This window comes from Puma concolor, chromosome A2 (genome assembly GCF_028749965.1).
Source record: "Puma concolor isolate L17-30 chromosome A2, mPumCon1.1.hap2, whole genome shotgun sequence".
NCBI lineage: Eukaryota > Metazoa > Chordata > Mammalia > Carnivora > Felidae > Puma > Puma concolor.
This window is the reverse complement of record NC_141668.1, coordinates 86,121,925-86,266,103: the sequence shown is the minus strand read 5'-3', so window position 1 is coordinate 86,266,103 and position 144,179 is coordinate 86,121,925. Positions and strand designations below refer to the sequence as shown.

Here is a 144,179-nt window from a genome sequence, read left to right as displayed (position 1 = left end):
GCTGTTTAATAGTATTGATTATAGTAATAATATAACTTCATAGTTGCATAGCTTTTTGTTTGAACAAAATAAATTTTAAGAATTTATTTAAAATTAGTATCACAGCAGTTATGAAAATATGTAGGATTAGACTGATTATTCAAACTAGCTTTAGAACTGGATCAGATTGACCACTAGTTAGTAAGTAGTAACAGAGCTGGTATTACAACCCTAAGGCGTTACTCTAAGCTTAGAGAATTTTCCACACTGACTTTCTCTATTGCTGACTTCCAAACATTCCTTCATATTCCTTTTGTACTCACTTATGGTATGTTCCATAACTTTATTAAATACAGACTAGAAAGTCTATTAATCAGCAAATCTGACCAGAGAAACTAAATGATCAAAACTTTTATGACATTAGGCTCTAAGATTCTTTGTCTATAAATATAAATATACATAAGCTTGTGAAACATAATTATTGTTGTTATTAAAAAGTGAGAGAAAGGGAAAAATCTGGGGTCATTCAATTATTTTACTTTAAATTCTAATTGGCAATATGAATAACTTTTAGACATTAAAGAGAAAGGCATAAAATGCTAACACTTACTTAGAGTAAATAAAGCTGAAATGCAAAATCCCCCTATACTACATAAGATAAAAGAACTAAACAAAATAATAATAATCATAATAATCATAATAAATAGGCATTCATAAATACAGAAGGATATTTAAGAATGCCTATTTATAAGAGTCCCCAAAAACATATAGAATGAAAGCAAATAATACTCATGCACCTAATTATCTCATTTGGTAGTCCAAGAAAACATTGACTTTTAAAGGGATCAACAATTATGAATTAAGGTGAGTAATATGAAGTAGATTAAGTATATCAAGTAATATCTGCTGCAATTCATTTTTATGAAGTCATCCTAACTTATTCTCACAGAGAAATGAAGACAAAACTGTATCCAGAATAATATAATTGCATGGACCTTGAATAAAAAAAAAAGAAATCTGTTTAATAGTAAAACAAGTTTACATGTTAAGTAAAGGTTAAAAAAAAGATCAGATACTGAGATCAAATACTTTCCATTCTTGCACTTGACAAATGCCAGGCTTATTTTATTGCAATTACTTTTGGTAGTCCTCTTGCATTCACATTTTGGTTGTCATGATAATTTTAATTGTATAGCATCTATCATAAATGTAAAAGGGCAAACACCATGGTCCATTTGAAAAAGAGAGTTTGATAATTTACAGAAAAAAAAACCCAAAAAGTCGATTTAAGGCTTATGTAGAATTCTTTACTCTTAATCACAACACCATCTTGTTCATTTCCGCAATCTGAGACAATGAAAATACAGAATTTTGTGTTGTTTCCAATTAAGCTTTGAAATTTTTAAAAACACTGATAAGTAATTATAAATGACTGAGATGTTCTACATTTGCATCATGAACACTTGATGCGTTCTAAAATTATCTATAAATAGGTTGTTCACACATCAGTAAAATTCACTTTCTGATTCAAAAATGCTTCCAAAAGTTGGAATTTGATTGTAGCCTATATCAACCAAGACAATTAAGAAAATTGATTTATTAACAATATCATTTCATCATGACATTACTTTTGTCTTTTTGTCTTAATCCTGCTAAAATTGTGTGGATTTACTAACATAATAATAATGAGTCATTGATAAGTGTTTGCAATAGGATAATTATATGTGCAAAGCCAGAATTTAAAACAAACTTGAAGGAGGAGGAGGAGAAGAAGGGGAAAGTATAAGAGAAAAATGAGGAGAACAAATGTTAACAACTAAGTAAGGACAGATATAATGTAGTTAGATTTGGAAAGGGAATACAATTGAGTTGAATGTGAGTGAATGCCTATGCTATTGATTCATTCATTTACAAAAATAATTATGAAGTATGTTTAAATATTGGCAAGAATGTAACTACAATGTACAATAAATTATTTTGCCATTATTTATAGAGTGAACCCAACTACCAGTCTTTTAAATTTGTTTCACATTTGTTAATAAGAAAAATAGTAAAGAATTTTATTTTCTTAGTATCTTATATATAGGGCAAACTTAAGTATGTTTGAAAGTGTTATTCTCAATACAAGTAGGTTATTTTTTATTAACATTTAGATGAATGTTCTTTTGTTGCATGGAAAACATCATCCATTTTCAATAGTGAACCATTAACTCATCTGGTTTAGAGCTTGGCTCCTTTTCTAAAGATGCACACACGTGCACACACACACACACACACACACACACACACACACACACACACCACAAATGCTAGGGAAAATGATGCTATGAATAAAATCAGCCAGTAGTCCAGAGATGAGAGATCCTTTTTTTTTTTTTTTTATTAATTTATTGAATAATTGGGTCATGGTCTTAACTTACCTTATAGATGCAATACTGTCTAGTAGGAGGCTAGCTAGTTTTTTGTGTGTGGGGGGGGAGATTTCTTAGGATCTCACATTCAGAATTCCTAAGTTGATTAAAGTTATAATTTGGATTCTCTGGCTACAGAGCATCTGTCCCACTTCTAAAACAAGAGGCATAATTATAGAACCTTTGTAATGTTTAACTAGCATCATACTCATGACAAAATGGGCCTTGCCATAGGGAGCTGGTACATAACTCATGACATGATTTTTCTTCCATTTTTTTTCCATGGAAAATGTCTACCCCATGATATTTTAACATGATATAATAAATGGTGGTCAATATAAACATAACTGAGCTAAGTAGCTACTATTTTCTTTTGAAATGTTATTACACTTTCTCCTCTTGCATTTCTTTTCCTCATTCTCAGAGAATCAAAAACATAACTATATAATATCATACATTTGAACAGGAAGTATGCTGTAAAGTACTAAATGATGTATAGATCTTGTATACATTTGTTTCATTTAAAATTGCTTTGGAGAAAGTTCATATATGTAAAAGATGGAATGAATTCTATTAAACCACATAGTGTCCAAGTTATACTTGGCCAACATTGCTATTACCTATTTCTTGAATATTTCTGAAACAATATTTTGCCTACCTTTTTTCCTTTCTTCTTCTCTTTGCCCTTTCCTTTCCCTTCCCTCTTTCATTTCTTCCATTAAATATTTTTCTAACATATTCCTTTTTCCTGTTAGGTAGATCATTAAAAAATCCTACCCTTCTTATGTCTCAGGAGTTACCTGAAAGACAAGTATATCAAATACATATATTTTAGTGTATAGTCTTTTGGGTGGTATGTGAAGTGTAGGAAACACAGGAGATACTCTGGCTTTTTCACAGGTTCTCACTTTTATCAATGCACCATCAATAGCTTTGATCAAGCTGTTCTCAGCACTGTATTTAATTACTTTTAAAAAATTAAAGAGTTTGATTTCAGAAAAAAAGTTCTTACCATCTCTATGTAGGTTTTCACTCTTTGAAATATATGAGCAACTTTCTAAGTAGTGGTGTCTTTGGTATGACTATAACTCAAAAATAGAATCTAGGTTATGCAGAATGTCTTAGGTAAACAAAGTGGCTAGTATTTGGCTGCAGCCAAATTTTCTCTTTGTTTTCATATTCTGTATCTAGAAAGAAAACAAAGCCTTCAGCAAGAAATCTGTTTCGTGGGTGTCAGTACCTTGAAAACCAAAATGGTTACAAGCTGTTCAGAAGCTTCAAGCCTCCCCATGAATGCCTTCTCCAACACTGTGGTCAGCCCCAGTCTGCAGAATTATGCTAAATAGGCTCAGTGCAAGGACTGCTCATTCACAGGCAAAAAATAGTGTTATTGTTGTTGTTTTTCTGTTCATCTTCAGTCTCAAGTGAATAAAGAGTTAAAAATAGCTTCGTGTGCTATGAGAAACAGAACTCCCAGGTATTAGTTACAGATTGCCAGTAATTTATTATGTAACAGGGCACATGTCACTTTAACCACTCTGGTCCTCACTTTCCTCATTTGCAAAATTAGAGATATTCCTCTTGACTAAAATATATGATACTGAAGTTTTAAAAGCAGAAATCCACCTCTCTTTCTTCCATGGCTAAATTTGTAATGGGATGGGGCTAAGGGAAAATTTTGTCTTTGTTAAGGAATCACACTGTTATTTAACCACCTCAACTAGCACACTCCTCCAACCACCACTCCTCCAACCAAAACTGCTGTAAAACCTAGTTTATATAGGCAATTTTCTCTCATTCTGGGACACTTGTTTCTGACCACAACTGATTGGGTCATGGATAGATATCTAACCCAAGAGCCATCAATCTATAGCCCTGACAGTGGCCTGAGTGGTCTGGAGAGAAACAATAAACTATATGGATTGATTTTTGTCTGAGAAGATAACAAGAGAATGGCACAATTAGAAATTGTTGAAACTAAAAGGATGTGAGAAGGATCATGGTGATTAGGCCCAAAATTCAGGAAACTCTGAATATGAATAAGATTAGGAAGCAGCAATTCTGATAGATAAACATAAGAGGTACCGAGAAAAACAGAAAGTACTATGTAAGACAAATGATAAGTAATAATGGAGAGTAGAAAAAATATATATCCATTTGCCTATACTAGGACCTTCTTTTGTGTGTCCCAGTTGTTCATTTTCTGAATTTCTCTTTGTGGATAACCCTATAATAAATCTTATATTACTTGAGGCTGCTAAATAAACTTACAACCCAAAGACCTTTCATGAAGAGAATTATTACATAATGGTGAATAGCAAAATGACTCCATATTCCCATATGTTATTTACATTTAAAAAAGGAATCTTATTAATTTCAATATGTTTACAATTGGAGGAGTATTTAGAAGATATTTTGAAACCTTAGAAAATTTCACATGAGAATTACCTATCTAGATCCCAGCCTCTCATATCCTCAATAATAACAAACTTGACAAGAAATCTCTTTACAATACTATTGTCAACCTAAACAAGATAATATTTATATTGTTTTCTATATTTACATTTCCATGTGCTTCCATTAATACAAACATGAACGTGTATTCGATTAAACTTCATCTTCATGGTCAAGATGCTACATATTAGCAAATATTTTCCATTTTTACCATGCCTAACCTTTAAATTAAATTTACCTACATGGGGGTATAAATCAAAGAAAGACCATAAAACTTCAGTTAAGAAAGTTTTTTAAATGTCATTTTTACTATTTTTAAAAAAGAAAGCCTTGTTCTCTATACTGCATTGCCTAGAGGCATTAGTAATTAATGCTATTTGATAAATAATGTTGATTTTTTTTTACTTTCTAAAAAAGGAGTAATATATGCAAGATAGTTAAAAGATGAATTAAAAAATAAGGCTGTTTGATTCAAATGAGGAAAAATACATCAATGTAGATGGCGTTATATATGCAAAGACATAAAAATCAGAGATAGAAGCAGGGTCCAGAGTTTATTGAAGAAGATTCTTGACCTTGTTCAATCTCCATCAATACCCTCTGCCTCAAACTAAAATAAATGGAATCTGCATTTTGCTGTGCAAATACAGCTTTAATATAAACATTCCAGTTTTCCTTCAACCCTTTGTTGTTATATTTTCCTTACTAAAGAGAATACCTGATGTTGCCACCAAGCCCAAACAGAAATCATGTCTGAGAAGAACCTAGAAACTGTTCTTCACACCTTAAAGTAGATTAGGTGGCTTTCAGTTGTCCTCATTACTCTTTTCATCCTCTTCTCCCTAGGCTTCTGGCACTGTTGCCTCCCCAGGTTTCTGTCCAAGGTACTACTGTCCTACTCCATTCCTTATTCTCACTGTTGTTTCCTTCCTCCACCCTTTTTCCCACCACTTAGACTTCTTCCCCACCACTTAGGTTGTTGAAACTTCTCCTAATGAAATCACTTCTGCCATATGTGGTTTGAGGTTTAAAATTTAACATATAAATGGAATAATATCCCTTAGAAAACCATATTCCTGAACAGCTTTGCCCTGAGATTGTTTCTCAGAATTGCTATGTCCTATTGTGTATCACAGGAAGGAGATTACTGCAGGCTGCATTTCTCAGGCTCCATGTTGGCTGGTTTCCATCTGGGTTTGGTCAGTGTCAGGCATTGGCAGGAAAGTAGACAGTGAGTGAAAGGGAGAATCCAGGATATGTGCCTCCATCTCTATCAAAGTGGTGTCTTTGACTATAGCTGTTCTTTTTCCAAGCCTCCATGTGCCCCCAGAAAATCTCTCCATGGTTCCAACTTTTCCCAGCTGATTTTGACCCCCAAACTCTGGTGGTACTATGTTTTCCCTTTGTCACTCAGGCCAAGGGATGTTAATTGTCTGCTTCTTAATCTTTGAGTCACTTAAAAAATTTCCTGTTTTGTGTCTCAGTTCTTTCATTACCTATGTAACCAGTTCCTTGCATTAAATACCCTCTGATTATATAATATCAGGTGATTTTCTGATTGCATTCATCACAAGATGTGAAGTCATAGAGATGACAATATTTAGTATCATACATACTTTCCTAAAAACTATTTATGACATAAATTGGATCTGGTTATTAAATTTTTCAAATAAATGTGAGATGGGCAAAGATGGTGAGATTTCAGTTTGTAGAGTTGCTACTCTAATTTATTTGTCTGAAAACTGCCAGATGGGAAGATCTACAAAATACCCATTTGTTATAATGTCATTCTGAGAAAACAAAGCAATTAAATCCTTTCACAGGAAAAGTAGTGCTTTTTTTTTTTTTTGGTTGTTTTTTTGACACCAACTTATTTTTTATTATGAGTAATTATCAGATAAGTAAAAAGGAGCAAATGGCTAATGGAACAGTTGGATAATAGAATGTCAATTTCCCTTAATGCTTGACTTGGCATTATTTAATTTAATTTAACAAGTATTTATTGAATAACTACTCTGTGACAAGTGTTGTGCTTAGCCTAAGGACAGAATAATGAGTAAGGCACAAAACTTGCCCAATAGGACTTCAGCCTAGTAAAGGAGACATATGTATAAACAAATAAATATTAAATACTTAGTAATTAGGAAAAATTCAAGTTGGCAATATAACACAGAGAAAGTAGTACTAACTCTTGGTGGGGGATGTTTAAAGGGGTTGACCAAGAAAGGTTTTCTGGAGATAATGTGATAGTTAATTTTATATGTCTATGTGAGTAGATCACACAATGCCAAGGTATCTAGTTAAACATTATTTCTGAGTATAAAGGGTTTCTGGACAAGGTTAAGCATTTAAATTGGTAAACTGAGTAAAGCAGATTGTCCTCCCCAGTGAAGGTGGGCATAATCCAATTCATTGAGGGCCTTAATAGAAAAAAGACTGGAGGAAAGGAAGATTTGCTATCTCTCTGACTATGGAGCTGGAACATTGATCATCTCCTTCTCTTAGTGCTCCTGGTTCTCAGTTATTCAGCCTGGGACTGGAATCTACATCACCAGTTCTCTTGTTCTCAGACCTTCAAAGGACACCACCAGCTTTTCTGGATCTGCAGTTTGTAGACGGCCAACTGTGGGACTTCTTAGCCTCCATAATCTCATGAGGCTCATTATATATAGAACAAATGAATAGGTGAAGAAATAAATAATAAATAATATTAGATAAATTGGAGGAAAGATAGGTACTTAGAAACATAAGTATTAGAAACAGAACTAATAGGAGATATTATATATCTCCTATTATATGTAATTATATATTATATATAAATATATATAAATATATAAATATATAAATTATATATTATAAATTATATACTAATTACATAATTATAAGTCTATAATAATAAATATAATTAAAAAGTATGAATATATGTATTTTTACTCTGGAGAACCCTGGGTAACACAGGAAACATCTGGTAATATATTAAAGGACCAATATCATTCCAAGCCAATAGCCCTGTTAGAGAACCGGGTGAGACCCAAATAATGAAAGGGTTTGTGTACCCATGTAATGAGTCTGGGATTTAATACATGCTGAAGAGCTCATTAAGAGTTGTAAGTATGAGATAAACATGATCAGATACGTGATTTTGAGGAATAATATGAAGGAAGTATAGAGAGAGTGAAACTGGTAAGAAACTGATGTAAGCTAAACATATTTCTCTTGACCTCAGAGTAATGAGAGCGTGAGCTAAGGTAATCGGATTGGAAATAGGGAAGAAACAATGTGTTCAAGAAATATTTATAAAGTAAAGTTGACATGGTATTGTGACTGTTCGGATGTGTTATGCTAGAGAATAAAGAAAACTACTTAGATAATATCAATTTACTGAACTATTTCAAAATCTATCATTAGATAGGTTATGTCCTTGAATTGGAAATTGAATGGGAATTTAAAACTTTACAATAAGCTCAACATGGATGAATTTTTTCCAGCTTTAACAAATTGTTAGTTGAGGCAGCAAAACCAATCAGTTAAGAGCAGGAATTCTGAAGCCAGAATCTCTGGCTTTGAACTCAGCATCTGCCAGAAAATAGTAACAGCTATACGTTGAATACATACACGAATGAATGAATGAGTAGGTGAATAAATAAGTAATTGATAAAAGTAGATAAATTAGAGGGCAGAGAGGTATTTAGAAAAATAAAGGTATTGGGTATTTTAGGTAACATTTCTGTAACTCAGCTTCTTTATCTGTGAAGTGGGGATAGAAATACGACCTACTTGTCAGGGTTGATAATATAGCCCAACAGGCGGGAATAGAGCCTAACAAGACATCATTGTCATCACTCTACCTAGAACATTTGTACTAGCGAGCATCTCATAAAATGTCATTTTCAAGAACATAAGGATTTTTGTCTGTTTTGTTGAGAAAGATTCTAAAGTGCCAGAACAATGCCTGGCAAATAGCAGATGCTCAATAAATATCTATTACATGAATGAGAGAATACTTCTATTTGGTACATTAATTTTCATTTCTCCTTTAACAAGTACAAATACCTAGCATATGACATGCACTGTTCTAAGCTCTTTATGTTACTCATTTAATCCCCTTAACAACCTTACAAGACAGTATTATTCCTCCTTTTTTGTAGATAGGACACTGAGGCACAAAGAATTATTGTTACCTATTGTCTTAGTCATTTGGGTATTCTATAACAGACTAGGTAGCTTATAAACAGTAAAAATTTCTCTCTCATATTTCTAGAGGTTGGGAAATCCAAGATCAAGTCACCAGCAGATTTGGTGTCTAGTGAGGGCCCGTTTCCTGATTCATAGGTGGCCTACTTCTTGCTGTATTATCATGCGGCAGAAGGAACAAAGGAGCTCTCTGAGGTCTCTTTTATAAGTAAATCAGTCTCATTTAGCACCTAATCTACTCCCAAAGGCCCCACTTCCTAATCAAACTAAGTTTATTGTATTTACCAAAGATGACAGGGGGAGTGAGTGACAAGGCTAGTATTTGAACACAGACATGATGGGTCTAGAGTTTTATGCTATTATCTGTAATCCCCTACCAAATTGGCTCTAGGAGGCCACAGGGGTAGGTTGTAATAGCAATTCCCAAGGAATGGGTGTCTTTTTTATTTAGACACAGTATCCCAACTAGACTTACTAAACGATCAAGTAAATTCAAAATGACAGTCAGCAAGCCTTTAATGATCTCTCCAGCTGGAATATTTGTTTCATAACTTGAGAAAAATAGCTGTTCTGGTTGTACCTGCTATTCAGGGGACAGCAAATATTTCAGCATCCAGTTACTGCTAATCTCATAAAAGCTTTGATGGGCTTAGATACAGCTCAGATTCCTTGTTTGTCTAAATTTGCATTTATGCTACATTTACTTTCCCCCCCTTTTATTTTTTTAATAGATCTATTCCTATTGTTCTTGGTAACTCTGTTTTGAACTATATTCTACTGTTTTTGTTTCATCTTCCTATCCTCTGTTCTGTTCATTCAGTCTTCCGCATTCAGACTTCACCTTTACTGTTAAGATTCATATTTAAGTCTTCTTGTAGTTGTTTTTATGATTGTCTCGTTTATTTGCTTTTCTGTTTTCCTGGTTATGCATGATAGTAATTATTTATAAACCCCTCACGGGTTTCTTCTTTTTTTTTTTTTTTTGGCATTGCTAACAGGTTGACAACTTCCCCACTTCTCTCCCTTAAAGTACTTCTGAATCATCTTTTAAAGAATTTCTCTGCAGTGAAAAAAACATCAAAAATTGTGAGCCACATTTTATCAGAAAGATACACTTTGATTTGATGGTCCTTTTCAAGACAAATGTGTACCATTTCCATGCTACTATTGTACCAGCTTCCAGGCTTGGAATTTCTACCAATAAGTTTGTTCCTCAAAAAAAAAGCTTTTTAAAGAAACTAATATTAAAAGAAAGTCACTTAAAAGTGCATATGTTTTAACTTTGGCCATCTAGTCCTCCACCCCTCTTCCATTGGCGTATTGCCATGAATTAACTATCAATTCTCCTTAACGTTCCCTGAAGAGAGTATTTTATTCCCTAGAGAGAACTTATCCTTCTTGAGAATAAGAGGAGTTAAGCTTTGAAGTTATAATATCTTGGTAGTATACTTGCATACATACATAAATACACACACACTCTCATACACACATACACATATATATGCATATACTTACATATATGTGTACATATCTATATCAATTTGGAAGATTATATAATTATATTATAAATAATATTTAATATATTGATAAATATATAAATATTTTTAATCTTCCAAACTCTTCTAAAGCATAATTCATACACATTTTTCAATATGCCTGGATTTCTACAGTGAATATTTTGGAAAGAAGGATTTAAATCTGGCTATGATCTTGTCAAAGTTAACTCCAAATGAATTTTTTGTCTCATCATCCTTACCCTGTGATAAAGAAGGACTAAGTTTATAAAAACCCAACTTGCATGGAGAATTTTTTTCCTGGGGGTAGAAAACATAAGTGAGAGAGAAAGCAACTCATATCTTATCCATTATGATCAACAGCCCATGCTAATGGCATTCATTAAGCTAAATGAGCAGGAGAATGAAGATTCAAGCTTTCTAAATGAGGCAGATTTATTTTTAGGATTAAGTTCTCCAAAAATACATTTTCTTTTTTAAAACACCAGTGCCATTTTAAGACATATAATTTAAACAACTGATCATGGATAGGATATGCTTTAGTCCTTATGGAAGTGTGAAATTATACAAGTGCCCAAATCATCATTATCATTTTTATAGTTTTATTATGACGATTATTTATTACATGAGTGGATAAATTATAAAAAGCAAAGAAAAATGCTCTTCATTAGAGTTAATGACTCATCCTAGCAATTTTGGTATTGAGTTAAGTATTTAAGTTCTTTTCTACACTACATCCTCTCCTGAATGAGAGTATCAATCAAGTCTAGTAAATGCATACTTACACAAATAATAGCACCTTAGGATAGGATGTTTGGAAATAAATTTTACATATGCTGAGCTGTATTATGCTTGAAAGAAAAAAATACATATATACATATATGAACACACAAACATGTATGCAGCATATGTGAAGGTTAACAAGTCTAACATAAATAACATAGATTATTACATTTTATACACAGTAGATTCTGTATACTGAAAGTACTTTTATGATAAATACTTATAATCCTTGAGGTATAATTGAAAGAAAAATGGACTTGTTAGCAAAAGATATGAATTTAAATTATACGTCTGCTAGTTACTCCCTCTGTATTATGAGTGAGTCTCTAAAAAAGAATAGTAAGTGTAAACTCAAATAACAATTTTCAAAATTTTAGTTCTGACTACCAGGAAGTAACTTCTTTCAGACAAATCTTGTCATAAATAAATAAATAAATACATACATACATACCAGACAAAACATATAAAACAACAACTTGAAAGCATTGGATACGAACAAACTCAGGCAGGATTTGAACATCTATAACTTTTGAGAGAATGGAAATACATACCATGAGTTCCACATTTACCCAGGCTTTTCCTTGAAGATATTTGCCAATTCACTGCATGGTGAAATGGAACCCCAACAAAGAGTAGCAGTCTCACTGAGCTGAAAGACAATGGCAGGAGTTTAAAGCTGCCAAATTGAATGGGACTTGAGAAGCAAAATTCTTGAAATGAGGGGACTATATAATAGTGAGTAAAAAAAAAAAAAATCTGCAGACCACTTTCCCTCAAGCTGTTGGTCGACTCATAATCCTGGCATGTGAAAGACGAGACTCCAAAGAAAAGAAAAGGAAAAAAACATTTAAATTAAAAGTAAAGCACAGCCATAAATAGTAACTTGAAGCAAAAGAACTAAGCAGAAATTTCATCAGCCACATAGTCTAGGGGAGACAGAATCTGAAGGTCAAGCCCTGCAAAGTTGGAAGCATCTCCTCAAACATCTCAAGTCTTGTTCAACCCAGAAGCCACAGTTTATGTATAAAGAACATACTTTAGGAGTAAGGACTTTAAACTAAAAGTAACAACAAAACTGTTGTTGATTTACAATAGTTTACAGAGCTTTAAATCAGCACTCAAAAGAATCAACAATGGGAAGGTTGATACACTGTTGATAACATTATCTCTTGTCAAAGAAAATCAAACCTCTTTAAAGAAAAATAATAATTTCAAGAGTCATTGTAATTTTTACCCCAAATCTTCAGCATCAAATAAAAAATAAGCAGGCATGTCAAATACTCTTTACTCAGATTTACCAGTTTTTACCATTTTGTTTTATTTGCTTCATCATTTTTCTACATATAGTTTTTTTTTTAACAATTTGAAATAAGGTTACATACATCATGCCCCATTTAGCATTTAATATCTTAATATGAATTTTGTAAGAACAGGGAGCTTCTCTTATATAATCATATAAAATGATCAAATTCATGGAATTTAACCTTGGTGAAATATTATTATGTACATTTTACATTCCATTTTCTAACTTGTCCTTATAATAGTCTTTACATCTATTTTTACCCCATGGGATCACATCCAGATTGCATAAAACATTTATTTGATGTATCTTTTATATTTCCTTTAATCCTGAGAGAGATAATACAGAATCATTTTTCATCTTTTCTTCATCTCCCAGGACATCGACTTTTTTGTTGTTGTTTTTAATAAAAGAGGCCTGGTAGTTCATTTGAGTTTTCCTCAGATTGTTTTTGCTGGTGTTTCCTCATATTTAGATTCAGCTTATGTTTTGAGCTGGAAAACTACATAAACAATGTTTTGTTCTCAGGTGTCATATCTAGATACACATGATTTTTTGTTTACTCTTAGTGATAATGATAGTTTTGGTCACTTGTTTGTTTCCAAGGTGTTGACTGGTTTATTTATTATAAAGTTACTATTTTCCTTTTTGCAATTAATATGTGGTTTTGAAGGAGATGATTTGAGGCTATATAAGTATCTTGTTCCTTATCAAATTGTTCAAGTCTAAATTTAGCAACTATTTGTTTCTTCCCCACATCCATTTTTACTGTGATGGTACAAAATGGTAATTTTCTAACTGTATTATCTTCCTGTACTTATAAGTGGTAGTTTTACTGTAAGGAAGAGTGTTTCTGTTTTCCTTAACTTATCTGTTTACATATTTTTATGGTATACATTCATGGGTTTTTATTTTATTCAATGAGTTATAACTCATTACTGTCTGTATTTAATTGTAAGTTGCAATTTTCCAGATTTGGCTAGAGGGAACACACTTCAAGCTGATTCCTATGCCATTTTGGCACACTAACATGCTGTGTGTACTCAGAACCTTTCTGCTGTTTGCTTTTTTTTTTTTTTTTTAATTTTACAATATAGTCTGGAAATCACTCCATATCAGCTTATGGTCTCTCATGTTCTTTTTCATAAGTTTTTATTTAAACTCCAGTTAGTTAACATACAGTGTAATATTAGTTTCAGGTGCATAGTAAAGTGATTCAACACTTATGTACATCATCCAGTGCTCATCACAGCAAGTGCCTTCCTTAATCCCCATCACCTATTTAACAACAAATTACCATATTATTTTCTTAATTGGCTTCATTGTGGCAGATGTTATTTTTATTTTAACCTACTCTAACCCTTTCTTGGCAATGGAAAATGACAGGTGTATAGAATACCAGATTTTCTTAAAGCATGGAAATATTTTTAAGTATAATACTTATGAAATAACAGCAGTTACTTCATAGAATAACGAGTATTATTCATATAAATAACATATTCATATAAATAAAGAGTGTGATATAGTGAGAAAATATGAAAATAACAGCAAGAGACCTGGGGTTCGAATCTGAAGTTCTGTCATGTCTAGTTTCATGACCATGAAGAAGGCAGCAGTTTCTCAATCCACAGTTCTGTCATCCGTAAAATGTGGGATTTGCTCTTACTCAGTGCTTTCTAATCATTATTTATTTAGTTTTAATTTTAAGTTTGCACTCAAGTAATTTGCTGTAGAATATATTACATGTTGGAAGTATAACAGTATAACCTTGGGAATTAGGGACATTTCTACATTTCCCATTTAACAAGCTGTTCAATTTGATAAAGTCTGACTCCTTCACTAAGTTATAAAATCAAGGACAAGTCTTATTTACTTAAAATTTGGACGCTAGTATTTTGTCTTGCATGTAGTTAGTTCTCAGTAAATACATACTGACTGGTGTGGATACAGAACAACTATAACTCTTCATACAATGCTCGTGGGCAGTTTCTTATAGAGCTAAGAAGGAGTAAGTACAATAAATGAATGTTCATGACTGCTTTATTTGTAACAGCTAAAATCTGGAAATAACCCAAATGTCCTTCAACAGCATGGATAGATGAACTATGATATATCCATAGGGTATAATATTACTCAGCAACAAAAAGACATGAACTTTTGATACATGCAACAACTTGAATGGATCTCAAGGGCATTGTGCTGATTTGAAAAAGAAAAAAAATAACAGTACAGACAGGACAAAACAATTTCAAACAAAACCAAAAAATCACATACTATAAAATTCCATTTGCATAGCATTCTCAAAGTGACAAAATTCAGGGATTGAGGACAAATAAGTGGTTATCAGAGCTTAGGGTTGGAAAAAGGTATGATTATTAAGGGTTACCAGGTAGGAGGTAGTTTCTTTGTGTGTAGAAACAGTCCCATGTCGTGATTGTGATGATGTTTAACCTGTAAACATGATAAACTTTTATAGAGCCATACACCAAACCCTTCCCACCCCCCAAAATCAGGAGTTCATGTAAAACCTGGTGAAATCAGCATGTCTGTGCTTTAGTTAATAGTATTTTACTAATGTCAATTTCCTTTTTATGACACTATATGTGGTTATGCAAACATCATTTTTAAAAAAGGATACTATCATTGTGGAAACTCTCTGTACTATTTTTACAGCTTCTTGTGAAGTTTATTCTATTTCAAAGAAAAGGAAAAATATGTGTTGAATGAGTTAATGAAGGTACGGCAACAACCCTCACGTTGTCTTGACTAGGGTGTACTCAGACTCTGGTGGACAGCACAGAATTACAAACTCTTACTTATATTTCTTCAGCTTATTTGAAGTACAATGATTTTATTACTAATATTTTCCATTTTCTTTGCCTGTTAGAAAACTAGTCCCATCACTATACCAAGCCATTTGGATTCTTTCCTCTTTTTTTGTTAGTAGGAAGTCACTTTTTAAGACCCAGCTTGTGACTTTTTACTTCAGCTCCATTCTGACTCCTAGGAAAGCAATATACTTTCATACCTGGATTGGAAGTACTCCCAGACTTCAGTTTAACTCTGTTTCCCTTATAGCCACTAAACAAGACTCAGCTAGAATTAATGAAAATTTCATTAATATGCTTTTCTCTGTTTTAAACACAAAGCATCACGCTCAGCTTGGAGTTGACTCTGGTTTTTATCATTCCATTCTGTAGTACTTCAGAATTTTACATTTCTGTAAGACCTCCTTTCTGAAAGTTCAGAAACTTTGAAATTTAACAGTTTCATTTAGGAAAATGTTAAACCCACCATTTCAATAATAAATTATAATTTGGTACTGCTGGCTTTATAAGGAATAGGTACCAAGGCAAAAGGTCAGTGTTCTAAGGAAAGGGAGAAAGTTATTTTTCTTTTATTTGTTTTTGTTTTGTTTTACTGCAGGTGAATTTGGGAATTCTAGCATAGGAAAGACTCTAAAATTCTTTTCTAAAATCTGACACAAATGTTCAGCAGATGTGTTCCTAACATCAAATCATTTTACCTGACCTGGATTTGGGCCAATAAATTAGGGCATTCAATTTGGCTGGAATTTTTTATTGTTTCTTTTGAGAAAATGTCCTAGAATATCCTATTTGATTATAATTTTGTCTCCTATAAAATGACATGTATGAAGTATTATTTCTGAGTTCTGCTTCATTTCTCTGGATAAACAAATCTGTGAAAGAAATAAAGGGATATTTTCTATAACTTTTCTTCATTAATTTTTTTAAAAATTTACCTTAGCTATTACTGAGCTTATTATGTGTCCTCTGCTGTCACAGGCACCAAGAATACGATGGGGAATAAGGTGAATGAATTCTTTCTCTTAAAGTTTATTTTGCAGTGTTTACTTGTTTTGTTTCTAGTTGGGCTGGACTTTTGTGTTTTAGTCTTACTTTTCTTCATGTATTCAAAGGCATATTCAAAGGCATATTCCTCATTCATGGAATTTAAATATCTCTGTTGAAGGAAATTGCCTTATGTATGAATGTGCTTTCTTCAGCAAATATATCTTATCATTGAGATGCTAGAAATGTAGACTAATTTCCCAAGAGCCCAAAGACCCTTGAAATGGATTTTATATATAATTAAAAATAATTAGAGAGGTATAGTTACTAAGTGCATATGGTTTTTATTTAAATAGGTGGTTAAGACTGAAATTTTATTCTTTAAAAAATGAAATAGTCACTAAGATAAATCACCAAGATTACTAATATTACACTATATCTTTTGTGCCCATACATAAGCATTTATCCCATACATATTCTTGTTACTATATTTTAAATGTGTATCTCTGTGACTACATACTGTTTGGTGGCCAAAGTTAATCATTTTATCTAGAATTTTGCACTATGGTTTAGTTAGGTTTATAATGAGCATCTCTCTTTATATTTTCCTTTTTCACGTTTTGGTCTAGTACTCAGTGTGTTGAATAGCCAAAGGTTGGAAAGCCTACTTGAAATATCTATCTCTGTGCTGGAGCACAGAAAATCTTGTGAGACTCAAGATTGGTCACAGAATAAGAATTATCTTTTAATCCCTCAAAGAAAATTGGGTAACATTGATGGAACATCATGGAAAAGCTTACTTTGCTAATGCGTCCTTGCCACTTTGAACTGTATAGAATAAAATGTTTCACCTTTCTATAGTTCTCATGTTTAAGCCTAATTGAAAAAATTGCAGAGAGATCAAAAATATAATTCATTAACTGTGCTCTAGGGTGCTAGCTAAAACTCCCTGTGAAATGTGAAGTGTATTTTCAGTGTGCTCTTAAACTAATCTTGAACTCTGTTCTGCTCCAGGCAAGTCATTTTCTTATGTGGCAACATGATATCAAAATAAGATGCCAGAGCATACCCACTGATTTCTTCTCTAATAACAAATGCATAGGTTTAGTTAGAACACATTTGGGATTCTTTCACCTGAAACAAAAGTCTCCACCAGAATATCCCCCACCGAGTGATCATCTTGCAATTCCTAGAGAAAATCACTCGCTATGAGTTTAGAAATTAAATGTAACTTATTCCATTTATGACAGTTCTTCCAAATGTTAGCAAAAGTTTCCTTTATATTTTGACAAAAGTCAACTCTATTGTCTTTAGTGTTGTCTTTTATCTTACTGTCTTTATCTTATTCTTATTTAATTTCTGAAACACTCACAATAAATGTTTATCTCTTACACATTAAAGCTTTTCAAAAATTTGGATATAGTTTTTATGACCCTCTAACTATTTTGTTCTCTGGTGCTATGGACTGCATGTTTGTCCCCCAAAATTCATTTGTTGAAACCCTAACCTCAATGGTGTGGTATTAGGGCGTGGGGCCTTTGGGAGGTAATTAGGGTTAGATGAGATCATGAGAATGGAGCCCCCATGATGAAATTACTATCTTAATAAGAAGAGGAAAAGACTAGAGCTTGATCTCTGGCCATGGGAGATATAGCAAGAAGGTAGTTATTTACAACCCAAGAAGCAGTTCTTTATCAGACACTGGATCTGCAAGCACCTTGACCTTGGACTTCCAGTCTCCAGAACTGTGAGATATAATTATTGTATAAACTACTCAGTCTGCTATTTTTGTCATAGAAGCCCAAACTGACTAGGAGTTAAGAGTGTGGGTTCTGGTGGTAGACATCTTAAATAAGAGTTCTGTTTCTGGAGCTTATTAGTTGTGTAATATAAGGCAAGAAACTCTATACACTCCAATTGTATCATATATAAGATAGGGATTTAGTATCTACCTAAATTAATCATCAAAGAATTTATTTCACATACATACACATACACATATACATATATCTCTATGCAGCTTTTAAAAGTATATGACAGGGGTGCCTGGGTGGCTCTGTTGGTTAAGTGTTGGACCTCCGCTCATGATCTCACAGTTAGTGAGCTCAAGCCCTGCATCTGGCTCTGTGCTGACATCTCAGAGCCTGAAGCCTGCTCGGATTCTGTGCCTCTCTCTCTCAGCCCCTCCCCCACTCATGTGCTGTCTCTCTCTCTCTCTCTCTCTCTCTCTCTCTCTCTCTCAAAAATAAACATTAAAAAATCTTAAAAGATAAATAAAAGTATGACATACTACACACCCAATAATTATTAGATATTTTTATTAATAGTTGTATTCATCTAGAAACATTTACTTCTTTTAATCTAGAAATGTCTATTAATTCATACAATTGTCCTATAAATTTTATTTGCTACATCATATTGACTCATTTTACCTATAAGAAGTTAAGGACCAAACAAACTTTTGTTTTATTTGTGCCATTAAATTTGTGATTTTGAATTCATGGCTTTGCATTTATCTATTTTACATTTAACCTTGTTATTTTAAATCTAGTATTCTAACCTTTTAGTATCTTTTTCAGTCTGATTCTGTATTTCAGTCAATGTTCCATTTTTTGTCTGTTTTATATTTAATAAACAGACTAGGCATATCTTTTCATTCTTCCAGGCCAGAGATTAGGTAACTTGTCCCAAAAGGGAGAGGTAATACATAGTTTTCGGTTCTGTGAATCATATAGCATCTATTGCAGCTTTTCATGTCTGCTATTGTAGAGTAAAAGCATGCCGAAACTATATGTGAATAGATGAGCATGTCTGTATTTACTTATATCTTATTTACAAAAACAGAAGGGGAGCTAGATTTGGTCCCAGAGTTAACACTTCACTAATACTTTGAATCTTGACACTGCTCTTGAGCCTTATTGCATCACATGGACTCTACAGAAAGTTTTGTCAAAGGAAGAGGTCATAATGTTGACATCTATCACTTAATTTCAGAAATCTAGCCACACATGATTTAGTTACATTTTTATTTGTAGTAAAAGATTAAATTCTGACTTCATAAGCAAAGGAAGTGATCAATAGATAAGTTTATTTCTGGGGCGCCTGGGTGGCGCAGTCGGTTAAGCGTCCGACTTCAGCCAGGTCACGATCTCACGGTCCGTGAGTTCGAGCCCCGCGTCAGGCTCTGGGCTGATGGCTCAGAGCCTGGAGCCTGTTTCTGATTCTGTGTCTCCCTCTCTCTCTGCCCCTCCCCCATTCATGCTCTGTCTCTCTCTGTCCCAAAAAATAAATAAACGTTGAAAAAAAAAATTTAAAAACAAAAAGATAAGTTTATTTCTTACCAATTAAGAAATGTAAATGAGCCAGAAATAGCTTAACAGTGTTGTTTTAAACCAATGTGTGAAAAACCACATAGAGAATTTAAAACTCAGATATGAAGGTAAACTAAATTGCTAATTCTAATTTGTGTCTGGAACTGTTTAATTTAAAAATACTTATATATGTATGAGATGTATTCCTAAGAAGGGAAGGAGGCAGACATTTCCTTAAGTTAGAGACCTTTTTGATGCCCATTTCCTCCTTTGTTTCTACACTGTAGAGGATCTTGCCTGGTCTGAAACACAGCTATTGAGAAGACTAGTGTGTGCTGAATTCCCTAATCAACAGGTTGTAAATTTCTGGAAGTCGATAAATCACCCCGTATTTTCCCTTCTAGTGTATTCCTATCCATCACAGCAGTGTTCTCCCAAGCTACATATTAGAAAACTGTGTTGCTTATTGTTTTTTGACTTATGATAAGGAAGAATGAATAATGTTGACTATCTTAATGAGCATTCCATATTCTATGTGAGTCCACAGAAACAAATATTTTATGTTTCAGGAAATTTTATTTTCAATCTCTGTAAGACTGCACTGCTAATTTTGTTAAAAGTTTACAAAATACTTGTGCTTTCTATTGCAGATTTTAGATTTATCTCTTTTATCTAAAATATGTATTTTGGTTTATATGTGCTCTGGCAACATATAAAGGAAGTAGTAAAAGAATTTACTTATTTACAACTATATAACTGCATAATGTTTTTCTCTACTTTTTAGTGATCTCATTGAAATTACCCATTGAAATTATCTTTGTAATATAACTTTAAAACTTTTTTAACATTTATTTATTTTTGAGAGGCAGATCATGAGCAGGAGAGGGGCAGAGAGACAGGAAGACTGAAGACAGGAAGATAGAATCTGAAGCATGCTCCAGGCTCTGAGCTGTCAGCACAGAGCCCGATGCCAGGTTCGAACCTATGAACCGTGAGATCATGACCTGAGCTGAAGTCAGATGCCCAACCAATTGAGCCACCTAGGCGCCCCTATAACTTTTAAAATATTCTTGTTTAAGTGGGACATTTAAAGATATTCATGTCCAAATCTTCAGAACCTGTGATTGTTACCCTTACATGACAAGAAAAGAACTTTACAGATGTGATTATTTTAAGGAATTTGAGATGAGGAGATTAACCTGGATTATAAGGATGGGCTATAAAAGCAATTCCTAAATGTATTCTTTTAAGAGGGGAACAGAGGATTTCACTACACAGATACAAGAGAAAAAGGCAATGTCACCCCAGAGGCAGGGATTGGATGATGTGATAGCAACTGCAAAGGATGCTGGTAGCCACCAGAAGCTGGAAGAGGTGAGGAATAAATTATTTTCTAGAGCTTTCAAAGGGAGCTTGGAGCTACTGACGCCCCCATTTTGGCTCACTGATACTGATATTCATCTTCTGGTCTCCAGAAGTATGAAAGCATATTTTAAGTTACCAAATGCCTGGTAATTTGTTATAATAGCCACAGGAAACTAATAGGAGAGTCATTGAATTTTTATTAGTATTCAAAAGTGTATAATTGGTGTTGATGGCATGAAAGAAATTTGAAAGCATGTTTACTGTGTTTGAGATGTTTACAATTTTGTGGAATGTGCAGGGGTATTATTGGTCAAAGTAATTTTCCATGAGCCGTAAGCATCTCGTATGTTCTTGCTGGATATTCCAAGAATTCAAGTCCTAACCACTCTTTACCCAGGCCATATCTTGGTATGTTTGCATTGAGCAACCTTGAAAGATGAGATAATATTTACCTCCAGAACAAAAGTCAAGGAACTATAAAAGAGGCAGATTTTCCAAGATTAGTGCTTATCAGCTGCAATGCCAACCCACTGTATGCAGCACCCACCAAGACCCTCTGCATTACCCCTGTGGAACTTGCAGGTCAAGAGGAAATGATACAAGCATGATACTCATGCTGTCCTCTGTGCTGCTAGTAAAACACTCTTTGTCTCTGGCCCAGGAGTCTCATGTGTCCTGATAGCATCCATAAGTAATAGATTGACTTAGTACTAATGAAGTGTGTTGGGGGTCCCCAAAACCATTTTAATAATTGGAGATTTGCTAGCGTGACTCACAAGATTCAGCATATAGTTGTACATATGTTTGAGATTTATTACAGTGAAAAGACACACAATAGGATCACCAAAGTAAAGAGACATAGACTCCAGAGAAATTCATGCACTTGCTTTCCTATGCTTCCTCTCCTCATTTGAGCATACTTTTTTTAATCCAGTAATAAAATGCAGGAGCATATGCAATTGTTCCGTCCAAAGAAGTCCTGTAATGACTTAGCACCTAATTTTTCTGTTGGAGGCTAGTCATGGAGTCAACCTTCTGTCTACCATGTACTTAAATTCCAGACCTTTGGATAGAAAGTAGATACGCACTATAAATCATAATGTTTGTATAAACCATCTAGGCACAGTAAGCCATTCTTATAAATAAGGGTATGAGACAAGCGCCAAATTCCCAGATATCAGCCAAGGGCAAATCTTGCAAGCAAGCTCTTCTAATGATAGCTGTCTCCAGTCCATTATGTTGATTCATTTCTGCACAGGAGGTTAAATTAAATAATACTCTCTGAGGGGTCTATGAAACAAATAATAATGCATAACAACATATGTTAAACTTCCAATAAGTGCACAAATTACTACTGCCAAAGGCACACAATTAAGAGAGATATAAATATGATTTGGGGGTATTTTTGTGGAGAATCTTGAATTTGAGTTGCACTTTGAAAAATAGAAAAAGGTAGGAAATACAAAAGCTTTATTCCTTTTTATTTGTATCCAATACCAAAAATAAGTTTTTAAGTAAAATCATGTTAACTTTATAATGAGAATTAACCAATAAAAATCTTTCCATTGAGAGAAAGGACTTGATGTTCCATATTGATCCCAAATGAGATGAAACATAAATCAGAATGACTCAGAGAGGAGGCATTTTTCCAAGGTGGAGGAAGACACTTATTGTTTTGGAAACTATAATCTGATCTGAAACATTTGCAATGAGTAAGGCATTGGATGACTAATTAAAATTAAAATGATTTTATTCTACTTTTTAAATAAAGTGTTGAACATAGGCTATACATAGAAAAATATCAACTCTTAAAAAAGAAATGTTTCTATGTAAATTCCAGATGAGATGCAAGACACTAAAGCCAGAAAAATGTATCATTAAGTTTAGATATATTTAAACTTTCCTATCACTATTGGGAATTGGAACCACTTTATATACGCTAGTTATACTTTTTCATGGAGTTTTAGAAGTGTTCATGTAATAAAAATATACGGAAGGAAACACTATTACTATTGTTGCTGTTTCTACAGTCATTTTAGTATTTGGCTTATATTACATTTACTGGTCCAGGAACTTTTTTCAGTATACATTTTATAATGCTTATGATGTGCCAAGCTATGTGTTAAGAAATGATGTTCAGAATAAGAAGAGAATCTCTTCCTTCAAGGGGCTTACCCTAGCAAAAGCAAATGTAACACAGCATGATAAGGACTATTCTAAAAGTGGGATTCAAGAAATTAGAATTTCACAAATCTGGAAACATGTACAGTAGTTCCCCCCTTATCCCCAGTTTTTCTTTCTGTGAGTTTGGTACCTGAGGTCACCTGTAGCCCAAAAGCAAATGGCTCTCCTTCTGACATACCAACCATCAGGAAATGTTGATGGTTGCCTAATACTAAGTCACAATTCCTATGTCATTTACCTCACTTTATTTCATCATGTAGCCATTTTATCATCTCATATTCTCATCATCATTATCAGAACAGTGATTTTGATATCAGGACAAGATATTTTGAGAAAGAGAGGGAGATCACATTTATAAAATTTTTATTATAGTACATTGTCAAAATTGTCTGATTGTATTACTAGTAATTGTTAATCTCCTATTGGGCCTAATTTATAAATTAAACTTTATCAGAGGTATGAATGTATGGGAGAAAACATAATATATAGAGGGTTCTGTATTGTCCATGGCTTCAAGCATCTATTGGATCTCCAATGGATAAGGGGCACTACTATACTTTCAATAGCACATGAACAAAATGGCATATGAACATTCACTGGAAAGGTATGACCTCAACTCCTTTAGTCTTCTTTTTATATTTTCCTAGTGAGACCCTGACTGGCAGAATGTTAATAGCTTAAAAATGCTTATCACAATTGGCTCAATAATACATCATCTAGTAATGGATCTGAAGATAAAAAATGAGATGCACACAAAGACATATGCATTAGGACATTTATAAGCATTGTTAAATATGATAAAGCAATATTTTTGGAGCTATTTGTTGTCATTATGTTCTATAAAAATATTTACTAACGTTATGTTCTCAACATATGGATAAATTAAAAAGCAGATTATAAAATAAGAAACACATCATCATTCCCCTTTTTAAAATAAAGTATATTTACTTACAAAGATTAAATAAAGTTTATATTCTTTGTGCATAAAAATGAGTGGAAATATATACTTAAGAATAGTAATAATAATGACATAATAATAGTGAGGTTTTTGTCATTATTTCCTCATTTGTATTTTTCTTTTTAATTTTCTACAATATACATTTTTTTGTCATCAGAAAAAATATGAAGCCTCAAAATGAAAGACAAATTTTCTTTGGAGCAAAAGAGATATTGTTATTCATACATCATTATGGGGATCGTAGAGCAAACACAGATTAAGAAATAATAATATATTGTACTAGACACTAGAGGATAATAAGAATAAGTTAAACCTGTTAAGTATGCTGTGTATTATGGAAAAGAGGAAAAATATATTTAAAAATGTCAGTTTTTAGTGTATTGTGTTGGTTAGAAACCAGCATGTAATAATTTTTTTTAAGATTTTATTTTTTTAAGTAATCTCTATACCCAACATGGGGCTCGAATTTACAACCCCGAGATCGAATGTTGCTTATTCCACCAACTAAGCCAGCCAGGCTTCCCAAAACCAACATGTAATAGTTTTAATATTTTCTTTTTTTACTAAAGTCTCAATATTTTGACAGGAAATAGTTTAAATTATTCAGGCATATTAAAAGTAATTTTGCAATAAATTTTGTAGGTATTAAATAGCATAACAAATGTGAAAATGCTTTGAATAGTACAACCTCCTGTAAGGTAATTAATCATAATTAAAATTACCCTAAAGTTCTTACTTTGATCATCCAAATGTGTTTTTTTAAGTCTCCAATGATTACATACAAATGTTTTTGCATTAAACAGATTCTTTGAAGAGCACCAAAACTAATAGGAATAAGGGAACAAATATCTATATAACAAAGATTTCCATGCTGTTTATCGGAGTTCTAGGACAAAGAGACTCCTCTGGAGATAAAACTCCCTCCCTTGAAGTCATCTCGCTATTAGGTTGAGCTAGAATTGTTGGATTTGAATCTATTTAAAATATTGTACTTTTAAGTTAAAAGAAAAAATTTTTAAAATCTATGATATATCTGATTTGAAAAGTCATGTAGAAAATTGTCATTATTTTATGATGAATTCATGTACATACTATATTACAAATGCTCTATTAGATATTGCAAATATAAAGATGACAGAACACATTCTGTTAAGTCAAGTGGCTCACAATTTTTGCATGGGCTATATACATCAACATATTCATATTACTAACAAATATCACAAGTGAATTTATAACAATATTCACAGAATATTATGGGAACAAGGAGGAAGACAGCTGTGGCCTAGGAATAGAAATGTCCCAGAGGAAGTTGTGTACTGTGGGGAAATAGGTTCTACTTACATACAGAGTTAGGAAAATCTTAGGGTGGAAAGCTAAAACCACCATGGGCAAAAACGCTGGAGATTAGCTAGCGAGATATTGTAATGGGGTCACGATAACTTGTTATCATCTGTAGGAAATTACTTTCCATCTGGCGCCAATGTGCCTTGATCACAAATTCCACTTGCCCCACAGACCCTGTGCTTCTTACACACACAAGTTAATGATCACTCTCTGATTGTTTTCTCCACATTCACTTATGTAAGATCTTGTTTTCTTCACATTTACCAAGTGGGTAATATCTTGTGAGCTCAGTAAATACAGAGATGAAACTCCTGTTTGGGACTCTTGTCGCCTCCCAGACATAGCCTCTGTCCTATTTGATTCTGTGTCCACTCTCTTACTGGACAAGAGAGAAGTCTAGACTCATAGTCTGCGACAATATACAAGGGGCTAGGTGTTAGAATTAATGTCTAATATGGGTGTAGATGTGGGAATCATAGGTAAATTGGTATTAATTAAAATCATGATGATGGAAGAGCAGAGAGTGAGAAGAGCAGAGAAGAGGTATGATGAGATACAACTACTTAGAAGTGATGAGTAAAACAAGACAATGCAACAAGTAACAAAAAGAGGAGAAAGAATATTTGCTGAGATAAGAGAAAAACAGGGAGAAACAACATATTATGTATTTGTTTACTGTGTCTCCCCCACCCCCCCCCCCCCCATTAGACTGTAAGCTTGATAGCTTGATAAGAACAACGGTTTTGTGTTTGTTTACTGTTTTGCCTCTAGTGTCTGGAAAAATGACTGGCCCATGGTAGACATCAATATATATGAATGAATGAATGAAATAAAAAATAACCTTTAAAAGTATCCTTTGACTTCCTTCTTTGATAAGCCTCTTGTGATACTTCTTTTTATTTTTCTTCCATTTTTCATCATTCTTTATATTCCCTTTTTTTCCCTGTGTCTTCTGGGACTTGTACTCATCTATATTTGATTCTCATTTTCTTTGAACTCCACTACCTTAATTTCTGTAAATGTTGAATCTACTATTCCTCTTGTATTTCCCACAGAAATCTTGACTTATACTGAGCAAGATTGCTTATTTTTATATTGCAGCATTCAAAAAATACATTAAATACTTAGGTACACTCACTTTGAAAGTTATGCATAAAGATTCAGAAGTAAACAATCTTGTAGTGAACTTTTAACACCTAACCACATCTTGAAGTGTTTCTATGGTTAAAATCCTATGTATTCTGTCTTACACATCAGTGCATTATGAATAACATATTGATTAACCTGGGAGCATAAAGAGGTGTCATTTGCCATGAATTGTTGATAGTATTACATTCATTTTCCATGGCTCTGTTCATTCACAGCTAGTATGCCAACTTTTCTGGAAATGATTAAAATGCAATTTAAATAATTTATCCCTCACTGAAGAAAAATTATTTTGAGTTAATGCTACTTTTGCCTTCATTAACTTGTTAAAAATATTTGGTACATTGGTTATTGAATTCTATGGATTTTATTTGGTAGTTTATTATAGAACTCCGAAAAGATAAAACATGCTTGAAAAGGCACTGGCAACATGAAGAAAAAAAGAGCAGATGATGCTTAAAACGTCATTGACTTACCCTGAGTCTTTAAAATCCCAGGGCTTATTACAATGATCAAGTTCTAAAAATATTCAAAATCATAGTAGAGGACCTAGAGGGGACATTAGTCACATGAGATTTTATATAAAGGAGCATCAGTCAAATTTAAACTCCCTATCAGGGATTAAAACTCATAAGAGATAATATCTTTATTGTCAATAACACTTCTTCATTTAAATAGTCACAATTTCTTTGATTCATAGAGTATTTTCATAGGTTAGGCAATTGTACTATACTATATTTCTAACGATTGGGTTGTTTTGTGAAAATGAATTTTCTCTCTTATTTCTTTCCGGTCTTGAGTTTCAAGAATTGAAAATACAGCCAATGACATTGCTATTTAGAGGTCATAGAGGAATGTTTAGCAGATTTTACTTATTGTTTTGGATGGAAGGAGGTTTGTGTCTTTAATTTGACATTTAATCACTGAAAAAGCATAAACATAACTTCCTTTATCCAAAACATATTTTCTGTACTAAAACAAAATTAAACTGGATAACATTTTATACATTGCACTGTTTTCTTCCAAAAGGCTATGCTATATAAAGTGCAGATCTTGTAGACTAGATTTACTTTTTACATTAACTTTATCGGAATTTTAAGTTTCTATAAAAGAAACAGCCAGACTGCTCAGCTTGTAAGTTTACCACCCTCACAGTAAACCAGCACACTAAGATTTAATTGTAAGGGTTTGTCTAAAACAACTATTTTTATAAATTGATGGAAATGGCTTTTAACTGGTTTTGAAATATAAAATTGCTATTTTCTGTTAAGTGATAGTTTCACATCTCTAAGAATGTGTTTTACTCATTTCTCTGTTTCTTTATGGCATTGAACTTATGGCTATTAATTCATTTGTCCATTTAAACAATACTTATTGACAACTTACTCAGTTCCAGGCTATCCCCAGGATTAGTAACACAGTAGTTAAAAGACAAACAAGGTTACTGCTGTTAAAGAATTTGCATTGTAATCGAATGGAAAAGATTTTTAGATGGTGTTCTTGATTTGGACATTAACATGAACTATAAAATATCATGCTAGAATGCTAGAAAAGTGAAGTGGATGATCTCATGGAATTATATTTTTAATATCCTTAAAATTATATAGTTTATCTTTTATCATAGGAAAAGGAAGAGGATGTTTATTCTATTCATGTCTTGGTGAAGTAAAAATTCGCATACCTTATTAAGGTATTAATGAGTTTAAAAGTTTTTTTTCATAGGGCTCCTGGGTGGCTTAGTTGGTTAAGTGTCTGACTCTTGATTTCAGCTCAGACCAAGATCCCAGGGTCATTGGATTGAGCCCTCTGTTGGGTGGGTTCCATGCTATGTGTGGAGCCTGCTTGAAATTCTCTCCCTCTCTCTCTCTCTCTCTCCCTTTCTTTCTCCTTCCCCCTTTGCCCCTACCCCACTTGCTCCTATGTGTTTGTGTGTGTGTGTGTGTGTGCGCATGCACAACACTCTCAAAAAAAGTTTAAAAATTTTTTTAATAAAAGAAGTTTTATTTATGCTAAGAAAATATTGATATTGTGCAATATTGACATATGCCCTATCAAATTCACTTTTTAGCAGTAGTTGTATAGACCCTGGAACATGAGTTATGAGCTCTTATTTCTGTCACTAACTAGCAATGTGACTTTGGATAAATCTAGTACTATCAATTTCGGTTTCCTTATTGTAAAATGGGGAGCTGAAGTAAATGAAGATAAGATGCCTTTCTGATCTGACACTAAATACATCAAAAACAGACTTCCTTTTCTTTGTCATATTCCTTATTATATTTTTCCATTCCTTGTGGTACTGCTGTACTTATCCATCTGCTTTCTCCTCCAAAAGGCCCCGTGAAAGACTCCAATTCATGACCCACCATCTCTTTTACATGAGTGTAAAAGAGTCATTATCACTTTAAGGTACAAAAATTTTTAAAGTCTTTTTATGAAAATCCTATGTGTGCTCAAAAATAACTTTTCACAGAATTAAATAAATACCATTATATCCAACTATGAATCTAATTCTTATTTAAAGAAATTGGCTCAATCAATTATGGAGGCTGGCAAATCCAGGCTACAGAATAAGCCAGTAGGTTGAAGATACAGGAAAGGGCTCATATTGTATTTCAAGTTCAACAGACATCAGCCTGAAAACCCAGAAAAGAGCTGATGTTGCAGTGCAAGTCCCAAGGCTGTCAGCTACAGAATTTCTTCTTGCTCCCGGGAGGTCAGTCTTTGCTCTATTCAAGCCATCATCTGATTGAATGAGGCCCACCCACATTTTAAAGGCAATCTACTTTAAATGTTGATTTAAATGTTAAAGTCTGACGATTTAAATGTTAATCTCATCCAAAACACCCTCATAGAAACATCCAGAGTAATGTTTGACCACACATGTGGGCACTGGGCCCAGCCAAATTGACAAAAACCAAGCAAACAAATAAACAAATGAGCAAAGAAAGAACAATGTAGCTATAAACCAATGTAGTGCATTCATTATATTATTTAATTCATGCATTGTCCCTCAGAATTTGATGCCATTGCTAGAAGTTAACAAATAGCAGAGCCAGAAATCTGCTCCAGGTCTATCAGTCTGTTGGTCTCCATTGTGATGATTATTAACCCTCCCAATACACAGTTTCACTATTTAATCTTATTTAAATTTTCATAACAATAATCTCCATATATATATATATATATATATATATATATATATATAATTTTTTTTGAGAAGAGAGAGAGTGCAAGTGAGGGAGAAGGGAAAGGGAGAGAGAGAGAGAGGGAGAGGGAGAGATTGGATTTTAAGCAGATTCCACGTTCAGCACAGAGCCAATATGGGGCTGGATCCCACAACCCTGGGGTAATGACCTGAGCCATAATCACTAAGAGTCAGACACTCAACTGACTGAGCCACACAGGCACCCTTCCATTTATTTCTTTCAACTGAATTTGTAACAATTTTGCCAAATGACAACCAACAAAAATTTATATTAAACATGTTCTTTTATTTGATAACAAATAATATCAAGTTTGAACCAACCCAGCACCCTTAATATCTCCAATACTCTGCTAATAATGAACACTGCAGTTGTCCTGTATAAATAGCCCCTATATTATAAGCATGAAGGTCTTAGAACTCTGCTTATCTCTGTTTTCAACTTATTCTTGCAATTCTATTTGTTCTGTGTTTGTACTCTGCCTTTAGTTCCATTACCTACTACTTGATTTTTATCTCTCTTCAGTTTCTTTTCACTGACAACTTATTTAGACTCTTTTCTTCTTTGACTCTATACTTCTCAATGCTGCTTTTATTATATTATTTAATTAACTGCATCATGAACATGGGCCAGCTGTGCTTTATTTTCAGGTCTCTTCTCCAAAAAACTAACTGATTCAAACCCACTAGGCATCAACAACATGACTCAGAAGGAAAGGTTATTAAAGCAACACTAAAGCCTTTAATTCACCTCATCATTACCTAATTAGGTAATATAGAATTCGTACATTTTAAGACACTATCATACTAAGAACTGTTATACAAACCTGTGAATAATTTTTAAAGTGATATGCATGTCTTTTGTCTTAAGTGTTTATAGTGCTTAAGTATGTAAGCATTACTGGGTAGATTTTATCATCAGAAAATTAAAAAAAAATGAAGTATAAATGATAAGTAATACAAGACTAGCCAGGAAAAAAAAAAGGTAGAAATAGGAACAACATATACCAATTATGATTTAATTTCCTTGCTGCTTTTGGATTAGGGCACAATTTATTTACTGGACTCTGCACTCTTCTCGGTTTAATACTACACTAGTCTTTAAAGTTAAAATATAGGTGTTAGTAATATTCAAACACATGATTTATTCAAATTAATATGATGATGAAAGGTGATTGGAAAATAAAATGTTAGAGAAGCAATACAAAGGATCTAAAGATACTTTTTAAAAAAATGTTTATTTTTGAGAGAGAGAGAGCTCATGAGCAACTGAGAGAGGGGCAGAGAGGGAGACAGAGGATCCTAAAAGGGCTCTACACTGACAGCAGAGAGCCTGATGTGGATCTCAAAACCAGGAACCATGAGATCATGACCTGAGATGAAATCAAGAGTCAGACAGTTGACCAACTGGACCACACATGTGCCCCTGAAAATGCTTTTTTTTTTTTTTTTAAATTGACTTTAAAAAAGGACTTCGGAGTGCCTGTGACTCAGTCTGTTGAGCATCTGACTCTTGATTCCTACTCAGGTCATGATCCTAGGGTCATGGGATGGAGCCCCATGCTGGGCTCTGCACTGATCATGGAGCCTGCTTGGGATTCTCTCTCTCCCTCTGCCCCACTCCCCTGCTCACATATGCTTTCTGAGTCTTTAAAAAATTAAAAAATATATATATTAAAAAAAGGATTTATAATGTCTCTTATGTGTATGAGGTAATATTATTAAAGAAATAATTGAATATCTCAGCTGAGTTCTACATCATCATTGAATAAGAAAATACATGTAAGCTCACCCTAGTATTAGTTCAGATTCATATATGAGCAAAGGATGTAAAACTCTGAGAGAATTCCCCAAATTTCATCCTTAAGGAAGCAAACACACAGTGCTGAGCACTTAATCCTTTGACCAGCCTCATCTATTTGTCATGATATAGAAGTGTGAAAGTTTCAAATTATAGTACAGATAAGAAGATGGAGAGAATACCTTCAAGTAGGTTACACAAGAAAGGCTAAGAGGAATATTTTTATAGTTAGCAACAAAATTTTATAGATACTGAAAATATTCTAGGTAAATGAAAATACCTTTTAAGACATGTAGCTCAGAAGATTTCAATTAAATTTGGACATTTCTCAGTTTTCTATAGTCTCATCATTACTAAAAGAAGGTATTTCCCCTACAGATCTCAGTTCACTGATAACATTCTGGCCCCAAAGTACAAAGTACCAAGGCCTCCTAACTTCCATGACTTCTTACCTACATCTCAGACTGCTTCTCTTCCTTTGAGTTTATCTAGCCCTATGTGTTCATTCTTCCATTTCTGTGGCTTATTCTTCCTGGATGATTTCAACTGCTTCCATGACTGAAACTATCATCTCAAAACAGAAGTGTGCAGGTTACTTCACAACTTTGTAGCTTCACTTGGCATGGTGTGTGCACATGTCCACCAATGTTTCACCATTAATGTGAGTGTAAAGTCTAAAAGGATACTTGTTCTCTCCAGACCATATTATACTTCAGAATTTACATTTGTTCTGAAATTAGCATTATGCTTTCAATCCTATAAACAGAAAAACAAATGAGTTCATCTTTTTCAATGATCCTCCCATGTGTAGACAAATCTCTTAATGTACTGATTTTTTGGAATATTTATTTATTTTTTATTTTTTGGATGTCTAAAAAAAATAATTGAAGTATAACTGACATATAATTATGTTGTCCTCCATTGTAACATTGCAACATTTCTGACATTCTGTAATCTTTCTTACTACCACTAACCTTCCTTGCCATGTATCAGGATTCCAGCATTAGACTTCAAATTAGCATATTTCCAGGCTCTGCAGCTGTCCATTCAACATTGTTATTCAACGAGTGCTCTGGGAATTGGCAGTATTGGCATCATTTGGAAACTCATTAGAAAGGTGAAATCTCAGGCTGTACTTGAGAACTTGTGAACTTTGTGTTTTAGCAGGATTCCCAGGTGATTGGAGTGCTCATTAAAGTTTGAGAAGCTTTGTGGAGCATGACCATGTTATTTCTCTACTCACAAGGCATAGAAAAAATCACTGAATGATAGCATTAATGAAATGTAAAAGTATTACATTCTCCCTTTCAAAGGTAATTCTCACTAAACACCTATACACACCCTGTACTTGAGTTGTTTTGCTATCCATTGAACCACTGTTTACATTCCAATGTGTGGTTTACTTGCCTAAAAGGCCCCCCTACTCATTTGTTTACACAAATCTAACCCATTCTGAAGGAGTTCAAGATCCAACTTTAAAAATACAGTTTTTATAGTCCCTATTATAGAAATAATAATTATATAAATAATTTTATTAACAGTATCTATAAAAATGTATTTTGTAATATTTATGTTTTCTTTAAATTTATAGCCCATATTTCCAATTACATAATGAGCCTTTTATTAGCTTGTATCCTAACATCTAGAAGAGATCCTTGCACACCACTGAGACCAGATGATTTCTAAGAATAGGTCTTTCTAGATATGCATAAAAAATAAATTAGATTTATTTTTAATTTATAACACTATTTGTACAACAAAATCGTACAAAATTCTACAAGATGATAGTAAAAAATTTGCTTAAACAGATTTCCCTGCTGTTTTCCATCTCTGTATAAGAAAAAAATGTAACTTAGTGTAAATGTCAGCACATTTATTTGTTTATAATTTTTTAATGTTTAGTTTTTGAGAGAGAGAATGAGAGAGAGAGAGAGAGAGAATGTGGGAGGGTAAGAGAGAGAGGGAGACACAGAATCCAAAGCAAGCTACAGGCTCCAAGCTGTCAGCACAGAACCTGATGCAGGGCTCGAACTCACCAAGCGTGAGATCATGACTTGAGCCAAAGTCAGACGTTTAACTGACTGAGCCACCCAAGCTCCCTAAATGTCAACACATTTAAATGGGTAAGAACTGAATTATATCATTATATATTGCATTAACTTTCACTACCTGTATTTAAAATAATGCTGTATGATAAAATGGTGTTTGGGTATATTGTAAGATTTAATAGGGAAGTAATAATGTTAATAAATCTATGGAGAAATGTATCTACATAAACAACTAAAATGTTTAGTAGAAATTAAGCTTAAAACTAATGCTTCTTCTTAATTAACATATATTATTAACCATAATGATTTAACAATTTGTATTAGTCACAAGTAAATTATGTAATTACTATTTGAAGCAAAGAACTTATATAAATAAGAAACAAAATTCACCCTCATTTTTAATATCAAAAGGAAATAGCAAAAATTAATATACTTCTTTCTCACAGGATTCATCATTGTATTAGTTCTTAACATTTTTTTTTGTTTCAAATAGTTATGTAGTCAAATATAAAGCAAACAATCTATAGTTTTTCCAGTTATTTTCATAGTAATTATATATGCAAAGTATCTTTCTGGTGCTTTTTAGGTTTGATGTTCTCCTATTTTAAATATTAATTCTAAATATTAAGGGATAAAAAGAACAACTATACAAAGTAATAAACAATTGTGTATGTCTTATAGTTTAGAAAGCCTTTGCTTTGGATTGCTGAAGTCCTAGAATTCTCTTTTGTCTTTAATGGAACCCAGAATTTTCTTTTTACAAATTCTATTTTAAGCATTTTTTAATGTTTATTTATTTTTGAGAGAGAGAGAGAGAATGATCAGAGGAGGGGCAGAGAGAGACACACACACAGAATCTGAAGCAGGCTCCAGGCTCTGAGTTGTCAGCACAGAGCCCGATGCAGGACTCGAACCCATGAACTGTGAGATCATGACCTCAGCCAAAGTTGGATGCCCAACTGACTGAACCACCCAGGTGCCCTCTATTTCAAGCATCTTATTGTTTTTTATTATCACGCTATCTTAAGTTGGTGAAGTTCATTTCACAATAATTAACCTGTTGTTCTTAAGAAATGACTTTGTCAAGACATCCAGAGGAATATGGCCAGAGTTCTAGATCAGAACTATGGCTAGTGGTGAGCCTTCCAATGGTGAACCATCTAGAAGCATTTGAAGAGTTGATCATGCAATACAACCTAAGACTAAATTAGACCTATCAATCCTGTACCTGGCCCACAATTTAGGTCATGAGTATGCATTAGATGAAACTGTAATAATCTTTCTTAGCTTTTCTTTCCTTCCTAAAGATCACTGTGAAATCTGAGAATATTCTTTAATTCTTACCCTTTGGGGAATGATGGGGCTGACATCAGGTGGATATTGCATGCCTAAGACATGATAAAGGAATTTTCTCCTAGAGAAGGCAAAACACAAACACATACAACAAAATCATAGGACAATGTAATGAGTTATATTGTAGATTAAAATTCAGATTAGTAAGCATTAAGTACAGAAATATCATTTTTGCTGGGTGACTAAGAAAGGTTTAACAAAGGAGTTGACACTGGATCTAAACTTCTATAAAGAAAAATTCAACATTCAGATGAGTATGGGATTAAAGCCATCCAAAAAAAAGTGGGGGGGGGGAAATAAGAGAATAAAATAGAGGAAAGTCAAAAGAAGAAACACTATAGGATGTAATACATATCAACTACATCGTTGACTACTTTATAGACCACATGAGGCTTAGAGGAGGCAATAATGTCTTGGAACTACACAATATGGGAGGTTCAAGTGAGTTTGAACTTTATATCATAGATCATGAAAAGGCCAAAAAGGGTTTCTGAATTATTTTTTAACAATAATGTTAATGATTTACTTTTTTTTCTTTTGAATTTGATAATAAAATACATTGGACTCCAAACATCAAAAATACATGAAATATTCAAGCTGGAAAGGATTTTATAAATTATTTTGCCAAAATAGTCATTTATAGTTGGGCAAATTGATTTCCAAAGACTTTGAATAACTCCTACAAAGTCAAAGAGCTATTTCTATTTGTTTTAACTAGAAATCACACACAGTTTTTGTAGTTATTTTGGTTGTGTCAATAATTCTAACACCAGAATGCAATCAACCTCTATTGAGATGAAAGTAGAATTTTTGATTTGGGTGATCAGTTTGTTTCAAGAGATTGATTTGAACTATTATGACTTTTCCCCCTCTATATAATTATATTTCATTTAAAGTTAGTTTTAGACAAAATTGCCATGAATTTTAAAAAGTATAAACATCATCATTTCATCCTTTCTTTAGTGGTCCTCTCATATACTGTTATCATGCAATATAATATTTAGCCGTTTTATGTCTTTTTTGTTGTTGTTCCAAAAATCACTGAAAACAAAATGAAATCTTTGCACTTTCCTGGATATAACCAGACATAGTCCTGAAAGGAAGGGAAGGCCTCAAATCTGTTAGCTTTTCAGGTAAGATAAATTTGGATGTAAATGACTCACTTCCTAAGGATTTAGAACTTTTTATTTTTTCCAATTTGGTGGAGATAAAAAGAGAAAAAGGGAAAAATTTTTAAAAAAGATAAGAATAGCATCTTGGTTTCTGTCAACCTCAGAAGAGCACTGTCAAGCTCTTTCTGGCTCACAGACATAGACCTCTCTCTGGATGCAGCATCTGATTTGCTACAGTACTTAATTTCCCCTGCCAACATATGTAATGCCCTCTTTAATATACAACCCTATTTAGCTTTTATTTCTTCTATTTTTTCTCAGCAAAATTAAGTACATCTCAGGGCAGAAGGTGGGGTGCTGCCTGCCTCTGGGAAGGCAGAGAAGTGGGCTACTCCATCTGGCCTGAAGTATTCAGGGGGATGTGGGGTTTCAAGTTTCCCAGACATATGCACTCCAATATTCTCATTCTGGTTATCAGGGTCCCACTGTTTCCCAACTAGAGTCATGGCTTTAACATAAGAGGAGTCACAGTTGAGACTTGAAGTTTTGAAGCTTTCTCAGAATTAAGATTTTCTACCCAGTCTGTTCTCCAACTGCTAGAAATAAAAGCCTTTTGGTTTTCACAGTATGATATGTGGTTGACTTTCTTGAGCCTATCCTTTTTATTTAAGGCTTCTAGAGCAACTTACAATGTTATTTGTTTATTTAGATAAGGTGACCAAGGTTATTTTAAAATATGCGTTTTATAATTTGATTATCTCAGCGAGTTTCATGTTGCTTCCTCTTGATTCTTCTGGTTCTTTCTCATGCATCTTCTTTCTTTAATTACCTATTAATCTTTAAGTGATTGTAGTTGATGCCCAAGAAAGTTAGAGGTAACCTGAGGCCAAAATTAACTATGCCTTTCCCCAGAAAGGAATTAAATTTGTTTCTGCCTGATGCCTAAGGGGAACTCACTATTGGAGATGATGGTAAAACACGTTCATGGATTGAATTCCTTAAATATCTCAAAGTACATAGCTAGGGTAAAAACCCATTGCACCATTGTTCTATGGCCATAATGTCTGCAAAATATTTTTCCTTTCCTTTTACTTCCCCTGCATTGTTTACTTTCAAACAGACTTTCCTACTGTCTTCTGGGGTTAGGGTACTTAGTAGTCATGTCTAGGCCTGGTTTGGTCTTTTCCTGGGATTGTAACCTTTATGCCCCAGGATAATATAAGGAAGTTCTCTTTAAGACTCTCCACATTGGTCAGTACCTGAGTTTGTACTTCCTCCAGTATAGCAGATGAACCAAAACTTAAGTTTTATATATTGTCTGGTGCCCTAAAAGACTTTGGTGCTCTGATATTGCTCTTTCATCAGTTAAAAACCTCCAAACAAAAATTGACCTGAGTACTCACCACTGTATTTTAAAATTCTATAGTTTAGTTAATATGCTTTCAAAATATTTACCCATAATTTTTAGAAAATGAGTTAATGTGGATAGTCCTTTAGAAACAGGAAAAGTAGAGTAAATATTTTAAAATATCAAGGCAAAATGTATTGGGAGGCTAGTTTAGGTGAATAATCACTATAAAATTCATTTTCCCCATGTATGACTTCTATTCTCTCACATACAGTGATATGTGTGAAATCATATAAAAAATAAGACAGATTTTATTTAAAACTGGGATTTTACCAGAAGATGTGTATGTGTATTAAAAACAAATAATGAAACAGGGGTTAGGAGATTTCCAAAAGAATGATTAAAATGATAGGTAATGGAATCATGACCTTAACCTCTAAGTCAACAGGAAGTAAACTAAGGACCCAGAAAAATGAAAAGGAGAAAAAAGGCCAATAAAGTGAAGGCCCTGTGGAAATTCACAACTACTCAATTAATAAATAGTTGAACAAGAAAGCAAGACCATAAAAGATTGTGTCAGAAAGTGGGATTTGGCTGATAAAAGACTTTAGGGTGACATCTTAGGGTATAACTATGAAGTTTGTAGTAAATATGGACTACAGTTGAAGATTATTAATGATGATAAAGTCAAAGCTACTTTTTTTTTTTAAATTTTCTACATGGATTTTGAAATCAACCAGGCTGTGAGTAGGAGTTGGAACAAACAGGAAAAGTAGGGATTTGATGTCAATGTATTCAGTAACTGAAGGTGAATAATTGGGTAAGTTGGACAAAAGTAAATGATAGTAATTAGGAAGGGTAGAGTGTTATAGATATATAGAAGTAGTAGTTTTTTTTTTAATTTTTTTTTTCAACGTTTATTTATTTTTGGGACAGAGAGAGACAGAGCATGAACGGGGGAGGGGCAGAGAGAGAGGGAGAAACAGAATCGGAAACAGGCTCCAGGCTCTGAGCCATCAGCCCAGAGCCCGACGCGGGGCTCGAACTCACGGACCACGAGATCGTGACCTGGCTGAAGTCGGACGCTTAGCCGACTGCGCCACCCAGGCGCCCCAGAAGTAGCAGTTTTTGCAAAAGAGGGGGAGAGCTGCCCTGGATGAACAATTGAGAACCAAAGGGTATTGTCTTCAGTTATATGAGCTTTGAAAGAATAACTTCTACTAATTTTATTCTCTCATCAAACAAAATCATCAGGGAGTTTGTATTTGGATGACATTGTTTTCACCCTTGTCTTTTACATAATGTTAATAAACAACAAGTCAAATTTGACCCAGTAACCATACTTTAGGTCATTAGTAAAGAAGAGTATTTGTTGGTATAATTTAAGGAGATAGAGGCAATGAAATGTAGTAATTAAGAGTGTAATGCTCTGGTTTTAGAAGCAAATTATCAGTGTTCATACTTGTTATGTGTTGATTTATGTCCCTCCAAAGGAGACACATTGAAGTCCTAACCCCACTACCTGAGCATGTGACTTTATTTGGAAATAGGATCATTGCAGATTTAATTATTTAAGATGAGGTCATATTGGAATAGAATGTAGAATGGGCCCTTAATCTGATGTTGTAGTTGTTATTGTACATGTGTGTGTACAAGCCTATATTTATATCTCTTATGACAATCAAGTGCTGATGGGGAGATAAAGCAACCAAAACTTTCACATCCTGCTGATATAAATGTAAAATGATATGGCCACTATGGAAAACCATTTTTTAATTTCTAACAAACTTGCACATATATGTATCATATGACCTAGGTATTTATAAGTGAAATAAAAAATTATATTTATAAAAAATGGATATTTATACAGGTTTTATTCATAATTACCAAAAACTGCAAATAACTGTCTCTCAACTAAGTAATGAATAACAACTGTGGCACATTTGTCTTAGGAATAAAATTTAAAAAAAAAAGGATAAATTGCTGAAATGCTCGCCAGTATAGATGAATCTCAAATGTAGTATTCTTAGTGAAAAAAGCTAAACCCAAAATCCTACAGACTGCATAAGTCCATTTACATGACATTCTGGAAAAGGCAAAATTGTTGTGAAGGGGAATAGATCTATAATTGGCAAGTATTATGGATAAAGAGATTTGCCTTCAAAAGAGTGGCACGAGAGTGTTTTGTTGTGCTTTGTGTTTATAGTGAGCAATGGTGGAACTACTTTGTGTCTTGTCCATGGAGGTGATTGCACAACGATATGCTTTTGTCAGTATTCACTCTAACCAGAGTTAGAGTGAAAATTTCTGTTAAGCAATAATTCTGTTTAAGAATTCTAAAATAAATTTAAAAATTTAAATTGCTGCTATTAATATAAGGTAATAAATAATCAAAAAACATATGTTAGTTTCCTAGGGCTTCCATAAAAAATCATCACAAATTTGTGGCTTAAATCAACAGAAAGTTACTCTCTGACAATTCTGGAGGACAGAAGTCCATAGTCAAAGTGTTGCTTCCTTCTGGAGGGTCTGAGGGAGAATGCCTTCCATGAGTCTCTCTTAGTTTGTGGTGACTGGCAGCAATCTCTGGCATTTGTTGGCTGGTAGGTGTTATCACTACAGTCTCTACCTCCTTCTTCTCATGTGGCCTTCCCCTTTGCATTCCTTTGTGTCTTCTTTTCTAAGGATACCTGCCATTGGATTTAGGACCCATCCTAATCCAGGACTATCTCATCTCAAGATCTTTACCTTAATTAGCGGCGCCTGGGTGGCTCAGTCAGTTAAGCGTCCGACTTCAGCTCAGGTCACGATCTCGTGGTCCATGAGTTCCAGCCCCGCATTGGGCTCTGGGCTGATGGCTCAGAGCCTGGAGCCTGCTTCCGATTCTGTGTCTCCCTCTCTCTCTCTCTGTCCCTCCCCCGTTCATGCTCTGTCTCTCTCTGTCTCAAAAATATATAAACGTTAAAAAAAATATTTACCTTAATTAAATCTGCAAAAAACCTTATTCGAATAAGGTCACATTCTGAGGTTCTGAGGGAACATATCTTTTGGAGAACCACTATTCAACCCATAAGGCATCATTGCAATCTTCAATAAATGCAGATATAAAGGATGCTAACTTGTAAATTCTCTTTCATTTATGTTCCTTTTAAAAATATTTATTTCATTTATTTTGAGAGAGAGAGAGAGCACACATGAGTGGGAGAGGGGGAGAGAGGGAGGGAGACAGAAAATCCCAAGCAGGCTCCATGCTGTCTACACAGAGCCTGATATGCGGCTTGATCCCACAAACAGTGAGATCATGACCTGAGCTGAAATCAAGAGTCTTGACGCTCAACCAACTGACCCACCTATGTGCTCTTTCATTTATGTTCTTATTCTGAGAATATTTTGCCTCATATATTTCTTAAAATAAGAGATCAAAATTGCTAATAGGTGATTTTTAACAATACATTTGAAATGATCTTTTTTCCTATAATCAAACTACTATAGATTTCTTTGATAGTATTTTTTCATGAGTAAGCTGAATAGTCTTATAAAGTACAAATATAAGTCATATGAATAATTTATTTTAATGATATACAAAGTGCATTTAAGTTAATGTGAGAAAAAAAAAATCATGCACTGACTCAATCAGCCAGTGCATCAAATACTATCTTTAAAGCATTTAGAAATATCTTCAAGATGTGAAAATAAACAGTGCTGAATCAGAAACTTAGAATAATGTAGCTGGCATGAACTAGAATGTAACATCAAGAATTCATGTTAAATTATGCCCAGTAAAATAAGAAACCAAAAAGAAGAAACATTGAAGAGAAAATAAAAGGTATGCTTTTAATTTAAGATTCACTACAAAATGCATTTTGATAGGGACCACTGCTCCTGTCACCCACCACCTCATTTCATAAGATTTGAACTTATTCTTTGTAAGTTCCTTTCTGTGAGGATTCTAGGGAGAAGAATCATCCAATTTTCTGGTAATATTTCCAAGAGAGGGAAACAGAAAAAGTGACAAGGAAGAGGGATAATTATGCTAGGGCTGGACACTGGGAAAAATTTCAGAGAGACAGAGAACCATTGCATATCTGAGAGTGAGCAAAGAAGTCGTACTAAGGGAGCTTGAATTGACTCCACTGTCCAGTTCCATGCCCATAGCTATCAGCTCACGTCAGGTTGCCGTTCCACACCGTCACCATATCTGATTGTGATCCAGAATCTCCCTCTTAAACTGTTTGACACAGAACTTTCAAAATAATCTTCCTATTGAATTATGTAACTTACCTTCTTGCGAGAAGGAAGGAGCCTTTCAGTATTCCTCCCTGTACTGGGGTACTTGTGTATAGGGCTTTAAATGAATGGATAGACACACCCAATCAAAACATATTAATGATGGAAGGTTTTTGTCCACATAAAACTTCTTTATCAAAACATGGCATGACTGTGGGATGGGTGAGAGGTTTTGTCAATGGTAGAAATTTTTTAAAATGTATAACCTTTTATACTAGATATAGAAAACAGTCAGCTGTTTTTACTTTGCTATCTGAATACTCAATCATACTTAAAAGTTTCATAACTTAAATTTCATTTCTCTTTCTTGGTTTAATTTGTTTTAATGTTTATTTTTGAGAGAGAGAGAGAGAGAGAGAGAGAGAGAGAGCTAGCAGGGGAGGGGCAGAAAGAGAGGGAGACACAGAAACTGAAGCAGTTCCAGGCCCTGAGCTGTCAGCACAGAGCCTGACACAGGGCTCGAACTCACGGACCACGAGATCATGACCTGAGGTGAAGTCGGACGCTTAACCAACTGAATCACCCAGGTGCCCCTCTCTTTCTTGGCTTTTAGATAGGGGATGGTTTGGGGGAAGATAAGCGACCAAGTATGGACAAAATAAGATGAGAAGTAAGAAACAGGTAGAGAGGAAAAGGAAAGCCTCCACAGAAAAGAAAGGCACAAGAGGGAAAAAGGAGAAAGCACTAGGAAAGCAAACATTATTTTAAAATACAACTAGGATTGGGGCACCTGGATGGCTCAGTTGGTTAAGCTTCTCACTTTGGTTCAGGTCATGGTCTCACGGGTTTGTGGTTGGAGCCTGGCCTAGGGCTCTGTACTGACAGCTCAGAGCCTGGAGCCTGCTTCAGATTCTGTGTCTCCCTCTCTCTCTGCTCCTCCCCTGCTCACGCTGTGTCTCTCTTTCTCTAAAAAAAATAATAAAATTAAATTAAATAAATAAAAATATTAAAATACAACTAGTATTGCAGTTAATAATGTTACAAAATCATAACAATACAAATAAAGTATTTTTAGTTTTATTCCACCTTGAGAGCATAAGACAGAATATAATATATATTATTTGTGACCCTATCAAGCTAAGGTGCTGATAAGAGAGGTGGCAGGTATCATGAGAAGTAAAAGTAAAAAGATTAAGAACAAGGTATCCTTATCTGATCTAGATGGGAGCTTGATGGTAATTGATGGCATATGAAGAAAACATGTAAACAAATTATATAAAGTTACACAACTAAGAAATAAAATAATTTAAATAATTATCAAATTATCAACATATTGGGAGAAGGGGATAACGAGAGATGGAACATAAGTTAAATGATAAATTTCTTGGCTTCTGTGAAGGAGAGTTCATAGCTAACATTTACCTTCCATAAAGCAAGAAATTGGTGAAATGTATACAAATAATGCAGGGTGAGAAATGACTAAAAGATTGTATCTATGTGCAGTGGAAGAAGGAGGAAATAATGGCAAGGGTGCAAGGATTGCTACTATTTTTCTTTATGATGACTGCTGTACTCTATGAATGCATAACATGCCATTATTTTGATTAAAGTACTTACTATTAATATAAAAAAATCATACATCAAAATTATTTTTGAAATAAGATTTCTCTGTTATGCAAAACAGAGAAAATTTTACAAAACAGAGAATTTTACCTTTGAAAAATTCAAAGGTATCTAGAACTGAGAACAGTGGGAAATATGTTTTATTTTTTATGTTTACGTTATTCATCAAGAGAAATGTCAGCTCATCAAATGTTATCAATTAATCAATGCATGGTCCAACTGTATCTCATAATAGATGTTATTATATGTTATTTCAATCTTATCTACATACTTGCCTTAAGAAGGGAATGAGTGAAGGAATGCTCTGTCCAATTTTCACATATTTTGCCAGTTTAATACTGTACAAAACTCATGTATTAATCTCAAAAAGGAAAAAAATAAAATCTAAATTTTCCTCATTAAAACGTGTGGTATAGAGAAAACCAAATAGTTGAGATTAGGATCATTGTTCTGACACCTATATTTTTGTGCCCTCACTCCTTTGCTTCTCTGCGTTATTTTTTCTGTAAGTGTGTACGATGAAATGTGAGAAGTTGGTACACAAACACACATAAAACTCTATGATCCACTCATTTTAAACTCTGAAATTCCATAACTTTAGAAGAATTTCTTTAAAGACTATCTTTTTTTTCTATTTAATTTTCAAATATTATTTTAAAACTTGCAAGACAAGAAAAACTCGTTCCATACCATCACCTCAAGTGGATTTTCAATACAATTCCTCACAGCTATTTCATGTCTCTGGGATACTAATATGATCCATTCTGTGACAATACTTAATTGTGCAATGTTTGTTTTTCTTTTCTCTACTGTGTTTTTTTGGGGGGGTATATATATGGTAACGGATACTGTTTTTTAAAATATATGTATTTTAAAAATAGGCACTATTTTGAATATATACCATGGACATCCTGAGAAACAAAACCAGAATATATTAAGGGGACTAAATTAGTGTGCTCAATTGTAATGGGTCTCCAAATATTTGCTTGTTATAGCATACTGGGCTTATGGGGAAAAGTGTTCCAACTGGCGGCTTATTATTCAGGAGAATGTAGGGGGAAACCTGTTTTTATTAGCACCTTTTCCCAAACACTAGCCTCAAGATATTAGAATAAAATAGCAATGTGTGAGTTTAAATGTTGAAAACTATGCTGGGTTGCTGGTAAAGAAATATGTTTAACAAAGTATTTGCCCTTTGAATTAGTATTATTTTCCCCCCAGGAAACCAGGTGGAGAATAAAGCAATATTATTCCACTTTGTTACCAAATTACAGAATTCATTTGTGTCCTATGGGCAGAGGTAGACACACAGTATTTACAGCTCAAAATCTTTTTCAAGAAATGCCCATCAAGCACTCTAATGATGTCTTGTTTATCTTGATGGTTTATTGTTTTCCTCCAACACATCTGAGATGTTTTACCATTCAGCTGATTTTAGCAGTTTCTAAGCACATCCCCAGTCTCAGAGAGTTGTACTTGCCTTGCCTTCTGCAGAGCTTGCTGGTGAAGGCAGTGTCCTGGCCTCTGGCCAGTTGCTTCTCCCTGGGTGTAGACCCTGAGTCTCTGATTAGACCAGTGAGCATTGAGCACAGCAAACCTAATAGCAAATTCACCTGCAAAGATATCATTCAGGTGGATGCTATTCTAGCTTAAGGAAATATACACTTTCCACTTTACTTTTTTAAAGAAATGGTTTGAAGGAAAATATACGGTCTGTACTATCAAGACACACACTAGACTACAATGCAAAGGATATTTATAAACCTTCAAACTGAAGGTTTATGAAAATTAATAATGAGTGAAAAATTATGAGGACACATTTTGTTTTATAAAGAGATAGAAAACTATAGAAATGTTGCCTGCATTTTATGAGCTTAGTATGCTTTAAATATAAGACATTTAATGAAAATAAATTCTGTGTTTATCTCACAATATCTAATTCACTTCTATTTTTCTGGCTGTTGGTCCTCTGATAAGCTGTGATGATCAAAATCCTTGGTAAATTTACAATTTACAATTTAAAATTTACAAATTTGAAATTTCCAATACCTTTTCTAGTATCTCGATACTTGAAAACTAGTATCTAGTTTCTAGATACTAGAAAAGGTATTGGAAATATCTCTTAACAAATTATTCTTGGATATAATGTAATAGAAAAATCTTTATATTTTTATTCTAATGTTCTATAAATAAATTGAGTCTAGAACCTTAACACAGAGTGATAAAATAGAATAATTGGTAATGTTTGAAATAATAACTAGGTCAGAAGATTTCAAAACAGAAGGCTTCATTATGTTCTCTCATAAAAAATTCTTTCAAACTACTGTCAGAAATGAAATGGACTGTAAGTCTAATATACAACAATATTTCTTCCATTATTACACAATATAAATATGAATTGGAAACATAACTCTCTGCTTTGATATGTTACAGTCCTAATGCCATGTTTCATCAACAAAGATTAGACAGTTTAATGACCACTCCATTTTCTATACATAAAGGTAACAGTTCAATACTACCCAGTTTTTCCAAAGAATGCATGAAACGTTACAGATTACTTTTATAAATTTTAGTCATTGAGGTATATTTTATTACCATTAGTCTCTAACATGGCTTTTCTCTCATTAAATGAAGATTGAGTAGAAATTTGGATTTAATATCAAATGACTCATAACCAATTGAAGTTAGAATTTCATCCAAGCACTAAATCTCAAAAAAAAAATCTTGAGATAAATTAATAGTTATACCCATTTTAGTAATGAGGTAAATGAAAGGATAGAAAGGTAATATTTCACAGTTATAACACAGTTATTATATTTCAAATGGAAACCAATTTCATTGTACTACATGCTGTTCAACTATGGGATTCTTGATCAGCTACTATTCTATATGACTTCAGATAACATCTTTTTTGGCATTCTCACCAAATCTAATTCAAGATCAATTGCCTAAAATACTCAATTGTCCGTATTACCAAAGAAATAGGCCCTCACTGTTAAAAATACAAGCTATTAAAGACATTGTTTAGTTTTAAAGTGATAGAAGAAAAAAATAAGTCAATAGAGAGCATTAAGGAGTTTGTTTCATCTGTAACTTATTCATACTTGATTTTCAAAATAAATGAAAATATTCATTTCAGCTTCTGGATCAAAATTCTGAACGTATTTCCTATGAGGAATTTTAATTTGCATGAATAAAATATTCATAGTCATAGAATATAATGGATAACTGAAAGGAAGCAGTCTTGTTGATACAGTTCTTGGGACTAGATATGCATCTGATAAAAATGAAATTATTCTTTAAAAGGAGTCCATGGACACAACTTTAACTGAAGAGGAAATTGTGTTTATACATGTTATCAGTTATGAGAAATTAGATTCTTGAGAGCCATGTGTTTAGACAGTCTGCCTCTCTCTTTTCCTGTCTATATGACATACAATTTATATTGTGCCATCTGGAAGGGGTACAGGCAACGACCAAAGCAAAATCCAGTTCATAAAACTACAAGCTATATATCTACTTGGAAAAATATTAATGCTATTTTAGGGTTAAGATTTTTCTAACTCTGCTTTTTTTCTTTAATTCATTGCTGTAATTCTTTGTATTTTTGGATGCCTACTTTTTGAAAATCTTGTTTTTGATAATCGTCTAATCTCTCAGATAATCTTTTTACAGAGTGCCATATGTTTTGAAATCTATCCAAGAGACATATTATTGCCTTCTGAGAAAAGAATTAAATTGTTCTATCCCAAGGAATTCCTCTTCAAGTATATCAAAAATGCTTCCAAAAAATGAATCACTTCAAAGATAATAACCATAAAATCAGGAAAAACTTTTTGGAAACCTGAAAGTGAGAAAAACCTGTATATTTTTTTGGAGAACATGTAAAACTTAAAAGATGGTTACATCAGGGGGTGTTTCTCACTTTTATAAATTAATTTCAAGGCAGGCCACTGTCCCAGTGTGACCTAGGAAAGTTAAAACACAGGTAGAAACCTACATTATCTCTACCTTAAAGAACCAAAAGGTAGAATCAGAGCAATCATACTCCTAGAAGGTGACAAGGGAATCCTGGAAGGGAATTAGTCCTAAGTTTTATATATAAACTCTTTCCAAATCCCTGGCTAACCACTGAACCATGCAAGCATAAGGAAGACTTAAAGCAGCTTGTGGTGAAGCATGAAAAGAGGAAACTCAGAGTTGAGGTGCTTTCCACAGGCAAGAAGAATTTGCAATTTTATCATAAGGAAGATAATTTTTAATTTATAGGAATATAACAGAATGTGAAGCCTCAACAACACAACTCTGACAATTTCCAGAATATAATCCAAAATTACTTAAGTATGAGGAATCAATACAGTGTGATCTGTTCTTCTGACAGGAAAACAAAATAAACAGAGATCAATTTCAAGATATTACTAAAGTTACGTTCTCAAACAAGGACTTTGAAACAGTTTTTATAAAGATAATCAATGAGGAAGAGGAAATAGAAGTCTCAACAGACACATAATAGAAGTCTCAGCAGACACATAGAGAATACTAGATAGAAATAGAAAATGCCAAATAAAAATATAATTGAAAATGGAAACTATAGAAATTAGGAACAAAGACTAGACGGAAACTTAGGCAGTCAGGAGGTAATGCATATCCTTTTTCTTTATTTTTCACTGCATTTAAATATATGAGTGTTTCAAACAAAAATTATAAAACTTTCTTGCAGACTTTATAATGTATACTGATATATATATATATATATATATGAATACTAACATAAAATATATCAAGGAAGGTAAATAAACCAACATAATTTCAAGGTTTCTATACTTTACATGAATGTGTATAATATCAACTCTAATTAAAATGTAAAAAGTTAAGGGTACATAACATACCTTTAGAGAAATCATTAAAAATTACAAAATTATGTATATAAAACCAATACACATGTGTATGTATTATTTGAATAGCTTATGTATAATGCCACTATCTGGAAACTACTCAAATAATGAGAATAACTATTCAAAGAAATAAAAGGAACAGAGCAACACAAAAAATAAGAGGTACAAAAAGAAAACAAATAGTAAATGTGTACAACAAAATCCAACTATGTTAGCATTACATTACATATTAATGGATGAAACACTCCATATATGTGGCACAGATCATCTGAAAAAATTAATACATAAACAACGAGGGGCACCTGGGTAGCTCAGTTGGTTAAGCGTCTGACTTTGTCTCAGGTCACGATCTCTCAGTTTGTGAGTTTGAGCCCCACATCGGGCTCTGTGCTGACAGCTCAGAGCCTGGAGCCTGCTTCAGATTCTGTGTCTCCCATCTCTCCGTCCCTCCTATGCTCATGATCTGTCTCTGTCTCTCAATAATAAATAAACGTTAAAAAATTTATAATAAAACAATGAAATATATGCCATTCAAAAGAGACTCACTTTCAATACACAAACATAGGTAAGTTGAAAGTAAAGAGATGGAAAAATATATACAATCCTAAGAGTAAATATAATAGTAGATATAAATCAGATAAATATATAATGTAACAGATAAATATAAAATCAGATAAAAAGATTCATCAGGACAAAAGGAACTACCAGAGATAAAGAGGGTTATTTCATCATGATAAAATATTTTTATTAATAAAAGAGAAAACAAAAATCACAAGATTATATCAATATGTGCAAAGAAAGCATTTGACAAAATTCAACATCTATTCAAAATAAAAATGTTCAGTAAAGTAGTAATAAAAAAACTCTTTGATACAAAGCATCTATAAAAACCTACAGCTAATACTGTATTTTGTAATAAAATATTTAATGCTTTCCCTCTAAGATCATATGGTAGTTGATGACACTCTGATTTAAGATTGTAATAGAGGATGTAACAATTGAAATAAAACATTAAAAAAGAGATAGGAGGCAGAGGGATTGGGAAATTAGAAATAAAGTTCTACTTGCTGATGGCACAATTGTTTCTATAGAAAATCCTAAGAAATATACAGAAGAACAAATAGAATTAAGCAAATTTAGAAGGTGGGAGTATACTAGATTAATATATACAAATCAACTGGATTTTATATACTAGCCATCAATAAGTGAAACATGATTTTTTAAATTCAACAATAAAAGTGAATGAACTGCTGATATACACAATAATATGTATGAATCTGTAAGTCATTATGCTGAGAAGAGCCTGTTTCAAAAGAGTTCATACCATCTGATTTCATTTATAAATATTTAGAAAATGCAAACTGATCTATAGTAACCAAAAACATCTGTGATTGCTTGCGGCAGGGTGCAGAGGAAGAGTTGGACTCTAATGGGACTTAAGGAATCCTTCTGAGGTGGTGCAAATGTGTATCTTGATTTAGACAGTGGTTTTACAGTGTATATCTCTATCACAATTAGTTATACACTTTAGATGGGTACAATTTCTTATATGGAAATATACCTGAGTAAGGCTAATAAAATTGTGAAACTTCTAAGTCAATTTTGTTGGTACACAAAACAGTTCTGTCAACAGAACTGTAATTTATGCCATATTTTAACTTCCCTTTTTATTTTTATTTTTATTTTTTTTTTCAATGTTTATTTATTTTTGGGACAGGGAGAGACAGAGCATGGACGGGGGAGGGGCAGAGAGAGAGGGAGACACAGAATCAGAAACAGGCTCCAGGCTCTGAGCCATCAGCCCAGAGCCCGACGCGGGGCTCGAACTCACGGACCGCGAGATCGTGACCTGGCTGAAGTAGGACGCTTAACCGACTGCGCCACCCAGGCGCCCCTTAACTTCCCTTTTTAGGAAGAGTCTACTGATAACTATTGTAACATTCATCTTACAGAAAAATCATTTTTTCTTGTGTGTATATTTCAATTATACATTACTTTCTAAGGTCCAAAATCAGTAACATTTTTGGCTTTTTGCTGCTTTAATGGCATGTTAACTTTATGAAGTATAAAAGCAATTAAGAAAATAAAAGACCAGGGGCACCTGGTGGCTCGGACGGTTGAGCATCCAACTCTTGACTTTGGCTCAGGTCATGATCTCATGGTCATGAGATCGAGCCTCACGTGGGGCTCCATGCTGGGTGTGGAGCCTGCTTAAGATTTTCTTTCTCCTTGTCCCTCTGTGCCTCTCCTTCTCTCTCTCCAAACTAACACATAAACAAACAAAAGAAAATATAAGACCAATTCCCCCAGACGAGTCAGAAAATTAAGGGTAAAAATGTTAAACCAAAAATGGTATAATTTGTAATGTTTCTCTCTCATTGCACTAAAATGTGTTTTACATTTCTGTAAATATATCTATCTTTGGGTACATAATGCTAACTGATGTAATTTTATGTTTAATGTTTATCAGGTGCTTATTTTCATGTACTTACATTTTCTCTTAATGTCAATACATATTAAAATCTGAGAAAGGGAACATCATCCCTTAACTGCAGCATAGAAATATTAATGTTGTCAATCATAGAAACAAAAATGAATGATGCAAATCCAGCTCTATTCTTCTGTTTCCTTGCCCAAGAAACCATTTCTTGGGCTGCACCTTAAAAATAAAAGACATGTTAGTGCCCTTTTCCCATTTCAAACTGTGAGTTTTCATTTTATATTGGAAGTTAGCAGCATATTTCCTTTTCTTTGATATAGTAAGTCTTTTAACTTAGTAGAAAAAGGTTTTATAAAGTTGAATTTAAAAAGAGAAATATGCACATGTATATGCTATTGGGTTAGTTGAAAGAGTAATGCTCCCATAATCTTCTGACCTGGGTTCAAACCTGTGCTCTATTATTGCCCTTCTGTGAAATGAAAACAATCCCCATCTCACAGTGTTGCTCTCACGAATAGAGAACCTAAAGGATTTTATAGTCTGCTTGTTGAAGTGCAAAGACCTTGATTTTTGTGCCAGATGTAGCTAGAGCTAAAACTTGTTTCCTCAATGTAGTATTGGTACGATTTAAGGCAAGGTGCTTTGACTCTCTATTGGTTTTCTTCATTAATAAAATGGGACTAATAATATCTACTTTACAGTGTAAAGGTGAGATTTAGTGATGGTGTAATTTGACACAGAAACATTAATGGTGGGAACATAGTAGACATCAATTTTTTTATAGCTATTATAAGTGGTGAGGTAAAATAGTGACAATCGAGAGAACCTCATCAGCTTTTTCCAAATAACTTTAAATGACCACGAAAACAGACAGAAAAGACAATTACAGATAGCACGCAAACACATACACACACACAAAATGAAGAGCCATTTTTCAAGTGATGCATATGTTGCTCCAAAGAGAATTGTCCCTGCCTGCCACTTCCACCACTGTCCATGGATATTGTCTGTAATTACCAGTCATTTTTCCTCTTTCTCCCATGAATTAGCACTTCTATGGACAAGTCTATTTATATTATTATTCACTACATCTCCAACCCCACTGTCAGTGTACAAAAGATCAGGGAACAGAGGGATGCAGCCATAGCGCATGGAACATTTGCTGAAAGACAGGTTGAATGGATTTCACTTATAGTATTCACTCTACATTTTTGTTAGACAATTTCTTAGATCTAAAGCTTTGGGAAGGAGTATGGATCATTAGTGTGACTATTGGTGAGTTGATAAGCAAAACCTCTGTTCTAATTTCTGCAGTGTAGGATTAAGTTCATCTAGTTCAACTTGGCGGTATTTCTATAGAATTTTCTCCTGACCCCACTGTTTACTATTCTTTTGAAGAAAATAAGTGGCCTTGGAAGGTCTGAGGATTTTTCTTTCCTTTAATAGATAAGTGTAATATTTTATTTCTTGAGCTGAATGCTGGTTACACAGGTGGGCTCAGATTGTTAAAATTCATTGAACTTTACATTTATGACTTATGCAGAATTCTGGATGTATGCACCTCAATTTATACAGTTGAATGTATTAATAATGATTAGGATAAGTAATATAATAATATTTCTCTGCATTTCATGATGTAGAAATTATATGAACTTCTCTAAGAAAGAGGGAAATAAATTGTGGAAATTAAGAATGATTACACCTCCCAAATAATATTTCACACTTTGTATCATGTAGAAAAGTGATTCTTACACAAAAAACTTTGGAAGATGGTCTATAATATACTCCAACTTGAGAATTCTTGGTTCACAGGAGCAGTTAAAAACTCTGATAAGGTTTACCATCAATGTACTGTTGAACTTCATTTAATGCAGCCTTTAAAAAAATGTATGTGCTCTATAGAACACTAATCCTTGTCATATTAATATGTGATATAGAAGAGCAAAAAATTCTGTAGTCAAATAATTTTGAATATTAATCAGTTAACAAATTGACAGTTTTCTTTACTATAGCATTTCTTAAACTGAAATTTGCCATCTTTTGCAGAATATTTTATTTCACTATAGGAATGAACACAATATTAACTCTTTTAGAGACATATTATTTTCTCTGTCCATCATCTAAAATGAACTGGAAAAAAAATCATGAAACAAAGTGAAGGTTCAACTGCTAGAGTAAGCTATGCCATAGGGACAGATCATTTCCCGCACTTCTAGAGTTTCATTGTAGACATTTGTAGCTGAATCTTTCAGGATGAGGGTTTCTTGGGAGACATTATTTTTATAGCATATGACCCTTTGCATGAAACAGCTCTAAAAATGGAATTTCCAGCATCTCTAGCATTCGCCTATTCTCAAAGGAGAATAATACATCAGTAGCTTCTGGTTTCTACAAATCTGTACAACAGCAGTAGGGTCAGAATAGGACATAACAAAAATAAAAATGTGCTGATGAACTCAGCCATTGTACAAAGAACTGTGATGAAATAACCTAAATTTAAGGACTGGTATCTAAAATACTACAGAGATTTGCGTAAAATTAGCATACCAAAGCAGACACCTGACAATGCCCAGTTTAGGTGAACTAGCATAGCATATATAAATATGTAAATTAGACAAGGAAAAAGCTTGCTTGTGACTAGAATGAGATCAGAGACACTTAAGATAGTCATTCCATATTAGAGTTATACCTTCATGTGCTGATATGTCACTAAACATTGTAATACTAGTTTCAATATTGCAGCATTACTTTGGTTTTAGTAATGTTACTTTTGGGGAGGCTAGCAAAAATAGAAGCATGCTAAAAGTGATAAAAAGCTACAATCTTTTAAAGTATCTTGTTTTATCATTTTGAATTTGGAACTTTAAATGTTTTTCATAAATTATAAAATACAATTTTAAAAAATACCCCAAGTCCCACATCAGCTTGGTTACTACATAACCACTCACACAAGAATTTTTTAACATGATTTAAAAACACAGCATTTTAACTAACACTGTTATTGGGATACTTTTAAGGATTAAAATAACACCAAAGAAATTAAGAGCAAATTAAACAGTCATTGTCAGTAAAAATACTGGTATTAAGTGAACATATATTACAAAGAACAATATAGGCAATATACAAAGCAAAGATGTAATCAATATTTTTAGAATAAAAGAAAAAGCGAGTAAAAAATAAATAAATTGAGTAAAATCCCAATAATATTTCTTTTGATTTAAAAATGTCAGCATACTTATTATTGTTAATCGTCCTTTAAAAAATGCATCTTTCCAAGCTCTGTTTATTGAGAAAGCATAAAAGCAATGACAAGATGGAAGCAATCATCTTCCATAGCTATTTTAGTGAGCAATCACACCATTACTCACTAAAAGAAACAAGGCTACTTTGAAAAATTACTGTTTCCAGATCTGGGAGGAAGAATATATATATAAGATGAACATGAAGTATCTCGTCTAAGAAAGCAAGGAATCTATCCAAGACTACGAGATCATCTTAAAAGGACACAGGAGCCAAGGTGAAATGTCTCTCCATGGTCAAAGATAAAGCAATTGGGGCATCAAAAAGAATAATGGTTGCAATGAAGTGAGACAAAATACATAAGAATCAGTGAATTTTAAAAAGTGCTCATGGATCACCTTTGGATAGATTTGCCTGGAACATTCTCAATGACTACTATGTTAAGTTAATTATTTAAATTTTTTTTAAATTTTATTTTAGAGAGAGAGAGAGTGTGGGAGCAGGGGAGAAAGACAGAAGGAGGGAGAGAGAGAATCTTAAGCAGGCTCCATGCTCAGTGGGGAGCCCTAGGCAGGGCTGGATCCCACAACCCTGGATCATGACCTGAGCTGAAATCAAGAATTAGACAATCAACCAACTGACTGACCCACTCAGGGCTTCAATGTTAGGTTCATTATTAATACTACCCTATTTCACTCACAAGTGTTTCAGTTTGGAGGCTAAATTATACTTTTACTTTTGAAGGGTGCTGGTATAATAACTCATTATTTTGCAAATTGGCAAATGAAAGAAGAAATTATTACTAATTTATAATATAAACTGTTATAGGGTAGCCAAATATTTGCTAAGGTTAATTTCCTTTATAGAAGTCCACCTAATATAGGAAAAAAATAACTATTAAATCATCATTTTAAGCCCAAATTAAATAATAGATCTAGGTAACAGTTCTTACTGGATACTATAAAAATCACATGAAATGTTGCTAGCAAACTTAATAATGGATGGATTGGCTAACAACTGAAAACACAAATCTTGGAAAAAACCAGTCTATATGTGCCCATGAAGTAATAATAAAGATAGATAATAAACCACCTACAAATTATTCTTGCCAAAAATTGAACCTGAATCTACAAACTTTTAGATTTAATCCCAGGAAATATAAAGGAAAGAAAAGACATGTTGAATAGTATCAAAAGAGCAATAAGTCAAATATAGATTGTGTGAACATGCTACAGAATGATTAACTCAGTTCCTTAAATAAATAAATGGCTTGGAAAAAAATGTACTTACCTGTGTGTGGAATCTCTTTTATTGTTATAGAGAAAAACATATGTAAGAGATTTAAATATTTAAAACATATTTAAGAATATTACCAAATATTTGGAACCTAAAAGTTTTAAAATCATTTGTGGGTCAAAAGACATCAAAGGGAATGTGAGAGGTGACATCAATAAATATTCTACAGGGGCGCCTGGGTGGCGCAGTCGGCTAAGCGTCCGACTTCAGCCAGGTCACGATCTCGCGGTCCGGGAGTTCGAGCCCCGCGTCGGGCTCTGGGCTGATGGCTCAGAGCCTGGAGCCTGTTTCCGATTCTGTGTCTCCCTCTCTCTCTGCCCCTCCCCCGTTCATGCTCTGTCTCTCTCTGTCCCAAAAATAAATAAACGTTGAAAAAAAAAAATTTAAAAAATAAATATTCTACAGACATTTAGAAAATAGTAAGATATGACAAAAAATTTATGGCAATAAATTCAACAACTTAAGTGAAATGGACAGATTCCCTGAAAACCACAAATTATCAAAATTCAATCAAGAAGAAATAGATAACTTGAATAGCCCATGCAACTATTAAGGAAACTATCTGTACTTGAAAACTTTCCCCGCAAAGACAACTTCAGGCCTACATAGCTTCCTTGGTGAAGAAAGAAATTGAACTAATTAAACGTTTGAAGAAGAAATTGTACTAATTCTATGCAAAATCTTCCAGAAAATAGAAGAGACAAGGTTTACTCTGATACCCAAACCTAACAAAGACTGGTTTCTCTATGGAGTAAAATACTTAATTTGAGGGATAAGAGCAAACACAATGTTGCTGGTATGGCACTGAAGAAAACCCATGTACAGGGGGATAAGAAAACAGAATAAAACCATAGCCTGGGGAAGGAGCAGAGGTATATCTTGAGGTCAGAATTCCAGACCGGGGAGGAGCAGGAGTTCTAAGGAGACACACCTCTGAATGTTTGACCTCAATATCTAATTGAAGTTCTCTTCCAATATAGCTAATTTGTAGGCTCATAAGGGTAGAGCTTTTTCTCAATTGTAGTACCTTCTAATTGAAAGATAAGGAAACCTATCCTTTATTCATCTGTAGGGAATTGATCTGACATGGGTGTTTATTAAGGCTACAGCTCACTTGGCATATTACAGTAGTTTGGGGAACCACTTTAGACTATAGGAAATACCTCAAGATAGAAAAAAAAAATTATTACAGGTAGCTTTGGAACTCTTATCTCTTCACTTTATTCTGAATCTGAAATGACCTTCTGTCTCCTTTACATCCATTTGAACCTTTTCTTCTAGGCTAGTCCAATTTCAGTTTCTCTGTGAAACATTATATCACTCTACAAAATTTTACTGGCTTAATTCACTGTTCTGTTCATTTGGCACACATATAACTATCCATCCATGTATTTATTCTTCCATTTTTCTCTCATAATTTAAAAAATGTATCTGGAAGATTATATTTTACATTACACATTAAAAATGTAAATGGAAGATTATATGTTACACTATTCTTCCATTTAATTTTCTGTCTCTTCCCAACTTCTCCTTTCTCCTTTCCCATTTTCTATGGTTTTGGTTCACTTCTAAAGGGAGTACTATGCCTTGTATTAAGTTTTATGGCCATAATTTCTAGTATATATTTTCAATGTTAGGAAACAAATGCTTCTGAGAAGCAAATTAAGGTAATATAATACCTTTATTCTAAGACTAAGATCTAAAGTAAATGCAGTAGATGTTAACTCTCACCGCTGTTACCCAACATAGTATTGGAAGTCTTAGCTTCAGCAATCAGAAAACACAAAGGAATAAAAGGCATCCAAATCAGCCAGGAGGAGGTCAAACTTTCACTCTACGCAGGTGACATGATACTCTATATGGAAAGCTCAAAAGATTCCACCAAAAACTGCTACAACTGATCCATGAATTCAGCAAAGTCGCAGGATATAAAATCAATGCACAGAGATCGGTTACATTTCTATACACAAATAATGAAGCAACAGAAAGAGAAATCAAGGAATTGATCCCACTTACAATTGCACCAAAACCCATAAAATACCGAGGAATAAATCTAACCAAAGAAGTGAAAAATCCATACACTGAAAATTATAGAAAGCTTATGAAATAAATTGAAGAAGACACAAAAAAAATGGAAAAATATTCCATGCTTCTGGATAGGAAGAACAAATATTGTTAAAATGTTAATACTACATGAAGCAATCTACCTATTCAATGTAATCCGTATCAAAATAAAACCAGTATTCTTCACAGAGGTAGAACAAACAATCCTAAAATTTGTATGCAATCAAAAACGACCCCGAATAGCCAAAGCAATCTTGAAAAAGAAAACCAAAGCTGGAGGCATCACAATCCCAGAATTCAAGCTATACTACCAAGCTGTAATCATCAAGACAGTATGGTACTGGCACAAGAACAGACAATCAGATCAATGGAACAAAATAGAGAACCCAGAATTGGACCCACAAATGTATGACCAACTAATCTTTGACACAGCAGGAAAGAATATCTAATGGAATAAAGAGAGCCTCTTCAGCAAATTGTGCTGGGAAAACTGGAAAGCGACATGCACAAAAATGAACCTAATAACTTTATTACACCATAGTCAAAAATAAACTCAAAATGGATGAAAGATCTAAACGTCGGACAGGAAGCCATCAAAATCCTAGAGGAGAAGACAAGCAAAAACCTCTATGACTTCAGCTGCAGCAACTTCTTACTCAACACGTTTCCAGAGGCAAGGGAAAACAAAGCAAAATGAACTTTTGGGACCTCATCAAAATAAAAAGCTTCTGCACAGCAAAGGAAACAATCAGCAAAACTAAAAAGCAACCAACAGAATGGAAGAAGATAATTGCAAATGACATATCAGATAAAGGGTTAGTATCCAAAATCTATAAAGAACTTACCAAACTCAACACCCCAAAAAACAAATAATTCAGTGAAGAAATGGACAAAAAACATGAATAGACACTTCTCCAAAGAAGACATCCAGATGGCCAACCATCACATGAAAAAATGCTCAACATCACTCATCATCAAGGAAATACAAATCCAAACCATAATGAGATACCACTTCACACCTGTCAGAATGGCTAACCTTAACAAGTCAGACAACAACAGATGCTGGCGAGGATGCGAAAAACGGATGTCTTTTGCACTGCTGGTGGGAATGCGAACTGGTGCAGCCAATTTGGAAAAGACTATGAAGGTTCCTCAAAAAATTAAAAATAGAACTACTCTATGACCCAGCAATTGCACTACTAGGTATTTATCCAAGGGATACAGGTGTGCTGTTTCGAAGGGGCACATGCGCCCCAATGTTTATAGTAACACTATCAACAATAGTCAAAGTATGGGAAGAGCCCAAATGTCCATTCATGGATGAATGGATAAAGATGTGGTATATATATATGTACATTAGAGTATTGCTTAGCAATCAAAAATAATGAAATCTTGCCATTTGCAACTACGTGGATGGAACTAGAGGGTATTATGCTAAGTGAAATTAGTCAGAGAAAGACAAATATCATGACTTCACTCATATGAGGACTTTAAGAGACAGAACAGATGAACATAAGGGAAGGGAAACAAAAATAATATAAAACCAGAGAGAGAGACAAAACATTAAAGACTCTTAAATATAGAGAACAAACAGAGGGTTGCTGGAGGGATTGTGGGAAGGGGGATGGGCTAAATGGGTAAGGAGCATTAAGGAATCTACTCCTGAAATCATTGTTGCACTACATGCTAACTAACTTGGATATAAAAAAGTTAAATAAATAAATAAATAAATAAATAAATAAGGCGATAGATGTTAAAAGTTATATGTCATAATTAATTTGAAATGATTTCTTATGAAGAGACTTAAGACCACAGTGAGAAAATGCTATTTTGAGGTACTTTTAGAGAATGTGAGGAGATAGGAAAGAAAGAGTATTAAATGTATTAAGTGTTCTCTTTGTAACAGGAATTGTTTTGAGAAATTCTTACATTGACTGTGTGTGTATGTGTGTTTATATGGGTCATAACAGCCTGGCATGTGGTCAGCACTCCTTCTCACACTCCATATAAATGTAGACACTGATTCTCAAAAGCTATAAAGTGAAAGAGCTGAAATTTTAGCTCAGGTTGTTTTAATTAAATAATACATTCTTTTTCACTCTACCATACTTCCAACATTTTGACTATGAAGTCCTCAAGATTCTAAAGAAAGCATTTCTTATGTCAAGAAATTGAACATGTAGAACATCATTGCGAAAAATTTGCAGAAAATAGGCTCATCTTTTGGCAGGTAAATACTTGATTAACTCATAGAGAGGAGTTTTTGAACCCAAAACCATCTACACAGTAAAATTTGGAAATAATTTGTGAAGAAAAATATGGCTTTGGGAAAGAAAATCCTAAGCTTATAACCAAATTTAGAAACTATTACTATTAAAGTGTATTTTGAAAGACCTAGAAAAATATGGAAAATTGGATAAAGAAAATTAACAGAGAAACTAAAAGACACTCTTTGATAACTTAGATATATGGATATCATGAAGAATATCTAGGTATGAACAATCTTAAATCAACATATTGTCATAAGCACAATGCAACTAAATCCAGTATTTTATTTCCTGAAACTACAGAAAGAATTGAGTTTGTTAGTCAGTTACTTTTGGGTGTGATTCATTTGTTTTAAAATGGAATTCAATAAGATAAGTTGTGCCTATAGAGAAACATCATGAGGTAGTTAAATACAGAGCTAATCCTTGGGGTATCTGGGTGGCTCAGGGTGTTAAGCCTCGGACTCTTGACTTTGGCTCAGGTCATGATCTCATCATTTGTGGGATCCAACCCAGCATCAAGCTACCTATGGAGCTCAACTTTGAGCTCTCCCTTCTTCAAGACCCCCATGGAACCCAGCCCCCAGTAGAGCCCCCCCCAACTGAGCCCCACTTTTGGCTCCTTAGATCAGCACACAGGGAGCCTATTTGGGATTATCTCCCCCCCCCCAAATATATAAACATTAAAAAATATAGAGCTAATCATTTATTCATGTATGCATTGCCAGATATTTGACAGCATCTTTTATAATGCCTGGCCCCCTTCTAGGCCCTGAATCCATATTTTAAACAAAATAGACACCCTGCTCCCATGGATATTACATGCTAGTGTTGGCAAAGTTTGAGGGAGACTGAATATCACAGAAATAAGCAAAGAATATTGCAATGTTAGTAACTGCTATAAGGAAAAGTAAAGCAGCATCAGGGATTTGGGTCATCAGGAAAAGCCTTTCTTAAAAAGTGGTATTTTAGCTGGAACATGATTTAAATGAGGGAGAAAAACACACTAACATTCAAGGATAAAATACTATAGGCTGAGCAAACAGTATGTGCAAAGGCCCTGTAGAAAGCCACTCTCAAAGTAATGGGTATAAAATAGGTGACTCCTCAAGTCATCTTTCTTCTTCCAACATCAATATATAACTTAAAAATAAGGAGAACTAAATATACAAATTGTAAATAGAACATAAATAGCTTTTGTTCCCACTATAGATTCTGAATTTTCTAAAAATCTCTTTTTATTAATTCCACTTGTGTATAAGACCTTTTAATTTATATCTAGAAAACAGCCACAGTGATAATTAAAATTTCCTCAGAAATTATTTAATCACTCAACTGTTAGCATAAATTGAATCAATTTTAAACTAATGGACTGTAGAAATAACAGTAAAATTATATGATGTTACACATGACTAAAATCTAGGCTGAATTAATTTACATTGAAAGCTTTGCTTAATTAAAACACAGGCTTTAAATAAATATCATTTTTTTTTTTGTTTATAAGTCTCATCCAAAACAAGTAATGGTTTCTAACTTTAGTAGAGTAAGACATCCTTTTATAGTCATATAAAGAATGATAGGAAGTCTTTATTTTCAAATGTTTTCTATCTTTAAAACTCCTTACATTGTGTCCTTACCTAAAAGTCATATTAATTTCAACTGCTTTGTAATTAATTTATATGAACAAAATCATGTTCTTAGATTATACTCTATGAACATATAACATTACATTTGCCGTATTACCCAATTACTCAAAGCTTTTTAGTAATCAATCATATATCTGCCTTTTATTTATTTCATGGTTAATTGAAGATAACTAATAGATGTGTTTATCTCTCTCCATGTAAGTTTTCTAAGGCATCCATCATGAAGTACATGAAAAATTGTATCTGTTTTTATTTTAAGATTGTTAAAACTCAATTTAGAAAACAAAAATTCAAAAATACAAATTTCTGAATAACATACTTTACTTGTGGAGTTACTAAAAAATAATCAGAGAATAATAACAGGAAAATTTCAGTTAATTCACATTTTTTTTGTAAAACGGTTGTAAATTAATAAATCCTGTCAGTAGGATCAGATTCACTATAAAAAGTTTCCATATTTTATCACCTTTATTTACTAGGGTATACTTGACAAAAGAAAGGATGACATACATAAATTTGGCTTATGTATTAAATTTTAGATTCTATGTTTATTAGCCTTAACAAATGTTACCTTATCCCACTGGAAAGGAAGATGGTTTAACTTCAAAAAATGAAAAGTAGGGGTGCCTGGGTGGCTCAGTCGGTTAAGCATCTGACTTCAGCTCAGGTCACGCTCTCGCGGTCCGTGAGCTCGAGCCCCACGTCAGGCTCTGGGCTGATGGCTCAGAGCCTGGAGCCTGCTTCCGATTCTGTGTTTCCCTCTCTTTCTCTGCCCCTCCCCCATTCATGCTCTGTCTCTCTGTCTCAAAAATAAATAAACGTTAAAAAAAAAATGAAAAAAAAAATGAAAAGTAGTTAGAAGTGTTTATATTATCCAGAATAGGGTTAACTTTAGCTAATAGATTTTTAAATTTTTTTATTTAACATTAGGTATGTTCTGTTAAAATTAATGTTGAATAAGGAAATGGATTATTATTTTTGATACTGTTAATAAGGCTTACTCACTTTGGGGGAAAAATACTAGCTAGTGGATAAGAAAACATTGCTACACGCACATATTTCTAAAATATTACTTAGGAACTTGGATGGTAATGGGTTGTCATTGATCGTCTTCCCTGAAATTCACTAGATCTTCCTGAGGATCTGTTAGAAGACTTTTTCTTCTCTGTGACTCCAAAATCTAGCATAATGCCTACAACAAAAATATTCTTGAGTCTAACACAGTAGGTTCTTCTTTAGGTCCCTGCTCTAATATCACTTGATTTGAGTCTTTTCTGCTCAGTCAATTTAAGATAAGAATTCCTCTCCAATCCCAAATACCTATTGGCTTCCCTACAATTTTGGGTTTTTTTTTGCTTTAACACCTAGTGCCATGTAGCAGTCTATACATATCATATTTGCTTATGTCCAGTATCCTTAGCATTTGTAATAATGACTGACATTTATAGGGGCTTAGTAAATAGTTGTGGAGTTAATGAATAGATGAGTAAAGGATCCAAGTAGTTTAAGAACCGATATTACCAGAATATTACTCATCCATAAAACAGAATGAAATCTCGCCATTTGCAATGACATAGATGGAGCTAGAGAGTATAATGACAAGCAAGCTAACTCAGAGAAAGAGAAATACAATATGATTTTAGTCATATGTGGAATTTAAGAAGAAAAAAGAAAAACAAGCAAAGAGGAAAAGAGAGAGAGAGAAACCAAGAAACAGACTTAACTATAGAGAACAAACTGATAGTTACCAGAGGGGACAGGGTTGGGAGTATGTGTTAAATAAGTGATGGGGATTAAGGAGTGTACTTTCTGTGATGAGCACTGGGTGATGTATGGAATCGTTGAATCACTATATTGTAAACCTGAAACTAATTTATTACTATATGTTAACTAACTTGAATTAAGGTAAAACTTAAAAAGAAAAGAACTAATACCATTATGTGAAAGAGTAAAGTGGCCTCTCCTTATTATCTTTCTGATATTCCCCTCCCCATTTTTTTCTCCTGAATCCTGATGTTTCCAATTTTGAGGTCTTCAACAACTTCTACCCAGAGAGTTCTAGGTAGTTTTTAAAAGGGACTAAAATTTAAAACAGTAATTATTTCTAAAATAACAGTAAATGATCTAAAGAATTTAATCTCTATAAAACTTAAAATGAACTATTAAAATGTAAAAAAATACATCAATATATAATAAGCAACAATTATACACATGCCAGTTATGCATACTCTAAGCCAGCACTGCCCAATAGAATATTCTGTGATGATGGAAATGTTCTATATCTGTGCTATCCCTCACAGACACTAGACACAAGTTGTTATTGACCACTTGATTACGGTTAGTGAGACTAAAGAACTGAGGTTTTAATTTTATTTAACTTTAATTCATTTAAACTTAAATAGCCACTGGCAATAATATCTATCATATTGGACAAACACAGGTTTAAACAATTATTCTACTTATACAATTTCAGAAATTGTAAAAGAAATAATGCAACAAAAATAATAAAGTTTACAAAAATTTTAAAAAAACTAATTTTAGCAATAATGACAATTTTTATAAAATTATTATGGAAAATTAAAAAAGATAGCTATTGCTTATAAATTGTTATGAGGAATTTTGCTTGTCTTTTAATATTAAAATATAAATTGAGATATAAAAGTGTTATAGTAGTGGATACAGTCATCTGAATTGTAAAATGGTAAAAAATGGTAAAAAAAAAAATGATAAAGTAGTTCTAGTTCATTATACCAGGCTCTACTGATCCTTTCTCTAAAGTTTGGGATCAGAATAAATAATAAGTCTGGGTCCTACTACAATAATTTTTTTAATTATTTGCTAAGAATATAAGATATGGAGAAGAAAAGGTTTTTCTTTATTGGAATTGTTATGATCCCTTCCCTTAGTTGAGTTTTAGTCACACCTGAATTTAGAATGAAATCAGCATTGATCTTATATGCTTCAATGAGAAACCAAGATTACTTCCTATATAATAATAGTGTTTTATCTGTGGTGGTGAAGATATCAATTTTTCTAAATTTATTGAGTAGAATTGTTTTGCAATGACAGTTTTTTTTGGATATTTGCATTAGGTATAAGGTATATGAAAATAAATACTGTAAATAATGATAGGCTTGAGTTTTTAATGTTAAAAAGTGCTCAAAAGTTAAAACAAACAAACAAAAAGGAACACAAATAAAAAAATTGACCTGAAAGACTTTGTTGCCATAAAATGAATGAATAATAGAAATGGGTAACTTGGTTTCTATATTGCACTCTGCTGAATCTAGCTCATTCACTAAGCCAACCACAAATTGGTGTGCCATCATAGCTATACCTGAAAGATGCATATTTGTCACAATAGTTGAACACTTCTCACATGTACTTTCTTCCTTTATACCCAGCCTATTTCTGGAAGCCCCAGTTAATACAAGAATAACAAATTGTATTTAAAAATTGACTAAGGAGAAGAGAAGACAAAACTCTTGAATTGCAAAAGAAATGCTTGCATTTCTAGAAAATTCCTGAAAATCAAAGAAGTGTTGTTATAATTAATATAATAATCTTGTAATGTGTAAAGTAAAAAAGTAATGTACAAAAATCAGCATCTTTCCTGTTGACGACAATGACAATCAACAACTAGAAAATGCGTTGGAAATATCCCAATGAAAATAGCACCGACAATGACAAAATACTTGCAAATAGTCATTGTAAGAGATGTTAAATATTTTACTAAAGGTCAAAAGGAATGACTGGAGAAAATGATCATGTTTTAAAATGAAAAAGATTCAATATAAAATAAGGGATTAATTGGTCTTATATTAAACGATAAAACCCATTCAATATCTTAATAAGATGCATATTTATTTGTGTGTATATGCATGCATGCATGTACATGTATGGTTTAGGAATAGATCCCAAGGTGTTTATTCTAAAGTTCATGCAGAAAGTAATTTATAAGAATAGCCGATGGTATTTCAGAAAAGGAAATAATGAAGAGGAGCTTTACTCTACCTCATGTCATAACAAAATATAAAACTATACAATGGAGTAATGTGATGTTTTATGAGAATAGACCAAGAAATCATTAAGGAAGGAAGGGGTGTACACATACATATATATTCAGAGTATATGGTTGTTTTCAAATAGGCAGGAAAAATATATAATTAAATCTATATTATTTGTATAATTGTCAATTTGGAGAAAAGTTAATGATAACCTTACATCATACATCAAATCAACATTCTTGATATTTGCATACTAAAATAAAATTTAAAGACTAGTTTAATACATTTATATTTATAAATATGACTCATAAATATAAAATATGAGTAAATATTCTTACAGGTTAAGGGAGAGAAGGCATTGCTAAATTAGAAAGTCTATGGATTATTTACGAATGAAAAGATTACTGCATTTAATTGTCTAAACATTTAACGTTTTGTATTAAAATACACATTATAGAAAGTGAGAAGTAAAACTATTCAGTGGAACAAAATATTTGCAAAGTGTATTAAGAAAAAGATGTGGGGTGCCTGGGTGGCTCAGTTGGTTGAGCGTCCGACTTCAGCTCAGGTCACGATCTCGTGGTCTATGAGTTCGAGCCCCGCGTTGGGCTCTGGGCTGATGGCTCAGAGCCTGGAGCCTACTTCCGATTCTATGTCTCCCTCTCTCCCTGCCCCTCCCCTGTTCATGCTCTGTCTCTCTCTGTCTCAAAAATAAATAAATGTTAAAAAAAAAAAATTAAAAAAAAAAAAGATGTAAACAAGTAATTCACAGAAAACGGAGTAGCTATTTCCATTAGGCCTTTGAGATTAATATTAATTCCATTGGTTAACAGGAAACTGTAAATTAAAACAATGGAATAGAGGTGTTAATAACAGCCTCTTGGCTAGAAAATTTTCATAAAGTGGTTATCTCACCCTTTTGATTATTTAACATTTTTATTTTGTGTTAGAAATTGTAAATGTTGAAATGCTGTGAAGATGAAAAATTAATTTTATGCAATATCTAACAACTCTACTGTGAACTACTGTGTGAAGTGATGTCACCAGGATGGCAAAATTAAGTCATTTCCAACTTTGCTCCCACTCATAAGAAGAACCACTAACAGCTATTCAAGAAAAATATACTGAGAGAGTCCTGGGACATGGAGGTGAGGCTGAAGCATCCACCTCACTGCAGAGGCCAAGACAGACCACATTAGAAGGCTAAGAGAAACAGCCACACATTGACTGTACTGCCTCTCCTGCAGATCAGCACCGCACCATGCAGACAAGTCTCCCTGACCTTCTGGTACCTCTGATGGGAAAGAGATCCCTAGGAGGAAAACCAACGTCCTCCAGTACTGTGAGTTGCTTTGTGGGAGCCCCTATTCTGATTTTGCACTGCAGGGATGGAGGGGAATCTGCAGGACTCATTGGGATGCTGACTATAATGGAGAAAGGGAAAGGCTTGCGACAATCAGCACATGAATGTTAGCAGACCTAATTCATATCTTCAGGGCCCCACTAGTAATCCCAACCAGTGGTTTTGCTCATCTGTAGAGTCAAATTGGGTGTGCATTCTAACTAGGGAACTTGGTGGAGTGCAGATCTGCTTAATTCAGATCCTCAAAAAGAAGTTTTGCTGGCCCTAGAGCCGAATTTGCCCATGTCCAGGCAAGGTGTGAGTCACAGCTCCACCTGCAGTAGAGAATGTCTTCCAACCCTATCTGACCAGAAGGACTGTTGACAACTCATGAAGCTGTGTGGCCCAGTGGTACTCTAGCTGAGAGACAGACAGATAGTATTGATTGCCCCTAGAGCAAGGCCAGAACTGGGCATGGAGCCTTCCCATGCTAGGCAGGAGGATTAATTCATAGCCAAGGCTGAAGGTAGCTCCTGGCCCCTCCCAATCACAGAGTCTGGAAAATTGAGAGTAACCTGCAGCAACCCCTTCCCCCAAGTAAGGAAGCAGAGACATAGCCCCACAAAACTCCTTGACATGTATACTGGTAACCATTTTTAAAAATATAACACTAAAGCACAAGCAACAAAATCAAAATTAAACAAGTTAGACTACATCACACTAAAAAGATGCTGCACAGCAAAAGACACCATCAACAAAGTAAAAGTTATCGAATGGAAAAAAGTTGCAAACAATATATCTGATAAGGAGTTAATATCCTAACATATAAATGACTCATACAACTCAATAACAAAGAACAACAATAACAAAATATCCCAATTAGAGAATGGACAAACGGCCTTAACAGACATTTGTCCAAATAAAATATACAAAAGGCCAACGGATACATGGAAAGATGCTCAAAATTACTAGCCATTAGGGGAATATGCATTAAAACCACAATGAGATATAACCTTACACCTGTTAGAATGGCCATGATCAAAAAGACAAGATCATAAAAAAAAAAAAAAAAAAAAAAAAAACCATGATATAACAAATGCTGGTGTGGAGAAAAGGGAGCTCTTGTGCATTGCTTATGGGATTGTAAATTGATACAACCACTATAGAAAACAGTGCTTATCCCATTGCTTATGGGATTGTAAATTGATACAACCACTATAGAAAACTATCCTCAAAAAATTAAAAACAGAACTATCATATGATCCTGCAATTCCAATTCTAGCAATATATCCAAGGGTAAAAAAATCACTGACTCAAAAAGATAACTATGTCCCATGTTCATAGCAGCATTATTTACAATAACCAAGACATGGAAACAAGCTAAGTGTCCACTGACAGATGAATAGAGTTGTGTCATACATTTATATAATGAAATAATATTTTGCCATAAAAAACAAGGAAATCCTACTATTTGTGAAAAATGTGGATGGATAGATGGACCTTGAAAACATTATGCTAAGTGTAATAAGGCAGACAGAGAAAGAAAAATACTGTATGATTTCACTGATATGTAGAATCTTAAAAAAAATAAAATAAAAATTAAAAAAACTAGAAAGAAAGATTAGAATTGTGGTTACCAGAGGAAGTGAGTTAGGTGGGGGGAGGGGCACATGGAGAAAGGTGGTCAAAGGTACAAACTTCCAGTTAGAAGATAAATATGTATTAGGGATGTAATGTACAATATGGTGCCTATAGCTAAAATGGCTGTGTGATATACAGGAAAGTTAAGAGAGTAAATCCTGAGAGTTCTCATCTCAAGGAGAAAAAAATTCCCCACTCTTTTGTTTTTCTTTTCCTCTTGTTTCTTTTTATTGTATCTACATTAGAGGATGGATATTAAGTGAATCTATAGTGGTAATAATTTCACAATCTATGCAATCAGACCATCACGCTGTATGCCTTAAACTTATACATGATTATGTCATTCATTTTTCAATAAAACTAAGGGAAATTAATTAAAAAATACTGTGTAGGTTATAAAGTAAATAACCCCATGAAAATACTTCCAAGATACGCTAATAGATGAATAATGCAAATATTAGAGCAAATTTTATGACATGATTTTATTATTTTTTTACAATATATGCTCACAGAACTATTAGTAGTTCTCACTCTTTTGGGAATGGAAATATTTGAGAAATAGGGGAATATGGTGACCATTACAATGTGGCTTTCATGCTGTTTGATTTTATTTCAGAGAACAAATATTTTTCTTAATTATAATTGTTTTAAAGATTTCCACCCCCTGGGGAGGCAAGGAAAGAAAGAAGAAAAATCTGCTGTTTTTTAACTAACCCTAGATGTACATTTCACAAGTAAGCAAGGTGTGTTGAAGATGGGTAGGATAGAGGGAGGGATGGAGAATGAGTTCTATCCCTACACAGATATGAAATAAGTACATAGTTAACCACTAGGAAATTCTGCTGTAGAGCCTCCAATTAAGCCTTGCTTCTTAATTGAAAAAAGAAACAATTTGGGTCATTAATGCAGATAATGCATGCAATTCATTTGTTTTTCCATTCATTTAACCAATTAATTTATACTGAGGGCCCACTATGTGTTAGGAGCTAACTGCAACAGTATGTATATATTTTTACCACTAATCTCCCAGGTGAATTCTTTGCGTCAAGCTTGTTTGCTAACATGAGCTTTAACAATTCTTCACATGGTTATTTATAACATTACCACTTCAATCTGTTACTTAATATTTTTATTCAATTTCTCATATTTAAAAATCTTATCTCCTGAATTATAAAGTATTAAGCTGTCATGTCTTATTTCTCACCGTATTTTCACAATAATAGCCATTCACCAAAACCATTGTCATATTGTGGAGTTATTTGATAATTTCCTTAGCTGCTTCCAGGCTTTGTTTTGAACTCGATGGTGACAGGATCAGTGGTGGACTCGAATTCATTATTAGTGAGACATAGTAAGAAACTTGTTAGAGAACATTTGAAATACCAGTGAAGTCATCCCAGTTGAAGATCCATCCTTTTTTAAATCTTTGTTTTCTTCAAATTAGAAAACATATTAGTATGCAAAGGCAATAAATACCTTTAATAAAGAGATCCTTTGTTAACCTGAAAAAGATAACTCTTACAAGTGGGGCCATGTGTTCATCTCTCTGAAACTCACTACCCTTTTTATAGAAAACTCATTTCCTGATAATAGCTTGAAAGTTACATACCTTCAAAGACAAGAGGCCTGAAGGAAAGAAAATATTTAAGGTACTCACTGTTGAGAGATAATTCTCCATGGTTCTCTGCCATTTCTGCCCAATTTGGAATTAGAGGCATTGACTATGTTATCAAAGACGTGTGGGAAGCAAACAGCCTTAGGAGCCTTTGTCCCTCTGGAGTAAGGGTCATGCAAGTCTATTGCCTACCATAAGAGATTTAAGTTATTTAAGTGCATAATTCCTATTGGGTATGCAGCATCCATCTGGGCTACTCCACATCATGCTTGGGACTTGAGGGAAAAAGAGAATTGTCTTGAACATGAAGTTTTTACTTCTTGCTATGCTGTGAATAATAAATTCCTTTTATTGTGACCTAGAGTCTCATATTTTCTATCAGCATCCATGAAAAGGTAAAAGTTATAACTTCTCAGCTTGTAAGTAGGATAAGATCTTAGATTCTTTACAATTACTGACAGTCAATACAACCCAATTTAGGGTTACAGAGTGGGTCTACTATAAGAAGAGCTACTTCTCCAAGATTGGGTTCCCAGACTATATGACACTAAGCCTCTGAGCTACACTATAGTACCATTGCTCAAGGAGAGATATTCTCACCCACCATCAATCACGGAAAGCTTATTAAAATTATTCTCCATTGATTCCTTAAGTCATTAAAACATTTTACCCTGTAGACTTTAACATCCACAATACTTTTTCTATAAAGTTAACACATGAGTACAAAATCCTACTACAAAAAACCTCAATGTGCTCCCCCCCATTTAATAGCATTCAGTAACCCAAAAATGGTTGATTTTAGTAATCTCTCAGAACCTACATTCAAAATGTTGTTCTAGAAAACTTAGAGAATATATGAATAGATATACTAAGTGTACATAACCAAAGTTAGAAAAAAATAAATATGCATATAAACATATTTATATTTTATATATCATATATATATATATATATATATATATATATATATATATATATGGCCCTTTGAGCATAATGAAGATGTGGACTTATCTTACTGATAAAGTATTGATAATAAAATAATAAATTACCAGTAAGAAACTTCATAAAACAAATACACTTGCAGCAGAGATATTAAAAGAAAAAGTGACCTTGTGTGATATTTTTGTTGCTGCAGGTGTTATATTTGATAGATGATACTTGTAAATCAGGGCTAATGTGGTAACATCCCAAATGGCACATAAAATATAAGTGCTTCTGATGAACTTTATAAGTGCCAAATAACAGATGCAAGCATTGGCTATTAACATACATGGATTTTCTTATTAAAAAGAACAGTAGAATTTAAATATAATGTAATTGCTGGCCATACAGTGAAATTTCACAAAGAGCATGTCTGAGATATTACATTCTCTCAGAATAAAAGAAGAAAAAACATAGTCTTAAAAATTTGCATATAAACTAATGCCATATGGTTCTATCTACACAGTTATTTTGGAAGTATCCTTAAAATTGAAGACACCTTAAAAATTTTTTTTAGGTTACTTTGACATACACGACCAGACAAAAATGCCTGTGAAAATGCTACTTCTAAGTTCATGGAAAATAATACAGGACACCAAAGTGATATCTGAGAGTATATGTTTACCTAGTGATTGTATTAAGCAAATTTTGAAAACACATAATGCTCCCATTTATACCCAAATTGTAAAAATATTAAGAAAAGAATAATATCTGATTTCTTATAAAGGTTAACAAATAAATCAGTTATTTAAATTCTTTCAGAAACTCCATCTTTCTTCCTTCTTTCAATAATACATCTACCTAAAATGTATTATATATATAATATATATTATACATATTATTAAACATATATATATATTATATATTGAGTGACATGGATTTGCTGAACACTTGGAATGCATCAGTGAAAAAAGCAAAATCCTACCCTCTGGATGTTTATAGTATAAAATTGGCAAAATAATTTTTTAACTTCATTTAAAATGGAAAAGATTTATTCCCAACTATATTCCAAATATGCTCAAGAATATAAATATTTGAGGGACATCTGCATGGCTAAGCCGGTTAAGTGTCTGACTCTTAATTTCAGCTCAGGTCATGATCTCACGGTTGTGAGGTTGAGCCTTGTGTCAGACTCCACACTGAGCGTGGAACCTGCTTGGCGTTCTCTCTCTCCCTCTCTCTCTGCTCCCCTCTCTCTCTCTCTTTCAAAATAAATAAATAAACATTAAAAAATAATATAAGTATTTTTAAAATAACTTTAAAATATAAATAAAAAAGGCCCCTTGAACTCAGACAGTAAATAATAGTGACTACTTTTCTGGTGCCCTAAAGGTTAATAAGTTTGCTAAGTGACCCTCTCCCATAAAGATACTTGCCTTGCTATGTCATAGGCATCCATTAAAATGCAGTTATAGTATTACAGCAAAAAAAGTAACTAAGAGTAGAATTTTCTAGGTCACCTTCAGGTAGATGCAATGACTGGTCTTTGACAGAATGGGATTAACACATTCTAGGCTTCTCTTTTTTGGGATTTGGAAAGCTTACTCTAAGTGTTTAGACCTTCATGACCATATTAAAATGCTGACTCTTAAGTTTACTACTGTGGACTGAAAAAAATGCTATACTTCTTTCTTCACAGTAAGTGATTTTTTTAAAACAGGATTTTTAACTTCATTTAAAATGGAAAAGATTTATTCCCAACTATATTCCAAATATGCTCAAGAATACAAATATTTGAGGGACATCTGCATGGCTAAGCCGGTTAAATGTCTGGAGTTGGAGTTGAAATGCTATGCCTCAACTAAATTATCTGAAAATTAACAATTTAACAACGTCTTATAGATTCAAGATAAGTATGTGTTTTTTTAATTAATATTCCATGGTAGTCTGTGTTAATTTTGAGCCTCAAAATAGCCTGTAGTTTGGCATAAATGCTCTTTGTAAAGGTGCTGCATAATCTGGAGGAAGTTGCATGCAAGAAACAATAAGCATATTTAAAAAAATAATGTTTATTTATTTTTGAGAGAGAGAGAGAGAGAGAGAGAGAGAGAGCGCGCGCGCACAAATGGGGGAGGGGCAGAGAGCAAGGGAGACACAGAATCTGAAACAGGCTCCAGGCTCCAACTTTCAGCACAGAGCCTGATGTGGGGCTCGAACTCACAAACTGTGAGATCATGACCTGAGCCAAAGTTGGACACTTAACTGACTGAGCCATCTGAGCGCCCCTCAATAAGCATATTTTTAATTAAATGTACTTAAATGTTTTATTGCTGAGTCAGATTTTATAGAGTATATGATGAAGATAATATAGTAGATAATATACCATACACTATTTTCTAAAGTATTAGTCAGAAATAACTTATATAAATTAATATAATTGACTATATAATTTATGGTGTGAAACATTTATGGAAGGAAGCATTATGTTGCAAATGGTAATACTGCCTATTAATCACTATTACTTTCCATTTTTATTATCTGTAATAATAGTCAGAATTATATACTTTTACTTTGAATTTTGACTTGAAACTTGAGGCTACAAATTCTATATTACATCCAAAAGTTAAAAGTATACTATTCTTGCAATTAATCTTTATATTGAAAACATAGCACTAAATTATATAATGAATATTTTAAGTAATTACTCCAAATATCTGAAGAGTATAAACACTATAAGCTTTTTTAGGAAATTAAAATGTTTGCCTATAAATTAAGATGTAAAATTATTAACTTCTATTTGCACAGCCTAAATGTGCATTATTTTTTCCCTCAAAGCACAGTGGTAACTGTTACTTAAAATACTGCTAGTTCAAAATATTGAAAGAAAGTTATTTGCATTATCCCCTGCTTCAGATAAATACCAACATCACTAAAATAAAATATTCTGAAATAGGAAGCGTGTCACCCTAACTGAATTGCTCTCTTATGTGAAGTGTCAGGGGAAATTGCTTTACTGTAGTACTTATCAGAAGTGCACACAACCCTTATCTCTGACTGGAATTATTAGGAGCAAAATAACTTTGAAACAGCTTGGTTTCTTGACTTTTGCTATCTTTGCTTTTTCTCTTAGAAGTATGGTGCACTTTGTAATGATTATAAAAAAGTGACAATCATTCAAATACTAATGGATGATGATATTTATTTTGCATTACCTTTCTTGAAAAACTTTTTATCAAATTGGCTATATTATAATATGATGAAAACATGAATAAGAGAACAAATACAATAAAAACTCTTTTACAACATTATTTAATAAGCAAAGTAAATGTGAATACCTTAGAAATAGGGAATTTATATGCTTCTACAATTTAGATCAATTTAATTAGCTTAATTTAGATTAATTATTCAATAAGCTTCCATTATACTAGTTCCTCTACTTTTATTCTTAATGGAAATTTAATGTCATCTAAAAAATAAAAATTAATCTAATGAAGGAAATGGAGTGGGGAAAGGAGCAGAAATTGGAATATGCAAGAAACAAATAATAAATATTGAATAGATGACTATAATGAAATCATCCTAAAGATATCAGGGTAAAAGAAATAATCATAATGGAAAGAAAATATTTAGAAATTGTAAGCAATGAAAACTCTGTTTAAAAAAACAAAATTGATGAAAATCAGTTATTAATGTTCAATTTAAGAAATTAGAAAAACTTCGTAAAATGCACCTAAAGAAAGTAGGAATAAAAGGTAAAATCAGAAATTGTTAATATATGAAAGAAAAAAGAAAAAAATAATTAACAAAATTTTTGAAAAATCAGAAAAAATAGTGCAATAGACAACCATCTTTCAAGATTGATTTTAAAATTAAAAAATAAGAAAAATTTATATAAATACCTAGGGAACAAGGAGGGGCATAACTATACGTAAATTACATACTAAAAAATCATGAGATATGACCATAACTTAATTTATGCCAATAAACTGTGTGAACATACATACACTAAAACAAATGACAGTTAAAATGCTGTAGGAACATAAAAAAACCAACCCCCCCCCCAAAAAAAAAACATGGCTCAAGGAAAAAATATAAATTAAAATATACCAAAATCCCTGTAGGAAGTAACATATCAAATTTCTCACATTTCCCCAGCATCCTGCATAAAAATAAGAGGAAGGTAGGAGTTACCTTTCAAGTACAAATGGCTTCACTAGCCATTCTTATTAATTCAAGCACACACACACACACACACACACACACACACACACCCTATTAGAGACAGTTCCCCAAACTACTTTATGAGGCTGATAGAATCTCGATATCAAAACTGTACAAGGGCATTTTAAGACACTTACCAATTTCTTCCATTATAAAGCACTTTTGTTTTTTGTTTTTTTTTACGGGTTTAAGCAATTCTCCACTCCTCCAAGATCAGCAATGTTTTCTGCTATATTTTCTTTTCCTTTAATAATTTTAGAAGATCTACATTTATATTTTATTTTTTTACATTTTGATCTTAATTTATCTGGAATTTAAAAAATTTTAACTTCAGCATAGTCAACATAGAGCATTATATTCATTTCCGGTGTGCACTGTAGAGATTCAACACCCAGTACTCATCATGGCAAGTGCCCACCTTAATCTCCACCACATATTTCACCCATCCCCACCTCTCATCTGGTAACCCTCCGTTTCTCCTTGTAGTTAAGAGTCTGTTTCTTGGTTTGTCTCCTTCTCTCTTTTTTTCTTTGTTTGTTTTGCTTCTTAATTTCCACATATGAGTGAAACCATAAGGTATTCGTCTTTCTCTGACTTATTTTGCTTACCATTATACTCTCTAGCTCCATTCATGTCGTTGCAAATGGCAAAACTTCATTATTTTTTAATGAGTTAATAATATTCCCTTATTCCCTTGTTTGTATATACCACATCTTTATCCATTCATCTATTTATGGAAACTTGATAGCTGCTATTGTAAATAAATGCTGCAAAAAAACATAGGGGTGCATGTATCCCTTTGAATTAGTGTTCTTGTATTTTGGGGGTAAATACCCAGTAGTGCAATTATTGAATCATAGGGAAGTTCTATTTTTAACTTTTTGAGGAACCCCCATACCATCTTCCACAGTGGCTGCACCAGTTTTCATTCCCACCAACAACAGTACATGAGGCTTCCTTGTTCTCCACATCCTCACCAACATTTGTTGTTTCTTGAGCTATTGATTTTAGCCAGTCTCACAGGTGTGGTATCTTCTTATGGTTTTATTTATATTTCCCTAATGATGAGTGATGTTGAGCATCTTTTCATGTGTCTGTTGGCCATCTGGATGTCTTCTTTGGAGAAATGTCTGTTCATGTGTCCTGTCCATTTTTAATTGGATTATTTGTTTTTTAGGTGTTGAGTTGCATCAGTTCCTTGTATATTTTTGATTCTTAGCCTTTATTTATTTTGGATACTAACTAATATCTTTTTTTGGATATTTGCAATATCTTTTCCCATTCAGTAGATTGCCTTTTAGTTTTGTTGATTATTTCTTTTGTTGTGCAGAGGATTATTTCCTTTGTTGTTATTTCCCTTGCCTAAGAAGGGGTGTCTAGAAAAATGTTGCTTTGACCAAGGTTAGAGAACATTATTGCCTGTGTTCTCTTCTAGAACTTTTATGGTTTCAGATCTCACATTTAAGTCTTTAAGCCATTTTGAGTTTATTTTTGTGTATTCTGTACAAAAGTGGTTCAGTTTCATTCTTTTGCAAGTAGCTGACCAATTTTCCCAGTACCATTTGTTGAAGAAACTGTTTTTCTCCCATAATATGTAGGTTCATTTCTGTTTTTTTTCCCTATTCTGTTCTGTTGATCTATGTGTCTATTTTTTGTGTCAGTGCCATACTATCTTAATTACAGCAGCTTTGTACTATAACTTGAAGGCTGGAATTGTGATACCTTCAGCTTTGCTTTTCTTTTTCCAAATTGCTTTGGAATTTATTCTGGTGGATAATAGGAGGTAAATATTTATCTTTAAAGTTCTCTCTTTATCAATGGATCATTATATCAACACTATTTGATATAAACACTATTTATACCAAAGACTTAGCAGATTCCATTGATCACAAAACTCATATGAGCCCAAAATAGTGAATTAATATGTGCACACATTTGGCCTGTTATACTTGATTTTAAACCTGGACAGAAGAGGAATATTGAAACCATATCACATAATTTAGGGTGAAAAGTCTTCAGCTGCAGCCTTAAGAATACTAATGAGAGATATAAAAGCTTTAATGAAATAATTGTTAAGAGCTTTCATGATGAAAAATAAAATGGAATGAAGAATGAAATGCTCAGGAAGGTGTGAGTACTCCAACTCTCACCAATATCTCTGAAGTCCTAATTCTGATTGCCAGTCAAGCTGTAGGAAGGTTGGATTTGATCTATGTGTCTCTAAGGTCTTTCTCAATTTGCTGAGTCTTTGATTCCCTGTGAGAAATACTTTTCTTAAAATAAAAGAATTTGTATTGAAAACTTGTCAGTAAACTAATTTTCTTAAATATCTATGTAGACTGAGCCACTATTTTTCAAAAATATTTCTAATATATTAAACAATGGGTAAAAATTTTAACACTAAGTTAGAATGCATAGGTGCAGGCATAAATACATATGCTTTAAATTTATTTTAGAACACATAAGAACAAACTGTAAATACAGCAGTATTGATTCTAGTAGCAAAATGATTGTTGAAGCTAAATTGTCACTTAACATGTCAAAATTTTTGACATTTTAACCTGGATAATGTTTTAAAAAAATTACAACACAGGTCTATATCCAGCCAAAGAGATTCTGTGTATGGTTATAGATAAACTAGAAAGTAGAATAAATAAAATAGTGTCATGCCTTTTTAAAATTAATATGGTATGTATTTCTGCCTTTCTAAGTCTCAAAAGCTGTAAAGTCTCAAGGCTGGCATCTACTTATCGTTGGGATGCAGAAGAAAGGATCCTCACTCATAATCACATCTAGATGGCATATGCTCTACCAATTGTGTTATCAACCTGACATAAGAAAGGAAGATGATTTGTTCCTTTAATCTCCATACTTTATCTGTATTCTGATACTTTGTTGTTCTTATTAAACAACATACACTTTCTAACCCATGTAAAAGTGAAGATTATTGGTGAAGCCTCAATAGAATTTTTTGTTTATTTGTTTTGCTTTTTGCTTTCATAAAATTTGAAAATGTTAAGAAATCTCTTGTTTTATGGATAAAAATATGATCACTAATTACAAGTATAAAAAACCTAATTGCACTTTTTCAAAATACTTGTTTAACATACAATTTGTGAGTTGAGATGGGTCTCCTTAATTGCCTACAGTATCTGTAAAAATTTTGGCAACTAAAATTAAAAAGGGGAAATAGCTAAAAAAAAGTGACATAACATTAAAAGAAATGATTTGTATTAAGCATTTTTATTTTATGCACAGGCAATATGAATTATTGAAAATAATATATATCCCACATTTGGTCTTGAGATATTAATTCTTCATAGGGCAGTAGTTGCAAGATAGAAAAATAATATCAGATGAATAAAATAAAACTATTTAGAAGTCTTCTAACTGTTTTATCAGTGTATACTTAAATGAAAAAATAATGTAAAAAAAACAAAATCTGCATTTTTCAAAAATGAAAAAAAATTGAACATTTTATTTGTAATGGAGTAAAAGTTCATTTTGTTTTAACACATTCATCAGATTAATATGAAATACCAAGCGTCACATGCTGATATTGAAGTGAATGTGAATGAATAGGTACATGTATGTTAAGTTGTCAAAGACAAAAAGTCACCGGGGCACTGGGCATGGACTCTTTGGAATACCTTTGTCTAAAGACAGTCACTGAAATAATTTGCTATTACACAACACATTAATATTATTGAGGCAATAGACATGAAGTGATTGGATCTACTTCCTTGAAAACATTATTTCAGTATTCCCTCTTCAGGCCTTTTATCAATCATAGAATATTTTGTGAGCGCTTAGTCAATCCACTTAAGTATTAGCATAAAAATTATACTTGTGGCTTAGTATTGATCACAAACCAAGTAATTCCTCTTTTTCCTTCTTGAAATAATGTCTATTTATCTCATTCAGTAAGTATATATGTTCTAGGAACCATGATGGCTTCTTGTCTAATGATAATCTCATTAGGTAAAGACAAATGAACGCATTTGTCAAAAGGTACTTATTATTAGAATGAAGAAATACTAAATCCATAAATCTTTAAAAGTGTATACATACATACATAATTGTATTTATACACAAATACAAATGCATAAATCATTGGAATGTATAATTTTTCATCTTTTTATAACTGGAGGCATTCATTTCAGGTTATACAATAGTAGTTTGAAATATCTGTGTCTGTATAAATTGTACTCCTAGCAAGCACTGACTGATTATTTTTATCTATCAATAAATTCATAAAATTACCATATCTATTTCAATTGCAGAATTATGAAAGTCCATGTGCACTTTCAAAAGCAGAAAATAGTAGTGTAAGCAACTTTATAAAGAAGTGAATTTTATTTGAACATTTCTATGTCCATTTTTTCTTTCAATAAGAGAAACGTCTCTAAAACTTCTAGGTGTAGCTTCAAATATTTCACTTAATTAAAATATATAAAATACATTTAAAATCTTGGAACAAAGCATACAACTTCTTGAATTAATGTCTTTTCTACTTTCAATTAATCAGTTTGCATTTTTTAAAAAAAAATTATGTTTATTTATTTCTGAGACAGAGAGAGACAGGGCATGAGTGGGGGAGGGTCAGAGAAAGAGGGAGACACAGAATCAGAAGCATGCTTCAGGCTCTGAGCTGTCAGCACAGAGCCCGAAGAGGGGCTCAAACTCACAAACTATGAGATCATGACCTGAGCCGAAGTCGGTCGCTCAACCGACTGAGCCACACAGGTGCCCCTAATCATTTTGCATTGTAAAGTACAATTTCCAAATATTTAAGATGTCAGAAGAGAATAGTAGTTGCTGATAGAATTTCTTTTTCCCTAAGGTAGACGGTTTGTATATGTGGATCAATTCAAGACATTAAAAGAAGTCAAAAGAAATGAGAATAGGTTACACTCATTTTTATCCTGCATAACACATACTGTTTTATTTTATTTTGGTTTTGTATTTGTGGACATCTATTTTTCTGGTCATTCACTCATCACTCAATCCATGCATTTATGCATCTATCTTTCCTGTCATTGTTCTATACTCTCATTAAACAACTATTTATTGAGTGACTATAATAGAAGAGGCACTATGCTAGTCTAGACATGAATATGGAATGAAACCTGCAAAAAAAAGTTTTCCCACAGAGTTTCTAGCCTATAGCTGGAAATATTGACATAAAATAAATATCAAGAAATAAGTACATTTTGTAAATTGTGAGAAGTACTAAAACTACAGAGGTACCAGATTTATAAGCTGTTCCTAATCAAAGAAGACAACATGTACACATTCACTTCTGTCAATATGAGGAAAGAAGAATGGAACAGATACAACCAGAATCAAGAATTGGTTACGGGAAGATGTGGGATCTCCGATTTAACGGCTTTAGTTCTTTTAGAAAAAAATATGAAACAGGATTATCAAATAAAAATACAACTTTTAGAAAAGTCAAAATTACTCATAAAAGGTATAAAATGCACTGCATATCATGGAAAGTATATTTACTAGAAGAAGATACTGACACTACTGGGCATTGAAGAGTACCTGTTTGGTATTGGTGGTGGTGAACACAAAATGCCCCACTGTGATTTTCTGCAGCAACGTCTGACCACATGGTTACAGAAAGCTTGATGGATGATTTCTGGAATTGCTTTGTAATGCAAAGAAAAAGGGGAGGGGGAGGGAACAATGGAAGAAAATGTTAAATAATCATGCAGATTGATTTAGTAAAATTCAGAATGGAAAAAAAAAATCCACAACAAATAACCAGATTCCCTAAAAAATAAATTGCAAAGTAAATAGAAGAGATAGGAGGGTACAGTCACCAACTGACTGCAATGTATAGACTTTATTTGGATCCTAATTCAAACAAACTGTAAGAAAATAAAAAAAAAATTAGTAAACAATTCCTGCAGTATGAATACTAAGTGGCTGTTTGATACTAAGGAGTCATTGTTTATTAAAATGTGATGATGGCAATGTTGTGCTATTATTCTTACCTTTTTGAAATAAATGCCAAAATGTATTTATATTACATTACAAATGGAATATCATTTCTTTGATTTCCTTCGGAATAATCTGTAATGATTGGAGGGTGGAGGAAGTAGGGGCAGGGTATAAATGAAACAATATTAGCGATAAATTGGCCATTGTTGAAGCTGAGTGATGGGTGCATGGTATAGTTTTTCTTATTTATATACGCATGAATTTTTCAAATAACAAGGTGTTTAAGAAAAAGAAGTATATCCCTCAGTAAAACTGCTTAAATTGATCTCACTATTTTACTAAATAAAATCAGATTTCTAAGGTAACCCTAAAAACAACTTATTCAGACATTATAACTCTCCATTAACAGTTCACATTTATCTATTGCTACTTCCCTCCAAGCCCTACTTCATTCCTAAAGTACTGTCTTCTAGCCATAAGTATGTTTCTCCTTGTCACTTGCTGTTTTTTCTTGCCCTGTTCCTTGTACTAGAAGACTCCTTTCTTACCACTCCAGCTTCTGACTTTTCCAATCTCCTAAAGATCAGCTCAAAACGACATTTTTATCTATCAAGCCCTTCTCAATCTCCTATAGGTTGGTTGAATGATTTTCATGGTTCCAGTGCAAGTGACAATTACAGTATGTGAGGTTTGCCTGGTATTAAAGGTATGTGTTCTACATATTATTTCATTTACTAAATTGTAAACTTAGGTTATAAGTTAGTGACTCTGTTTTTTTTTTTTTTTTACCTTTAAGTCAGCAGCAGAAGTGTCTGGAAAGTAATAGATGCTCTATGAAAGTGACTTAGATTTTAAAAGAGTTATTTATTTAATATTCTACCCTACTCATTAAAATGAACTATAAATAGGGTCCAAAGTTATAAACACTTCTGTATGGATGGGTTTCAATATAAATTTGTAACTTTGGTTTGTAAAATAATAGTATACAATTATTTTTTAATTTCTTTTTAAAAATATTTTGGAGTGTTTTGGGAAATTTAAACTGTATATACACACACACACACACACTCACACACACACACACACACACACACACACACACGAAATGGAATATTATTCAGCCACAAAAAAGAATGAAATTTTGCCATTTGCAGTGACATGGATTGAGCCAGAGTATAATCCTAAACAAAATAAGCCAGTCAGAGAAATACAAATACTATATGATTTCACTCATATGTGGAATTTAAGAAACAAGACAAACAAGCAAAGAGAAAAAAATAAGAGAGAGAGAAAACCAACAAACAGACTCCTAATTATAAAGAATAAACTGATGGTTACCAGAGGGGAGATGGATGGGGGAGTGGGTTAAATAGGTGATAGGGATTAAGGATTGCACTTGTGATGAGCACAGGATGACGTATGGGAGTGTTGAATTACTATATTGTACATTTCAAACTAATATAACACTGTATGGTAACTAACTGGAAATAAAACAAAAACTTAAAATAAAATAAAATACTTGTATTTTACATAAGAATCATGAGATGGCCTTATAACTTTCAAGGCTTAAATTGTTGGTAAAATAAACAGAAAAGAAATGCAAATCTTGGGTCAGTAGACAGTCATTCCCAAAGCTTCACATTATTAGAGATTCAAAATATTAAGTATATTATTAGATTTGAGACTTGAGAGTGGCTGGCCCAGGAAGGTTGTTTTACCAATCTCTGCTTTCAGGGGTCAGGGCACTGAGGGAAAGAGGAGTAATATGGTAGCTGATGATGAACTATGTTACAGAGCTCACTGGCCAGAGAGAGGTCATCTTCCAAGTTCACTTGACTCCTAGAAGGCTGCTCATTCCACAAAGCTGCCCCTTGGTTGACCCTAAAAAAGAATTCTAGTGACCTTTTAACTTTTCCAGTTATCTTCTTCACCTAGTATTGTTCATAATTTAAGAAAGACAACCCAGGTGTGATTATCACTTTACCAGATTGCCAGAAGGTAGAAAAAATAGCAATAACATTGAGTTGAAAGCATTCAAAAATACTTCTGATATTGTGATGCCCATGTGCATCACTGAGGAATGCCCTCTTCTAACTGTGTTAATTAGTGTTTGGCAGCCTGATTATAGAAAGTGGGTCAGCAGTTAGATCTGATTAGGGGTATGGAGCTGTTAACCTGGATAGAGTGTTAGAACAAAGGGACAAGAGTATTGAGGGTGTGGGCGAGAGAATTGATAAAATAATGGTTGGAATCTGGACAGAATTTGACCCAGGAAAAGATAATATAGTTGAGTGAGATCTTGAGTATTTGCCTTACTCCAGTTCTTACAACTTTAAAAGGAGCATCAATAAACTCAAGCATATCCAGAGGACAAGGATAAGAGAAGTAAAGTTTGAGGACAACATAACATAAAAGGAATTGTTCAAAAGACAGTCTATTTAAACAGAAGAGTTAGATCATCATATTCAATATTCAAAACTTCTATCAATTGTCACCTGAAAAAGTATTTAGACTTTCTTCTGTGGCTTCACAAGAAATCACTGGGACCTATTTGTGAAGATATACAAATTACATTTTGGCTTAATCTAATTTGCTCCCTATGGAAGGTTCATAATTGGCATGGAAGGATGGCTTTATGTCAGCCTATCCCTAGTGTTTTTCAATTGAGTGTTCAATTATATTAATATGAATATAAGCAAACAACTTTAAGGTAAAGACCACTCTTCAATTCCAAATCTGTTAAAATATGTAAATTCTGGCATATATCTTTTATAAATAATAAAAAATTATACTACTATATAAATCTCATTAATTTAAAATTAGTTTAATATATTTATTTAAACACATGTATAAAGCTCATCAGAATATAACAGTATTATTTTCTCTACTAGTGGACATAAGCTTAGGTCCACCAAATAATAGTGTTTATCTCTTGTTCTAGAATCCAGTGTGGAGCCACTAGCCACACATGTCTATTGAGACCTTGAAATGTGGCTAGTCTGAACTGAGATGTTTGTAGATATAAAGACATAGAAGATACTACTGTAGACATATTCAGGTAAACAAAATATATTATTATATTATAATTAATTTCACCTCTCTCTCTCTTTTTTTAATTTTTAACCTTTTAAAAAATGCTCCTAGAGGGTTGCCTGGGTGGCTCAGTAGGTTAAGAATCCAACTCTTGATTTTGGCTCAGGTCATGACCTCAGCTCAGGTCATGATCTTGCTGTTTGGGAGAGGGAGCCCTGTGTAAGGCTCTGCACTGACAGCATAGAGCCTGCTTGGGATTCTTTCCCTTCCTCTCTTTCTGCCCTTCCCTTGCTCGTGCCCTCTCTGCATCTCCAAACAAATAAATGAACATAGAAAACTGTCATTTTAAAAAATAAAGATAAAAATGCTACTGGAGTGTTAAAAACTGTGGCTCAAACTGAATTTTTATTGGGGCGCCTTGGTGGCTCAGTCGGTTAAGCAGCCGACTTCGGCTCAGGTCATGATCTCATGGTCCGTGAGTTCGAGCCCCGCGTCGGGCTCTGTGCTGACAGCTCAGAGCCTGGAGCCTGTTTCAGATTCTGTGTCTCCCTCTCTCTGACCCTCCCCCGTTCATGCTCTGTCTCTCTCTGTCTCAAAAATAAATAAACGTTAAAAAAAATAAAAAATTTAAAAAAATAAATAAAAAAAACAAACTGAATTTTTATTTATGATGCTGCTCTTGAGTGGAGAATAATAGGGTCAACAGTGTAGTTCTGTTTATAGTTAAATTATGACATTGCAGATGTTATCCTTTGCATTCCTCTATAGTGATTATGTTTATTCATTGATTTAATCCTGGCATATGCCAAGCATTCTCTAGGCTTCAGAGAAAAAGCAATGAACAAAACAGAGTAGGGGAAAAAAAAGAATTCTAGCCCTAAAGCATTTTACTTTCTTACATAAGGAGAAGAACAATTAACAAATTAATAAAATATACAATACGCCAGATGATAACTGTTGTTGAAAAAATATGGCAGTGAATTGGAATTTGGGTTGCTGGTGGGAAAAAGCACCATAGATCATGGACTTGAAATTGCAGTTTTCATGATAGTCTGGGAGGGCTTCACTAAGAAGGTAATAACATGTGCAAAGTAAGGAGGGAATGAACCATGTGAATGTTAGGAGGAAGCATATGATGAGCAAAGGAAAGATCAAGTGGAAAGCTCAAGATGCCTGAGTTGGGTGGAGTATTCAAGTAACAGCAACTGCTAGGTCACTGTATGCACTTTCCCCTTTTCTTCTGGGCCCTGACATAAGATACAATTCCAGAATTTTAGCAGAGCAGGAACTTATTTTTCCTTACATTATAAATATAAAAAGCAAAGTGTGAAAATGAATTTTCCTATGGAGCAGTATATAAGGGGAATGGGTAGAGGATGATGACTAGTTAGGAGGCAAAAAATGATGGTGGCTTGGACCAAGGTGGTTATGGTCAAGGTTATGGCAAGTGGCAGATTCTGGAGACAGAGCCTACAAAATTTGCTGACAGATTGGGTGTGTCCTGGGAGAGGAAGAGAGGCGTCAAGGATTTTTTTAGTGACCTTTCCCCTCCATTATGCTATCAAATTAACGTTAGAAAAATACACATAGTCAGTAGAATTGCTTTTATAATGTCTTTTATTTGCTTTATTTATTTGCTTATATTTGCTTTATAAAATTTTTATATAAAATGCTTTTATTTGCTTATAATAATTTGCTTAATTGCTTTATAATGTCTATTATTGGTTTTCAGTTATGTTACTGAACTGTATTACTTAAGAAGAGCTTTCAAAAAGCACAATGTAGAACTTACTATCAAGCCATGTTATACTACAGTATTAGTTATTTTCAGCACTATTGGCATTTAGAGCCAAACCATTCTTTGTTATGGGGTTGTCTGTGCATTACAGGAAGTTTAGCATCATTCTTGGCCTTTACCCACCAGAAAACAATAGCCACTGTCCATCAAGTTGTGATAAACAAATGCTCCCTGCTCACTAGAATCTTTTCTTAACATTATAACCAATGAATAAGGTCTTATTATTAGTTATCTAAAGTAGTAGCAGACATTTATAAAAAATACATTGTACTGATGAGGAAGCATAAGGCAAGCTAACACCCCACAGCCCACAGACCCCCATTCTTCAGGCACTCCTGGCTGCACAAGAACAAAGGAAAGGGAAAAACCAATGGTTAACTGATGGAAATCACAGTCATGCAGGACATGATTTCCATCAGTTTACAAATATCTTAATAAATTATAAGAAAAAGGCAATCTTATCAATAGCCTAACCTCCAGAAACCCATAGATTCAATTTCCTGGACTCCTAACATCTCCCTCCCTTCCATGGTGATGTGGGGAACAAAAGCAAGATGAAAATATAAATACAATTAAATTTATTTAGAACCTGCAGCCCATTGGCAAATACTTGAGACAGGTGGAGTATAACATTGCTCCAGGAACTCCCTACCATCTTAACGTTAATGCTTTGGTAGAAGGAAAAACAACCTTTGCTTGACAATAGCTAGGCCTCCTATTAGACAATAGCTAAAGTCTTCTTTAGCATATAAAAGTCCTTTTGGAAACCTCCTTTTTGCCTTAACCTCCCCCAACTCCATAGTATGTTATCAGTCACTCCTCACAACCCCAGTGCAGCTCTTTCTGCCTAGGGATTCTGTCCCTGTGCTTTAGTAAAATCACCTTTTGAACCAAAGACATCTCGAGAATTCTTTCTTGGCCATTGGCTCTGGATCCCCACCATCACTCCAAAACTGCATCATTACCAGGCAATTTTTGATGTGTGCCATAGGTCATAATTCCATTTATTCACCATAGCCATACAATGAGGAATTTACTATTGTTCTGTCATTTTACAACCAAAGAAATCACAGTGTAATATATTCACTCACTTCCCCAAAGTCTCCACATGAGTGAGTGATGGAAGTGGGATGATCTAGAAATGTAGGCCCTTCTTAACATTTCTTTACAGAAGACGCTTCAAATCTACATTTGTTCAAGAGTTTGTCTTCATGACTTTAAAATATGCTGTGGATTTAATGAAAATATCAAAGTTGTATTACCACTTAATATCAGGAAGAAAATTGCTTGGTTTAATAACTTTTTAAAACTTTCTCATTCATATATTGCAAACATAGAATTTGGAAAATATACCGTTGCCCAATCAAATTGTAACATTGTTAATATTCTTGAATGTTTTACATTTAACCAAAAACTACATAATACCAACTTTACAAACAAGTAGGTTTAATTTTTTTTTCCTCAGAGGAAACATTTTAAATTTTAACCTGGATTTCATTAAAATATGTTTCTTCAGCTGTGTGAAGGGCTGTGAAGAAGTGGGAGAAAGAACAGAGTGTGACAAAACTATGACAAAGGAGTTAGGAAAAACATTTCAGGAACAAAGAGAACTAATTAACTCAAGCATATGGTTCATCTCACTCTGGTAAGAGCTAAATGCCTTTTATGCACTTCAACTGTTCACAGTACTGTGGGGTGGCTACTCACATGATCATAAATAGAGAAACTATTAGAAAGCATTGAAATTCATAATGCATACTATATTTTACAAAATAGAAATCCTTTCCTTCCTAATTTGGTGATCCAATATATTAAATTTCCCACGTAGCTTGGAATTAAAAAAAACAAAAAACAAAAAACCTAATGTAGATTAGTTTTTATTTTTCTTAAAAAAAAATGCTATGACAAATACATGTCAAAGTTAGGTGGGTTTCTTTTAGTGTGTCAGAAACATCAGTGGTTAAAAATAGTTACTGCTTAAATCTATAAAGATTGATGTAAAATGTGCAGAAAATTATATCTTTACTATTTCCTGGACATTTCTCTAAGTGTAATATTTTGGATAGTTTTGAAAATTCTTGTGTGAACTACCTGTTTCTCTTCAATGTATATTTTAGAGTATAAGGAAGGCATGTAAGTTAATTGAGTTTTGAATGAGATCTACATTCCTATATAATCTCTTTTTAACATAAAATATTTCTAATCTGAAATAATTATTTCAAAGTAAAATTTGCAGAAGCAGAAACATTAAATTTTTTAATTAAAAAATTAAAATTATTTTTATTCTTTCCCAGACTAAATATTTCATTTTCTATTGATATTTACTGGAGAATCTCCTGGGGCATGTTCAAAAACAGAGTACAGGGTTCCACCTTCAGAATTTCTGATTCAGTAGGTCTCAGGTGGGGACATAAGAGTTGTGTTTCTAAAGAGTCACAGATGACACTGATGTTGCTGGTCCTGGGACTACATTTTGAGAACCTCTGTGTTTGAGAAAATCGTCCCTGAAAAACCAAACTCTGATCAGTTGCATATCCTGACAGGTGTTAGCATTAACCATCCAAGTGTAGTATATACATTTTAGCATTTAATGATACATTTAAAAATTATTCTCAAATATTATTTAATTTGTAAACTCAGTTACAAGAATGATCCTATTTCTTTTGTATTTTCCAGAGTATCAGGTATTTTGTCCCTCATAAATATGCCATTCAACTAGTAAGCAGGTATAATAGAAATATGAGAAATGTACAAAAGTGTTTTTAATACATTAGGTATTTCTTTGTACACTATTATTATTTGGATGATTTATTTTTATGACACATTTTTATATTGAAAAATAAGTAACAAGTAATTAAGAGATAATTAATTCAGGAAAGTCATCTTGGAGTAAAAAGTTTAGAATCTCAACTCTAACCCTGGTGTTATCAATAGTTAGATTTATGATTTGGGACCATTTGTCCCCTCTGGTTTTCAGTTTTTTCTTCTATAAACTGAGGGTAGTGGATTAAATGAGCTCTAATCCTGGGAATAAGTTTTAAACTGGATGATAACTTTAAAAAAGCACAGACAGGGGCACCTGGGTGACTCAGGCACTTAAGTGGTCAACTCTTGACTTCAGCTCAGGTCATGATCTTATGGTTGCTAGGTCCAGTCCCATGTCTGGCTCTGCACTGACAGCACAGAGACTGCTTGGGATTTTCTGTCTTCCTCTCTCTCTGCCCCTCCCCAGCTCACGCACACACACACTCTCTGTCTCTTTCCAAATAAATGAATAAACATTTTAAAAATAATAAAAATTTTAAAAATAAAAGCACACACACATATTGTCTTCTTACAGACTAATGATACTGTCTTGTTATACTCAAACACACTGTGGTATATGTACAAGAGAGTGAAGATTCCAAGTCTTCTCTTTAAAAATTGGCCACGTGATATGCCAGCCTAACAAGGTGTGGAAGAATTAAGGGGATGCCATAACTTTGAGGAAGATGTATGCTTTTCTACATACCTGAAGGAGTAGATTTGAAAAAAAACACCTTTTTTTATTCCTCATGCATGGTACTATGTGCCATCTAATTATACGTAGAATTTCAGGAGGGTTTCCAATGCACTTGATAAAGATTCTTTTTTTTAAACAGTATCAAAACCCTCAACTGTAAAGATACCAGATATCATTAAAGAGTAATTTATAGTCTAAAATAAACCTATCATGTTGAGTAGAATCAAATGTGTTATCCTTAAATTAGATTTTAGTGTAAACCTCAATGTGTACTTTGTTCCATAGAATTAATGAACATACACCATTGCTTATTTTCCATCTGTTTTACTGATTTAATAAATAAGGATTCTAAGTTGTACTTTGAAGAGCTATTTCTTTATTCTCCTTAACAAAAGGGTTTTATTTCAGTACTTTTGATTTCCCTTAATAATGTTAGTGTGGTTGGCATTTAATAAATCTTATAAATTAGTATAAAAATGGATCGGCCCACAGTCTTGTTTTTTATGAGTCTGACTTGCCTGTTGGGTATGCTGAGAGAAAAATATATTGGTATCACAATTCTTTTAGAACAGTTCAGAATAATTTTTATTTACCTTAACAGAGTAGGAATAAAGTAGGATCTGAGTCTATCTTAGAATTGTTTTTGTTTTTTTTTTAATTTTTTTTTTTTCAACGTTTATTTATTTTTGGGACAGAGAGAGACAGAGCATGAACAGGGGAGGGGCAGAGAGAGAGGGAGACACAGAATCGGAAACAGGCTCCAGGCTCTGAGCCATCAGCCCAGAGCCTGACGCGGGGCTCGAACTCACGGACCGTGAGATCGTGACCTGGCTGAAGTCGGACGCTTAACCGACTGCGCCACCCAGGCGCCCCTCTTAGAATTGTTTTTTATTGATGCTTAGAATATTTCTGTGGACCATAAATTCACTTTCATTTGATTAACAAACATCAAAAAAGCAACATACACAAAAGCAAATAAAAGCAACAAAAAGCTGAGCTTCTCTGTGTCATACTCCTGTTTTGCCAAGTCAACACATTTGCTACATTTTCCAAGTAATAAAGATGAGCGACTGTGTTAATTATAAGACCAGGAGGAATGTACAAATAAGCTTTTTTTCTATTCATCCACTGCTTTGATCCCATTTGACCTGAGAACTGTTGGGATCTTTGGTTTCTCAAAGGCACTGCTGACTATTCAGAGAAGAATGAATATTCAAACGGCTTTGCAGAATGGGTTAGCCATCGGCTGTGCCCTTTATTAGTTGTGTACACTTGAGAAATTTTCTTAATTTCTCTGTGTCTCAGTTGTTTTTCCTTTGCAAAGTGTAAGTACTTTTTTTTTTTTAAAAAGGGTTTGTAGAATAATTTTTGTATCCACTTTCAGTTTTTTAATTTTTTTCCAGTTTTATTAAAGTATAATTGACAAAAATGATATATACTTAAGGTGTACAATGTGATATTTTCATATAGGTACACATTGTTAAGTGATTATCACAATCAAGCTAATTACATTATTCATCACCTCACATAATTACCTTTGTTTTTGTTGTTCTGGTAATGACATTTAAGATCAACTCTATTAGCAAATTTCAAGTACACAATACAGGATTATTAACTATAGTAACCCCTCTGTACATTAGGTATGAGAACTTACTCATCCTGCATAACTGAAACTTTGTACATTTTGACCTACATCTCCACATTTCCCCTACCCCCAGTCTACTAAAAAAGTTGAGCTCATATAAGCAGAGAATAAGTGGTAGTTATAAGACTATACTTACATATTGTAAGTATGCTTTAAAAATACTTCTCAACCCTATATCTCCAATGAGGAAGCATCTACCACCCCAATATTGTGACACCTAGTGCCTTATGCAAAGCATTTCTATTGCTCTTATCAACTGTGTTGTAAAGATGAGCTTCGTATCCACTAGCCTCTAAAAGCAAACCAACTGGGGAACCTGGGTGTTTCAGTTGGTTAATAGGTTGACTTTTTATTCGGCTCAGGTCAAGATCTCAGGGTTGTGAGATAGAGAGCCCCACATCAGGCTCCGGGCTGGGCTTGGAGCCTGCTTGGGATTCTCTCTCACTCCTTGTGCCTCTGTCCCTCCCCCCACCTTTGCCCCTGCTTCCACTCACTTTCTCTCTCTTTCTCTAAAAATAAAAAAAGCAGGGGGGGGGGGCGGTGCCTGGGTGACTCAGTCCGTTAAGTAGCCCACTCTTGATTTCAACTCAGGTCATGGTCTCATGGTTCGTGAGTTCAAGCCCAGTGTCAGGCTCTGTGCTGACAGCATTGAGCATACTTGGGATCTCTCTCTCCTTCTCTTTCTGCCCCTCTTCTGTTTGCGCACTCTTTCTGTCAAACAAACAAAAACAAACGAACAATTAAAATGAAATAAAAGCAAACCAAGCAACAAAATAACTTTAAAACTTTAAGAGTAAGGTCAGTGTTTAATTCTTCTTCATAACTCTAACAGCTCCCAGAACTTAAAAAGTGCTGACAGAAAGTATTAAATATTCACTTAATAAATAAAATAATTCTTTCTGATAAAATTAGTAATTTTTACTGATTTGTGGTAGATGCAGCTTTGATATTTAGGATCTTGTAAAGCATCAATGAAGAGTCCATTGGCTTGGTCAGTGTGGTGTTACGGCTGAATCAGAAACATATGTTAAAAGGGAATGAGCTTCCCAAGTGGGTAAAATAATCTTGAATTAATGTATGTAATAAAGCAGGCATGACAGAACTTGTGAACTCTCTAAAACACCATTAGAGCTCTTAGTGTAATCTCATTTTTGTACTTAGTAGCATCATTGTGTAACTTGGCCTGAAAGAATTTAATTTTAGAATGTCTAAATCACACTTATGGGGAAAATTTTAGAAGAATCTACATTGCGAACTAAGCTTTTCTTCTGTCCTCTAAATTGATATAGGGAAGCATTTATTTTTGTTTCCAGAAAGTAAAAGTGGTCAGAAGGGCAAATTATCCATAATTAATGAACTGAACAACATAAAGGATTTTACAATTTCCTTTTATTTAAAGAAAAGCTATAAAGAAGAAATACTTCTATAAATGACATGTTTAATGGACAAGACTTTTTAAAAAAATGTCTCATCTGCATGAAGAAGCATGATTATTTCCAATTGGGATAAAACGTAGAAATATAATTGTTCCTTCCTTGTAATGATGCCAAGTACACACTAGTTTTGAATAAATTTTTTTTTTGGTTAATTAATTGAAATGATCAAGGCATTCTGACATTACTTTGCAGTCTTTGTTAGCTGATGTTCAAACTTTGATCCACCTACCGTTTTAGTAGATTGGAAGTAGAAACCAGGTTTTGACTTACAAATTAATTTCATGTCAGCATTACTACATTATTTTAATCCTGAATAAATATATTTCATTAACTAAAAGGCAGAGCCCCTTAAGGAAAATAATGATAATTGCCAATATGTATTTACATAAATACAAAGTTCCTCAATGTTATTTTATAAGTGTCAGAGCGAGATTCAATCTCAGGTCTCGGATGCTAACTTCCTAGGCCTATGCATTCTATGATACTGCTTATGCCAATAAAATTGGTTTTTTTTTTTTGTGCCCCTACACCTCTTTTTATGTGCTCCTTTGCCTTCATTCTGCTTCCTTCCAAATAATCATCCTTGATGTACAGACAACTAGTGATATCCATCCAACTCTGCAGATGCTGGCTTCAAATGTTACTCATTCTCTGCCCCATTCTTTCACTTTCTTTTGTTCTTGGCAATGTGACAATGAGTCTAGTGGACATTCTGGTAAGCTGGCCACTATTACAAGGCTAATAATCCATGTCCAAATTGATTCAGATCAATAAACCATGCTTATATTAAGATAATTAGTGGCAGTGTGGTAGGCTTTTTTGACCACCACTGGCTTTACACACACACACACACACACACACACACACACACACACACACACACACAATGAATGAAGGTATTCCTTTTCAGAACTGATGAGTAAATGAATTCCCTTTGAATTGTTAGAATTTCCTCATTCTCACTCTTAGTCATAATTATCTTTACTTTGTCATCCTCATCTTGCATTCTTCAACTGGCCAAACTACTTTACAGGAAATGTGTCATAAACTAAAATATACTTCTATTTAGCAAAAGTGGAAAAACAGACTATTAACTATTGAGAACAGATGAAAATGTACATATTAGGGTTACTTACAGCATCATTGCCAACATTGGAACAAAATCTGAAATTCTGATTTCTGCTATATCTGGGTGGTGCTAATTTGACCACGTTTTTAAAAATTAGCCATGGTAATAATGTTTGAACACTGAAGGACAACTGGGTTATGTTTTCAAAATATATCTTTCAAACTTTTTTTATCATCTAAAACATAAAGAAAAATAAACAAAGCTCAAATAACAACAATGACCAAAAAAAAGCCCTATGCCTTGATTAATGATTTTTGAAATTATGTTTTAGTTATATAATAATTCAATGTAAAATAACTCGCACGTTTTTAACATCAGAACAATCCTTTCCCTATGGAGTTCATTTATACCTGAGATTCATGTGGTAGTCCTTGGCATTCCACAAAGAAATTAATGCCAGCAGATATTAATTTGTCTAGACTTCTATTCCAAAAGGCAAACTATTTCCCCAGTTTTAGGACACATAAATGGCTAAGAGGATGATACCACGTATAAAGGAATGGGTTCCAGACATAAAATACCTATAGCTATAAAGGGAGAAACAGATGGTGTACATCAGAATTCTCCCAATAATAAGGAATGTACTATTTTATGTGGATCCCTAAAACCTGGTCTTAAAATCCTTAACAAGCTGAACACACTTGCTCATGGCTCCTCGATCATTAGACTGTAAAACAATGAAGCCTCCTTGATAAGGTAAAAGTGAGTTATTAAGCTACGTCGGTACTTTCTGACAAAATCCTGAGTTGAGTTTTAAGTTAGATGTGTAAAGGAAAGTTGATAAAAATATAATAAAGAGCCCCAAACTAGAAATAGTCCTCAGCATTTCTTTCTTGCCTCCAGGACTCTTTGGCTTCCCCTCCTGCTTTCCCTTATTGCTTCTGTCGCTCCTCCATCTGCTCCATCTGTTAAGGTCCACTTAACAGTGTCGTGTTTGTTGGTTTAAGAAAAACCATGCCAAACAAAAGGCTTCCAATAAGTGATTTTCTGCTAAAATGCAAGGTAATTTGTAGAGCCATCAAAGTCCAAATGTTTTTTAACTCTTGTATCTGTGTGTGTACATATGTTCTTGGGCAATATATCCTGCAAGAAAAAATTATGTGGTATGTCAAGGAGTCAATGGTGCCTTTTATAAAAGTGTTAAGAAAACATTTTAAAAAAGAGATTGGAAGACAGGTTAACTACTTAATAACTAACTTATTTTTTAGGCCCACTTTAATCATGCTCTCTTTGCTCACAATTAGTGTCACAGAAGTAAATAAGCTACCGTGAGAACACTTTGATCTCAATTACTGTTTGGGTAGAAAAATAAGTTGTTCTTTACACCACCTGAACTGATTTTCTGAATTACTATGTGAGGAGTATTTTTTTTTTCAAGCAATGTAATTGCCTTGTTTTCCATTTAGGGAGGAATACAGAAGAATGTATTCCTAAAAATGAAGATATACATATTATTACCAGGAGTAGAAACTTTGTATAATGGAGATAATATTGACCTAGGAATCAGAACTTCTGAGCTCTAATCCTTATTCTGTAACTACCAAAGTTACTTTCCCTTTGGCAAATGTCAGTTCTCTGGGTCTCACTTTCCTAAACTGTAAAAAAGAGCTTTGGACTTAGTCTTCAAATTACTGTCAAATTCTAAAGTTATTTTTATCTATCTTAATTCAGCTAAATGCGTTTCCTCAAGTATGCTTCCATTACCTCTTAGGAGTTTTTGTTTTTGTTTTTCCTTGAAATTCTCAGAGATTACAGACTTTAACTTAGGGACAAAGGATGATAAACTTGTTTTAGGTAAATGTAGAATAGAATTCAGAAACTCCATTACAAATCATCAACTCTAATATCATTAAATTTTCAGCCTCCTTGCTCATTATAAATTTAAATGTCTTGAAAATCCATGTATTAATTAAGTGAAGTGAGAGATAATTTACTAAATGTACAAGCAATGAGCAGATTCCTGTGTCAGCCCCATATGCAATTTGATAGTAGATTCAAGGAATTTTAGAGCAGACAGGAATTTTATTACTCTTTATTTTCACAAATATTTAAAAGGAAGTAGAGACAGTGAATGACTTCTGCATGTTCTTTTACAACACTATTGGGGTAAAGTTTACATATAATAAACTAATTTATAGAGTATAATTTTGTGTTTTCACATAGGTATACACCAGTGAATGCGTCACTAAATCAGCATATTTGTGATATTCTTCACTCCCAAAAGCTTCTCTGCCTTTCTGTAATCCCTCCCTACCCTCCTTCTTCATCCCCTGGCAACCATTGACCTGCTTTCTGCTTCCATATATTAGTTTGCATTTTCTATAATTCTTTACAAATAAAATGATACACTATGCAATGCCCTCTACCCCTTTTTTTTGGTCTGGCTTCATTCATTCAGCATATTTAAAAAAAATTTCTTTTAATGTTTTTCTTTATTTTTCAAAAAGAGCAAGAGAGAGTGCAAACGTGGGAGGGACAGAGAGAGAGGGAGACACAGAATCTGAAGCAGGCTCCAGGCTCTGAGCTGTCAGCACAGAGCCCTATGTGGGGCTCCAACTCACCAACCGCAAGATCATGACCTGAGCTGAAGTGGGACACTCAACCGACTGAGCCACTTAGGTGCCCCATAGCGTATTCTTTTTTTTTTAAAGAGGCATCCATGTTATTACTATTGGGAGATAATCCTCCATGGGTCTCCCATGTTTTCTACATGTCTTGTGAGCAGAGTCACCAACTGCTTTTGTTCTGTATTATCTTTGCAGGGATATTTGAATAGAGGAGAGACTTGGAAGATAGCGAGTCTCCCTCCAGAGCAAAGGGCAGGTTTGTGTATTGTCCAGTATGATAAAGATATTGCCTTCCTACAGGAAGGTTAAGCAGGCTTATTGCCTAGTATAAAATACTTGAGTCCCTGAGCTTGAGGTCATTGTTCTGTAACACACTGTATTGCATCCGCCATCTTCACATTGTCCTGCTTGAATCGGCGCTAAGGGAACCGTGCTACTCTGCTATTGCTAATGTTGTGCATAAGAAAGTCCTTTGTCTCTGACCCGGGAGACTCTAGCTTGTTAGCTGGCAAATGCAGTAAAATATCAGATCCTTTAGAGTTCTTTCCAGTTAGTTCATTATTTTTTATTAGTGACTTAATGCATTTTATGGCTATACCTCAATTTGTTAACCCATTTATAAGTTAATGGATATTTGGGCTCTTTCTAGTTTTTGGCAATTACAAGGAAAAAAGCTGTTATGAACATTTATGTACAAGTATTTATGTAAACTATACTTTCTCTTTAGTACATACATAGTAGTAGAATGGCTGGCACACATAGAGGTATATGGTTAACTTTTAAAGAAACTGCCACATGGTTTTACAAATTGGTTGTATCAACCAACATTTCTACCAACATACCTTCATAGGCTGGGCTCCTCTGCTGGGTAGGCTGTGGACGGCTCCACGGTTTGGTGGTACAGCGGGCTGTGTTCCAAGGCTGCCCAGGGTCGCTGTTCAGGCTCCCAGGCTATGTGGGACCAGAGACCGTGCTCAACAGTTGGGCAAGACGGCGGGCCTGGCTTTGCTCTGCAACTGCCCCGGTTCTCTGGCCAGACTTCCGGGATGGGTAGGATTAGAGGATCCAAATCTGCTTCCCTGCCAAGGGGCAGCAGTAAAACGAGTTGCTACGGCCCTGACTAGAGACCCGAATTAGGCAGAACTCTGCCAACCAAGCTCCCTGGCGAAAAGGGATGACCAGCAGAGACACCTGCTGGGATCTCTGCCCAGGCACAGCTGTAAGTAGGCTCTGGGTTCTGGCCGCTGTAAGCCCCACCCCCACCATCGTCAGCTCCCGCCCATTCCCTCAGTGATTCCGTCCCAGGCGAGACCCAGTGGGCCCCTGGGAAGTGTCCTGCAACGCTGGGGAAACAGGATGTCCACCTCTGGGTCTCTTTAACCCCTTGTGACGAGGTAGGTCCAGAGCAGCCTTGAGGCAGAGCTGCGCCCCGGTTTGGGGGAGGGACGACGGGGCCAGAGTGGAGCCACTTCTCTTACCCTTATAATATGATCTGTCTTGGTGTCTGCTGTCTAGGGGGGTGCTTCAGTCTCACCCCTGGGTTCTGGGATTTTTCTCAGTGGTGTCTTGTCTGTGGATGGATGCTGATCGATCTTGTGACTGGGAGTGAAGTCAGGATGATGTTACCTCCTCAGAGGATGGGGACTGGCCCAGGTGGAACACTGGTGGCAAGCTCCTAACAGCCTAGAGAGCTAGGTTGGTGGTGGTGGACCTTTGTAGGCTGAAAAGAAGCAAACTATTGATACACACAACTTAGGCGAATTTCAAAACCTTTGTTAAGTGAAGGTGGTAAAACATTAAATTCTGTATGGTCCCATTTATATGAAATTCTGGAAAAGGCAATGTTTATGATAGACAGCAGATCAGTACTGCTTGGGTCTGGGAATTGAGGAGGGAATTCATTTCAAAGAGGCCCGAGGCAACTTTCTGAGGTAATGTAAATGTTTTGTAATGTATCGTGATCATGCTTACAAAACTGCACACAGTTACCTAAACTTAGTAATCTGTACACTTAAAATGTGGGATGAGTTTTATTATATGTAATATACACTTTAGTAAATTTGCAGTGAGAGAAAGAGGGAGAGAGAGAGAGAGAGAGACGATTGGGAAGATTAAGGCTTGAACTGGATTGGACCATGAGGTATATCCAACTCTTGATAATTAAGTCCTTATAAAGTACTGAAAAGTCTATCTGACAGACAAAAAGGAATTTATAGGGGCACCTGGGTGGGCTCAATCCATTGAGCATAGTATTTTAGCTCAGGTCGTGATCTCAGGGTTTGTGAGTTCATGAGTTCAAGCAGCACGGAGCTCCCTGCTGTCAGCATGAGAGCCCACTTTGAATCCTCGTTCCGCCTCTCTCTGCCCCTCCTGGGCTCACACTGTCTCTCTCTCTCTCTCTCTCTCTCAAAAAATGAAAGCATAAAAAAATGAATATAGTAAGCTACTTGTAAGGCTAGCCAAGGTGACAAAAAAGATGCACTTCTCCACCCATTTGGTTTGACCAGAGAAAAACAGCCAAAAAGAACAATAAAGCTTCTGCTGAACAAAGTCCTCTGATTAGCAGGATCCACTTGGCATCTAGAAAATTTAGCTGCTTGAGAATCTTCTAATGTAACGCCCAAAGTTCAAGAGACCCCAAAAACGAACCACCAGAGTCCAGAGCCAAAGCCAAGTGGCAAGGGTCGTTTATTGCAGGTTCGAACCCGGTCCTCCGCGCACTCGTTGCCAGTGACGCTAAGAGGCCCCGAGTGAGGTTTTTACAGCCCTTTTATAGACAGGTACAGACAAGTCATGGGGAAAGCAGGGATTTTTCAGAGCAATTACAGAGCTGCAATTGGTTGATATTTAAATTTGAACACTTAGCAGAATTGGATTGGTTCCCGCCTTTAGATCATACCACAACTAGGGGTACGGGTATCTTAATGATTGGTCAGGAATACGGGGGCGCGCCAAGCAATTGTACAGAAGCGGAACAAGCTGGTTAGGCTGGTTAGGTTTCAGTTTCCCGTAACTTAAGCTTTGTACAGAAGCGGAACAAGCTGGTTAAGTTTCAGTTTGCCTAGGCCTCTCATTCCCCCCCTTTCTCAAGTACCTGAGGAACCAATCTTGGGTCCTACAGTATTACCTAATCAAGCTCGCTTTCCATGTCTAGGGGCTGATACTGTGGCCTAAGGACCATAATCTGAATGGTGTTTAGTCTGTCCCTGATAAAGTCCATTATTTTGTTGATCACAATAGGGCCAAGGGTAAAAAGGAGGAGGAGGCATAGTAGGGGGCCAAAAAGGGGAAGAAGGTAGGGGAGAAACCCGTGGAGTCCTGACCACAGTGGGTTTTCGGCTAGTTCTTTTCGTTGGCGTGCGAGGTCCTCTTGGAGCTGTTTGATTTTGGTCCGAACTATTCCTGATTTATTGGCATAAAAGCAACATTTTTCTTGTAGGGCTAAGCAGATGCCGCCTTGTTCTGCGATTAGCAGATCCAACCCTTTTCTATTCTGTAACACCACTTCTGCTAGGGAATCTAGCTGATCTTGCAGATCCTGGATTGTCCCTGACAAGGCTTCGACGTCGTCAATTAGTTGACGAGAGAGTCGCAGATAGGAGTGTATGGAGACTCCTAATCCTGCTGTCCTGCTGTCCTGGTAGTTAATGCGCCTGTAATTCCTAGGCCTACCAGGAGGGGGATAACAGCCACAGCTCGTTTGGATCTGCCAGCTACAAAGTCCAGACTAGGGATGGGCATGGGGGTTTTTCCTGTGACTAAGTCGATATCTGGTAGCAGAGTGGCCAGGATGCATACTCCAGTCCAATTGTGGGGAAGATAGGTGTAGGCTAGGTTATTTCCGCAGACGAAAACGGTGGTGTTGGTACTACATAAGGAGGAGTTGATAGTGATGTACTGGTGGCATTGGGCAAGAGATATGATCCCTACATCTATGCTGTTATTCTGGGAGGTAAGGTTATTTATAAAGCAAGAGGCATTGAACGGGCTAATGAATTGAACGGGGAAGGGGTCAGGTAGGGAAGAGGGAAAGCAGTCATTGGTTATGCGGATATCAACTTCAGTGGGAATGGCGATGGGTTGGGGAGTTTGCTGGGGTAGGCAAAGCCAACAATCTTGGGCTAGAGTCGGGTTAGAGATGTTTAAGAGTGAGAAAGTGGTTTCTAGGATAGACATTGTCTGAGGGTCTAACTCGTAAGGGCTGTGCCTAGGGAGAACTAGGGGGTGGTAATTAAGCTGTGGATACATATGTTCTGCGAGGTCCTTAAGCCTCGTTTGCGTTTCAATCTGTCTAACAGCGTCTTGGGGTCCTTCACCGTCAGACACATGTATGGGGGCTCGGGGGTTCCAGCAGATGGCGGCTCCAATTGAGCCAGAGCAGCCAGCTTGAAATTGCATATTGTTATCACTGGCTATTGCTGCCCTGTTACTTTGTAGGATGGCCATAAAGTAGGTGGTGGAGTTATCTGGCCCTATACATTGTTGATAGGAGTCATAACAAGAGCTGTGCATCAACTCTTGGAAAGTGGAGCAAGGGCATTTTGTCATAGGGGGCAGGGGTTTGGGTTTGTTAACACATAACCACTGCTGTTGTTGGAGTCCGGTGGTGTCATAGGTCTGGGTTAAGTAAGCGGTTGTGGTCCCACAGTCTTGGGTTTGAGTGTAGCTTCGCTGTAGACCCCCTCTTCCTACAGAGCCGGCTACTATTCTTTTACTATGTGGCAGGGCAATGGTGCTAACTACGCCACCTCTGCAATCACAGGGCCTTCCATACAGAGCTTGTAACAATCTCTGTTTGTCAACGGGGGCATTTAGTCCTCCCTCCAGGAGTTTGAGGTTGAGGGCTAGTAGGACAAGGGTCACTATCTGGAACATGTCTGGGGGAGGCACGGCGCAAGGTTAGTTTGAGGGGGTTTTTCTTACTCCGGTCTACAGTCCAAGTAGTATTTCTATCAATGTGTCCCACGAGGTTAGACAGCGGGTCCACAGGCTTAATGTGGGTGTGGTGAATCCAGGTAGGGAGGTTATCTACCTTGATGGCGGTGGGACTTACCTTAGAGACGAATGCAGGCCCATTGTCTGACCCTATCATTAGTGGAAAACCATACCTGGGCAGGATTTCTTCTAGGATCTTTTTGGCTACAGTCTGCGCCGTTTCCTTCTTGGTTGGAAAGGCTTCGGTCCATTCTGAAAAGGTGTCTACGAACACTAGTAAGTATTTATAGCCGTATTTGCCGGGCTTTACTTCAGTGAAGTCAACTTCCCAGTGGGCTCCCTGTAGGGTTCCTCTTTTACGGTGGCCTTGGACTGTGACATGTAGGTGCGCATTCTGGAGTCGACATGCAGAACAGGCTGTCACAACTCTTTCTGTCTGGTCAGAGATGTTTCTTAACACTAGTTTGGATTGTCTGATGAGATCTTGAAGCCTTCGGGGCCCCAAGTGGGTAGAGTGGTGTATTTTTGTCAGGATTGCGTGGCCCAATTTTTTGGGAAGGATAAGGCGGTCTCTGGAGTCCCGCCACCATCCATCTGTAACTCGGGTCATTGGGAGCCTGCGTATCCAGATAAGATCATCTTCTGAGTATTCAGGCTGTGGGGGTAAATCTCGGGGCCCTGGATCTGGTAGCTGCGCAGGTAATACTGGGATGGGTTTTTGTGCTACCTGGCATGCAGTTTGGTCAGCTAGGTTATTTCCTGGAGAGATTGGATCAGTTATTTTTTGGTGACCCGGGCAATGTACTATGGCCAGTTTCTTAGGGGCCCAAATAGCGACCAATAGGGCCAGAATTTCCTCTCTATTTTTGATATCTTTGCCTTCAGCAGTGAGTAGTCCCCTCTCACGGTATATTGTCCCATGTATATGGGCTGTGGCAAAGGCATACCGGCTGTCTGTATATACAGTCACTTTGTGGTCCTGCCCCATTTTTAATGCTTTTTCAAGGCAATCAGTTCTGCCCTTTGGGCAGAAGTCCCTGGGGGCAGAGCCTCTGCCCATATTACTTCAGTCTCAGATGTCACTGCTGCCCCTGCATACCTCTGTCCTTGATGGACGAAGCTGCTTCCGTCAGTGAACCAGGTGACCTCAGCATCCGGTAAAGGCCGGTCCTGTAGATCTTCCCTTATTCCATGGATCTGAGCTAGGATGTCGGCGCAGTCATGGAGCGGGGAGTCCAGGTCAGGGTCAGGTAGCAGCGAGGCCGGGTTTAGAGTTCGGGGAGGGGTGTATGTGATCCGCAAGGGATCTAACAGGAGTCCCTGATAGTGGGCCATCCGGGCATTGCTCATCCACCTATCGGGGGGCTGCTTGAGCACTCCTTCGATGGTGTGGGGTGTGGTGACATGTAACTCTTGGCCTAGGGACAGCTTATCGGCGTCTTTAACCATTAGGGCTGTAGCCGCTATTATCCAGAGACAAGGGGGCCATCCTGCGGCTACAGGGTCCAGTTTTTTTGAGAGGTAGGCCACTGGTCTGGGCCATGGACCTAGATGCTGGGTTAGCACTGCCTTGGCTATGCCTTTATGTTTGTCCACATATAAGTGGAAAGGCTTAGAGATATCGGGCAGTCCTAGAGCTGGGGCCGATAGGAGGGCTCTCTTTATCTGTTGAAATGCCTGCTCAGCTTCCGCAGACCATTCAAATGATGGTTGGTTTTTAGAGACTGCGTAAAAGGGTTTGGCCATTTCAGCAAAACCTGGGATCCATAACCGGCAGAATCCCACAGACCCCAGGAATTCTCTCACCTGTCGAGGAGTGGTGGGTCGCGGAATGCGGAGGACAGTCTCTTTCCGGGCATCGGTAAGCCATCTTTGTCCTTTTTTTAGCAGGTACCCCAGATATATTACCTCAGGTTTGCAGATTTGGGCCTTCTTAACGGATGCGCGGTACCCTAGGTTCCCCAGCGTCTGTAGGAGGTTTTTCGTCCCCAGGAGACAGGCTTCTCGGGTCTCAGCTGCAATAAGGAGGTCATCTACATATTGTAGGAGAAACACATTTGGGTTTAATTTCTGGTACTTACTTAAATCTTCGTGGAGGGCTTCATCAAATAGGGTGGGGGAATTTTTAAATCCTTGTGGAAGTCGGGTCCAGGTGAGTTGTCCATTTATGCCTCTTTCCGGGTCCGCCCATTCGAATGCAAAGATGTCTTGGCTCTTGGGGGCCAAAGGCAGGGTGAAAAAGGCATCTTTTAAATCAAGGGCAGTGTACCATCGTTTGTCTGGGCTGAGGGTACTGAGAAGAGTATAAGGTTTGGGCACGGTAGGGTGAATGTCCATAACCCGTTTGTTGACCTCTCTTAGGTCTTGCACTAGCCGGTAATCTCCGCTGTTAGGTTTGCGCACAGGCAACAAAGGGGTATTCCACGCCGAATGGCATGGTCTAAGGATTCCGACGTCGAGGAGACGGCTGATGTGTGGGGTGATGCCCAGCCTGGCCTCTGCTGACATGGAGTATTGCCTGACCCTCACGGGGTCGGCCCCTGGCTTGACTTCTATGAATAGAGCCGGGCGATGTTTTGCTAGCCCTATTCCCCCGGTTTCTGCCCAGGCTTCGGGACACCAGTGGAGCCAGTAGCCAATATCCTGTTCTGGGAGGGGTGGAGTTTGGTGAAGCCGATATTCATTTTCCAGTTGTATGGTGAGGACCGAGATAGGTTGGTCCTGGGAGTCAGTTACTTTAGGCCCTCCGGGCTGAAAGTGAATTTGAGCTCCCATTTTCTTGAGGAGATCTCTTCCCAGCAAGGGGCAGGGACTATCCGAAATAACCAAAAAGGAATGGGTTACCCTTCCTGTCCCTAGATCCACGGTTCGTTGGGTGGTCCAAGGATATTTTTTAGTTCCTGTAGCTCCCTGGACCCAGGAGGACTTATCACAGATTTTTCCATGAGGGCTAGTGAGTACTGAATGCTGTGCTCCTGTGTCCACAAGGAATTGCACAGGAGTCCCCTCCACTTGTAGGATTACCCTGGGCTCGGGGAGGGGGTCCGAACCCCATCTTCCCTATTCTGAGTCCTGGGTAAATAGGATGGGGGCCACTTTGGTTTGCCACGGCTCTGATCCCGAGCGCAGTTGTTTCTTTTTGGGACAGTCACGAATCCAATGTCCTTTTTCTTTACAGTAGGCGCATTGGTCTTTGTCTAGGGGGCGCCTGGGGGGGTGAGTTTTCTGTTCTCCTGTGGGCCCTTGATCTTTCTGAACTATGGCGGCTAAGACTTTAGTCATTTCCCTGGTGGCTTTGAGCTGTTTATCCTCTGGAGCGTCCCGATTATTATCTACCCACTGAGCAATGCAGAGTAGGTCCTGGATCTGTTTTCCTTCTAGATCCTCTAATTTTTGGAGTTTCTTCTTGATGTCAGAGGCAGCCTGGTTTACAAAAGACATCACAACTGTGGCCTGATTTTCGGGGGCCTCGGGGTCCATGGGGGTGTACTGCCTAAAGGCTTCCATTAATCTTTCTAAAAAGGTGGCAGGGCTCTCTGTTTTACCTTGTATTATCGAGTATACCTTGGCCAAATTAGTGGGCTTGCGTGCTGCAGCCCGGAGACCCGCCATTAGAGTCTGGTGATAAATGAGCAGTCGTCCCCTACCTTCTGCTGCATTGTAGTCCCAATCAGGCCGAGTCAGGGGAAATGCTGCATTAATGAGGTCAGGATTAACAGTGGGTCCACCATCTTCCCCGGGAACCAGCTTCCGCGCTTCAGGTTGAATCCTCTCCCTTTCTACCGCGGTGAACAGGATTCGCAAAAGCTGTTGGCAGTCATCCCAGGTAGGCTGGTGGGTGAACATTATGCTCTCTAGGAGGGCTATGAGATCTTTAGGGTTATCAGAAAACCGAGCATTTGGGGTTTTCCAATTATAAAGGTCGCTGGTAGAGAAGGGCCAATACTGGAGTCGGGGGTTGCCCGTTTCATCGGGGGGTCCTATTTCCCGCAGGGGTAGGGCCACAGTGGAGTCGGGGAGGCGAGAGCTTGGGTCACGCTGGGTGCGCCCACGAGTTCGCCGGCTGGCCCTTCGCAGTTGGTTTCATTTTCAATAGGGCTCGGCGCAGCTGCTGCCCCTTGTCTCCCTGGTCCCGGCGCAGCGGCCGCTTCCCGTCCTCCTGGTTCCCCTTGGGGGGCAACCAGCGGGGCGACTGGTGGGGCTGCCGCTGCGGGTAGGGCCTGGGGTGCGAGGGGAGGGGGATGATAGGGTGGAGGGTCTAGGGATAGTAGGTCCTGACTGTCGGGCAATATGGGACATAGGGGCGCCGAGGGGGTCCGCGGCTTGGTTGGGTCCATGGAGTGGGCCGCAAGAATCTTACAGGACCCTGAGGAGAAGAAGGGGGACATCCAGGGTGGAGGGTTTTCAACAAGATCCTGCCAGACGAGGATATAGGGAACCTGGTCTGGGTGGCCTTCCTTTCCTGGCAGGAGGGTTCTGGCCTTGACCTTAGCAATTATAGGCAAACAAAAAGTGCCCTCGGTAGGCCAGCCCACCCCGAAAGTGGGCCACTCAGACAGGCAGAAAGTGATAAGTCTCGGCTGGCGGATGTCCAGGCTTAGGTTATGGCCTCTAGTCTGGACATCCGTGAAATTAGCCAGAAGAAGGGAGAGAGGTGTACTCTGGTTCTGTCCCATAGTCTGTATAGGAAGAAATAGATGGGTTAAGTTAGTTTATGTTCCGGGAGTGAGCCGGATATACCCGCAGAGGAGAGGAGACACGTTAAATCGCAAGCGCGGTGGCAAACAGAAAGTGCCCTGGTGAAGAGACCAGATACGGAACGGGTGTCTGTAACCCGAACAAAAAGTTCCAATGGGCCAAAATGGTGCCCCAGACGGGTTCCAGAGGACATCTCCTACTGGTCTCGACTGACTGCCCTATAGCGCGTCCGCCAGGGCTGTGTCAGTCACTGATACAGATCCCGCGCGGGAGAGCCAGAAATGAACAAACAGAAACGGACAGAGCCGGCTCACTTACCGATCGGTCTCAGGAATGACCCGTTGACTTGGGGGTCTGGTGGGTTTGGGGGTATCCAGGACGAGCCCCCAAATGTAACGCCCAAAGTTCGAGACACCCCAAAAACGAACCACCAGAGTCCAGAGCCAAAGCCAAGCGGCAACATCCAGTTGGTTGACTTTTCATTTTGATGAAATGACCCAGAATTTATTTGCATGTGATTTGAGGCAAGGACTCGATTTTGTGGAAAAGTAATTATCTCATCATTATTTACAGAAACTCATTTTCTCCACTATCCTCAAAGCCATTTTTGTCATATGAACATGGTCTGTTTCTTGACACCATCCTATCCCCCTAACTAGTTTTTTTTTTTTTTTTTTTAATGCAAGGTCTTCTTTAATAACAATTTTAAATTCAGCAATAATGGTAAATTCTTTCAGTAGCTTAATAATTAACCTGTAGTGTCTCTTGTGTTTCCTAGATGAAAAATCATGTTACTTGAGTATAGCTAGTGTTTGGTGTCTTTTCTTTTTCTTTTTTAATTTATGCTTTGTTTGATATCCAAGTCTCTGAATAATATGTGTGTTTTTACTAAGCTGTCTGGTTTTTGTGTTCCCCATTGGCTCTAAAAATCAGTATCTTTTTTCTCTTCTGGTTTGTGAGTTTTTCTTTCTTTTCTTTCTTTTTTTCTTTACGTTTATTTATTTTTGTGAGAGAGCGAGATCAGCAGCACGAGCAAGGGAGGAGCAGAGACTGAGGGAGGGAAAGTCTCAAGCAGGATCCCCACTGTCAGCACAGAGCCCGATGCAGGGCTCTAACTCAGGAACTGTGAGATCATACCTGAGCCAAAATCAAAAGTCAGTTGCATAACCAACTGAGCCACACAGGTGCCCCATCGTTCATGAGTCTCATGGGACGTTCTTATTCCTTGGAATTTTTTTTTTTTTTTTCTGTGAAGACTCTTTGAAACCTGGCTTGAAGACAGGCTTCCCCAAATCGGATCTTAATTTGCTTTTTCTTAGGTTCCTAGGACACTATAAAGTAGAGATACTTTAAACTGAAATCTCAGCTTGAGTTTTCGTTTATTTAGTATTTTTTAGACCAGTTAGGATAAACATATTCCATTGGAGAACTGACCTGTGGTTATGAATTATCACAGAAGTTTTATTTTGTCTCAGATCTGCTTTCAGCACTTAGATTCTTAAAGAAGCAGGCTTATTTCTTGTTCCTTTTCATGTAAGCTATGGGTTTTTAGTGTCCCAGCTATAGGAATGAGTTTGTCTGCTATTAGATTCTCTTCTGTGGAAAGGGCGGCTCTTGGGCTTCTTCTCTTTGTCCTTCTCCCTATATCTTGGGAACAAAAAGTAAAATTTAAGATCACTCTTAGCAAATGCCCTTAAGGGTGAGTTGTTTTTAATATCTTAGCAGCTCAACATTGACTTTTAAAGGCTTTTAAAATATTTTATCAAACGTTTTTATTTTTTATTTATTTTTTATTTTTTTAATGTTTATTTATTATTGAGAGACAGAGAGACACAGAGCGTGAGCAGGGGAGGGGCAGAGAGAGAGGGAGACACAGAATCCAAAGCAGGCTCCAGGCTCTGAGCTGTCAGTACAGAGCCCAACGTGGGGCTCGAACTCACAAACTGTGAGATCATGACCTGAGCCTAAGTCGGTTGCTCAACCAACTGAGCACCCAGGTGCCCCTTTTTTAATTTTTTTTCAATCAGGAAGTCATTTAATGTAGTCACTCTCCCAAGCTGCAGAAAATGGATCTGCTTAATCTTTACATGACTAAATTCTGTATTTCAGAAGTTAGGAAAATTATTAATTTTCAAATATTACTTTTAAGATTAAGATTAGGAGTTGGAAATTCTTATAAAAATTAACAGAATTAAATATATATTTGCTTCTCAGCCTATTAGCTAGGAAGATAATCATACCTGATTCAAAAATAAATATATTTTCACTTTATATAAACTTGCTATTTTTGATGCATAATGACACAAATGTAGAAGACAAAAAATGCCAGAAGCTGTTTAAAAATGCAGATGAAAGAATTAATATTTTTGGCACAAGGACACATTTTCTATCATGATCTGATTCAATGAGTATGAACCTAGTTGTGCTCTATTCTTTCCTTCTCTAGAAAAACCATTCAGATTCTAAAGTGGTATGAAAGAGGAAAAAAATTGTAAAATATCTCTTAGAACATCTTTATCCTTTCCATCTACATTTACATTTCCCATCAGTCCTTTATATTTCCTAATGACTATAATAATGAATATTTAATCTCAGTATGTACTCTGAACTGTAATCTCATAAAACTTAATAGCATGTCAGGTTTTAAATGCAGTCTTTGGGTCTTGATGATGCATACCTTCTTTCCTTAAGCTTCTGCCTGGCACTTTTGCCCAGTTTACCACTATTGAGGCAAAGAACCTATCTGTGGATTGTCTATATTATGTACATAATACTTTGACCCTAAAAACAAAGGGATTTGCTGAGGATTTCTAGCTGATATTTCCTTCTAATTCTACTTGAAATGTGTGGATTTCATAGAAACACAGCACAAGTGAATCTCGACAGAAAATGCATAAAGATTTTACTTGATCAAACCACTCATTATGGTCCAGAATGGCCCACATATTCCTGCCATGGGGACAAATTATCTTTAATATTGATTTCATTTAAAAACTTATACTAAAGATCCACTTAAATATTAGTATTTCTTTATAATTTCACCCTTTCATTTTTTGATCTCTAATATAAATTTGGGGGAGGCAAAGTTGTTGATGAAAAATATTGCTTAAGTTTTAATATGATCTTTGAATTTGAGTTCCCTGCAAGGGAAAAAAAAGATTTAAAAAAATAGACCGAAGACCAAAATTCAGGTTAGAGTTTAGTAATAAAATGTTCATCTTACATATTTTTCAAAGAAAAGGAAATATAAATTGAGAAAATTAAAACAGCACATATATAAGCTGCTTGACAGATTTCAGTATCTCAAGGAAGGTGACAGCAGCAATGTCACATTTCAAATAAACAGTTTTGTGAAATCGTAAAGCTTTTAAAGGAATTATTTAAAATAATGAAGCAAACCCAGTGCCCGATGTATCAAACACATTCTTGGTGGTGATAAGTAAAATTTCTGTGAATATGTACAATGGGTCAAAGTACCAAAATAAAAAATGATAATAATTCTGCCAAAAAATTCTTCATATGAAAGCATATTTTAATATATGGCAGTTAACAACATCATACTTCACAGAGAATTTTGTTGTTGTTGTTAACTGGATTTTATTGGAATTCATGAAGGCACAGATTACTAAAAACTAAATTGAATGCATGTGCTTTTCTGGAAGCAAACTCATCTGTGAAGCTGATTGGAAATGCAGTTGAGTGTCATATCTAAATGTGCTATAGGGGCGTATGGTAGAAATTATAATCCTGCTGGGGATGCAGCCTATTATCTTATTACAGTTACAAATATAGTAAACAATAAATTCATTATTATTACCAGATTTGAACTGAAGTAAATCTCTATTGTTGCATGATAAAACCATGCAGTATAAATCAACCATGCTAGCTCTTATAATACTTTTTTCTAATGAAATATCTTGAATTGCATTCACATCAAACTGGAAACTACACTTAAACTGTTATTGACTATGGCTCCTCTGAGGACAATAATGAAGTGTTACCATTGTTTCCCATTTCAAAAAAGAAAATAAATTGAAGGTCACGAATAAAATTTCTTTTCAGTTTTTGGCAAAATGGGTATAGAATTTAAAATATCACAGAAGCAGGGTAATAGTTTCATTTTTACGCTGAAGTGGAAAGTGTTCTCAATATTCCACATTCTACCAAATGTAATCTCCTTGTGGGCGCCTGGATGGGTCAGTCGGTTAAGCGTGTGACTTCAGCTCAAGTCATGATCTCACAGTTCATGGATTTGAGCCCCATGTAGGGCCCTGTGCTGACAGCTCAGAGCCTGGAGCCTGCTTCAGATTCTGTGTCTGACTCTTTCTCTGCCCCTCCCTCTCTCTCTCTCTCTCTCTCTCTCTCTCAAAACTAAATAAACATTAAAAAAGAAAAACAAACAGTACAGTGGTCTGTCTAGAGTTAAAATTTAGTTTCCTAGGTAAAAACTAAACAACCATATAACTCTCTCTGGCTATCTTCAATAGGTGAATGTCTACTCACCTGCACTGCTTATGGGTCTATTCTCTTTATGATCTTTAGGTAAGAGGGTTTTGGCAATCAAAGACCAGGTTTTTAAATTTCTCTTGTCACCTGTCGCTGTGTACAAAAACACCCCAGAATTTAGTGTCTTAAGACAACAATAATTTTATTTATTTGTTCACAATCCTGTAACTTGGCCAGGGCTATAGGGGAACAGATTATCTCCCCTTTACTTGGCATCAGTTAGGCTAATTTGACTGGTGCCAGGCTCAACTCCTAGATACCCTCAGTTATAAGGTGAGGGCAAAGTGAAACTGTCTCTTGGTTAGAAGCTCAGCTAAAGCTATTAACTGAGGCTTGTATTCTCCTCCATGAGCTCTCTCCATGTGATTAGGCTGGGCTTTTCACAGCATCATCGTCTTAGAGTAGTTGAATTTTGTGCATGATGGTGCACTGTCCCCAAAGTGCAAAAGCAGATGTTGCCAAGCTTAAGCCCAGAACTCTCACAACTAGCAGTGTCCTATCACTTCTGCCATTTTGTGTTGCTTAGGAAACATGTTCAAATTCAAGAGGATTAGACTACAAAACATGTAAATACAGGGAAGTATCATAACATTATCATGTACCTCAGTACTACCCATGCAGATGGCACTAACTGCATAGTTCGTATATGAATGAATTATAGATCATCTGAATCATCTGATTTCAATGTTTTATTACCTTGATTATGTTTTTCCTGGAGGTTAGCTGGAACTTCTTGTTTAATTTAAACATCTTTTCCCCAGTTCAAATTACTATAGCTTATAGCTAATAAATTGTCAACATCATCTTCACAAAGCATGTTTTTAGTTAAACACAAGCCATTTCCTTTCTGTCCGAAAAACAAACCCATTTTTGTTCCCATATAGGAAATAAGAAAGACAGCCAAATACTTGGCAAGTTAATGACTTGCCCTTAGAAAGTATAGGAGTTTCTTTGAATCAAACACAAGATAGTTTGAGTACTTTTAGGGAGCTGTATAAGGAAGAGCCATTTCACAGGAATAATTTCATCCCTGGTGTCAGGAATGGGCCCTTAGTTGTAATTTAGGATTCCTAAATTTAAGTCCTAATTCTGCTGCAATCAAGCAATGTATATTAATCAGCCCTGATCTCCAGGGGTCTGTTTTCTCAACTGTAAAATGAGGGAATTGTACTGAAAATTTCTGGAAAAGAAAATGTTTCAGCTACAACACTCTAAGGTTCTATTCATAGAACACAAAGCATTTGCAAATAAAGAGAGTTTTGATTTCTTTTTATTTACATAGTGTTTTATGTTCACACTATGAAGAGGAATGACATCCCAGATCTACAAACATGTACATTTTTCAAAAATATTTTACCTTATGTTTGGAATAGCTCTGGTTAAGTTTGAGATTTATTTTTCCAGGAAAAAAAAGATATCTATATTTTATTAATATATTTCCCTATAGATTGATTCTCTGTGGCTGTTTTTCTTAAAACCATTTCTATTTATATACAAAAGATTCAAATAAGTGAATGGAGTTTTTGAATTAGAAAACAAATTTATAGGACTGTAAACAATTATTATGGTTTTACAATGTCTGAACATCATCTGATTCCCTCTGATTCTATGTTTATGTCACCATAGACCTGGTAAGAGATCCCCAAGCTCTATGCCTTACTAATAATGGGTATTAGATAAAACATTAATTAAGTTAGTAGGTGAGTAAAGTTCTTAACCAGTAGTAGTCCAGTGATATTCTGAAGGCTTGCATCTGCTTGTGAAAACTGATTGTGTCTATTTCTTCCAAATATTCATTCAATAAGGTCATGTTGGTAGGTGACATTAGCCATTATGGAAATATTTACACCATGGAAATCAGCAAATACTACATATCAGTGTTCTTTTTTTCTTTCTTTCTGCCAGTTGTTAAACAGTTTTATTCACAATACCAAGCGAAGTCAGGGAGTCAGATTAAAGGGGTAGAATGAAGATGGACAGTCAGAATCAGCCTTAAACTTAGACCTAAATGAAATGTCAGCCATATAGTCTTGCAAAAAACATTTCTGATAGAGTATTAAGGTGTGGAAAAACCATAAACCGGAAACGACACCAATAGGTTTAAAGATCAGCAAAGAGGACAGTAGGGATAGAATATATTTATCGAGAGGATAGTTCTATTAGAAGAGATTGGAAATGTAGGCAGGAGTCAAATCACATTAGGATTTATAAGTCATGATAAGGATTTTGAACATTAAGACTAAATCCAAAAGGAAGTTCCTAAGGAGTTTTAAGCTGAGACATGACATGATTATATTTATTTACAGAGAACAAGCTAGATTATCTGTGCCAAATCAATTGGGGTTTGCAGGTGTGCAAGAAATGTAACCAGTTATGAAAATATTATAATGACTCAAGTGGGAATAAGGGTATCTTGGACCAAATTGATGGTATAAAGATGCGGAGATATCTAGAAAGATTTGGTTATTGTTTGTAGGTTGTTTCTATAGGACTTAATGATGAATTTGAGGTATGGAATAAAGGAAAACTCTCATGCCTGAAGCATGACATCATTTACTATTAATGGCAAAGACTACGAGAGGAGAAAAAGACATAGATAGATGGTTCTATTTTAAATGCTCTATATTTGAGTTATCTATTACATATATAATGAGAGATGTCAAGTAGATAGTTGAATATATAGTACTCTGGCTCCAGAAAGAGTTCAGGGATATTGATATAATTTTGAAAATTTTCAGTGCATACTCTATATTTTAAAACTAAAAACAAAACAAAACAAAAAAACACAAAAAAACAGTGGAATTACCTAGTGTTAAAGAAGGAGACAGGAGTATCCAAAACAGATTCTTAAAACACTCCAACATTTAGAAGCGAAAAAATAGTGGACAAGCCCACAAAACAAAGTGAGATGGAGTAGCCAGAGAGATCAAAGATAAACAAGGAGAGTTGTCACTGAAAATAAAAGAATAAAGTTTAAATAAGAAAGATGTGTTCAATAGCAATCCTGCTGAGAGTTGATGAATATAAGACCTGAGCTAGACTGGGGGTTCCACAGACAAAAGGAGTGTCTAGGTAGTGAAAGGAGTTAAGGAAGTGGAGAGAGTTTGAGTTCTCAACTCATTCTGTATACTTTTCCATGAAGGGGAACAGAAAAATGGGAAATGGGGCTCAATGGAGGAATTGTCTTTAAGATCAGAACTGCTGAATCATATTTGAATATTAATGGGAATGAGAAAAGAAGGTGAAGTGGTTGATGAAAGAGGATAGGTAAGTTGAAGAGCCAAGTCCTAGGAAAGGAAAGGAAGACAAGATTCAGAGACCAAGCACTGGTTTTAGTTTTTGATTGGCATAGAAACATTCTTCTGTGGTTATAGGACAAAGACAGAAAAAAATAAATACACACACACACACACACACATAGAACAAACAGTAAGAGGATGAATTAGTGTTAGTTACATCTATTTTTTCAATATAAAACTGGATCATGAGTGGGAAATGAGGTAGGAGAGACTGAGGAGAAAGAAAGTATTAAATATTGGTGAGGGTAGAAAAGCAATAGAGAGCTGTAATGAGATTGCTTGGAGCATGTTAGGGTCCTTTTGAGATTGGTGGCCATGAATTGAGAGTTTCTAGGTTGTATGACTTTCTCTAATAAATTTCAGCAACTCTTAAGGTGGATAATGCTCCTCCATGGAGAATCGGCCTACCCGGGGCTAGACTGTGATACAGGTGTGACCAATGTAAGTCTGAGCTCAAGTGTTTGGTATTGTGGGTGTTAGTGCATGGGTGGAGGGTTTTTCTAGGTCTGTTTCAAGGATATATATTATCAAATTAACAGTTGGTGGGTCCCCTGGCTTCAACTAACTGAGAACATTAAGCAAGGAAAGTTAGGGAAATTAATCCATGAGGTCAAATGCCAGAAGAGTAGCTGAGAGTAGAGGGCCAATTAGAAGAATGAGACAGGGCAAGACTTGAAACAAAAACTATCTGAAATAAAGTTGCCAGGGCTGTAAGATGGGATAGATTGCCTGCAGACAATTTCACCAATGTCATCCAAAGGAATCTCCAACTGTGTGTGGGTATTCCTCTAATGTTCAGCTGGGAATTTGTGTCTAAAAAGGGCTGAATATCCATCCAACTGTATGAGACCTTCTTTTTTTTATTTTTTAGAAAAAAATTTTATATTTATTTATTTATTTGTTTGTTTATTTATTTATATTTGTATTTTATTTTATTTTTTTAAGAGAGAGAGACAGAGACAGAGAGCAAGTGGGAAAGGAGCAGAGAGAGAGGGACACACAGAATCTGAAGCAGGCTCCAGGCTCTGAGCTATCAGCACAGAGCCTGACGCAGGGCTCAAATTCATGAACTGTGAGATCGTGACCTGAGATGAGCGCTTAACCAACTGAGCCACCCAGGTGCTCCTGTGTGAGACCTTTTGAAAAATCATGTTTGTGAACTCCACAGAAGAAGTTCCTGTCATTTATAATTGGATATTTATTATGTATGTGATACTTTGAATTGTATATAAAAAGGCTAAAATATTTTTTCAGCACCACTATTTATGTTATATCATAAATTCAAAACACTATTTTCCTTAAATTCTGTTATATTTCTCATTTAATAACAGAATATTCCTTCTAATAGTATATTATTTTACTATACTATTAGAAGTATAGTGTATGTATATATATAGTAGTATATATATAGTAAAATATATATAGTATATATAGTATATATATATTATATATATAGTATATATATATTATATATAGTATATATATAGTATATATAGTGTATATATATAGTATATATATATAATATATATACTATATATATAGTATATATAGTATATATATAGTATATATAGTATATATAGTATATATATATAGTATATATATATATAGTATATATATAGTATATATATATAGTATATATATATAGTATATATATACTATATATATATAATATATATAGTATATATAGTATATATATAGTATATATATATAGTATATATATAGTAGTATATATATTTTACTATATATATATATATAGTATATATATGTTATTATATACATTAAATATTAGCCATTTTTCTCAAATTTTGTCAAAAGTGCAAATAAATCTACATGGAATTTATTGTATGGTATGATGTAGGGATGTTCTTCCACATATAATTAATTTCCCAAGAATTTTATTTAAATGCCCATATTTATAGTATTAATTTTTGGATATTCTGTTTTATTTCTTAATTCTTCTATGACCACTAAACAATCCAACTTGTTATTCTTTTATGAGGTGTATTCTCTTTTCTTTTTTTTTTTTTTCCTGTCAGGTCAAGATATCACAGCTCTGTTTTTCAAAGTGCTCATTTTTTACTTCACATAAGCTATAAGTCATCCAGTCCAGTTATGTTTAAAATTATATAGTTATATTTGATAGGAATTACATAAAATGTATAGATTGGTTTGAGTCTTTACTCCAGAAATATGGCAGATATCTGCATTTATTCAGATATTATTTTATTCTTCAGTAAACATTTGTTTTTAGCATAGCCCTATTAGTCTTTAAACATTTTCTTATTTTCTAGAACAACAAGATATTCCAGCTCACTTTCCTGTTTCCATGCCAAAGATCTATAATCAAGCATTTCATTAAGGACTCTAGTTCATTTCGCGGGGAATAGTACTCAGACACAACTATCTGAGCACTAGGTACCCTCTCTTTGGAATTACTGTGGCTTTCCTGGTTGAAGGGAAGAAAGCTACATGGGAGAGGCATAGATCACCTAGGCTACATGTTAGGCCTACTTCCCTCTCAGACTGAATTTGTGCATATTAATTTAATCCTCCTTAAATTAAATGTTAACTATCATTTCAAGGATTTTCAAAAAGTTGCTCAGTTTTACTCCCCCCCCCCCCAATCTGGTTATGTATTTTGGCCAAAAGTTTTTCCAAAATCTCTAGAGGACTTCATTTTTGTGTTAGTGCTGGAACAGTTACATATTAAACATGTCTTAATAAATCAGTGCTAGTAAATATTTCCAGAGTAATAATAATTTGATAGTGGCATCTTTCAAATCTTTTAGGCAAAGAGAGCATTTTTATACCTTTATCAGATAAAGACACCCACTTATCCTCTACTTTTGATGTCCTTATACATCACATGTTTTAGAATTCCTTTTGATGTCCTTAAATTCTTATTTTGTCTAATTTCTAATATATAACTGACTTGCCACACTTAAGAATTCAAGTACATTCATTCCTCATGAGTCTTCATATTATACTATGATTGCCTCTACTTTGATGTAATATTTTCCCCTGAATATTTTAATATTAAAAAAATCTTAAAAGTGTTGTTCAAGAATGTAAGAACATCTTCACTTTGAACTTAATATTTGAAAAAGGTTGCAAAAGCATTTACTGGAGCCATATTTTAGGATTGCAACGAGGTTAGAATATGCAGCCTCATACCAAAGATGGAAAGGAGGTTTTCATTGTAATCAGTTTTTATGACTACACCAATAAAACTTTAAAAAGGAACAAAGAAAGAGGGAAGGATGGAAGATCAGAGAAAGCTTAAATGTTCCCCATGCTTTAATTATAGCATACACTTGGCATTGAGCACCCATTTGGGTCCCCACCTCCCAAAAATATAAACCAGGGCAAAAATACAGATGTAAGAAAGGAAAATACAAAGAGCAGTGTATTATTTCATTTCTGAAGGAAAACTAATTTGACTTCTATAATGAATAAATACCATCACTTCTTTTAGTATGCTTTCAAAGCTTTTTTAACTTATAAAAATTCAAACTGATTCCTTAATTTTTATGGTTTTTAGGTCCTCAAATATGTGTGCTAGGAAAAATATAGTATGCCTTAAAGCAATATTTGGCATACATTTCTAATTTTAATATCATTACCTATATTAGCACAGTTCAGTCTTTTAAGTAGTTTTAAGCATAGAATATCAAGCAAACTAATATGCATCAGAAGTATAAAACTTGTGGGAGAGAAATATTAAAATATATTAGGGTAGTTCATTCCTGAGACCATTCTCTTAGGTGGTTCAGCAGATCCATTAGAACAGAGTGAAGTGAAAAGTGATTTTTTTTAAAGAGAAAAATGTAGGGAGAAATAGTGAGATAAAATTCAACTTCTGACATGAAAAATGGAATAATGTAGCAGCACAAAAAAGTACATAATTTAGGCTACTTTTGTAGAGACTGGACTATCACAGTCTTGATGGACATTGTTAAATGTCAACAGTGGGTGAATAATGTAGCAACAGGAACTTGATATACAATGGTAGATATCAAAGATAGAGAATGGAACAGATCAAATAATAAAAATTATAATCCTTGACAACTTCCGTTTAAAAAAAATATTTGAAATTAAATACTGAGACCATGAACCTTGAAACAGACCCAAAGTAGCCAAGATAATCACATGCTATAATATCTGTTGTTAATTTAAAAAAAGAAAATATATCATTTGGCTACTCAAGCAAAAAGTCACATAGAATGGTAAGAAAACCTGACTTTCAGCTACACATTATGCCAAAAGATAAAAGAACAACATATTTAAGAAATTCACAGGGGCTTCTGGCTAGTTCAGTTGATAGAGCACATGACTTAATCTCAGCGTTGTGAGTTCAAGACCCACACTGGGTGTGGAGCCTATATACCAGCCAAACTTAGAATCAAGAATAAAGATTGTAGAGTACCAGTTAGGAAAACCACAACTCAGAGAAAATAGTTCTATGAGCACTCCTAGGAAATTTACTAGAGGACATGATTCAAACAACCAACATGACTACTATAAGGACCGGTATTAAGCAAAAGAGTGTATATACCTAACAATGTAAGATTAAAAGACATAAGGGAGGCAGTGTAGAATGTAAGGGCTACCTGCCCTGACAGTGTAGGTCCACTGTAGTAAAATAAGTGTGCCAATTGCCTATAGATATTAAGAGAGGCCATAGAAAGGAGAAAGCAAGGACAGAAGTTAGAGTTCCTTAATATAACATATTTTGTAGATTTTATTTTGTACACATATAACTATTTTACATATTTACAAAAATAAGCTGAGTTTTAAAAAATTCCAAAAAGCAAAAGCAAATTAAAAACAGGTGAGCCTATATATGTACTAATCAACCACAGAGAGAGTTAATATTATGAGTGGGCCTAAAACACAATAATTTGTCTGTGTATTCTTGGTGGAATTATACCTAAGGATGAAGAAAAAATGGCTGCAAAACCTTAAACCGATTCCTATAACCATATTGTTGGGGGGAAATGTTGATATTGCCACTCTGAAACGTGTTTGTTTGTATGTAGTGTCAGATACATTAAATGCCATTATGGTGGTAGAGATGAAAATCAAGAGTTTCAACATGGATGAAAAGCAATCAATGAATGCATGTAAAAATCATGTAGTTCTGATTTTGATTTGGAAGTATCAGTGTGAAAAATGTTATTATTCTACCTATTGAAACAGCCTAGAAATAATGATTATAATGGTAACAATAAGCTCTCCTAATTCCCAGATTTTGTCATCTAACTAATACTTTTCACTAAAAGAAATCAGGCTCCTTATAAAGAGAGTTAATTCCATGTCTAGGGCAGGAAATATCAACATTAGACTGAAACTCTTGTTCTAAACAGGCAAGGAAGCAAGCCATCAAAGCCTTCTAGAATTATGTCTAAAAAACCAGAAGCCAACCTGAATAGAGCTCCACTAGCCCCAAATCAGAAAATTTTAGTACCCCTAAGAATAATACATTGAAAGTATTAAAAAACATCAAATATGAGGGGTGCCTGGGTGGCGCAGTCGGTTAAGCGTCCGACTTCAGCCAGGTCACGATCTCGCGGCCCGTGAGTTCGAGCCCCGCGTCAGGCTCTGGGCTGATGGCTCAGAGCCTGGAGCCTGTTTCCGATTCTGTGTCTCCCTCTCTCTCTCTGCCCCTCCCCCGTTCATGCTCTGTCTCTCTCTGTCCCAAAAATAAATAAAAACGTTGAAAAAAAAAAAATTTAAAAAACATCAAATATGATTAAATTGACAAATTAATAATAATGCTAAATCAAAATAAGAAACTCATTGATCATTTTTAGTAGACACTTGAAAACTAAATCAGTATTATGAAAACAAGTAAATAAAAGAAAAGAATCTGGCAGTTCCCTCTGTACCTTCCCTCTACAAGAATCTGTACCTTCCCTCTATAAACCGTATCCTCTGGTTTTCATTTAATTTAAACTTTATTTTTATTTTTTTTAATTTTATGATTGAAGTATAGTTGTATACGATGTTATATTAGTTTCAGGTGAACAACAGAATGATTTGGCTCTTCTCTACATTATTCAACACTTACCACAAGAAATGTAGTCACCATCTGTCACCATACAACATTAATACAATATTACTAATATTGCCTGTGCTGTACTTTACATATCTGCCGGAGTCCAGCTCCAGCAGGTCCAGGGGTTCCTAAAGGATGAACGGCGTTGGTGAAAAAGTGAAAATAAAACAAAACAAAAATAAAAATGGACACAGACAACAGCAGTGTGTTGAACTGGCCGATCTATTGCAGTAAACGTGGCATTATATTTGCTAGTGATTTCCTTGTAACATACGTCATCTGTGTTTTTCTAACATTACCTAAGTCTAAAATTGTTCTTTTGTATAATCACCCAATAAGGAATAACATGATTGTTTTGTCATAACGTTCCCTCTTGCCCTTTGCTTATTGATTAATTTTTTTTATTGTTTTTATTATGTATCTACGTTTATCTATAATTTATAAAGTATTTGCTTTGCTGTTTTCACGAAAAGTCATTTATCTCTCAACATCTCAAGTGCAACAGTTACAGGGACATGACCTCTTAGTTGTTTCCCTGAACCATTCGTGGTTTTGAAGAACAAAAGTGTTCGCCTGAGTCCGAGGTGCCAGGAAGGGGGCCAAGAGGGCCTTAGAAACCCACGCCTTATACATTCTCAGAGAGACAATGCATCTGGGAACCAATGAACCGTTCTGTACTTTAACCGACTAAGTTCAATCATCATCTGGAATGCCTCCTGGGGGCCAGGTGGGCCCAGGGGTCAGAGTGACCTGTGTCCATAGATACACTCCTTAGTTACCGGAGTGGGGCTTTCGGATCCCTATGTCTCTCCTTCGTTGGCTGCCTTTGCTGGCAACTGCACGAGGCTGTCCTTCCTGCAAGTAGAGGAGTCTCCACGGGGAATGGCAAGGCTACACATAAGGCCGCACAATTTCTTGCGGAACCTTACTTTCTTCCTTAATGGTTCTTTTCCCAGGGGGCCTGCCGAGGGCAATTCCCCAACAGACAACACCCCAGGTAGTTTTAAGGCCAAATTACCTAAAAGCGGGAGTGCAAGAAGCTTCACTGTCGGCGGGCCGCCTTGTAGGCACTAATCCATCCACAGCCCGGGCTTTGCCACTCAGGCTGGGTAGCTCGGCTTCCAGCACATATCCAGGACTTATTTTATTTTATAACTGGAAGTTTATACCAGAATATCACAATTCTGCCGTACCTAATTTATTAATGGATATAGGCCATGATAATTCATTAACATAAATAAAAACAAGAAAAGCAGACGATATGCCTGCTTTGGAACACCACCGCACTGCTTGATCCAAACATAAATAAAATCAAGATTCTACTTTCACTGAAAATTCATTAAAAATAAATGGCAAGAGGAAAATGCTGAATGATATGATGGGGGATGCAATAGCAAACTCCAGACTGTGGGAAACTACATGACAAATTGCCTGGTTTCCTCAATAACAATGACAAAAACAACACTAAAAAGCAAGAAGTAATTGTAAGGGGTTAAAAAAGACTTTGGAAATATATCACTCTATGACAGTTATGGCATTACTATTATTATTTGGATCCCAATTCAAACAATCAAACTGTGAAACAAATGCATTAGAGAATTGGGGAACTGTGTCAGTTACTGAATATTTGATAGTATTATGGAATTATTGGTATTATGATTGCTTTTTAAAGAGTCATTAATATTATGGATACATTCTGAAATATTTATGAATGAAATTATATAGTATCTGGATTGGCTTCAACGTAACTGAAGATAGAGATGAAATAAGATTAACCAATTACATTGTAATTATTGAATTATCAAAAATAGTTGATGAGGGTCTTCATTATACCGTTCTCTGTATTTTGGTATATGTTTGCAGTGTTCTGTAATCATAATTTTGGAATTCAACGATGGCTTGTATGTTGAGGTGGTGATGGGAATAGAGAAAAATGGAAACCACAAGTAGAAATTGGAAGTGTTAACAGGTAGGATTCAGCAGTTATTTGGAGCTAGATGGGGAGGGGTATAAGGACTGAGAGGAAATAGCTCCCAACTGATCCAGCTGTGTGCCCCAGCACCTTGGGCTCTAGACAACTATAACGTGCAATGGATTTATTCAGATGATAGATTTTGCTTAGAGTTGAAATGAGAGGATGGTGGAATGAGAGAGTGCTCTAGACTTTTGTATTGCCACCAGCAGGCTGTTTCATATTGAGCAAATCATTTAATGTATGTTTTATTTGGTTTCCATCTGAAAATTGATAGTGGACTTAATATATAGATAGTCATTTACAGCTCCCAAATATGTTTCTCTTACCTATGTATCTTCTTTTTTGCTGATTAGTATTCTCTACATAAAGAAAGAACTGCTTGAATGTATATATTTATTAAGGTTACACCAGCACACTATGTTCTGTTAAATATCTATTTCCCAGCATAGCCTCAATTGTGAGGAAAGCATGTGGTAAATGACGTTTATTTTTTGAGTGTGTGTTTCATACTTTCGTTTTAAAAGGACTTTGTGCCAAGGTTAAAATCTCTAGCTAATAATCTCTGCAGCTCCAGTATTAACCATGGTAAATGTTACTATAGTAACCATAATCTGGGGCTGTTTGCAAAGCTGTATATAACCTTGCTTTTAAATTCAGAAGTGATTCTTTATAATCGTAAGAAATGGTGCTATAACGCTATTAACAAAAATTCCATTTCATAAAATTTGTGTTACGCCACTTCAGCTGAACTGTGAAGTGTTAATCATTTTATTGACTTAATTTTCAATGATGGTTCAAATCCCAACCAACTAAATGTGCCTGGTCTATGGGAAAACTTATTATGTGCCTCAAAACATGGTACAAGTTATTCCTTTGTCCCTTTATCTTACCATAGAGGGCTGAAGATACTTCCTCCATTACTTATAATGAAATAGAATCACCCTCTGTTTATTTTCTCTACCGCATTCCCACATTCTTGTGGGAAAGGAAATTTACCTTCTTGTGGAGATGATGATAGACTGGGAATCATCAGGTCACATTTTTAAAGTTTGTTCTTTATGTATAGCCCCAGTTTCATGAAGCTGATTTCTTTTTTTTAACTTTATTTATTTATTTTGAGAGAGAGAGAGAGAGAGAGAGAGAGAGGGAGAAATAGAGAGAGGAGAAAGAGAATCCCATGCAGGCTCCACACGATGTGGGGCTCAGAGCTGTGAGACCACTAACTGTGAGACCATGACCTGAGCCGGTCAAGAGTCAGATGCTTAACTGACTGAGCCACCCAGGCACCCCTCATGAGGCTAATTTCAATCACAATATTAAGTAATTTTTTTTCAGTTAAAATTAAAAACTCATAACGTGACACAATGATTCTTATTTTGGAAAGACAATCAGTGGTTTCTCCCTTGAATTTATTCATTCCCCAAGCCTCTGATATATGCCAATCACTGTTCTTGGTGTTGCAGAAATGGCTGTGACAAAAATCACTTACATTCTGTGTAATAAGCAAAAGATTGATGTTAGAAATCTATGAAGGCTTCAGTTTTTCTGAAACTTCTAGTATTTAACAGACCCTGAAGTTAGGAGGGGCTCTCTTAGGTACCTTGGAAGAAGACCTATCAAAGGAATTTAGACCCCCACATTGAGAAGTCAGGATCCATAGCATTTCTCACTTTAAACAGCATTTAATTACTTAGGCTCTTTCTATCATTTGGTCATGAAAAGGAACATTGCTCTTATTACTGTGTGTCTTGGATAAAACAGCAGGCTGGGGAATATTAGCCCAGTGAAGTCATTTCTACATTACCTTTTCATTTTCAAGAGCTGCACAATTAGTATGTATTGCCAAAAGTATTTATCTCTCTCTTTTGATTTAAGTTGTATCCAAGGCCAAAGGGTGAATATGACTTGATTTACTTCTTAAATTATCAGGGTTGTCTTAAAATCCCCACTGTGACACATCCACATTTCTTATTATATGATCACAAATTAAATTGACAAAATTATGATACTTGTGGATTTCATAGAGAGACTGAGTTCAAACACAAGACTGACACATTTTTGGTCCTTATTGGACAAGTAATCTTGAACGGAGGTATAGAAAAAATATGGCATTAATTACAATGCTAAGCAGAAAAATTTTAAAGCGTATGCCTGTATTTTGCTTCTAGAAATTAGCATTTCTCAAGGACACACAAGATTGGTTTAAAAGCAGTGTTTCTTTTTCTTATAATGCATATAAGAGTAGTAAGAGAAATAACAATGATTATAATGGAACACATGTTCAAGGATGGGAGTTTGCTTAGGATAAAATTTCTATCTAGTTGGCCAGCCTAGACATAGAGAAGATATATGAACATTGCTAATTATTGTTAAGGATGGATCTAGGAAAAAGGCATGTGTCATGGCAGGTGAATGGACCACCATTTGTGGGAAGACCTCAAGAGTCCAAATTTGCCTTCAGAGGCAGTTTGAATACAAGAAGCCGATGAAGACAACTTTCGGAGTGCCAGAGAGGTACTGGGAAAACTCCCATGGATAATTAGGATAGAAAACTAAGCAGTTTCATAAAATATGAACCTATTTTAGAAATAAAGTCTTCAATAATAGACATAGACTATTTATACATCATTTATTAAGTTTCAAATTGACAGAGCTGTTGTTTGAAATGAGGTTAAGTATGGGAAGTATACTGAGGGGATGAAACCAGGGTATTTACAGTGTTAGGTTTCTAAAAGAAGGTGCAAGAAGGATATAGAAGCAATTCTGGGAAGTGCTAGGAAGCAGCCTTACATTTAGAACAGGCTTGGATTAAATCTTGGTCTGATGGAAGGTAATTTCTTCTCTTTTTATTGAAGTATAATTAACATACAATTGTGTATTAGTTTCAGGTGTACAACTTGTTGATTCAGCAATTCTATATATTACTTACTCAGCGTTCACCACAGTAAGTGTAGTCACCATCTGTTACCATACTTTAGTAAAATATTGTTCACTATAGTCTCTATATTGTACTTTCTATTTCCATGGCTTATTGATTTTATGACTGGAAATTTATACCTCTTAATCCCTTTTATCAAATTCACCCATCCCCATCCACTCCATCTCTGGCATTCCAGTTTGTTATCTGTATTTAAGAGTGTTTTTGGATTCATTGTTTGTTTTCTTTAGTTTTTAGATTTCACATGTAAATGAAATCGTATGGTATTTGTCTTTCTCTGTCTTATTTCACTTAGCATAATACTCTCTAGGTCCATCCATGTTGTCACAAATGGTAATATCTTATCCTTTTTTATGATTGTGTAATATTCATATGTATGTGTATATCACATTTTCCTTTTCCATTTTTCTACCAATGGATGTAGATATGTTGCTTTTATATCTTGGCTGTTATAAATAGTGTTACAATAAACATAGGGTTGCATTTATCTTTTTTGGATTAGTCTTTTTGTTTTATTTGGGTAAATACCCAGTAGTGGGATTACTAGAATATATGATATTTCTATTTTTAAGTTTTTGAGGACCCTCCATACACTTTTGCACAGTGGCTGCACCAATTTACATTCCTACCAACAGTCTATGAGGGTTCTTTCTTCTCTACATCCTCACCAAGACCCGTTATTTGTTGTCTTTTTGATTCTAGCCATTCTTTAAAAAAAATTTTTAATGTTTTTTATTTATTTTTGAGGGTGGAGGGAGGGACAGAGAGAGAGAGAAAGACACAGAATCTGAAGCAGACTCCAGGCTCTGAGCTGTTAACCCAGAGCCCAGACACGGGGCTCAAACTCACAAACTGTGAGATCATGACTTGAGCCAAAGTCAGAAGTTTAACCGACTGAGCCACCCTGGTGCCCCTCCTCTACTTACTTTTTAATCAAATAATTTCTGGGTATTTTGGTGTGGAGTTGTATTAGTTCTTTATGTATTTTGGATATTCACCCCTTATCAGATATATCGTTTGCAAATGTCTTCTCTCATTCACTAGGTTGCCATTTTGTTTGTTGATGGTTTCCTTCACTGTGCAAAACTTTATTTTGATATTGTCCTGGTAGTTTATTTTTGCTTTTGTTTCCCTTGCCTGAGGACACATATCTAGAAAAATGTTGCTAAGTCCGATGTCAAAGAGATTGCTGCCTACATTTATGGTTTCAGGTCTCACGGTCAGGTCTTTAATCCATCTTGAATTTATTTTTGTGTATGGTATAAGAAAGTGGTCTAGTTTTTGTATGTGGCTGTCCAGCTTTCCCAGCACTATTTGTTGAAGAGATTCTCTTTTTCCCATTGTATATTTTTGCTTCCTTTATCAAAAATTAACTGGCCATCTAAGTGTGGGTTTATTTCTGGGCTATATATTCTGTTCCGTTGATCTATGTGTCTGTTTTTGTGCCACTACCTACTTTTTGATTACTATATATATACTATATATATACTATACTTGTAGTATAATTTTAAATCTGGGATTGTGATACTTCTAGCCTTGTTCTTCTTTCTCAAGATGGGAGGTAATTTCTGAATGGATATTACTTAAAGGAGGTGAGGATGTCATCATTTGTTCAATTAGTGAATGCTTTTGATTGGGACACAATGCAATGAATCCATACACATTCCTATGGAAATCACCCAACCAGAATCTGGGAGGACATTTTAGGAAAACTAATGTTAGATAATGAAAGAAAAAATATTTAGGGAAGTAGTTTAAATTTTGAAATTTTCTGAAATTGAAAAGAGTAGTGAAAAGCAGAAGAGAGAAGATTGGCATATCCATGGCTATAGGAAAAAATGTGACAAAACATGACATGTTTATTTTCACTGAAGTAGCATTAACTCCTGAAGGTACTAAAAAATTACTACAGCTAGTTCCAAGCTACTTTATAATAACGGAATCTGTATAGATCCCAATCATTCCACACCTTTTCCAAAATACCATAACCATTAAAAGAAGTTAAATTAAAACACCAATAATTTATATTTACAGCATAACCAGAGAATAAGGAATATTACAAATTCAAATTTATGAGGAAATATGCAACGGAGACCAGAGTTGGTACCAGAGTCCACAGTTTTATGTGAGTCGGCTGGGAGCTAATCAGAAGTGTGGGTAGTGGGCAGTAGTGGTGAAATCCAGGAAATGTTACCAAGGGTTCATTTTCAGAAACAGAGAACCTCACCCTGAGTGGAGACTACAGAGAGCAGTTCTCAGGCTTCTAACATCATAGCACAGGCAACAGGAACAAAAAGAAGAGGCTTAAAAAGACAATTTTAGGAAAGTATTCAGGAAGAGAGTTGTTAAACTCCCTCAAAGGGATGCCTTGCAGCTTGCCTGGGTATCTGTAAGCTTATCTCCAGGGAAACCTGGAAATCTAGGACTAACCTTTGGCCAAAGAAAAGATGAAATAGACTAGCTCTTGATTTATAATGTGGTGTGTAAAGTCAAATTCTACTGGAGACATGCTGTGCTAGCTTGTTATCGACATTGGTTAGTGAAAGCATATAGATTGATAGTTACATCTGGCTTAATGAATTATAAAGCCTGATTTTAGCTATGTGACCAGCAGGGTATAAAAGACTCCACAGTAAATTTGCTCCTTGGTTTAGATAAAACAGAGGTATCTTGGACGTATCTCAGTGGTTCACAAACGAAACATGAAGCACATCCTGTGTGACTGAGGTAGGACCCTGGAGGTCTGCACCTGTACATCTTGTCCTATCCATGAATGTCTACACTTTCTCTCTCCTGCTGAATGTGTCCTTTCCCTTTATAAAAGTTTTACGTAACTATACCCTGTGGAGGTTCATTAGGTCTTTCAATTATCTGATGGTGTGTGATTTCTGCAGCAGTGATTTCATTTGGAGTCAACAGCTGGTTTTAAAGAGAGGAAAAGAAGCAGTTGATGACAAGTATCCTCCAATAACAAAATAGAATATAAAAATGCAAACTACCCCACCACTAGATAATGATTTAATATATTAAAACTGCCATTCCTTATTGCAACCAAAGCAGAGTCCTTGATGTGAGAATATGAAAGAGCAACCTTCCTAGTGTGCCTCACAAAAAATGAATATCCTCCTAGTTACTACTCCAGAAAAATAAGACATGCAAAAAGGGATAAAATCATGGCATTCATCCTATAAAACAAAAAGCTAAAGTAAGAATTAAAACAGTTCCATAAACCAACAAAAGCAAACATTCCTAGAAGTAGGATTTCTCCCAGAATTAAAAATGAAATAAAGAAATTGTAGATGTGAAAGAACACTAAAAGATAGTGGTCACAAACTTTAAAAAGAGATCAGTAATGAGAAATACATAATAGATGATGTTAAATGTGAAATGATAAAACTTGGAGATAATTCAAAATTAATTTATGAATTAAGATTAAATTTCAAGGTACCCAAAAGAAAATATAAACTACTTAAAGGACAGGAAATAACATAGGAAGGATATAAATGAGAAAAAAATAAATAATAGAGTTGGGGAGAAAAATATAGAAGCAAAGTATAATATAGAAAAATATAGAAGCAAAGCAAAATATAAACAGCAAAGGGAATACAGTGTACACACAGCAGGAATACCAAAAGAAAAAAAAACAGCAAAACATAACACCAACAACAAAAACAAAACTAATATATTTTAATCAGAATACAGGAAATCTTAATTTTTTAAATACTTGAATCTGGGGGCACCTGGGTGGCTCAGTCAGTTAAGTGTATGACTTTGGCTCAGGTCATGATCTCCTGTTTTGTGAGTTTGAGCCCTGCGTTGGGCTGTGTGCTGACAGCTCAGAGCCTGGAGCCTGCTTTGGATTCTGTACTTCTTCCTCTCTCTGCCCCTACCCCACTTGTGCTCTGTCTCTGTCTCTCAAAAATAAATAAATGTAAAAGAAATTTTTTTTAAATACCTGAATTTGTATATAGAAACTGTGCACAGTGTACCTGGGAAAGTTGCCTTGGGATGCTAAACATTAACACTTAGCTTACCAAGATCATGAGATTTTAAAGATAGCAGAAAAAAACCTATAAGTCTCTAATCAAACACAGATCAATGCACTGACAAAAAAAATCATATTGACATCAGACTCCTTCAGAGGAAACTTAAGGGCAAGAATATAATGGTGCAGTATCTACCAGATACATGGGGGAAGAAAATGTGAGCCAATAATTTTGTGTCCAGGCAAGTTTTCTTTCAAATATCAAAATTACAAGAAAACACTGTTAAACATGCAAGAATTCAAGTATATGAGGCCTTCCTGAGCAATCTTCTAGATTGCTGGAGCAATCTAGGAGCTGATTGAAGACATTCTGTATTAAATTTTAGTTTTGAGTATTGAATTTGTAAAATTATACTTGTAATACTAAAACAAAGGTGGGGCTGAGAGTAAATAGTTTGCATATATTGTATATTTTAAAAAGGAAAGCGGGAGAGAAAAAGAAAAAAGAGTATTGTAAGTCATTGCTTTATAGGTGGTGGTTGGGAGCCAAAGGAAAACATTTGAGTACTGTTGTATCAGTCAAAATTCTCTAGAGAAGAACCAACAGGATGTACATAGAAATTTATTGTAAGGAATTGGCTGACACAATTACAGAGGCTAAGAAGTCTCGTGATTTGCCAATGGCAGGTCAGCGGCCCAGGAAAGCCTGTGCAATCTCTGAGTCCAAAGGCCTGGGAAACAGCATGGCTGATGATGTAGATTCCAGTCTGGTTCTGAAGGCCTGAGAACTGGAGCACTGAGGGCAGGAGAAGATTGAGATCCCAGCTCACCAAGCAGGTAGGAAGAGCCAAATTCTTCTTTCTTCCAACTTTTTGTTCTGTGCGGGCCCTCAATGGTTTAGATGATGCCCAGCTACTTTAGGGATGGCAAACTACCTAAGTCCACCGATTAAAATGATGATTTCATTTAGAAATGTCCTCACAGACACACCCAGAAATGATGTTTAGTCAAATATCTGGAACCCTGTGATCCAAAGTGACACATAAAATTATCCATCACAAGTACATTTAAGGATAAGAATATAAACATTAAGAAAGATAATATGATTGACCAAAATTAAATGGTGGAAATGGTGGAAGACAGAGAAAGAAAGAGAAGGGAAAAGCTACCACGTGATATTATATTTGTTCATAAAAGGCCCCATATATTCCTAAGGAAAATGGAGGCAGAGATATTCACATAAAGGTAAACATTAGAACAAAATAACAAGTTTTTCTAATACTGAAAGACAAAAATTTTAAAATGTGGATGACATAGTGAATGTCTAATTGCTAAATGTTTATAGGCTTAACTCACCTACCTAAAAATACAATTTCAGATACACTGACAGCAAAATTAAACTTTACATCATATGCAAAAGTACCACCTGAAAACATGTTTTCTGACACAAAAAGCAAAGAATGGAAACAAGAATAACAGGAAAAACAAAAAAGAAAGCAGGGACAGCAACTTGATATCTGACTGAGTATAATTCAGCCTAAAAAATATTAAATGAGGAAAAGAGCTCTATGTTACAGTTATATCATCACAGTAAAGATAAAAACGTTATGAATCTCTAAATGCCATATAACATACCAACAACTTTCATAAAGTTCTACAGAAGATGTATTAAAAATGCACTAAAAAATATTTTAATACGGTAAAACTATCTTAGTCCAAGATAGGTTGAGAACAAAAGTATTATGTGAGGATCTATAGTTCATATTTATTTGTATATAATTTGTTATATATCCTAATAATAAAGAATATAATTTCTCATCAATTGTACATGAAACAATCTTGAAAATTAAAAATTATTTAAGCCATAAAGGATACCCCAATAGGGTGTGTGAGTGGCTCAGTCGGTTAAGTGTCCAACTCTTGGTTTCGGCTCAGGTCATGATCTCATGATTCATGAGTCTGAGCCCTGCATTGGGCTCTGTGCTGACAGTGTGGACCCTGCTTGGGATTCTCTCTCTCCCTCTCTCTCTGTCCCTCCCACACTCTGTCTCTGTCAAAATAAATAAACTTAAAACAAATAAGAATACCTCAACAAATTACAAGAAGTTGAAAAGCAAACATTTTCTGACTACAATGCAATAGAATCATAATATGACACCAAAATTAAAATCAAATTAGAATATTTTACATGGAGATGAACTGGCCTTGATAAAATAACTAATGGAATAATGTAAAGTACAAATTAAAATATAACACAATAAGTAAAATAATACATATCAGAAATTATGGAATTTATATAAAATAATGCACAGGAAAATTCATATTAAAAATTAATATGACTAAAAGCAAAAGCATGAAAATAATAAATATTCAATCCAAATGTCAGGAGGTAGGGGAGGGAAACCAAAAGAAAGCAAAGAAATAATGAGCAAAAAATGATAAATAATCTAATTTTAAAAAAATAGCAAAAGGAGACATTTTACTACACCACCATATTAGGAAAATGAAGGAAGTGAGGAACATATGTACCTAAAATAATGAAACAGAGATGACAAAAGAAAATAACACCAATTCAATTATTTTTAATCCTGAGAGACTAGTAGGTAATCTCATGAATAAATGTTTAAATTTACATGACATAGGTAATTTTCTAGGAAAAAATAATTTACTTAAACTGACCTCACTAGTGATAGAAGAAACCAATTTTCATTTAAAAAATTATCAAAGATCTATTTGCACAAGAAACAATAGATTATGATGGACTCATAATGGAATTCCCCAATTTTTAAAGACCAGGTAATCCCAATACTGTTGTCAATTGTTCTAAACCACAGCAACGAAACAAAACAAAACAACAAAAAAGGAAAATTTCCAAATTATTTGTAAATACCAAAACCCGATAAAAATTGCACAAAGAAATCAAAGTCATTCTCACCTGTGAAAGTTGATGTGAAAAAAATTCTAAATATTCAAAACATAATAATACATAATATTAAAACAGGGGTGTAAGCACCCTTCAGTACTGTATTGTTCATTAATGTAATTACTCATATTAGCAGATCAAATATCTGCATCAAATATTAACATTGTAAAATATTAAGAACAAATATCCTGAAAGTATCTCCAGAAATGCTGAAAATGCATGTGACAAATAAAAATGATTCTTTATTCTAAAAAAAATAAAAACATTAAAAATGATTCTTTAGGGGCGCCTGGGTGGCGCAGTCGGTTAAGCGTCCGACTTCAGCCAGGTCACGATCTCGCGGTCCGTGAGTTCGAGCCCCGCGTCGGGCTCTGGGCTGATGGCTCAGAGCCTGGAGCCTGTTTCCGATTCTGTGTCTCCCTCTCTCTCTGCCCCTCCCCCGTTCATGCTCTGTCTCTCTCTGTCCCAAAAATAAATAAACATTGAAAAAAAAAAAAATTAAAAAAAAAAAAAATGATTCTTTATTCTTGATGAAAAACTGTCAATAAACATTGGTACATATACAATGAACATGATAAAATAATTATTTCTCAGTCTGCCAGTCAACTTCTTACATAACCGTGAAACAATGGAGGCAGTCTTGAAGGCAGTCCACATCAGAAACAAGACAAAAACACTGTTAATAACATTAATAGCATTAGGTTATCAATTGCTAAAATTAAACGTACTGAGTAGAGACATAATATGAAAGGAAGAAGTAAAAATGTTTGCAGATGATTTGATCATGCCTGCAAAACCTCCCAAAAAAATACAGTAAAACCTTGGATCACGAGTAACTTATTCTGCAAGTGTTCCACAAGATGAGCAAACATTTCTAATAAATTTTTATTTGATAAACAAGAGATGTCTTGCAATACAAGTAGTACATTACACTAATGCCACATGATCACAACTGAGACAATGGTTCTTGAAAGTCGCTTTGATATTCGAATGTTTTGGATTACAAGCATGTTTCTAGAATGAATTATGGTCAAAAACCAAGGTTTTACGGTATTATAAAAACAATAAAATTATTTACTAAGCTAGTGAAATATGATTGAAAATTAAGATATGATGAGAAAGGAGAACCTATTTCAGACAGATTAAAAAAATACTTTTGATGAAATGTAACAAAATATAAAAATGTAAATGAGGATAAGTTGAAACGTTTCTGAAAAGTCTACAGGTAGACTTGAACAAACTGCAAGCTTGTTCAGCTTGTTCCTAAAGAGAACTCAATATCATGAAGATATCAATACTCCCTTAGTTGATATCTAAATGTAACATCACCTCAGCAAAAATTCCACCTCTTTCTTTTTTTAGTTTTTCTAAAGCTAGGTATCTTAAATATAGCAAATGTTATTTTTATGTACCCTTCTCATCCCCAAACTTAATTTTTCCTTTCTTTTCTACTCCAATTCAGTTGATCAGCAAGTCCTAAAATTTTAATTCCAAAGTATATCTTAGTTCCATCACTACTATCTTTCTCTTATGCTAGCATACAAATCTCTTTTTCTTAGGTTTTAAGTTTGTACTTATTAATTTTTTTAGTTTGTTTACTAGCTAGCTCTGTGCTCACAGTGCAGACATGGGGTTCCATCTCACCAACCATGAGATCATAAACTGAGCCAAAATCAAGAGTCAAACACTCAATGGACTGAGCTATTGAGGCGCCCCTCAAGTTTTTATTTAAATTCTAGTTAGTTAACATATAGTGTAATATTAGTTTCAGGAGTAGAATTTAGTGATGCATCACTTACATATAACACCCAGTGTGCATCATAACAAGTGCCCTCCTTAATGCCCATCACCCATTTAGCCCATTCCCTTGACCACCTCCCCTCCAGCAACCCTCAATGTGTTCTCTATAGTTAAGAGTCTGTTTTATGGTTTGCCTCTCTCTCTCTCTTTTTCCCCCTTCTCCTATGTTTATCTGTTGTTTCTTAAATTCTACATGTAAGTAAAATCATATGGTATTTGTCTTTGTCTGATGGACTTACTTCACTTAGCATAACACACTAGCTAAGTGGCATGTCATTGCAAATGGCAAGATTTTATTCTTTTTAATGGATAAATAATATATATTTCATTGTCTATATACATATATATGTATATGTATTGCATATATCTATCTATATCTATCTATATATCTATCTATCTATCTATCTATCTATCTATCTATCTATCTATTATACACCACATCTTCTTTATCCACTCATCAGTCAATGGACATTTGGGCTCCATAGTTTGGCTATTGTAGATAATGCTGCTATAAACATCTGGGTGCATGTGTCCATTCAAATCAGTATTCTTGTATCCTTTGTGTAAATATTTGGTAGTAGAGTTGCTGGGTTGTAGGGTGGCTCTATTTTTAACTTTTTGAGGCTCCTCCATACTGTTTTCCAGAGTGGTTGCACCAGGTCCAACATAAAGGTCTAAATCATCATCCTGTATTTGGACTTTGTGACAGCCTCCACAGTGGCTCTTCTGTATCTTCTCTTGCTTCCTCCATCCCTTCTCCACAAAATAGCAAGATTAACTATCTTAAAAATATATAAATCTCAGTTTCTTCCACTTTACACCTCCAAATGGCTTATTATTGCAGCTATAACCAAATGTCTGATCCTTTGCATACCATGTCCCTTTTCAAAATCTGTTGTTCCTTGATAATGCCAAGCTCTTACCCATTTCGTGGTTCATTTTACTTTCTTGTCTCTGCAGAAACTTCCTCTTCCCTTTGCTATTCACATAGGTGCTCCCTCTCCCTCAGAGGAGCCTTCCTGACTATTCCATATCAAGCTTTCCTCCTCCATTCATTTGTCTATCCCACCACCCCTTTTATTTTGTTTTTCATAGCACTTACTAGAATCTGGGTTTGTTGGGTTAATCTGTACTTTCATTACTTATTTCAATACACACACACACACACACACACACACACACACACACACACACATATATATATGTATACGCTTACATAAGTTAGAACATATTATTCTTAATGGCTAAGAATATCTCTCTCTTCTTCATATCCCTTTTTTCAGTTTTAAGACCATGTCTAGCCTATAGTAGCTAACTCACTAAAATACTTAATGAAATGAAATTTTTTTTTCTGCCTTCACCTAGTTTCTGGACTTGTGGGAAACCTAAATTTGCACTGAACAGTATCAAACCCAGGCTTTCCGAAGTTTTTAGGTGCAAGTATCAGGAATATTGTATTAAAGAGGAAAACATACAATTATTTCAAGAATATGTGTGTATACCATTCCCTGGGTCATCATAATTCCTACATATGGATATCATTGGCCATAAGATAGAAAAAAGATAACACAATATAAATACTACCATCACATAACAAATCAATTTTTAATTGTCTGATGAAATCAATATACAAAGAAGTACAATATTGTCTGAAAGGTCTTGTGTGAGGAAAATTGTAGTTATTTGCTAAAACAAAAGTATAATTTGAGGATTTGAATGAAGAGTTACAATCCCCATATGCCTCTGAAATGTTTTTCATAAGAGAAATTAAATATGAGGTAAATAAAACGTGCTTACATTCAAAGGAAATCCCTGTTCCTGTAAAGCATCAGGAAAATCTGTTTCAAAGTGGCATGATCAGTAAGGAACTCTCTGCACTCATATACGTAGGCACAAATTCATTCTTAAATTGCTGAGTTCAGAGCCTCAAGTGTGTACACAATGTGCAAAGAAAACGAAAGATGTTTCCTCTTCTGGCATTTCTCATTTAAGAGAAAGAAAATCCTTTCTCAGAAGCCTCCCTCAACTGCTTCTTGTATTTCCTTAAGCCAAATTGGATCACATGTCCTCAAATGGATATAAGGATGCTTGGTGCTTGCCCTTAAACCAATCAAGCCCATTCTGAGAGCCCAGGATGGGGACAGTGCTTCTGAACCAGAAGAGTCATGTGGATGGGAGATCAAACTCTTTGGGAAGACAAATAAATGGATACTGATTGGGGACCAGCATTTTTCAGTGAAGCCTACACTAAAAAGCCCAGCTTCTGATCTCTGCATCTTAATCTATTTCCACACATCCCGCGTTGTCCACTTAGGTGCATGTTTGTTTGAAATTTAATAATGATCTCATCAATTCTAGTGAGCATTCCTGTTAAAATATTCCTAAATGTTCTGTGAAAATTCATGCCAGACTAACTCCTAACAAAGTCATAGAAGTGAAAGCTTTGAAACTCAGTAACCTATTGCACTTTTACAGGGATGGGTGATCAGAAACTATTTGAGGAATAAGCATTCAGTCACAATGGCTGAAAGAATAAAGATTATAAAGCAGGGATGGCAGTTGTCCAGCAATTAATCCAGCCCCAATTGTTTCCTGAGTATTTTGCCATTTCTGTTTGCAAAGCAGTAATTGGCATTGTTTAGAGGAGACAAATCATTTTGCCTTCCTCTTGGCAGCTTTAAAATGACAAAATAAATTTTGCACAAAGATCTTGTTTTTCTCTAAGTTTATTTCTTGTTGAAACTAAATGTCTATTCATATTTTTTAGACATAATAGGTCTTAAAACAGTGCCCAAATGGTGACTACTGAAATATTATTTACAAAATCCAACTGAGTTTTTCTAAACACTTGAGGTTATTCAATGATATTTACCTCCAGACAATAGTATCTTCAGCTTCCTAGCATGTCATATTATCTTTTAAGGCCATAATAATAATAATAATGCTAAATGCTTCTATCCAGATAATTAATCCCACACAGAAACTAACTCATTAAACATAGAATAGTTTGGGTTTTTTCTCAAGCTTTAAAATACCAACTGTGTTAAAACTTAAAAAAACCTGTGATATAGAATAATATTTCACACGTATTGTGTAACTATTATCTGTTAGACATAGTATAAAGTACTTACAGAATATAAATATAGAAGATTATTCATTTATATCACTATATCACAACATACTGAATAAAATTCTTTAAGTACCTTAATGAGAGGACTCTGTAGAGTTTGTTTTGTTTCTGTCTGTGTTGGTAAGAAATTGTTTTCTAATGAGATAGTTGCTATACATGGGACTTACTCTATAAAACAGCATCAGCGAGGAGATAACTATGAATGAATTTTTTGAGCAGTGTTTGATTTTTAAAAGGTGAACCTGCATGAGTTATGTAAGTAAACTAAATAAAATTGAAATGTGAAAAAAAAACTTCATAAATTTATAAGAAACACGGTGAATAATGAACAAATGTTACAACCATATGGAAAAATAACTACCAATATCTTTGGTTGCCAAGTCCGGGAGGTAATATTTGAGCTGGATTTTGCAGGATGAATAGGGACTCACCAAGCATAAATGAGAACTTGTCGGGGGAGGGCATTCCATGTATGTTGGTTATTAATATAAGTAGCAATTTCTTGTAGTGAAAGAAAAAACTTACCAGGGTCAGTTCATAGAATGGGTTCAGTTGGTGAATTCAAGGGAACATATCTCCAAGACATTATAGAAAAGGGGAGAAGATGCCTAACACAGTTTCATGCAATGGAGAGAAGGTTATAAATGAGGCCAGCCCGTGCCATCTTGGGAAGCTTGAGGGAGGCATTTGGAAGGAGAGAATGTGGGAGATAGCAAAGGAGATTGTGTGGGGACCGGCTTTGGGTTTTGGATGAAAACATAATATTGTGGCTTAGTGTTCAGGAACACTTAGGGTTCCGTAGGTCTGTGGTTATGAAATAAAACATAAGGTTCTGAGATGACTGTATAGAGACAGGATGGAAAAATAGAGAAATGTGTTTTGTTACTATCCAGAAAGAAATACTATACAAAAGTTATTCAGAGTCTAGGTCAGGTTTCCTTTGAAAAACTTTCCTTTTTCTTCTCTAGAATAAAAGTTTATTTTTAAAAGAAATTCCATTTTTATAAAACTCTACTACAGAAAAGTGTGATCATCAATCTAATAGTAGACTTGAGCGTTCACTTTTGTATCCATAGATCTAGCAGTTCTTTTAGAAAATTAAAATGTAGGTCTTATCTCATTTGTGAGGAAAGTTGCTGTAATGAAACACCAAAAAAATCACAAAAACTATGATTGTAATCTTTTCAAGCTTATAAGGTTATATAATAGGCTATGGCACACAATCTGTTTCTGTTCATATTCCCTTAAAAAAAAATGTGCCTGAAGATATGCACACACTCACACTCTTTTCATAAAATTACAAGTAAAATATTAATTAAAAAATCTAGAAAGGTGAGAGTAACTTGTTGATATCCTGCAGTTAGAAGTGTACCTCGCTGTTTATACCCTAGGCATTAAACTAATCATTATTTAGCCTTTATAGATAAAGCACTGCAGTCTAAGTTCCTTGAAAAGCTTCAGTTAATAACTGGAAACATGTCTGAATAAGTAGTAAAATGTAGCTTACACCAAATTCTAGAATAAAGTGCCACCTTGAGGTTTTGGTGATATTTTTTTTATTTCGCATTTACCAAAATCTTTGGTCTTTTTTTTTTAAATTCAGAGTTTTTCAGCTAGCCATTAGTTATTCTTTAGCCATTTATGGCATGTTGATACAAATCATCCAACTAACAATTAATGCTCAATAATACATCTTTGCTTCATATATGCCTCTCTAGAAAAATTATGGGAGGTCAGCTGGATGCACCTTCTAAGTAGAATAACATTGTGATGACCTGCTTCGTTCATTGCTTCAACCCCTCAAATTCCTGAAAACTATTGCAGAATTAAACATTTAAGTGAAGTAATACTTCAAGAAAATTAATCCAAGCATTATAAAATTATTTTCCTTATGTACACAACTCTTTTCATATATTTATAATGTATCATTTAAAAATATTTCATATAAGGAGTTTTGCATAAAGTTATTTTCACAAAGAAACATTTTACTCTCCAAATTAGCTTATTTCACTTCTGGAAAAATTCTTGAATTTTTACATTAAAAAAATTGGTATTATAGTATGAAATATAGTTTTATGAGCTGTCACAGGATTTTTTAATTTAGGGGAAATGAATATAATGTGTCTCACAGAAAATGTCCTTAATAATGTTTCTGCAATTTGGGGATCTTAAGTAAAGTGAGAAGAGGTTGGAAGCCTAGTCACCTATGTGTACCATTCTTCATTCAATAGTCAGGCTCCTAATGCATGATTTTAGATGGCTGAGTGCAGTTTAGAAGCATTATCTTGCCATTAAAGGAAATGCAGGGGAACCGTCATTTAGTTAAGATACTTCCATCATTTAAATTGGACTTAGTATTAAATACTGAGTTTCCTAGAAACTAATATGCACACTGAAAAAAATTGGAAAATTGCAGTATAATAATTCCATCCCATACTTGAATGTAACTGAATTACCAAACCAGCAGTCACTTACTCTAGAGTGCAAGGTCATAGGACATATAGGACATGCAGCTTAGGAGTGTACCTGAGCCACATTCAAGATGGTAGCCTATGAAAGAATGTGAAGATGAACAACAAAAAAAAAAATGAAAGATATAGCCTCTTTTCAACTGTTGGAGTGTCAGCGTGGCAGAGCAAAGGATCAAGGTGGGGTGGCAACCACTCTGCAGTCACATGGGTGGGAATACATACTAAAACAAAATATAAAAGCGCATACAGTCACATCACATACCAGACCACCATGTACCTGCTCGTCCCAAAGCAAGGTGACACAGAACTCTAAGAGGAAAAAAAAGACACTGTCCCAAGGGCAGAATACCTAGTAAAGGTAGTGAGAAAATGACCAGAATACCATATCTAAATGTAAGCTGGCTTCTTACTCTGCACATTCTTCTGGCCATCTCTAAGCTTCAATTAATAGCTGGTGCAGAATGAATGCTCACCTTCAAAGCAGGGTAACAATCAAAAAGAAAATACCATGGAGGTATTGCTGGTTCCCTAACCAGCATCCACTTCCCTATTTCCAAATTGTGTCTTATATTTCTAAGTAGCCATCCCTCCCCATGTGGCTCCCATATTGCTAGAAGTCAGTGTTATCACCTATATTCAGTACATCTGTTCTATGCAATTATCACATGCTCTTCTCCTAGCAAAACCAATTGGTTCAGCCATGGGCATGCAACACAGTTTGATTCAATGACATGCAAAGAGTGTGATAGGGATATTGGGGGAATGTTATCTTTCTCCTGAGAGGCTGCTGCTGAAAGAGAGGAGAGCTGTTCATATTCCTCTTGACATTATAATTTTATGTACATGTGAAGCTCAGAGAAGTTGTAGGCATCTCCAGGCACGAGGGTAAAGATGATAAATGGAAAAATTGTGCTTTAGCCAATACCAAAGCATGTCCTACATCTGCCTTTCTACTTATGTTAGCAATTTTGAGTAAAGAACAATTCAGGAAATACAGCATTCATAAATATAGCCCTTTTTGGCAATAATAAATGATAAGGAATTCCAGTCAAAACAAAAGAAAGAGAAAGGGGAAAACCATGGTAATGGAAATATGGTAAGAATTGAATAATAATTGAATAAATTTAAGTATAGAAACAGAACAGAAAAGGGAAAGGCAAATATTGGTAATAAAAATGTTGAAGACAAAAGAAGTATTCTAACAAAAATATGAAAACAGGCCTAAGAGCAAGTATATCCATCATCACAATAAAAGAATGATTATGAAAATGACATCCACATCGAATCAAATAATAAAACCAACTTTTATACATTAGACAATAATAATTTACATTTTCTTCAAGTGTGCAGGCACATTTACAAAGACCAACCACATTATAAGTCACAAATAAAATTTCAACTAATTTCAAAAATGTGAGAAAATATTAGATCAATTTATGGTTACAGTGAACTAAAGCTAGGAATTAAAATAAAAATAGAAACAAATGGCATAATAAACAAAAATAACTATAAGGAATATACTGTATATCAGAACTCATGGCATATAGTTAAAAAGAGCTCAAAAGAAAATATCTTAGCCTAGTGTCTCCATTACTAACAAAGAATATAAAAATAATTGACTTGAATATTCAATAGAAGGAGGCAGAAAATATTGTTAGGAAAGGTGTTAGAAGAATTTAACAGTGACAAACATGAGTGAAGAATTAGAAAACAGAAGAGTGATAGAACTAACAAATAAAACAAAAAGCAGTTTATTATATAAACTCATAAAATAAATTGACTTCTAGCTAACATAATAATAAAAAAGAAGAAATCACATGTAGAGATACCTGTGTATTTGTCAAAAACAGTAGCATACACAAAACCAAGTGTGAAACCTAATGTAAACTCTGGAGTTGGTTAATAATAATGTATTAATATTGGTTCATTAGCTCTAACAAATGTAGCACATTATTTCAAGATGTTAATAGTAGGGGATTTGTTTGGGGGAAGGATATTTGGAAACTCTGTATATGCTCAATTTTTCTGTCAGCCTAAAACTCAAAAAATAGAGTGTGTTAACTTAAAAAAATAATAATAAGGAAATAACTACCTATTTATAAAATATTTGAAATAACATGACAATACTTTTATTCATTCTACAAAAATTATACATAACAATTGCAATCTAGGTGGAATTGCTAATTATTTTTCCAGATAAATGACCAAAATTCAACCCTAAGATGTTAGAAACTTTAAATAGACCAGGGGTTATTGAATCAATCACATATTTGGAAGTTTTGTCCCCCAGAATGGGCTAGCTAGGTAAATGATATTGATCCTTTAGAAAACAGAAATGCACTTAAACTGTCCCAAAGAATGAGGAAAAAAGGTAAATTTAAAATTTATTTTTACCCAGGCATCATGACATTAAGATTAAAACCAAGATTTCCCTCACAACCCAGTTTTGGATTAGCTTCAACATGTAACTGATCAGGACCACAAAGATTAGCATCCACGCCCGGGTACCCATGATTTCAGAATGTACTAATGTGGACTGTAGAAAATCACAACAGTGCTATAAATAACTTTAATCAGATTAGCTTTGTGAAGGAAGATGATAAATTAGTTACAACAATAACTTTAAGTGGATGAGAACATTCATTGATCACATGCCCCTTTTCTAACAATTATAAAATATGATCACAGATCAGGGAATATTTGTTAGAAAGTGGACAAATATCTGGACTATCCTTAATCTTGTGAAATAATTTGTTCCAAAACTGGAATAGGACCATTAACAAATGTGTGTGTGTGTGTGTGTGTGTGTGTGTGTGTGTGTGTGTGTGTTTTAACTACAAACTTATTATTTATACTCATAAAGTACAAAGACATTCAGGGACACCTGGGTGGGTCAGTCGATTAAGCTCTAACTTCAGCTCAGGTCATGATCTCACTGGTTCGTTAGTTCAAGCCCTGTGCCGGGCTCTGTGCTGACAGCTCAGAGCCTGGGGTCTGCTTTGGATTCTGTGTCACCCTCTCTCACTGCCCCTACCCTGTTCATGCTCTGTCTCTTTCTCTCTCAAAAATAATAAATAAAACATTTAAAAAATTGGAAAAAAAAAGACTCAGATTGGTTTTAAAAAATCTCCAAATATAAGGCACTGACCTAAAATGAAGTGACTAAACTAACAAAGAAATTAATATACAATAGGAATTTGATAGTAGACATAATTTTTTTCTGCATTCAGTCATATAACATATAATTAGTTATTCCTTTAAATTTTGGTAGAATTTATGTATAAAGGATTCTGTTTCTTCTTCTCTATTTTAAGTTTTATTTATCTGATCATGGTTTCTATTTCTTCTTGGGAAAATTTTGGCATCTTGTATCTTTCTAGTATTTTTCCATTTTGTTTGGTTTTCAAACATATTACCTGGTCCATGATCCTTCTTTATTTTTTATTAAAATGTCTGTCTTAACAAGTTATAAGAAGTTTTAAATGAGGATTTCTTTCACAGTAAATATTACTGCCTTTGGGGGCTACTGGTTCCAACAAATTATGAAAACCTTTCCCAGCAAAAATTGCCAAAAATTTCAAATAATCCCTTTTAAAGTCTTTCTGAGCTGGGAATGAAAGATGAAAGAGCAAATCCACAGGGTGAGGATATTGACTAATGTAAGTCTTTGCTCAGTTAAATATTCGTGCAAAAATTTCTGGGGTAACACTTGAAGAACAGAAATAGATTCCATAGTTTTTGCAAGTATTGAAATAAGTAAATGAATTTAAAGATGTGACTAATCAAAAAAAAAAAGAAAACAAAACAAAAAGCAGGAAAAAGAAATATAAATGCAAATATTAGATATGAGTTAAATTACATGAGTAGTTATGATCTGTATAAATGGACTAAACTCCAGCTAATAGTAAAAAATTATATACAGATTTTTAAGAAAAATATCCATATGATATATGCCATAGGCATGATTAAAGCAAAAGGAAAAAATTTTGAAGATGATATTATATAAAAAAGAAAATACTCCAGGAAAGTCTTTGGTTTCAGTTTTATTAGATGAAGTCATTCTGAGGCATAAATTAATATAAGAGATAGCAAAAGGGAGGGTAACAATTTATTACTAGAAAGTTTGAGAAGTGAAATGTCATATTTTATGTATGACAAAATGATTTCAAAATACTTAAAAGTACTATAGGAAAACTTGAGATACTCATAATAATAGCAGAACATTTTAATGAACTTTTAAGAAATAGATGACTAAATCTATTTTTACAAATATCAGTAAGGATAGAAATATTCAAACAACACATTTAACTTTTATCTAATAGCTACCTATCCTTTCTATATTCATTTTATTTTTTTTAATGTTTTACTTATTTTTGAGACAGAGACAGAGCATGAGCAGGGGAGGGGCAGAGAGGGAGAGGGAGACACAGAATCCATGGCAGGCGCCAGGGTCGGAGCTGTCAGCACAGAGCCCAACGCGGGGCTCAAACTCACAAACCGCAAGATCATGACATGAGCCAAAGTCGGAAGCTTAACTGACCTAGCCACCCAGGCACCCCTATCCTTTCTATATTCAAAAGCTGGAAAATATACATCAAGGACATACTGTATTTTTTAAACGTGACTGAAAAAAAAAAATGTTTAACCTAAAATTCAACTTGAGAAGTTAGAAAAACTGCAGAATAAGCCCAAAAAGAAATAGAAAGAAGGAAATAATATACATAAATATAGTAACTAATTCTGAAAAGAAGATAATGAGTAAAAAAAGTAATAGGTGATGCTTCAAGATGATCAATAAAATTGAAAAGTATCTCAAAATGGATGAAGAAAAGAGATAAATATCTTAAACCATATAATGTATTAATAATGAATAACTAGGATAATATACTACTAATGAATAAATAACAGATCTTGAAAGATAATTCAATAATATAATAAAATATTTGTACAAAATAATTAGAAGTTAGAAGAAATGCATACATTGCTTAAAAAATATAAATTCCCAAAATTATTCAAAAAGAAATAGGAACTTTGAATTAACCTATTAACTTTAAAGAAACTTAATAGTTTAAAGCCTTTCCACTAAGCAAACATGGGGGCAGGAATTTATTACAGGTGAACTATATCAAATATTCCAGAAATAGCTAATTATAACCTTATACAAACTCAGAGAATAGAAGAATCATCTTTTAATAGTTCTGTGAAGTGTGATAAACTGAATTCTAAAATGGCTTCCCAAAGATCCCGTGCTCTAATCCTTGGAAACTATGAGAAGTAATTAAGGTTACTAATTACTTGACCTTAAATGGGTGTGCTATTTTGAATTATTTAG

General features: G+C 34.7%; 1 protein-coding gene and 1 long non-coding RNA gene across 3 annotated transcripts; both read right to left on the bottom strand.

Moving 5' to 3' along the window:
* Positions 1-90,574: 90,574 nt before the first annotated feature.
* Positions 90,575-119,862, bottom strand: LOC147583289 (uncharacterized). 2 transcript variants are annotated; one of them, XR_015248057.1, is made up of 6 exons: positions 119,638-119,862; positions 107,197-107,409; positions 106,900-107,093; positions 97,608-97,849; positions 96,972-97,208; positions 90,575-91,708 (listed from the first exon to the last, which is right to left on the bottom strand). It is a non-coding gene; the product is annotated as an uncharacterized LOC147583289 (long non-coding RNA). The 2 variants fall into 2 exon arrangements; XR_015248058.1 differs by lacking the exon at positions 106,900-107,093 and having other exon boundaries at positions 119,638-119,859.
* LOC112866856 (uncharacterized) lies at positions 99,257-105,740 on the bottom strand. The gene is given in 5 exon segments (XM_086680287.1): positions 99,257-99,766; positions 99,802-101,006; positions 101,053-102,066; positions 102,069-105,148; positions 105,202-105,740. Coding segments are annotated over 5 exon segments (6,348 nt in total).
* Positions 119,863-144,179: the final 24,317 nt, after the last annotated feature.